The sequence below is a fragment of the Misgurnus anguillicaudatus genome, chromosome 11 (assembly GCF_027580225.2).
Source record: "Misgurnus anguillicaudatus chromosome 11, ASM2758022v2, whole genome shotgun sequence".
Taxonomy (NCBI): Eukaryota; Metazoa; Chordata; class Actinopteri; order Cypriniformes; family Cobitidae; genus Misgurnus; species Misgurnus anguillicaudatus.
This window is the reverse complement of record NC_073347.2, coordinates 20594700-20738878: the sequence shown is the minus strand read 5'-3', so window position 1 is coordinate 20738878 and position 144179 is coordinate 20594700. Positions and strand designations below refer to the sequence as shown.

The window sequence follows — 144179 nt, the reverse complement described above, 5'->3', positions numbered from 1 at the left end:
ACAGAAAGCTAAAGTAGTGAAGAATCGGGGCGAAGGTAAGCGGGAAGAAAGTAACAAAACGATTTTCTCTGAGCCCTGATAACATTTGCATCCCAAACTATGACAGCATCTTAGGCACCAACCCAGTCTCATGGTAAGTCGTGTTATATTAACGAAAATTGTGTTTGATGACACAAATTTCCGCTCTTTTTCGTGTTTCTGGAGACGAATGTCTATTTTGTCCTTCCCAGCACGAATTTCTATCAATGGCTGTTTGTGTCTGGGGCACGACTTTCTTTATCAGGTCATTTTATATTTTGTTTATATTTTGACCATCGTCGCTTGGGGTTTGGGTTAGAATCACTTTCTGCGACTTCCTAGCCCAAACCCCAACTCTAACCCCAATTCCAGGAGAGAATAGTTTCAAAAGCGTACGAAAAACATGTAGAAACAAATGCATAAAATTACATCCTAACGCAAACCCCGAATCTAACCCTAACCCCAAGCGACAATGATTTAAAAATAGGAAAGAACAACGAGAAAACAAAATATATAATGACACGATGAAGTCAGTCGTGCCACAGACACGAACAGCTATTGATAGAAATTCGTGCTAGGAAGGACAAAAAGACATTAGTCTCCAGAAACACGAAAAACAGCGGAAATTCGTGTCATCAAACACGAATAAATGAATCAAAATTTCGATACTATAACACGACTTGCCGTGAGACTGTCTTGCAGGCACACAACCCTTGACAGACGCGGACAAAACGTTCATTTTTTTCTTATAACGCGTTGTGTTTCTCGTTTCATGTGTTACAATACTGATAAATCTACAGGTTATTAAGTTGTCTAACACATCCTGAAGTTTGACTTCTCAGAGTTTTTCAATATAAAAGTAAATTGTGTTTAAATGTGAGGAGAAGTAACACTTGTTACTTTTGTCCCATCGCTAATACTGTTGTATGTTGAAAATTTATATTATTCTAATTTGATTTAATTTAATTTTCATGGTGTTCAAACTGTTGAAAAATGTTTTATTCTCAACAATTTAAGTTTGTACTGTTGGTTGCTTTTGAAACATTTGATAAAACTGAAATTTAAAATTTAAATGCAATTTCATTATTTTTTACAAAGATAAATATGTTTTACAAAATATGTTTGCAGTTACATATTAATGTCATAGTCATGTATATTTGATAAAAACAAGTGTAACACAAACACTATCTTGTTTTGTTGTGTAACTTTTGACCCATCTGTGTGTTACTTTCATCCCTGCAGGTGGGGTTAAAAGTAACAATGCGCTACTCATGTTCAAAGTGAAATTATACTGAAGTCATTTTACATTTGTTTAAAATTTCACCTGTTATTGATAGACCACACTTGTGAGTTACTGAACACAGCAAAAATATCTCTGTCTAAAATATTACCTTTTAAACGTTTTTTTTTTTTTCTGAAAAATTGTACTTTCGCCCCTGCTCTCCCCAACTTATCTAACAATTCCATGAATTCACATTTACATATTAAATACTTGTGTTTTATGTAATTATATTCTATCCATGTTGTTGGTAAAAACAACAGTAAAATACACTTCCTCTGTATATTCATGAGAAATCTGATAGTCCTTAAATATAAAACCTTAAAAAAAAAAAACTGGCAGCCAAAAAGCGATCCTATTCTTGACTTTTCATGACCTTGATAAACCCAGGAAACGCTTTTAAAAGTGGAGACAAGAAATAATTATTTTCTCTCATTCTTCAACCTGAGCCTCCCACTGAGGGGAACATTACACGCGTTCATTCAGCCCATCCAAAACATCCATTGCTAATGATGGCTGCGCTATTACTCGCCAATGACCTTACACTTAAACACAGTTCAATTTACACTTTCTACTCAGAAATGTACAGAAAGGATGGGTAACCTGAGGAATAATTGGATAAGCAAGGCCAATTAAATTTCTAAAATAAACGAAAAATGTGCTGATGGTGCCAAAAAGAGACAACGTTTTCTTAGCTTGATTGCCTTCGCTCCTAAAAAGACGCAGGGCAGGGGGCATGTTTGGGCAAGGGAGAGGAAAAGAAGAAGGGCTTGAAAGGGTTTGCGTGCTTACCCTAGTCCTTCAGCAGGACCCCAAGCACAGTAACCTTAAATCAAAGACAGAGTGTTGAACAGGCAAGGGAACTACATTAATTATTAAAGCACTTTTGGTAACAAGCTGTGCGTCGGTAGATGCCTATTGTAAGGACGACTTCCTCCTGTTTCCAATTATCTTCTTTTAACAATCCTACAGTGTTGTGAGTTCCCCAGATGCCCACGGACAGGTCTGGCTACTACACGGCCAAGTGAATGAAAGGTCTGTGCTTGAAGTATATTTAATGCAAACTGCTTACAAAAGGCAAACTCACATATCTACTGTGTTTCTCCACAGCAAAAGAAAATCAAGGAATGAAACTCTTAAAGTCCCTGTAAAGTCAGTATAGTTTTATGTGTTCTGAGTTTGTGACATCACAAAAAAATGACATTAACCACTCAGCCAAATTTGAATGATTGAAAACACCAAATAAATAAAATAAGTTATCAAAACCTTGGAAAAACAGGCAGGATTCTCTGCTCTCAAGTGGTGGAGGCGTGTCCACTGTCTGTGCTGAAACCACGCCCACTCGTGGTAAAGCTACACCTGTCTCAAATACTGCTACAACCTGAATGGATACTCACTCGTTTAAGGCCCCCTTAAAAATCCTAAATACTTCAAATTAATGAAATAAACTTTGTTGGCTTAGATATGTTAGATAGAACTGAGGAGAAGATTTCCGACCTCAGACAGGACAACAACTCAAAGGATGTCTCTTCTTATACAGAATAGCTGTGTCCCATTCCGAAGGCTGCGACCTTCTAAGGATGTATAGATTGCATCACAGCAGCGTTACTTAAGGCTAGTAAAGGTACATTCACATTATAAGCAATTTTGTTGCGGTGTGTCGCTGTTCTCTTTCAAATAGGTTGTTAGGAGGCGTTTCTAAATCTGGTTGTCATAAACAAATGAGCACCGTCCACTCCAGTAGCTGATAAGAGATGAGTGACGTGAACTTCACTGCCTCATTCTCATTGGTAATTGCTCCCAAATGTCGCTCATAATTTGCATAAAGTGAAACGTTTCTCAACTTTGTCGCTCGAATGGAAACCCCCGTTCAGTCGCCAACGTCCTGTCGCTCATGTCGGCGAAAGTCGGCTAGCTTCCATTGAAATCAATGAGATCGCGTCGCTCTGCTACTGCTAGTCGCTGCTAGTCTGAATATAGTTTAAGGCTGTCCCAATTCGAAGGACACTTAAAATTAAGTCTTAAAATGCGTCCTTATTTTTCCGCGCTGTGAAGGATAGAACGAATGGATCTTTCACAGCCTAGGCTATCCCAAGATTCATTGCGCGCCTGTAACGGCTGGATATTTAAAAAAAAATTATTGTTTCTTGTCACTGCTTTAGTATTATAAGCTATGCTTTGTATTACTATTATTCTGTTTATGTTGCGTATATTTCTAATGTTAATTTATTTGATATGCTGTTGCTCGGTTCAATCTACATCAACGTGTCATATTTTCTAAAATAAATAGATATTTTTCTGGTTCCATATTTATTTGAATAAGTCAGAACAGGCACGGTGGGCGCGTACAACAGATTACCCAAATTATGGATCCGCCGAAGGGTAGACCGTCTCATTTCAGTTCTCTTCATGGACTTCGGAGGCTGCCACCTTCAAAGGCCGAGTGCTTGCCTTCTGAGGTTGCGTCCTTAGAAGGTCGCACCCCATGAATTGGGACACTTATGTGTCTCCTTTATAAATGTTCACATGTTCTTAACAGTGTCTCAAACTGTGCTCAAACTTGCCATATATGTCTGCGAGAAACAGAAGTTCATTACAGATTTAAGCTGAAGTCAGCTACAATTACAACCATTTTAAATGTTCATTTTTAGAATGCAGTACATGATCTGATTTAGAGAACTGGTGGTTGACTTCACACATGGCAGAAATCTAAACTTGTGCTGAAGGTCTTATTGGAAGGCATCTCAGGCACTCTGACAATTTATTCATTATCTGCCACAGTCTCGACAGCACCAGGCCTGCAGTCTGCCAGTCAGATTTCTCTTATCAACTGTCTTTCAGTTTTTTGCATTTTCCACATATTTGGTATCTGTGTAATGCACTTCAAGGGACAGTCAAAACAATCCAAAGGACTTGATGTTCTTTCAATTGTTCTTCACAAAGAGTGACATCATTTCAACGTGTTTTCCTTTTTTCTCCCTGCTGCTATAAATTTAATGAGAAAATATTATCAAACTGAAGATTCAACATCGTAGCACTTTCTTTTATGATCACATACACTGAAGCATCCCACGTGGGACATCTGTTAAATTCACTGTGAGTACCTTTGTATTACACAGACAGTAAAAGTTAAACAGCCTCACCGTTGTATTAGGTGCCTTGTTACCACATTAAACACTCTTCACAACACGTCGCCCCAGCAGGGTTTCACTAAAACTGGAATCGTGAGTGAGTGGCCAATGATTAGCCTGTGATTTGTTTTCCCTGACTGATGGCCTTTCACCCTCAGTCACACGCGCCGGACTGCCGTTTCACACGTCCACAGCGCTGTGCCAATGAGCCATTTAACACTCTCCAATAAGACCACCAGCCAGCAGCCACCCCACCCAGAAAGAATCATGTTTATTGGGCTCAATAAAACTCTTTGTTCCTCAGGCAAGAGCAGATAACAGGCGGGCAATATCTCAGCCTTGTCTGCGAGACTTCTAAATATTGCCGTTATGATAACAGAGATTGATCTGTGTATCATTGCACTGCACAACAGTAATACACTCAGACTCACTCAGGGGTTATTATTAACAATCTTATATTGCAGTGATGAGAACTTCAAAAAGCTTTGCATCTCTCCCACGACCTGACTCCATCGAACATTGAGGTGAGCATTTCCAGATTTTTTTCTGCTTGCTTCTCTCATGTTTAATTCATTTGTATAATTAAAATATTAATAATTGATATTAATATATACAGGAACGTGTTGGGATTGATAAAGATAATTATGTGATTGTTCATTTTAAGTGCTGGATTGATGTTGTGCAACAAACACAACCAAATAAGTTTCATGGTTGCTTTAAAGAAGACCAAACTTTTAATGGGCCAACTTTCCACAACATGAAACGTTTTACATATTTTCTCTAGTTTCGTTTTTAATGGAGCTTTTACAAATGTCCTTATGTATCAAGGCATGTGAATGCAAGTATTTATTTGATGTGACTCTTTTGGTGAAAATGGCAGAAATGCACTGTTGTCGAAACACATTAAAAACTACACGTAAAACTGGCCTGGGCTGGACTCTTTTCAAGTGTCGATGTTTCAATTATCTTCAAAGCAGAGTAGAGCTTTGTTTGCACACCACTACACTTGCTTAAACCTGACCCTGTTTCCTTAAGCTTGTTGCAGGATTACATGTTCCTTTAGTACTGCTTGATTGTAAGAGCACTTTTTCTCATATATTATTCATTTTCTTCGGATTTATTATTCATTTGATCTAAAATTTCATTAATTTTCTAAAATGTTCCAATTGGGTTTTTCTAGTTCAGCCAAGAATTTCTTTGTCCCTTTTTATAGACACTATTATTCTTTCATGTCTTATGTTGTAGAGGTTATCATCTTCTAAGGGCAAACTGCATTTTTAAAAGTTTTAATCAGCCTTTAATGAAAAGGGTCAATGTCAGATTGGTGAGATTATGCCTGTATCTTTCACATTTTCCTTAATTTCTTTCACTATTGTTCAGTCACTCTTTTTTCATGGTTGCTTTTTAGTTGCTCTTTCACTCTTCTCAGTGAAATGCCTACAGTAATTACAAACTGCAGTACATGGTTGGTCAAACTGGATATTGTAAGCTCATTCGGGAATTGTGCAGTTTAAATTTGTAGTTCTACAGTATAGATGTTCATTATTATAGTTCCATTATAGATATTTGATATACTGTATATATTTACATATTACAAATTATTAATGAATGTTACTCCATTTGGGGGGCAAAATATTTTCCCTATACCATTTATAATCCTGTTTTAACATTTCTTGTTAACAAATATTGCAACATTGACTTTGGTCTTAGATTTAATCATTTTTAGAAGGCCACTTTAATATCTGGCACAATTAATCCATATGTAGCCAAATGTGGACTTTACAGACTGGACTTAAAGCTTCAGAAACTGTCCACTCTAAAGATTCTTGTGATAAAATTACATTCTTTGATCATTTTAATTGCTATATTATGGGGCGGTTTCCCATACTGTAAAAGAAATGCAGCATGAACTAAAACAACTTGGTTTTGCAGGTCAATTCAACCTACTATATAAAATTTTGGCTTGTGAAAAGTTAACATAACTTAAGAAATTTAGTTAAACAATATTTTAATAGTGCATCCTAGTCCCAAGACCCAAACTAAAATGCATGTTTGAGCTGCCTTCATTTAAACATTTCTTAACATACAGCAGGGAAAATAAGTATTTGACACATTAGCAAGGGGATTTCTAAGTCGGCTGTTGACTTTATTTATTATGACTCAACTTGTATATTTAAATGTTCTGGGGTGCGTTCTCGGATAACGTTGTCTCTTAGCGCGCTACGAAGACTCTTAAGTTAAACCTTAACTACAGGTATACCTTTCCTACGTGTGTTCTCCGAACTATACCTTAGGATGTTGCTTAAGGTAAACCTTCTTAAGTTCGACCTTAGCGGGTGCTGTCCATGGTGGAGGTGCTGAATAGGTTGATATCGATTGCTCGACAATCAATTATTCCCTTCATGTAATAGGTTTCGCTGCGTTATGAGATAGCGGTGTTCTTTATTAAATAAACATTTTAGAAATAGTTCAAGTTAAATTTATTAGGAATATCTGTTAAAAATATTTCAAATTGCAAACAACTGAATTCAACCTTATATATTTTATATTAAACCCGTGCAAAACCCGTAACTATATTTCCAAACGTATCATGTTTAAACTGCTCCAATTCATCCGCTATGCCTTGAAAGGATCATTTATATTAGGGGTTCCCAATAAGTGCGTTGCACAGGGGAATAAAGTGGGTTGTGCAAGTACTTGGCTGTGCATATAAAAACAAACTGCTGTTGTTCATTAGTTCACGCGTTTATTGTGCTTGGACACTGTATGAACAAGCAGCGCGTTAACAATGCGGATAAAGCTTAATGGACGCATTTCTGGAGCCTGTCTGTCTAAATATAACATATCAAATATTATATAATATCCTATAAATATATAGTATGATTGCTTTAGATTTTAGCTTTGATTAGTTTTAATGTGGAAATTTTGTTGACCTTAGATTATACAAGCAGTAATCAAGTGCACAGTTTATTTTGAATGTTTATAAAGAATATGGCATGCAGTTGCCTCAAAGTTATAAAACATTAAAAAACTTCGATGCAAAGTCGAATTAACATTAATAATCATAATTATTTTTGTAATTTTACCCGATTTATTTATGCAGCTAAAATACTTGCCGGTAGACTAAGATTTAACGGATATGAAATGCACAAATGAAATAGTAGGATTCGCTGTATAGCTGCCAGTTTCACCAACTCCATCACCCAAAATATGTTTTTTAAATAGTTTCTTAATCCTGTAGCATTTAATAGTTCGCAGTTGATGTCCCTTTGGAAAACATAATTAAAAATCTAACAACCATCAATGTAATGATGTCTAATTATGTAAATGTTTTATTCTTTAAATATAAAAATATTTGCCTAATTAAACACGGAGTGTATTGCATTTTTGTGGGATAAGGTATAGCTAAGAGTGCTCCAGACCAACCTTCCGAACGAACGACTTACAGAAGTGATACGTAACTAAGAACTTTTCGGAAAACACGTATTAGCGATAAGGTACAGCTTAAGGTACAACTTAAGAACGACGTAGCGTTAAGGTAGTTTCGGAGAACGCAGCCCTGATTTCTTTAAATGAATTCACGATTTGGCTTGATGGCTACATATGGTGGAAATAGCTCACTTAGAAATCCCCTTACTGATAAAAATGCTGATGCGTCAAATACTTATTTTCCCGCTGTATATCAATGCCATTGTTTGGTCTCAAGATGCGCAACAGTATTTTTTATTTGTAAGGTCTTTTTATAAAAACGACTTAAATGTCCTAATATAACTAAGGCCTAGTCATGGATTAATCTAAACCCTGTCCGGAAATCCACTCACATATGTACTATAGTATAAGACTGAAAGAGAAAGAAAATGTTTCTCATTTCATATATGTGCAGAGGATTTCTGCCTCATGTGCTGATTATCCATTTACCTTTATGTATTGGCAGGTGTTTTTATCCAAAAGGATATACTGTGCATTCAATCTATACATTATTTGTATTAGTCTATGTGCTCCTTGGGAATTAAACCCATGATCTTTACATGTTAATGCAGTGTTTTACCAGTTGAGCTACAACAACTATCGCTTTCATTTTTTTAAAAAAGTACTGTTCATTTCTTGTTTTACATAATCAAAATTACCCCTTTTGTTCACCACTTTGTAGTTGTGGTACACTGTAAAAAAAATATGTAGCATTTTTGTCAAATCAATGTATATTTTTATGCTACTTTTACTTTAAAAAAATAAGTTAAACAATTTCAACTTAATTTTATAAGTTATGTCAACTTTCCACAAGCCAAAACTTAAAATAGTAGGTTTTAACTTCATGCTGCATTTTTTTTACAACATGTTGTAGCAATTTGGTTTAGGTATATTTAATTTAAATATTGACAACTTCACTTGTATAATAATTTATGTGACATACGGTATAATGTATAAGGCAATAATTGTTGCATTCACATAGATAATATGAAATACAGTGCCCTCCGCTATTGCCACACTTGGTTAATGAGCAAAATTGTCTTTATTGTGACATAGTCTTTTGCACAAATTTTTTACCAAAAACTGTTCTAATTCGGAAAAAATTGCAAACACAACAGTTATATATTTAACAAAGGTTTTTGTTGTTGAATTTTTTTAAGCAAAAGATCAAAAGGTTAAACAATAAAGACATTTTTTCACAGCCACGTTTGATCATATTTACCAAGGGTGCTAATATCAGTGGAGGGCACTGTACGTCATAACCAATTTGCTTGGTCAGACACTAAAAAGACATCCTTCTTCCAATTCATTTCAGCTGAATAATTTTTCGGGTCAATAGGGAATACAATTCTACAAGTCATAAGATACAGAGATTTTCACCACATATTGTAAGTGCATGTGCTCACACCTTTTCCCTTCATATACCCGGTGCATCAAAATGTCAGTAGTATTATCAGGTTCCTGTTTTGGTCAAATTTGCATCTGGCAGAATAAGTCTGGGCCCATTTCTAAAGAGCAGAGGTGCAGAGCAGTCACAGCTTAGCATTCATATTGATAAGGGTGCACTCAAAGAACAGCTTAGAAATGCATTTGCCATGTCAAAGCCGGACAAATTCTCATAGCTGCCTGCTATGAGCTTGTGTTCCTCTGGGGTTCAAAATAGAGATGACAAAGAGGACGACTGTCTGGTGTAGTGAATGAAACCACAATAGATAGAAGGACCTGCTACAGACTTTATAGCCATGATGTCCATACTACAAGACTACCATAGACTTCTGAGCATGGTGTCTATCTAGACATAATGTTTTTGGACTTATACCATAAAAGTAACATAGTATGATAATAAGTATGTTTGGATATAAGACAGACACACCTTAATTCCCCAGCTGACAACAAAGTCGAAATATATTATAGCATGACTGTGATTAACAGCATGCACATGTAGACTTATTATAACAGTCCCATATGCATAAATGAAGGTATCAATTATGAAATACAGCACGCAGCTACACATTACTCCACTCAAGCTGGGCAGATGCAAACACACAGCACGTGAAGTAATATGAACAAGTATTCTTATCAGATGCAGATTTTTTGGCTGGCAGTGTAGATGGCTGGCTGGGGTAGTATAGGGGCTGCTGGCCTGTGCCGGGGGGCATTCTAAGGATAATTGGAGGGCCAGCATATTGAGAATGAGGCCAGGCAGCCCAGTCTGCTCAGGGGGGTCAGTGTACTGCACTCACAGCTGGTCATTAGTGACCCACGCTGAAAGGAATATGGAGCTATGCTAAAAAACCTATTAAAATTTTAGCTCAGCGGCTGCGACAACATTACAGGAGAAAGGTGAGAGAGGGAGATTAATCTTTATTGGGCGATTAGCGAATACGGCCTCCATTCGTGGAAACAGGGCACACTGGGTTAGCAAGAGTAGAGAGTTGATACACATAGACCAAAAATGTGAATTTTGGGTATGCTTTGGTCTATTACACGTGACTGATTGATAGATTTTGTACATAAAATTAGACAACACTTTCAATTAATGGCAAGCGTTTATTTGACTGCCCAACTTCATAAGTGCACAAGCTTTCTTATTAATCCATGTGTTAGGTTTGTAAGATGGTGTGTTGATACAATAAATGTATTTTAGGATTAATCTCTCACAGAACCCTTTCGAAGACTTTTAGTATCACCAATATAACTGAAGATGTTAGCTTAATATTCCAAACAAACAATATTCTACTCCAAATTAATACTGATGTCGGGGGTCAAAAAAACAGTTTTAATGAGATTTTGAACAAATACAAGATGCACTCGAAATAAAGGTACACCTCGAGGTAAAATGCGAGTAATCAAAACACTGCAAAATGACCAATAACCTCGCCTAACCTCAAAACAAAAGAGCCTAGGATCTGAAGGTACAGTAGATCATAAAGACAAAAAAGAAAAAAATATAGCCCCAGCATCTCCTTTTATCACGGCATTAATTTGTTCTCCTCAACAACAAATGATTTCTCCCGCACTTGTGAGAATTTTGTTTTCTTTTATGTGCTCCTTAAACATTCATTATATATTTTTATATGGAATATGCAAAAAGAAGTCTGAATGTTGGGAGGCAAAGTGATTAAATATTAAACAATGCAAAAAATCTGTCTGTTACCTAAAGGGATGCTATTTTGCTCTTTCTTCTGCTCCCCTTACTCTTTTTGCCTTATCTTTGCATGCCGAAAGTCCTTTAAAGCACCGTGTGCTCCGAATGCACACAAAGCAGACCCAGGCTAAGTTTGTTTCGGGCCCAAGCGATTTATTATGGAGTACGAAGCAGCCGGGTCACTTCACTAAACTAATGTGTCATCGCTCGCTGGCTGGAGCGCTGACCAAAGTGCTTGCAATGTGCATTGAGTCTGAATTATTTCTCTGCCCCCTGGCAGCAACAGAGAGAAAACACGTGAACGAAGAAAAAAGACGGAGCAAAAGGAAGAGAAAAATGTTTAAAAAGGAGGAGAGAGGACAGCCTGCACAGTTTGAGTGTGATCCTTGGGGAAGCATTAGTAAACCTTTGAAGGGGGAAAACGGCATCTGCACCATAACCGAGACTAACACTGTGGGGTGAGGGGGTCAGAGTCCATTCCACCATGCTGCTATTTTTGGACGCAATAGGCCTGGGGAAGAGGAGGGACTATGGGAAGCCTGCGCTATTCTGCGCTCAGACAGAGAGTGAACTTCACGGCAGGTCTTCCTCGATGTTAAGCTGGTGCTCTCATCCAGTTACAATGGTACACAAACACAATCGTTAGGGTGGGTTCGGGACTTGTGCTCTCCTGGTGCATTATACCCCAGGCTGGGAAGATAAAGGAGACTGTGTTGTTCTCTTTGTGCAGACTGAAATCCTTCAGGGCCCTGACTCACATATATGGTACCTGAAACAAGGTTCTGAATCATCTGCTCTTACTCTCTCAGAGACATTCAGTTTAAAAATGTTTAACCCTGGGAATGACATGTTTAGCTATGGGAATACATAGTGTGGTTCAAATTTGAAAGTCTGCACTGAAAATCTTAGAATCGAAGATTATTATTGCCTTTTTGGGGGGGTTAAAACTAAGATTTTAGAACAAAAATATAGGATGAGAATGGGACATTTCATGCACTAGATTACTAATCAGTTAAAGATATTGACAGTGGCGGTTCGTGATTGATTGCTCATCTGAGGGGCGCTAATTTAAAATAAGTGTTCGGAGTGTCATGTGTGTTGCTTGTGTTTTCAAAATATGTGTTTGTTGCGTCATGTAAACCATGTGCATCACGTGTTTTGTCAAAATAAGTTTATGATAAAAGATTCACAAAATACATGCAAGACACTCCCTTAACAGTAAAATCTAGTTATGCATGAGATTATGCGAGTATCTGGCAAACTCGAGCGTCTCTTTTATCATAAACCCTTTAGACACGTCTGCACTTATTTTGACAAGACACGTGATGCACACACGATCTCTCGAAGCTCAGAAAACATATTTTGAGAAAAGGAACCACACCACCACATGACGGGAAACATACATGTTGACAAACTTTTCGCATCGAGCGCCCTCGAAAAAAGAAGTCATCGGCCGCCACTGGATATTGAATATATAAAATTTTCTGCCTTTCATCGAAGTTTACAGTATAAGATGATTAAGTTGATGAGACGTAACATCAAATCGTCGCTGTCCGATGAAAACCACGTATGTCCATTTTGCCGATTTTTTGATTTTTCAACGGATTGAATGTCCAGGTTAATTTCCGTATACAGTATGCTTCACATACCTAAATGGCCAATGAAAAGTTGTGACCATTTTGGACATACGTGAGTTTCATCGGGCAGCGACGAAATGCTGAAAATTCTAAAATACATACTTTATATTCACTTTTTTATTCAAATTGTTGATTCATTTGTAAATATTAAATAAAAGGCATAAAAAATAGAAGCATAGTGGTTTCAGACTTTTTTATTTCGATTCACTACAGTACATTTGTCGATCATCTTTAATTTAAAATGGATGTTGTGTGAGATGCAGTTTGCATAAAAATCACTGGGCATTGATAAAATGTTCCTGAAGGGAAAAGGTTCTTGGAAACATTGGTTCCAAAGTCAGCTAGCTAATCTGGGAGCGCAGTCTTGCAAAACAAACCATCACTCTCACAAAGGACCTGCCACCTGGCTTTGATTTCCCTGAACAACGCTGTGTATCATCATTGCAAACACGCACATCACTCTAATCACTCCGTGATCTCTGTAGGTCAACGCAGTGTCTATCGAAAACTTGCTGCAGGAGCAAAATGATGACGGAACAACCTCGTAAAGTGTAAATAACTTTTTAAGAAACTCCAAAAATGATTGTATTAAATGCATCAGTTTTCATCAGACAGGAATAAACAAATCTGCAAAGCACAGCCAAAGTGGTGTTACTAATGCTTCCCCTTTGGAAAGGCCCGCGTTTGGCCCCGTGGGCAGAGGAATGATTGGCAGGCAGAGGAAAGCAGGAGCGAGACCCTGAGGGGAACGAGCACGGCAGGGATTTGGCTTCGCCAACCCCACCTCCATGTTTTGAAATCTAAGAATAAACAGCGATAAGACTCCAAACTCTTCCTGCAGTTTAATCTTGGCCCCCACCGCCCTGTCTCACTGGGCACCCTACTACAAATGGGCTAGGAGGGAAAAAGTGGACATGCATGACTGCTCTCACCTGCGCAGACTGGCTGCTCAGGCAGGAAGAGCCCCCTGACTCCCGCACTAATCGCCTTTAACAGGAAGCGCCGGCGTCTCTACTTATGATTCTTCCCCATCTGTCTTTCTCTTCGGTGATGAAGGTATCCATCGAGATCCGCTCGTCCCAATCCACTGTATCCCATTATGTGGGCTTTCATCATGCTTTCGAAGTTTGTCTTGGCAACTAGGCATGTCCTCGTCATGTATATGGGAAATGGGTCTGATTAATCTTGATCAGTGGTTCCCAACCCCAGGTCAAGAATCAACTTACAGATCATTGAAGTACACATATAAGTCACAATAATTTTCCCCTTAATTTTTAAGGACTAAGCATCATACAGTTGATTTTCGTTTAATATAAATGTTTCTGAGTTCCTCATTTGGTGGATATATTTTGTGATTTTGTTGTTCTGTGATTGTTACATTTGTTTTTAAAAATGTATTAAAATGTAAAGTATAATTTATGTTTAATAAACAAACCTGCATGTTTAACATACTGCCTTATAGTGTACAGTAGTGTTCCTAATGAGAATGAGTATTTTGTCTATGCCCCCGTGTGAACGAGTTAGCAGATTACAGGCCCCTGTGAACTCTGTGAGAGTACTCTGTACTTAATATTATTCACTTACATGTTTCGCACAAGAAAAAAACAAATTATGAATAGTATATGTGGCAGGGTAAGTGAAAGAAAGCTGATGAATAGAAAGAGTAAGAGAGAGAGGAGAGAGGGGGGAGAGAGAGCAGTCGGGGTGGCTGGGTGTCAGCTGACAGATATAATTACAGGAATGGTCCTCTCTCCCTAAACCATTATTTATTTTAGCAGTTCTGACCTGCTGCTGTGGCCCTACCACCCCCACTCCTGCCAAAAAGTGGCTTTTTAACTGAAAGCTTTCCAAACAAGCCTCACTAGTGCTTGGCTTCATTCCAAGATAGCATGTATTTTGTGAATCTGGGCTGTTTTACTACAAGTCCGTGCTGGGTCTGAACCAGAGTGGCTCATTTGTGTGTGTTTGTCTATTAGTTTGTAATACTGTACACAAAAGCGTGTGTGGTGAGACAGAAGTGGTGGTGGGAGGGGTGAAACCATTTATGATGTGATTGTTTAGTACAGTGAAAGGTCGCAGTTGTTTAGTTAGCTTTTACTGTTGTTAAATAATCTTTTACGGTTCTCCTAACATCAAGATTTTTTTATATTGTACATAGGTAGAACAAATTCAGGGGTATTTCCCAGAATTCGGGCTTATTTATGTCCCCAAGGTGTAATTCTATTAAAAACTAATCAAATCTAATACATTTGAGCACCATTAATTAGTATAAACAAAAACAAGCCTAGACTTTTTATGGCTGCTCTTACTAATAATTTTATCACATTTTATTGGTGTTTTGTGGTACAATATCGGTGTTTTGGTGTTGTCCTTCACCAGAGTTTTCACAAATTAATAAAACAAAAAAAAACATATGAATTAATGTTACAGAAATTAATAAATTACATGCACAGATTAAGCATTTTGTACTTTATTTTGCGCAATTTCTACCTGTCCCATGGTTTAGCTGTCATTACCAAAACATAAAGGGACTTTTCCACTGCTTTTTCATCAAAAGTTTATTTGGTAGCCATGGTAACCTAATGACATAGTAGAGCACATGGATTTCAAGCTGCAAGACTGATGCCTTGATGTCCAGAAAAGTAAGTAAATCTACTCTTTATTCTTTGTGTTGGGCATGTACACTTATGCGTCATTACCATATGTGTTGTATTTCTGTATATTTAAACATTTTTTAAATATTTGTATCACTTTAATAGTAAAAACGGTGTACATTACATGTAGAAAGCTAGCTACACTTGCTTAGTCATCATCTTAGCTAGTAGGGCTAGTTTTTTGACAAAAATGTCATTACCAGCACAGTCATTACCAGCACAATACATTATTTCCAATAAATTATGTATAAATAACCAAAGCATCCTACAATTAAACATTTCTGACAATGTATTAAAAAGTTTTGATAAATGGCATTCACTTAAAATAAGCTTAGATTCCAAGCCAGGGTAGATTGATGAATCAGAAATTTAGATACGTAAATGACTATAATTCATCTTGCAAGTAAAAATCTCATTAAGTTCAAGATAAATTAGATTCCATGTGAAACCACAAAATGTTTTAAAAGCACTGATTTTTCATTTAAGTTTTATTTTTTACATATATTCGATACGATGTGATGGTAAAGACACATTTAATTGACATAGTTAAGAAAATGGCAAAAAAAACATAAATTCCCTTTATCTTATGGTCTCAACCAAGCTCATAATGTCGCTCCTGACTTAAGGACTGATAATTTGATGTATACCAATTAGTCACATTTGGAATTTACATTTTTAAAATGGCAGCAAACCAATTTGGCCCTTAATCTGAGAAATACCCTCAGACGAGGGCTTTGAATGAGGGGTTAAAAAACTGGCATGAATGTCCTCGAATTACACTTGTTAGAAATACAAAAAAGTTGCATGATTAAAGTTCACAATACTGCACTGTTTGTTCCAGGAAAAGTGTGACTAATTCTACAAAAACATTGTGAAACAAAAAAAAGATATTTATTACTTTTGTAACATTTTTCATTTTTCCCATTTCTGATTTATTGTTGTTGAGACAGGAAACAAAAACAGCAGCAATGTTCCTGTGATTTTTTACTATTTTTGTTTACATACGAAAGTTATTGCTGGACATTGGTTAGTAATTTTGGGTGGACAATAATTCCAATTTTAAATGACAAGCGTTTTTAATCTTTCCGTAGTTCAACAAGTATTTGATGGTGACCATTGGATCTTGTTGGCTCTTACATCATGTTAACACTGATAGAGATGTGAGACTGCTAAAACACACCCTGGTGGACAGAATCATATATTACAGCCTCAGAAGCTGAGGATCAGTGAGAGACAGCACAGTAAGCAAACACACTCATTGCAGACAAAAGACATACAGAAGAGTCATAACATGCTTGAAAAAAACATTACCTGTGTATGTGCGCGCGTGTGTGTGTGTTAAGGTTTCAAATATTTGTGTCATCACAAATGTAGTGAAACATAGTAAAAGGCTCACATATTGTCCAAATCATGTTTAGTTTTCTAGATCTAATAATGTCAACAGGTTTGTGTGAGGGTTAAGTTTAGGGTAAATATCATTATCTTAAAACCATTGTGTCTATGGGAAGTTCTTGCTAATAATGCTTCAAACGTCTGTGTGTGTGTGCGTGCGTGCATGTGAAGATAAATGAGGCAAAACAATAAAAGATGGCCCCTCTCTGAAAGATGCACACTGTCAAAGAAAATAAATAACTTCAAGCCTCATCACCTTCAGAGGGAAAAACGTTCACCGCATGAATATGCAAATATCTCAGCTAGTTTACGTTTGTTTACAAAGCTGCTGCTTTTGTGTTGAGCAATTAAGAGCGCAAACATTTCTTTCTGAACACTCAATCTGTAGAGATGATACGTAAAATCCGGCAAATGCGCACAGATTATTAATGCAAATCCCGTGCAACTTTTTCCATTGTTTGAAATGAAAAGGAATGAATCCCAGATTTAGCATATCCTGTGGGTTGCGGGTGGGCCGCAGACTGCACTAAAACTGCACCCCGATCTCCTTTTCCCCTCACACTGACCACATTGTATGAGCAGTCATTGGTGGGATCAAGCCGATCAGATTCAGTTGGATCCAGGACCAAAGACAGGGGACAGCCATTGTCACAACACATGAGAAGAGTTGCAAGCATGAAAGCACCCCTCTGCCTCCATTTGAAATATTAATAATTCTAATGAGGTTGATGCTGACCGGAGCAGAGCTGCTTTGGTGAGTGGCCCCATCCGGAGGCTTATTGGAATAACCTTGTGCTCTTTGGATCTTCCATCCGAATACACATACTCACACATTTGGACACAACCATGCAAATCAGTCTTGAATGCTCCCTGCAGGAAGGCAGCGGTCGATCCCCTACGGACAGAACGCTGTCCTTCTCCTGACCTGTGTCACCCGGAATCAGCAATCACTTTTCAGAGTTCACCGTCACCCATACATTAGCATCCATGTGCTGTGCATTGTTTGCTCGCCTTTTAATTCGGTATTTATATGCTGAATATGCAGTTAAAGGCCTCAGCAGACAAGACTGAGGGACTGTCCTATGGGTAGGATATGCTAATTGTTGTAATTGTATAATTCATTTCTGCCTGACATTGCTTGGTTATTTTAAGGCGTTTGTTGGCATGCTGCAGAATTGTTGTGCATGTTTAATGAGGTTGACCGCATTAAATAAAATGATTCATTAAACAGATAAATTCACCTAAAGAAAACTAAAATGCCTATGTATGTTGAAAACATTGTACAGAGCAGGAGGGTATTTCTCAGATTAAGGGCCAAATTGGGTTGCTGTAATTTTGAAAATTAAAATTCCAAATTTGACTAATTGGTATACATAAAATTATCAGTCCTTAAGTCAGGAGCGATGTTATGAGCTTGGTTGAGACCATAAGGTAAGGGAATATATGATTTTTTTGCCATTTTCTGAACTATGTCTAGTAAATGTGTCTTTACCATCACATCATTACATATATGTAAAAAATAAAACTTAAATTATAAATCAGTGCTTTTAAAACATTTTGTGGTTTCACGTGGAATCTAATTTATCTTGAACTTAATGAGATTTTTACTTGCAAGATGAATTATAGTCATTTACGTATCTAAATTTCTGATTCATCTACCTTGGCCTGGAATATAAGCTTATTTAAGTGTATGCCATATATCAAAACTTTTTAATAGTGATCATTTAGACTGTCCAACATTGTCAGAAATGTATAATTGTATGATGCTTTTGTTATTTATACATAATTTATTGGCAAAATTATGTTTTGTGCTGGTAATGACTGTGCTAGTAATGACATTTTTGTCAAAAAACTAGCCCTACTAGCTAAGATGATGACTTAGCAAGTGTAGCTAGCTTTCTACATGTAATGAACACCATTTTAACTATAAAAGTGATAAAAATATTTCAAAAATGTTTAAAAATACAGAAATACAACACATATGGTAATGACGCATAATAAGTGTACATGCCCAACACAAAGAATAAAGAGTAGATTATATTTCTGGACATCAAGGCATCAGTCTTGCAGCTTGAAATCCATGTGCTCCACTATGCCATTAGGTTACCATGGCTACCAAATAAACTTTTGATGAAAAAACAGTGGAAAGTCCCTTTATGCAGAGTGTGTTGGTAATGACAGCTAAGCCATGGGACAGGTAGAAATAACGCAAAATAAAGTACAAATGCATATATATGCTTAATCTGTGCATGTAGTTTATTAGTTCATTAACATTTAATTCATATGCATATATTTTTATTAATTTGTGATAAAAAATGTTTGAAATATGACATGTGAAAACTCTGGTGAAGGACAACACCAAACCACTGATATCGTACCACAAAACACCAATAAAATGTGATAAAATTATTAGTAAGAGCAGCCAAAGTCTAGGCTTGTTTTCGTTTATACTAATTAATGGTGCTCAAATTTATTAGATTTGATTAGTTTTTAATAGAATTACACCCTGGGGACATAAATAAGCCCGAATTCTGGGATATACCCACCTACAAAAGTCCTATAAAAATACTTACAGTATAAAAAGATTTACCTATAAAACACCTTGGAGGGATTTTTGTATAGAAATGAATCAGGGAATCATTACTAAATTAAATGGGACCTGTCAATTGTACACAAAACAAGAGTTTAGCCGAGCATCAGCTCACTCTGTTTATCTACTTCCCCTATACAATATCTCATAAAAATCATCAGACACAGACGACTCCGGGCCAGATCAGCGCCGGAGCTGCCGACTTCGGCACGGATCCGACCTGGAGTCTTCTGCTGTCTAGTGTTGCCACTTGTTGGCAAAAGTCACTTGGATTGTTAAGCTGTACTGAGCTACAATCTAGCTAGTGAAAAATGTAATTTAGTTTCTAGCATCTACTCTTAGTTAGTTAAAGAGAAAAAGGGTTGACTAAATGCATATGTGTGAAGTCAATAGCCAGAAAAGTGCCATTGCTCATCCTGAGAGGAATTTCTCTCCTCCTTTAAGATGTTTTCATGTGACTCTAGATCAATGCCTTTTTATTTCTTTGAACGGCGCAGGATCAATAGTCGGCTGCGGTGAAGAGCGCGGCCACCGAATGACAAGCTATGTGAAGAATATGACCATCAATGCTCCAGAGCCTGCCCTGTTTCTCTTCTAATGTTTCTCTCTTCCAAAGATTGTCCATGGAATAGATTAGTGCTCTGTAACATCACTTCAACTCCCAGACCAGCCAATGTGTGTGCCCCCACTCCACATTTGTGTTTAATCTTATTTAAATGAAAGGGACTTTGGCAAGAAGGCGGCAGGGAGTGCCAGCCTGCACTCTGGAGCTGGGGAGGAGGATAATGCCCAGCTCAGTGCAGCGGGGAGGAGGGGGGGCCGGAGGGGAGGCGAGCCCGATCCAGCCCAGCAGGAAGCTCCAGATGTGAGGCCACTGAGCTGACAGCGCATGTTCCCTCTGGGAAAGAGTGTGGCTAACGTAGCCGAAAGAAAAAGGAAGAATAGAGCAAGAAAGACAAAGAGAGTGAGAGAGAGTAATTTATTCTTGTGAAATGGACACAGTTTGGTGTAAACCATAAGTGAAAAGGAACAGAGAGTCCTGTGAACTGTGAAAGTGTGAACCCTCCAGCCTTGTGTTTTATGTGCTGAGGAACTGATGATAGAGAACATAGGCATCCCACCAATGTATTAAAGTTTTAGTTAAAGAGCAACTCTTCATGTTAATGCATATAATGTTCATGTAACAAGCAAATATTAACATTCATGTGATTGACCTTTCCACACTTAAAATCCAAGCACACTTAAAATCACTAATTCACATTCCCCCCAAGATTATATCAAGCATCCGCTGATGGTGCATGTAGCATATCTAGAGGTCTTTTAAAAATATCAAATGTGCATGGACGTCACTATAAGAGTGTTCATTCTGCTATAAACCGTTTTCAGTGTGAATTGGGGGTCAGTTCAAACGGGGAGATAGCTATGGGTCCCATATCTTATCGTCCTGTAGTTACTTGTGAATCAACAGGAATACACACACATGTGCACATACACACCCATGTTGTGCTGCGTCAATGTGGCCAGGGGCCAAGTGTATAGTGGTTGGCCAGATAAGGGGCTGGTGGAGCAGGCGTAGTGTTCCGGGGACGGTCTGAAGAGCGATAAGAACAGATAAGAGTCAGCCTGCAAGTGCTTATAGGAACATAAAGCTGAGAGACCCCTGCCACCAACCCCTAAGACTGTGTGTGACATATTAGAGGACCAAGAGAGGAAAACTCACACATACTGGCCCAAAAGCATCTGAAGCCACACGTAGAATATTTACATATTATGATAAAAACTATATTTGATTTAAATGCAAACAGATTTCATATCAGGACTTTGCAATACAAAAGTGATTCAATACGAGTCTACATCGACGTTGTTAAAGGTTGGATTTTACACAGTTCACTTTAAGACCTTATCTAAAGGTTGACTTACAGACAAAGCACGAAATACGTCAATGTCAAAGGAGGCATTTTGAAGTTCCAGCCGAGGATATTAAGGCCACGCATTTCTCATAAAACATGACCTTCATTTTCTAGGCGGAAACCAGCGTGCAGTTCAGGAACTGTTTTGCATTTGATACCGGCTGCGTGTGTAGCTGATGGGCCAGAGGTTTATTTTGAGACATTTATTGTAACACAGGTGTTCTCTTTTCTGAGAATCAGGAACTAGACTGGTCTGCGTGGACCACCGTGCTCAGCCAAGTGGTGAAAGGACAGCTTAAACGAAACTGGCCCCAGAGGAGGTGCTGGCAGCGGGGGGAAGATACAGTACAGTAGAGCCAGTACGACCATGCAAGCTTCTCGAAAAGGGAAGGAAGGAAACAGGGGCCAGTGGTTCCATCAAGCAGAGAACCTCTTGGCTAAAGTCGCTCTTTTTCTTATGATTATGACCACACCATCCCCCCAGCTCAGAATGGGACCAGACTTCTGACTTTCTGTCAGGCCGAAAGTGAAAATAAACACCACATGCAACGGCCAGACTTCATAGTATTTAATGAGGGGAAAGTGTTTTAAGAGGCTGCTGAAAAGTTTGGGGCATGTTAAAAGGAACTCTTTACGCTATAAGTCATTCTTTGTATTCTGTTTGTTGGTTTATTAATTATTCTCATACATTATGTCTTAAGGAAGTTTGCTTTATAAACATAAGCTTTCAGTACTGTGGACGATGTATGTCTCATAGACATTTGATGGCCAACGCACAACAACAAATGCATATCACAAATAACATTTCTTTAAGATTTGCATGATTTGTAAAGATTATTGTTAACATTGTTGTTATCTGTTTTAAACTTATAAATAATAATCTGTTGCTTCCACTCTAACTTGGAAAGGTCCCAATAGCGGTACCCGATGCAAAGTCTTCATGAATTCAACCATGACTTTAAATCAACTGTGGGCAATAATGAATGGATATTAATTTTTAATATCTGGGACCTTTGTAAGACTTGTCAAGCTGTCGCGAGGCTCTTTTGATATGTGAATTTTAACATTCATAAAAGAGCTTGAAAGCTTGCCAATGAGCAGCATCTGCTCCCAGCGCACTGAGACACGATGAACTAACACGCGTCCTGCTCCTCCCCACAATGAGACCATGTCAAAGACGAGTTCCTTGTTGATGCCTGTCAATGGCAAAGGTGTCACCACTGCAATTAATCTCTTTAACAGAGAGCAGGGCCCTGCTTTGTTTATATTGCTGCCTTCTCTCCTCGCTGACTATATACTCCCCAAGGCCCCTGCACACACGTTTCTTCGGGCCCCTTATTTCCTTATCACCCTGTCATTGCTGACCATGGCCTCTTGAGTAACTACGCTGAAGGAAATGATGAAGAAAGGGGAAAGAAGCAACAAACGGCTAACCCCTTGAAATTTCCACGAACTGCCTTATCAGAGAAGACCGGGCAACTTTTCTATCCGAATTGCATATAGCTGAAGAATGACCAGACCTTTCTGTGTATTGCTCCCTCTTTTATTTCACCTTTTTAAGGCACGACTCCATTCTTATGGCACAATGTATACAACCTCGATTTTCTGTCAATTACATTAGATTTTTTTAAGAGACTTGTCAAGCATTTTGTTTGGTATAAGGGAGGTGCTCTTATCAAAAGGCTAGCTATCTTAAAGAAATAGATCACCAGAAATGACTTTCTATTTTTGTTTACTGATCATCTTTTTTCTAACTTCAATATAATATAAAAGAATACGTGTACATGACAGCGATGTACTGAAAACTACAGATTTTCCCATTTTGTTTTTGAAAAGTTTCTCCACATACATAGATCCATGAAAACTACTAAAAACATATTATTATGCATGCCAAGACAGTTGGCAAGGTCACACAATGTTTGTAGACATAATGCACATATTGTCACCATTTTCACAGATTTGCATAGCTGTTTTTAAAACTTTCACTTCAAAAAACCATTTTTGCATTGCATTTAAGGGCCTTCAAAATGCTGTCGAAAATGAACAACCAAAATAAAAAAAAGTTTTCGGATTTTACCTAGAAATAATATTGTGTAAACACCCCAAATAGACACCACAGGCTAAATGTTAAAAAGCGTAACTGGTTTTCGGATGGCCATCCAAGATTACCTTTATGGTGCTTTTATGTTGTTATTATTTTTTATAGTTGTTGTTGTTTTGTCCTTTCATAGCATGATATTTTTGCTGTACAAAAATGGGAAAATATAATATGTAAAAATATATTATTCACAGAAACAGTAACAGCATACAGAGTTTTGAATGACATAATGGTGTTTTTTGGGAGAACCATTACTTTAAAGGGATAGTTCACTTTGAAATTACATTTCTGTCATAATTTCCTCATCCTCATGTTGTTCTAAATCTGTATGAATTTCTTTGTTTAGAAGAAAGAAGATATTTTGAGAAATGATGGTAAACACACAGCAGATAGTGACCATTGACTTCCATAGTAGGGTAAAAATATTTTGGAAGTATTGTGATAAATGATAAAGAACTATTTTGATAAATGCTCGTAAGCACATAGTTGACGGTACCCATTAAATTCCATCATATTTTTTATTCCTACTATGGAAGTCTATGGTCACTATCTGCTGTGTATTTACCATAATTTCTTAAAATATCTTCTTTTGTATTCATCAGAAAAAATTAATTGACATAGGTTTAAAACAACATAAGGATGAGTAAATGATGACAGAATTTTCATTTTAAAGTAAACTATCCCTTTAAAAGTGTAAAACAAGTTCCCCCCAACTCTTTATTCCTCTGCGCCATATTTCCTCATACTGTTTTGTATGGAAAGTGACTCCTGTTCTGCCAAGATCATTGTACAGTTATAATTCAAATTGTCGTTCATCAGGGTGGGCCATGTTTTTAACTTCCAAATAGGCATTTATATGTAAACATAAACTGTTATATGCTAATGTGCTAATGGTTGTGACATAAATAAGTTGTTTATAAATGGATTTGGTGGAAAGGAAAGAGAGCTTTGCGCCTTGAAAATTAGACTATAATAAATCAAACTGTTTTCATTTAAAAGAGAAAGCAAATGGTGTTTTCCATAATATGTCTCCTTTACCCTATCTGTACCGGACATAACTGCGTAGGGTGACATACACAGCTGTAAAGTCAGTGTGAAAAATAAGCAGAATGTTCCAGAAACAGTAAGTGTTCCTTTTTGGACCCTCAGATAAAGGCATGGAAATGAAGGGCAAGTTGACTGAGCGGTAAGTACAGCAGGCAGAGCACAGATCAGGACAAATCCCTCGCTTCAATTAGTCATTCTTTTACTTTCTACCTTTTTTTTCTTTTTTTTCTGACATCTGGAATGTATTCCTGAATCTTACCGGTAAAGAGAAAAAGAGTGAACAAGAGAGGCAGTGCAGGATAAAGATAATCCACCTGCTTAGAAGATACACTATAAAGTCAAACCAGGGCACAGAGACTGATAAAAAAGACGCATTAAGACAATGGTTAAAGAATAGGCCAGATTTAATGAGTCAGTGGCTATAATAAGAAAGAGAAGTTGCCTTTAAATTATCCCTCATTAACTCATCATCTGATGTCACACTGTAGCAATCTTACAGCCATAAAGACAATAAAGCAATAGTTCCCATCTCATGACTACAGCTGTCCAGAATGTATATAGTAGGCTATGTATGGGATTGATTAAAGATGAAGCTTAAAGGGATCAAAGGTCACAGTCTCTCTCCCTCTCTTTTTCGCCGGGTCTGACTCTTTGCTGAAGACTTTGTCCTAGCGCGGCCACTCATTAGACTCCTGAGGAGCAGGAGGAACCCGGCTAGACGAGAGCCCACAAGGGGACAGATATTGATCAGGGATCAAACCGAGCCACACACACACACACTTATCACACTCATACTTTCTGACACACAAGTGCACTCGAACAACTTGAATCAAGGGTATAAATTGGGGGATGTGTGCAGGAGGGAGAGGGGATGCTTGATGAAATAGAGGCCAATATATGATCAATACAGCCTGAGATTTTCTTCTCTCTCCAATTCAATTGTCATGCTGCAAGCAATTAGACAAGCTGCCGTTGCCTGTGAAGATACTGGGCCAGATTTAGCCCCATTACCAGACAGACCTCGGGAGATGAAAAAGGCTACTGTTATTATTTTTCTTAGTCAATATGCTTTGATTTTTCGAAATAAAACTGCGCATGGGGGTGGAGAAATGTCCTTGGGCTGACAGTAGGCCACAGACCGCAGGTCACTTCTCAGAAAGAGAGAGGAGATGAGAAATATAGTATTGTATTAATTATTTTAAATGATAAGAAACACACAAATGCAAACATTGTACTAGTTGTTTAACATTACTTATACTTAACATTACAGACCACACCTGGACAACTACACCTCAGTTGTTTTATAAATTAACATTTTGTCTTTTTTCTGTTAAACACCAAAAGGAAATTTTAGGTAGAAAATCATTGCTCCTAAGTCAATAGTGACCAGGGGCTGTAAATATAAAAACATACTATTGAGGTAGCCTATACATATCTGAATACATGAAGTACATGCATTGCACTGAGCCAACATAACAATGGGCTATAAATGAAAAACAAGCCCACAATCAATATGTTATATGATGCGAGATGAGCAAAAACAGTAAATAAATAAGGCATTGTGTAGTTTGCTGATATGATCATTCTACTTGGCCCTCATATGCATGGCATTGTTCCCATGCGCTGATATGTGGGGAGGGAAAATCACAGAAGATCCTTCACATGACCTTCAATGTCTGCGTAGTCTGAAGGAGCTAACCTCTTTTCTAGAAGGGAATGTCATGCAGACCCGAGGCATTATCTCCAACCCAGTTTTTCATGGGCATCTTGAAGGGCTGTTTGAGCTAGCTGAAGTGTTTGGACAATAGGTATTCATTAAGGGCCAGTGTACAGTGTACAGGGCTGTTTTGTCTGAGAGAGGAAGATAACAAAAGGACATTGCAACCCACTTCAGCATTTTCTAAATGAATGGCTGGGCCGTTGTGACAGCTTAGCGTTCAGTGTCAGGTGTCGCCCGCAATGTCTGTTTCGTGTTTATTTTTCATGGGAAGAGGCCGTGTTGAAACAAAGAGAGGGTTTAAATTTGGTACTGTTTCGCTTTACAGACTGCATTTTTGTTTGGTGTAATCCTTAAAGGACACAGGCGATGATGTCAGAGAGCGCAGGCTGGGTTGTTTTTTTATTTCTGCAGCCTCAGAACTTGTCTTCACAGAGAAATTGATTAGCAAGGGTTCAGGCCCAGCAGCTCAGGCTTCAGCGTGCAGAACACTCCCTGAACACAATAAAAATGTGGGCAAAGGAGGGGGTCTGGGGTATTCGAGAGATCCCTGGCAGAGGGAAACATACAGCAGGACAGCAGGGACTAGCCGGTTCAAAGTCCACAGTCTGAAACCTTGGAGAACCCCCATCCCCCTCTGAACCCTGGACCCTGCCCCCTCCTTTCTTGGCCCTCGTCTGGTTTGAAAGGTCAGTGCGTGTCTGGGAAAGAAGTCTGGGGATCCCCTTCTTTATTAAAGGTCACTATTATTCAATAGCTCTTAACACTCATCCGGGTCCAGCAAGCCTGGGCAGGAGGAGGTGCTGAAGGTTGCAGGATGGAGTGTAGACAGGCCTTGGAGATTCAGCAGGTTTCGCTTGAGTTTAGGACTGAAAATTGAATATCTAAAAGGTTTGAGTTTACTTGATAATGGATAGCATTCATAATGAGACCTATATGAGAAGCACCAAGGTTTGATTTCAAATATTGATTTTACGTTGACTTATAAACTGGGTCACTACCCTATGTACTTTTGTCTTTTCATTACACTGAAGTGAAGTTATTAGAGTTAAAATGCTTTCTAAATGTAAGTTTTCTAAATAATGGAGGTGCAGTAGCGGGCAGTAAAATTTGGCGGTAAATCGAATTTCAGAAGGGGGGTCAGGGACGCTGATAGTTCCCACATTGTATTACGTCCACCCCAGCCAAACTACTTTCCTATTTCTTAAAGCAAGAGAGAAAGAGGGGGAGAGAAAGAGACTCATTCTCATGTAAAACACTTTTCACAAGCATCCCCCAATCTGCGAGTCCTCATTAGGTATGCCTAGTTTAGCGCTGACTCTTTTTCATCAAGTGCCTCTATTATTACAATAATCATCACCACTACCTCAATCATGTTTGCAGTAATTTCATAAATCAAGAGCCCTTTAGCAGGCCACAGGAGCTCTGGATTCTCTCAAGCCATTTATTCAGAGCTTCAGAGAAGAGGTGAGCCAACGGGGGGAGACTGATCGGTCCAGGGCCTTTCACAGAAGAGGGACAGTAATTACAACCCTGTACAATGGGTGACAGGAGAGAATTATCACTCTCATTCAAGACTAGTGTGACCAACTCTAAATTTTCCATCAGTGAACATTGTTCTTACTTTTTTATGGACAAATATGTTTTTGTACTTTAATGCCAGATGTGTAAGGTCTTGTATGGAGTTGATGCTAACTGATATTTGAGTGAGGGGGCATTTAAACTGACTTGGAAACTTGATGATTTCTTTCACATGAGCACGCATCTGGTTTTGATAGACCCTCCCTTTCAGATAACCCATAAAACACAGGGCATGATTTCATATGTCATAAAAAGTATGGAAATGGTAACAGGACAGTAAATGTTATACTATCTGGCAGCTTCTTGTAAATATTTCTCAAAAATGAATTGTCTGCAGAGGGAGTTTTGCATATTTCCTCTTGACAAGATCAACATTACTGATTACAAGCATATACTGAGTATTAAATGCACAGTTGTAAGTGTTTAACTACTGTAAAAAGCTTGTGCTGGTTGACTTTGGCTAGATCTGAACTAAAGAGTATGAGTCTGTTTTTATGTGTACACAAACCTTGCAAAGCATAGTTTATTTGACCCAAGCCACATCTCCAATGTATACAATGTTCTCAGGGTTTCAAAAATCAGCGGTGCGTGTACAGTACGCGCACACCCTTCTGATGACAAACATTGCATCACATTGTACGTGGACCCTCGTGTACATACAAAAAATGGACTGTACTTGGGCATAAAGCAGTCTGAAATTTTTGTGCTTTTAAACAGCGCTGATAACACACAGTCCATTAACATCTGAGTTACAACTGAAGGACATTCCCACTTTTCCACTTGAGGATTCTTCAGGGAATGGGTGATGGTTCTCTATGCGGGATTGTATGCTGCCAGTAGCAGATGGCTTCAAATTGAATTAGATTGCAGTGTTAATAAGACTAACTTTTTGTTTTTGTCCTTGAGATACAGAGAAAGGTTTTATCACATCCTTCAGGATTTCACTTTGAGACACTGAAACACTGCACCAGAGCAGCTCAATTTATGGCACCATGGATAACTCCATCTTACTTAAAGGAACAGCGCACCCAACAACTGTCTAAATTTACATAAAGAGCACCTATTGTCTGATTCACGTTGTTACATTCCCTTTGGTGTGTAAGTGTGTTAGTACATGTACATACCCCAAAGTAAACAATGACGCGTGTTATCGTTTCTAACGTTTCTTGGACTACAACAAACACACGAATTGTAAGCAACAGTTTACTTCATGGGATTGGTGATGTTGACCATATCATAATTACTTCCGCTTGGACTTAGTTAACTCCTGTTAGCATTGCATTGTGACCAAATCTTTCAAACATGGTAAGGAGCGTCACATTTCCGGCTGACATCAAAGATATTCAGGCCAATCACAATGTACAGATTAGATGGCCAATCAGGGACACAGAGCTTTTGAAATCCGTGCGTTTCAGGAAGAGATTAAAATCTGGAGCTACAAAGATTTACGGTATGTGGAAAATAATGTGTTTTTACCCATAAACCACGCAAACACATTGTATTATATACCAAATGCACAAAATAACGAAAAATGTTTAGCAATGAAATAGGTGCACTTTAAATAGCGACTGATGACAGACTTTGCATGTTTGAGTGAATTAAAATTTTAAATACCTTACATTTAGATGTCAATTGCTAGTTTTCCCCAACAGTTTTTTTATGTTCTCTATATGTATACATACATGTAAACATGTGGGGCATGTGGGGCATGTATACATTGTGTATGTATAGCATGTCTGTGTGTGCCCGATTGCGTGTGAGGGCGTGTCTTACTGTCTGTCTCCATGTGATTATATAGCGGGGTGTGTCTGGGTCTCACCCCAGGTCGTAAACTCAATGTCTGAATTTGGGGCTCCAGCAAGGTGTCCCTCATTGCAATCAGCTTGGTAATCGCGCTCCTCCACCTAACATCCACAGCCATCATGACCATTATATTACAGCCACAGACAGTTCAACATTCAGAGGAGACAGTTTGAAAGACATATTTATATATAATCCTTATCCTCCCCAAACCAAAAAAGAAAACAGCTTCCAGTCCCCAATCCTGCTAAGGATTATTTTGTATAATGATGAATAATTTATGAAAATCTACCCCCTGGCTCTCGACAGTGTCTCTCAATTGGCCTTGGCATTAAGCCATTCATTCCTCTGACTGGGGTGGGAGACGCTCATAAGCAACTGCATAATAAAATCTAATTTTCATCCTAAAAGCGAACGATGCCATGACTTAAAATCTTATGAATAATTTCTAAATCTAAATTTGGACACACTTTCCCCTTTGTGGGATCTAAACAAGGACAGTGCAGCTTTTTTGGGGAGATTTTGGCATACCTTATACTTTGTATCAGCCTCCCAGTGCACTTTTTCATCTCCTCTAATGCTGGCCTTATATTTTTTCTTTCTTTAGCTAAAAAGCCTTTCTGTTCCTGCTTGAGGTTAAGGACATCAGAACTGGTTTCATCACTCACAATATGATGACTTTCCATTAAGGCAGATGAGATTTGGCTTGCCTATTAGTTGACCATTGAGAGCCATTCTCCCTAAAGTTTAAGCTGCTTAAGCTCGGAGTACAGTTATTTTTTAAGAGTACTCAAACATACACAAGGTCAAATCCACAGCCTTGAAAAACATAGTATGTTTGACTCGAACATGTACACAGAAGCTCAATGCATGCGCATTATGACAAAGTGCAATGTAGTCCACCATTGTTATTGTTGTTGCTGTTATGTGACATTGCGGCTTCTGACTAGAGTCAAGACATGGGGTGATGGCATCAATGTATCACAAAATATACGGATTGGCTGTACACAAAAAACCCTAAAGGTGTCGAAATCAGATTTATCCACTCTGGGATCTGGTATTAAAAAATAGCGGTTCCAGGTGTCCAAAACAGCAGATCCATCCAGACAAAACGCAGATACACTACAACATTTTTACGTATGCAGCTAAACGCGTCTCCGTGTGGATTGGCTCTTACTGTCTTCTCAAACCTATTTACAGTAATTCACAAATTTGCACTTGAGAAAAATGACTGATAATGTGACATCAGGGTGACCAGTCCCTAAGGCCAAACTAATAACACTCAACAATGGACAAGACACATCATGCTAACAGAGACAAGTTTGAGACAGAGAGCTGTGACAACTGTGACATGTTTTGTGTGTGTGTCACGGTGTGTGTGTGTAACAGAGAGGGAGTTAAAGAAGAAAGACAGAGTGTTATCTGAGGCAGCAAAGCCATCTCTGGCTGCAGGGATCTTTGATGCTGGAAATCAATAGATACTCACAGCACAGTGGCGTAACCTTGTCAGGCCAGAGCAAGGGTACTCTGGCTAAAAATGTGGGTTGGAAGAAAGATATTGGGTGAGGGGGAAGAAGAGGGGAGGATGAGGAGAGAAAGCAGTGTCATCTGGCCGCCCTCAGCAGCTTAGTTTGTGAGTGACCGGCAATCGGGTCGTGGCCTTACAGGCCTTTGTAAAGCCAGATCACCTGAAAGTGAACATGGCAAGTCAACTGCTGCGCAGAGCACATAATCACTAATACACACACACACACACACACACACACACTTAAATCAGGAGTGCAAGCATCCCATAAATCTTGAGATAAATTCAGAGTGATGTTCAGAGACGTACAAGGGATTTCAACATTTGTTGAGTCAAAAATGGACAAACTCAGTCATTAATTTAACCCAGAAAATGTTTATATTTTACCCAATAAACCCAGCATTTTGGATTGAAACAACCCAACATACATTTAGGGTACTTTCATGTCTGTAATTCTATTTATTTGATTCAAACCAGAGACAAAAAATTATACATTGTAGGTTTTTTGCAGTTTTGGTTTCCTTTCACCCCACACTGATTGCTCTGGTCCAAACTAGTTCAAACGAACCAAAATGCAGTCATGTGATCACTGGCCAAATGTCTCTTCTTAAACTGCTCTTCGATTGGTCAGAATCAACGTGCTGGAAATTCCAACTTAACCCCGGAAGTAAACAAAAGAAGAGGAAAATACAGCAGATACCATGCCACTATTTATATAGTATGGAGAGATAACTGGAAATTCTGATTGTATTCGTGGTCGTTACATAGTTTGTATACACAACTTTAGGCAAACTATTCATTTAGAGAATGAAGTGTGGATGTGGCTTGAAAATATTGTTTTAATGCACTGCAAACGGCAAAGTTTGTCCGCAACAAGCTGCTATCAGGCTTTTGTTCGTGCTAACTGTCAACAAACACTTCCTAATCCCATCATCCACAGCGCAGCTAACAACAGCAGCTGGTTTAGTTCTAAAATGTGCAGTACTTTTTGCAGTTAGGTCCGTTTGAGGTCAGAAAAAGAATTACACTTCCAAAGTGTAGCTACTTAAAGTGCTCTGTTTTTGTGCACTAATTTTGTACTTAATATACTAATAATTCATCTATAGTACTTCTTGAGATAATTTTAAGAGCATCTAAGTGTACTTCACTGTGCTATTTTGAGACACCTTAAATATGAACTAAAATGCGCTAAAAATTCAATTTAGGTACCACTTGTAGTTAACTTGAAACCATCTTTGTATAAAAGTTGAGTTTAAGTTTAATACAAGTGTTAACTAAATATTTTTGTTAATACAGAGATAGTATGTTAAAAGTGCATTTTAGTTCATATTCATGGTGTCTCAAAATAGCACAAATAAGTACACTTAGATAATCTTGAAGGAATAGTCTACTCATTTTCAATATTAAAATATGTTATTACCTTAACTAAGAATTGTTGATACATCCCTCTATCATCTGTGTGCGTGCACGTAAGCGCTGGAGCGCGCTGCGACGCTTTGATAGCATATAGCTTAGCCCCATTCATTCAATGGTACCATTTAGAGATAAAGTTAGAAGTGACCAAACACATCAACGTTTTTCCTATTTAAGACGAGTAGTTATACGAGCAAGTTTGGTGGTACAAAATAAAACGTAGCGCTTTCTAAGCGGATTTAAAAGAGGAACTATATTTTATGGCGTAATAGCACTTATGGGAGTACTTCGACTCGCCTGAAAAGTCCGCTCCCCTTCTCACTCTCATAATGGGAGAGGGAGGGTGTTACTGCGCCGAGTTGAAGTACTCCCAGGAGTGCTATTGCGCCGTGGGGTATGGTTCCTCTTTTGAATCCGCTTAGAAAAGCGCTACGTTTTGTTTTGTACCACCAAACTTGCTCGTATATCTACTCCTCTTAAATAGGAAAAACGTTGATGTGTTTGGTCACTTCTAACTTTATCTCTAAATGGTACCATTGAATGAATGGGGCTAAGCTAAATGCTGGCGAGGCGTCGCGGCGCGCTCCGGCGCTTGCGTGCGCGCGCACAGATGATAGAGGGATGTATCAACAATTCTTAGTTAATGTAATAACATATTTTAATATTGAAAATGAGTAGACTATTCCTTTAAGAACATCTTAAGAAATACTAAAGATGACTTTTTACAAAATTAGTGTCCGAAAATAAAGCACTTTAAGTACACTATGGAAATGTACTACTTTTTTTACCTGGGATAACAAACTCTAGTACGATTTAACCGAACTAAATAAGGCAGGTGAGAAAGCACTCTAGATTACAAACCTACTGGTTTTGGTCATCCTTTTTTGGCCCAACAATGAGCATTTTTTAGACTCTACCTTTACTTAGACATCACTTATTCACTTTTGCATATAAGTGAAAGTATGAATCTGTGTTAAAATATTATGTAATTAAAGGTCAAACTAAGCATGTACATACTTATTATGTAACACTTTTTCTTGTTTTTTAATTTTTTTTAAATATTTTCTCATTACAATAACTTAGATGCACTTTGATGCAATATTATGATTACCCATGCATGATATGTGTTTCAAGGTCTAAATGAAGAAAAGGTTTGACTATCAATATTTTTATGAAATATAAAAATATAGAAATGTATTTGAGAAAAAGTAAATTATAGAAAAAGATTATATTTAAGAATAATAAAGTAAAAGTACTTGGTAATATTATGCTTGACTCACATGCATAAAGTAAGCCAATGTACATTTAGCGCAAATAGCACAGTAAAAGACAGATCAGCTGCTTTGGCAATTGAATTGGCCACTTGGTCAGTCTGGAACGAATGCAAACACATGAGCACAGGGTCATGTGCACATGTGCCTGACCTGGATGCTGTGTATGGTGAAGAAGAGGATGAGTGGTGTGCTGTGTAAGGACAGAGCCAAGTCACTCAGGTCTTGTAGGTTTTAAAGGACACTGCAGGTGAACATAACATCCTAAGGTCACCCACACAGTCTGCTTACACCTTTTGAATCTTAGCTTATTTAAGAAACAGAAAATATGTTGCTGACTACTGCCTCCATATTAGGCTGCCATTCTGGGTACACACCAAAAGATAAGATTAGATTTTGTCCCGATTATCTTAATGGTTCTACAGATTACCTTATCAGATTTTCCCTTGGTGTGAGAGGTGTCAAGAGAGTCCGAACCTCATCGGAAGAACGTCGGAGCCGCCCTGATCGTGGATGCTTAATGTTTACGCATGTATAATCTTGAGATTATCACGTGAAACGAAACAATATCCAATCAGAAACGAGATGATGGAAGACGGAAGCAATCCATGATTTCACCCCAGAGCCGGCGCCAGACCATAACTAACAGGGGGGCACTCGGCTTCCAACAGGGGGGCACGCAATAGCAACAATAACTTGCAAAAACAAAAAATTAAACAACAAATACAGCAAGCACACACTCATACAACTGGTACAGACTGTCAGCTCATTTCCCGTATAAAGTGCAAAAGACCACAAACTATGCGCAAAACTATTGAACTTTGACCGCGGCGTAAGCGCAAGCTGAGCTCCGCTGCGCTCGCGCTTTGCTCGACACAACAACAAACCGCCCTCGCGAGGCGCAAGCCATTGAAATGAATGCGTTTCATAGCGCAGCACACACCGCGTCCTAGCTTTAAAAAAGCCGCTTTACCATAATCACGTTGTAATGCTGTTAACAGTCTATAGCCACACTTCACATTTAAGCTTACGTAATTTAAAACATTGCTAACTTACCTTTAAAATAGCTGAAGACGCCGTGTAAGAACATTAAACTTCCTTAAAACAGTGTCCTGTAGATTTGTAAATTCCACCTCGACCTCTAATCTCTGAGTTTGAGCCAGTCTGTGTTTGCATGAAGATGAAGCAGACGGTGCTGGTTCGTTCTAAATGTTCTAATATCCATATTTTACACGATCCATAAAATGCCGCGAAAAAACACGTTGCTAGTATCAAGTCACAAATATGCTAAAGACGTAAGACGGGTGAGACGCGGCAATACATCCAATCAGAGAAACTGGTCTATTTTAATTAAAGAAAACATATATCAACTATATTTTCCTCATTTTATTACATTACAAGTCATGAAACATTCAATGTTTAATTTATTTTAATTATTCTTGATATATATTAAAGTACTAAAAAACTTTGTGGGGGCACAACAACCTGTTCGGGGGGGCACTGCCCACGAATGCCCCCCCCCTTGACGCCGGCCCTGCTTCACCCAAACCCTTTTTTTCCCTTGAATTTTCTGTGAAAATCATTCCAAACACTATCATTGAGTTCCTTCCTGCATATCGTCCACAATGCTTATTCTGAAATCTGGCGAGATTTTGCGAGATTTCCTGTGTTCATAGTCGAGACTCTGGTTGAAAATCTTTGACACATCATGGCACACCACACACTATAGGATCAAAACGGTTAAATCTGGGATATTTTTATCCTCATAATTGTGGTCTATCAAATTTTGAAAATCTTATAAGATGTAAAAAATATTTTGGTGTGTTCCCGGCATTAGGCAAGGTGTTTGCACCGCAGCGAGTAAAAATGCTTTAACTTTTAAGAATGGCCCATCAAAAGTGTGGTGCAGTTGTGTTTTCCGCACATTTTTTTATGCAAAATGTGAACCACCCCTTGAGAAGTATCTTAACTGTAAAGTTACCATATGCTCTACAAAGGTAGCAGGTATAAATAATTGCATTATACAAATATGAGTCATACAAATTAATTAGCTAAATTAATTACATATATAATCAAATAGTTTGCTCAATGCGCAATGCATTCTGGGAATTGGGCCTTCTACAGAAAAAATACACATGATGCTGCCCTAGAATTTGTTCAAAATAAGGCATCCTAGGAGGTTGCCTAATTAGTATGCCAAACTTTTAAACAGTATGTGTGTCAGGGTGCTGTTTGTGGATCCTATGGACCAGGTTTTGGAACAGAGCTGCAGGCATGTGTGGGTCTTTTATGTATATGTGTACGTGTTTGCGAGAGACAGGCCGATTGAAGAAGAGAAAGCTAGCTCTTTGAATGGGTAGGGATACGGACAGGCCTGCTAGCAGTGCCAGGGGCCACAGCCATTGTGGCCGTGTGGACTCTGTCTTTGAGCTCCAGCTGAAACAACAGTGCCGCAATTACACCTGCCTGCTTCCTCGGTCCCCCTCTGCTCGCTCGCTGTCTGTGCCACTCCTGTTGTTTCTGTTTGTTTATGTCATTTAGCATTTTTACTTTCATTTGTTTTTTGTTTGTTTTGTTTTTTTGGTATCTCATGCTTTTTGTGACAGGCCACAGGGGCTGCCTTTGCCTCCAGGAAATAGCAGACAATTTGCAGCAGCTGTGATGCGCAATAATACAACAAATTCACTTACTGAATGACAACGGCTTTGTTGACAAGCCAATTCAATTAGCCATTGAAACCAACGGGAGTAGCGAGCGGGCAGCCAGTCAGACCCCGGGTCTCTCTCTCTTTTGCTCTCTCTCTCTCTCTCTCTCCTTAATTCCCCACATCTCTTTCTATCTGTCCAAATGAGAGGATGGCTGTGTGCCTGCATTTGGCACTGAGAGAGAAGGCCAGAGCTCTGGCCGTTCTGTAGTCAATGGGGGCTGAATAAGTGGTGTGTGCGTGTGAAGCTGTGTAATGCTAATTAATGGTAGTTTTTCACACAAGCTCAGTGGTAATGGCAGCAGAGCTATTATAGCATCGCTCTGACCTATGCCCAGACAAACTGGCCTGCCAGCTTGACCCGGCTAATGGCGGAAGAAGAGTGGGGCCTACTATTATGCCTTGATCAATCATTTTCCCAGAGCCCCATGCAAAATGCATTGCGCTTGTCTAAGCTAATGTATCGATATCGGACCTTAGGAGACAGATTAGCCAGCCTTCCTCACTTGTTAGCTTAATTATTTCACCCCTTTTAATATCCTGTTATTAACATTTGTGTGTGTGTGCGCACGTGTGTGTGGAGGTAGAGATTCTGCTACCAACCATTTTTCAATCCCTATACTTTTCTCTTTCTTTCTCTTGGTCAGTTTTCATTTTTCTTTTCTTTTAATCCCAGACAAAATTAGCTAATGTAATTGTCAATGTGAAGTGCACATTTTTAGTCAAGGTGGAAAAAGGACGAAATCCAGTGCGGCTATGTTTCTACACTCATAGAAATGGTGGATTGTTTCAACCTATGGTTGTGTAAAATATGGACAAACCCAACCACTGTTTTAAATTAACCTACTGTAGAAAATGTCCACGTTTGATACAACTATGGGTTGAAACAATCCAGCATTGATTCATTTAAATCCAGATAATTTACTCACCACCATGTCATAGAAATGTTGATGTCTTTCTTTGTTCAGTCGAGAAAAAATTATGTTTTTTAAGGAAAATATTCCAGGATTTTTCTCATTTTAATGGACTTTAATGGACCCCAACACTTAACACTTAACAACACTTAACATTTTTTTAAACTGAGTTTTAAAGGACTCTAAACGATCCCAAATGAGGCATAAGGGTCTTATCTAGCGAAACAGTTGTCATTTTTGACAAGAAAAGTAAAAAACATGCACTTTTAAACCACAACTTCTTGTATATCTCCGGTCATGTGACGCGCCAGCGTGACCTCACGCAATACGTCATCACGTCAAGAGGTCACGGATGAGAATGCGAAACTCCGCCCCAGTGTTTACAAGTGTGGAGAAAGAGGACCGTTCCGATGTTGTTGTATGTGGAATGATACTAATTAATTTTTTTTGTCAGTTTATTGTTTAAAATGGTCCGCAAATGTGCGTTTCATATATGTAACACGTGACCTTTCTACGTCACTAAGCAACTACGTGAGGTTGTGCTGGCGCATCACAGGACCGAAGATAGACGAGAAGTTGGGGTTTAAAAGTGCATATTTTTTCTTTTTCTTGTCAAAAATGACAATCGTTTCGCTAGACAAGACCCGTATGCCTCGTTTGGGATCATTTAGAGTTCTTTAGAACTCCGTTTAAAAAAATGTAAAGTGTTGAGTTAAGTGTTAAGTGTTGTGGTCCATTAAAGTCCATTAAAATGAAAAAAATCCTGGAATGTTTTCCTCAAAAAACATAATTTCTTCTAGACTGAACAAAGAAAGACATCAACATTTTGGATGACATGGTGGTGAGTAAATTATCTGGATTTTTTTTAAGAAAATGGACTAATCTTTTAATTAAACAGCACCAAATGTAACATAAAAAACCCTAATGTAACTAGTAAAAAAATATAAGAGAAAACATAAAAAAACTATAAAATACAAAAAAATATATTTTACTTTATTTTACGGTAAAATTAAATGTAATGTTTTGTTAAATCTATTATAGTTTTAACTTTAAATGTCAAGTTTTTTAGAATTAGACAATTAACAGGTTTTTATTTCGTTAACATAATTTTTTTAACATTATTTCATAATTAGATTATGAGATTTTAGTGTGGATTTCACATTTTACTCAACCGTAGGTTGAAACAACCCAGCATTTTTAGAGTCTATGTTCAACACTAATCTATCATCTACCGTTAAAATTAAACGTAGCTTTCTGTTACCATACCTAAAAATGTCTAAAGGTTCTTTCGGGAGAAAAATTGCAATGTACAAAATAAATAAAGGGGCAAATCGGTGTGCTGATGGATCATAAAGTATAAAGCCAGAATGTAATATATCTGGTAAACTAGTGGAACTTTAGTGGAACGCCACCAGAAGTCTGTATGTAGGTGGTATAGTCGTTCTTTCTCAGGGAACTGCTCTCGTGAGAATTCCTCATAAATTTGCATCCAACAACCAGCGTAGGCGACGCTCATCCATTAAAGGTGTTTTCCGTTTGTGTGGCTTGCACACCATCACGGCTCAATATGGAGCAGATCCCTGGAGGTTGTCCACCTCCTCCCTCTAGCTACTAGTCATGTCAGTCCTTTGCCCTCGCACCGTGACCTTGGGCAGAGAACACTTGACCCTCCCTGTGGGTCATTGCTGGTGTCTGTAACTAGAGAGCAGAGCAGTGTTTTAAAAGACCTGCCATGTTTACTCTGCTGCATCTGAAAAAAAAATCTAAAGAGACTAAAAACCACACAAACACATAATAGGTTAAGATTTGACAAGTTTTAAATGATATCCTAACTAAAATTGCCATGGTTACTAAACAGATAAAATGGGATTTTGATTAAATATGCCTTTGTAGTACAGTTCCAGAGCCCGGATGTACAACTGAGATGTCCAAAAGTCTGTAAATGATCACTAATGGATGCAAATAAATCTAATGTTTCATCTAATATTTTTAGTTTTAGAGAAAGGCCTCAATTTTCAAATACCCGTGAGCTCTATTGGTGCTGCTGTATGCTGTCGGAGGCCGTGGCTGATTTCGTATTCACTGAATGCTCTTGCTTTTATTTTGCAGAGATTTAGTGGCGATGGTGTGCGAGTAGGAAGTCTTCTCTCAGGTGCCGTAGATGTCAGAGACAGGGTATAGAGAGAGGAGAGAGTAATAAAGAGCTGATGGTAATTTAAAAAGTAGGCATGCATATCTGAGCTTGGCCATGACACCTCGATGTCCTCCAACCCTCTCTCTCTCTCTCACACACACACACACACACACACACACACTTTGCTTACCAGCCTTCCATTTTTCTTTTTCCCTTCATTTCCTTTCCCCCTGCCAGACAATCAATTTCCGCCCCTGGCATAGCGTTCATCTCTCTTTTTTCCTCTCTCTCTCTCTCGTTCGTTCGCTCCCTCTCTCTCCATTCTCATGGTCAGATGACTGGAGCTGACCTTTTCACTATAACCCGTTATTAGAGAAACTGACATTCAATCCCTGAGCCCGGAGGACACGGAGAGCCAGCGTCAGTCTGCCAGGACCCCACCGCTGCCCCTGACCCCCCTACCACCCTTCACACCGCGCACCCCCGTCAATCACGCCGTTATCCTCAGGCATCCTCCACGCCACCGTGGCCTCTCTGAGACAGGTGCTCTCAAAGGAGACGGTCTTCAGGTCATGTGACCGCCACACCTGTGAATGGGCGGCTGTCAGCGGCTGCGTTGACATACTCCGTATGTGAGATTGACAGTTGTATTTACTAACCAGGTGGGACTCTCAAATGGACTTGTTTAATTATCAGCTTACAGAAGTAAATCAAATACTTTGACCTTGAAAGTACTGTACCGCAACATATTTTTTATTACTGATATCACTAATGACACCAATAATAGGAATAGATGTAAGAGAGGTCGTAGCTTACCAGGCGAAGCGCATTTTTTAAAAGGAATTTACATTGTGAGTTTCTCTATCGTTCCCCCTGGCATCACACATTCCCAAGAATGTTTAAAATCAAGCAAGGCAATGAAAATAAATAAAATCAGGTTTGCTTCAGGTTTAAAGTGTTCTCATTAAACGTTCATTACCACTGGAGTTTAATGAGCTTTTGAAGCAAGAGGATTAAATGGTGGAAGATAGTGGAAAATTTGATACAGAAAGAAAAAAGAGGCAGCTTTTTTACAACAAAGTTGCTGTTTATTGACTAACCAGATGAGATACAGACACTGGCAATTTGGACCGACTCTGCTTGTGTGTTTTACACAATGAAAACACACTTTCTCAAACTAATTATTTGCCCTTTGCCTTGGCAGAGAGGGGCTCGGGTTATGATAATTTTGTTATTTTTAGGTAATTGTTTCCAGTGTGCAAGTTCATGAACATTAAAGAGCTCGCCGCGTTTTTAATCTGGCGAATGAAGGTTTAACTGCATCGGCGATGAGCTCTAATGACAGGGAAGCCGATCGTCGGCATTGCTTTCACGCACCCGGCAGAGTAAATAAACGGCCACTGGGCTGAGCTGCCTGCTCTCTCAAACGCTCAGATCCTGCAGAGGCTTGCATGAAGCCGAACGTGTGTGTGTGTGCGCGCGCGTGAATGTGTGTTTTCTCACAAGTGTCACTCAGCTGGGTGCATGTGAGGAGCAGGTATGTAGGACAGGGTGTGGTCCAGGCCAGTTGAACAGGTCAAGCATGTGACCAGTGCCAGCGGGCAGAGGGTGTGGAGTACACCAGAGCTTCTGGGAAAAAGCAGAGCAGAGAGATAAGCGAAAGGAGGGCCGATCGGGGCCGACTCAGGTACAAAGTGTGCCTGCGGGAAGAGGAGGAGAAGTAATATTTCGCACACACACACAAGCCTCCGGGCAGTTTCCAGTGTTTCACAAACAAGAAACGTAAGAGAGGAGCCTGTCTCTCTTGTTCAGGTTAACCTTTAAGTGTCCACGAGGGCCCTGAGGAGACATAAGATCATTTAGAGTGAGAAATCGCAGTAATGCAGCACACTTACAGACATAAGTTAAGTGTTATAGCAGGTGTTGTTATCAGCCGTTAAATCAAAATAATTTTATGAACACTTAAGACACGCACAGTGGTGAAAATTGTGACATGTCTGTAAAATCCAGGCTAAAATCTCTGATTAGGAGCAACAAAGTTTGCTTTCGCTTATTTTAATTTAAATCTTTGACATGACATTACTCAGTCAATATTAAAGTTATAATTTGTACATAATGTTAATTTTTTACATTATGTAGTATGATTTGTAGAAATCAGTCAATCACAAAAAATACTTTAACTGGGTTTTCACAAGGAGCATAAAGGCTTTTTAGCAGTAGTAGTAGTATGAAGTCAGTTTCCCTCAAATCCAGTGTGGTGTGCGAACCACATGTGGTTCATCATGTTAACTTTGGACATAGTCTAACCGGAGTATATTGCTTTGTCATTTAAAATTAAATACTTGACAAATATATTTTTTATTTTGCTATATAGATTCTAGGGTAACACTTTACTTGAAGGGGTGTTCATAAGACTGACATGACACCTTCATTATCATGACATGACACGTGTCATGAACATGAAGGAGATTTTATGCACGTTTATGAAAACGTTAACATTAACTGTCATTTGTTTAATTTTTAATGCAAAGATGACATTGTTTGACATGTCTTTGTTATGAAAACTTTACATAAACCAATACATCATAACTTGTCATAAATCTGTCATAAACATGACATAGCAGAATAATTATTAAACTTAAGAAACTACCTAGCTTTATGGGTTAACATCACATTAAACTATCATTTAAATGTCATTAAGTGTTAATACTCTGTCAAATAGTTTAATAACAGCATCATGAATATTTTTCTTGACCTCAACTACAGTGCTACAAATTAAAATTATCAGTAAAATGTCATTATGTGTTAATACTATGTCAAATAATTTTAAATACTTTAACAAAATACAGCAGACACGCCAAAGGATTATACTTAACTTTAAAGAACTTTACTTAACTAACAGAACTTGTTCTTTATCACACAGAAGTTTCTGAAATTTTCTGACATAGAAGAAAAAATAATAAAACATTTAATAATTTAATTAATTTTTAATACATTTAAAAGAATATTCATGATGCTGTTATTAAACTGTTTGATGAAGTATTAACACTTAATGACATTTTAATGACAAATTATTTTGTATCACTGGTGAAAAGTGGTCAGTTATGTTGTCTTGGTAATGTCAAGTAACAAACAATAACAATAACAAAGACATCTCAAACAATGTCATCTTTGCATTAAAAATTGACATAATTGAACAAATGACATTTAATGACAGTTGTCATAAACATGCATAAAATCTCCTTCATGTTCATGACACGTGTCATGTCATGATTATGAAGGTGTCATGTCAGTCTTACGAACACCCCTTCAAGTAAAGTGTTACCGATTCTAGTCTAATGCAATGCTAATACAGTGCATTTAATACATCATAGATGTGTCCCTAATCGTTCAAAAATATTAGGGGCCACTATATGACATCCATGGTATAATTATGTATCATTTACATAAAGCTGAGCAGTCAAAACTGCAATTGTTTATACAGGTGTAATAGGCTAAAGGAGGCTCACCACTTTCAAAAGGATTTGTGTAGGCACTTTAAAGTAGTACAGCTCATCTCAGGGGTCTAGAATCTGGGCCTGGTCTCAGTAACAGAGTCTGCTTGACAAAGCGTTCGAGAGAGAGAGAGTGAGCATGAAAGAAAAATTCTCACACATCCTGAATATTATTAGTACATGTAAGTCGTGGACTCCTCAAAAAGGTTAAAAATTACAGGAGCAGAGGACCCACAGGCTTACCTTACCTTAACAAGCCCCCAAATACGACAAGTGCTGAGCTGGGCAACTGAGCAGGTACCATGTCTCTAATGCCACTTGCTGAGTGTGTAAGTGGCATACATTAGTGGGCCCTGCAGGAGCAAAGCATAAAAATGTACTTGAGCTCTGAGCAACACAAATCTTCTGGTCATAAACCTCAATTATTTCCTTAAACAAATCCAGTTTCTTATAAATGAATGCCCATTGCATGGGGTAACAGGGCAGGATTTAGAGACCGATTTCCCCCTTTTCCAAACTGGTTTTGTCTCAGAGAGTTCCGGAATGTTGACCGAGCTGACCTGAAACATTGTAGCATGATAAGTAATGGACACCTGTGGTCATCCACAGCATTCCACTCTGAGCCGAGAAGACAAGTCCACTGATATCATCAGTTACTCCAAACACCCCAGTACAGAGGTCAGCAAGTACACACACACGTGCATACTTACAAAAGCATGCACACTTTAGCTTATACAGACCGGAACCCAAAAGCACAGGGACAAAATAGATACACGTTAAGTTCCTAAAAAGATCCATTAGATGGTTTACCAAATTGAGTTTGTGTTCCTGTGTTTGTTCATGGTTTGTGTATGTGTGTGTGTTGAATGAGGGGCCAGAGGAGAGGGTCATAGGAGAGAACGAAATAAATATCTCTCATCTGTCAGAGCGTGATCTCTAGTTGGCCACCGGCTGCATGACCTTGGCCATGTCAACACATTTCAAACACACACACACACACACACACACTAAGGACACCACAACTAATGGGCCTTCAAACAGAGGCAGGAAATGAAAATGTTGATGAAGAAAGTATTGATTGGTCAAATTAATTCAGCCCTGATGGCCCAATAGTCTCGATGTGGGTGTGTAAACAAAAAAATCCCTCACCTGGTAGAGGAGGGTTAGACAGAGCAAACCTCTTCTACTTCATAAACGAGAGTGTACATAGTACATGCAGGTTTGACATGTCTGTAATGAAGGATGCCAGAAAATAAGGTAAGCAGTTTATAATATAATATAATATAATATAATATAATATAATATAATATAATATAATATAATATAATATAATATAATATAATATAATATAATATAATATAATATAATTATTTAAAGGAGCGTAGTCAATTATTCCTCTTAAACCACGGTTACCACAAACATTGCTGGTGCCTATTTTTAAGACATTTGACAAGTTAGGTATGCGGTTATCAAAAAATAAGGCATACCCACTGAACATTTCTCAACCAATCAGAATACAGCATTCAACAGACCTGTAGTATAAAATATAATAATCATCTTTATAATCAATTGGCTGACCAATCTTAACCGGTGCTCGGTATCCCCCGCCACTCAGCATCATGTGTCAAGCATATTATAGTCCATGAAAGGATTTGAGACACTGAAGATCAACCAGATTCTGTATCGTGCAGAGTTCAAAACAACCCCCTTGGACGAGGAAACATGTTTGGTGGTGGGAGAAACGTACTGCAATGGTGCCCAATCTTAGCGCAGGACAAAGGGGGAGGAGTTTCAAGGTCCTTCTCTTGGACTCAGACATGCAAGACACTTCCTTTGGAGTGGGCCGCCGCAACAAAGGTGCTCAGTCATGTGAAACTTAATCTGCACCCTTGCCATGCTGACCCGTCACCCCAGCTGCCTTAAGACGAGAGAACAGTGCTTAGAAACTGCTAGAGACAGGGACACCACAGACAACATAAAGTACCAGAGGAACAATGATGTTGTAAAATAAAGATGAAATTCCCTTTTGGAATCTCTTAAAACACACAAAACCTATATACACTGTGTGTTCCTGCTGTATTGCTCTGTGTGCTGTCCATGTCTGTGTTTATATGTGCGTGGATCTCAGGGGATACAAAGGAGCACGAGCATCAACACAATCTTAAGCATCAGACAGAGTGCACTCAGGTCACTTTAACTCTAAACAGTTGGAGCACTAGACAAAACACAGCCGGGATTCCATGTCTCAGGCCCTGTTTACACCTATTAAATGCATTTTGGTCGATTAGATCACAAGTGGATGACGCTAAACACTAAAATGTTTTGAAACATTGAAACATTTAGCTTCATTAGTTTTGGTGACAGTTAATATTTTATCTATGCAATTTTTGTACAATACACATTTTCATTTTCCACAAAAATGTATTTGCAATCAAACAATTGGTGGACCCCATTTTTTAGCTCAGTAGATGATATGTGGTCTTTCTTTTGTCCATCGCACATTAGCATTTACACTACTACTATAATGTGCCAGTTAGGTTTGGGACCTTATTTACACCTGTATTAGGCACTGTCCACTTGTGATTGTATCAAATGTTAACACCAAGTGTAAATTTGTGCCTCTGTCCCCTCCTCTCTATAGCTCCCGATCAGCCATTAGGAACTGTCCTGAGAAATCTCTGTAGTTCAACTTCAGCTGTCCTCTATGATTACCTCATCTTTTCCCCACGTCCCTTCTGTAGCGAAGGTGACCCAGGCTGTTCATCTCTGCAGCTGCAATTAACCTCAGTCACCCTGCACAGCTCCCAGAGTTGAGCAGGGAAGGAGACGTGTGAACAGCAAGTACGGACAGAGGTTTTTTCCCAAACAGATTAGCTGCAGTCTGCCTGGACACACTGTCTTACTCCTAACCATCTCATAACCATCAAGCAATGCTGGAAGGCCTGACCCAAGTGACCTGAAGAAGAGATGTGGATGTTTCACTTATCTGTAAACATCTCAACAGTTTTATTAGAAAAGATATGATAAACCCACAGTTATGTGCTCAGATTTTGCAGTGATCCACATAGTTCAACCCATTAACCCATTAAGTCCTGAAACAACATTCCTGGCTGATTTCAGGTTAGGTTACACTCTTAAAAATAAATGTGTCATACAAATAAATTCCACACAAGAACCATTTTTGCTGTATGGTTCCATAAAGAACCTTTAACATCCACAGAACATTTCTGCTTCACAATAAGATCATCATGGGGTCAAAAATAGGGAAAAACACAAATTTGACCCAGCATTTTGGGTTGAAACAACCCTGCATAGGTTTAATTACAACCCACTGGGTTGGGTTTATCCCTTTTTGACCTTGGGTTATTTTTAACCCAGCATTTTTTTAGAGTGTAGACCATTAAGTTTTTTAAGAACCTTTAACTGTAAGGTTAGGGGGTTGCACATCTTAACCTATTAACCTATTAACACAGAGATTGAGTTAGAAAATGTGTTACTGTTCGACTGTATATGTGGGCGTATAACCTACACTGTCAAATAAAATAGCACTTACATTTTTAAGTATAATGAACTTGGATTTACAAGGCGGCCAGTGACTTCTCTTCCAAATGGGCGCAAATTCAAAATATGTGTTCGGAGTGTCATGTGTGTTGCTTGTCATGTCAAAATATGTGTTTGTTGCATCATGTGAACCATGTGCATCATGCATCTTGTCAATATACGTGCCTGCTGCACATGCGTCAAAACCGTTTATGATAAAAGAGACGCTCATGTTCACAAAATACACACAAGACACTCCCTTAACAGCAAACTCTGATACGCATGAGATTATGCGAGTATCTGGCAAATGCGAGCGTCACTTTTATCATAAACCCTTTAGACGCGTCTACAGCAGGCACTTATTTTGACAAGACACGTGATGCACATACAGTAGGTTCACACAACGCACTGAACACATATTTTGAAATGACAAACCACACACATGAGGGGTAACATACAGGTTGTGACGAGCTTCACGCCGGAGTCACCAGCAGCCTTTGATTTACAAATCATTTCAACTTAAATTTTTTATCTTGACCAGTGATTATTTGCTGTAGCTTATCAAATAAAGGTGAAATTACTAAAAGTGAATTAGACTTTATTTTATAAGTTACAGCAACATATAACTGGTTTAAATTACTTATTTATCCAAGTTGATTTTACTTAAAAATGTAAGTGCAAAATAAATGTTACAGTGTACAGTTTTTCAACATAGACAAACACACTGAAACTAAAAACGGATTACTGACCAGTTAATACACATGAAACTAAATCACACACATACACACCAAAATGTTTCTATTAAGAAATGGACTTGACTCTCTGATCTTTACACTCTATACACGCACACATGTACGCTCATATATACACGTCCTGCCCTTCACTCTGCACAGTCTTAACTTTATCTTGGTTGTCCACACCTTGCATTCCAAGTCTCTTGTCTATCTATAGACTTTAGCCTTCCCAGCTTAGCAAACAGCCAGGGTGAGAACAAGGCCAACCATTAGTCCAACATGCCCCAGAGTGCTACACCAGGACATAAGTCAGGGGAAGACACACATAGATTTATGGTACTGACACATTCACACCGGTGTTGCCATGCAGGACCCAGATAAGTCACTTAAGTTTATGAAGAACCTAGAGAAAATACTATTGCTTAAGATTGCGTAAAAAGTTTCATTTGATTTCCACTTAATCTGCTTGTAGCTTTGAGAAATAGATGATTTTAAATAATTAAAGTGCAACGTTATTTTGTGCATTTGGTATAATACAATGTGTCCACGTGGTTTATGGTTAAAAAAACACATTATTTTCCACATATCGTACATTTTTGTAGCTCCAGATTTCACTCTCTTCCTGAAACGCACGGATTTTAAAAGCTCTGTGTCCCTGATTGGCCAGCTAATCTGTACGCTGTGATTGGTCTGAATACCTCTGAAATCTGACGCTCCTTACCATGTTTGAAAGATACGGTTGCTAACATGAGTTAAAGGACAAGTTCGGTATTTTACACTTAAAGCCCTGTTTTCAGATTGTTTATGATGAAATAGAACGATTTTGACTGAAATTTTGACATATGCTGCCCCCCCCCCAATGGCTGCGTAGGTGCACTGGAACAATCCTTCCTAAAATGCATTAAACTTTCGTTTACAAAGACGTGAAACTCACCGAGTGGTCAGGGGTGTTCACTGATATGCTAACACAAAAATTGCTGCAAAAGATGCTTTCCAACAGGTTTTATCGTAGTTTTTGTCCAACTCCATTGACTTGTATTAGATGTGCTGTAAGGTATTACTCTGCGTCGGGAAGGTTGTTTGTATTCCTGCGATTGGCAAAGGTGGATTATCGGCACCAACTGGGCTGGAGTGTCTATTATTCAAGCTCTCAACGGAAGAATATACGGATGTGAGGCGTTTGGAAAAATACATCCACAAGTTTACAACAAATGCTAAAACACCTGTTAGAAAGCAAAAAGCGATTTTTGTGTGAGCATATCAGTACACACCTGACCGCTCGGTGAGTTTTACGTCTTTGTAAACAACAGTTTAATGCATTTTGGGAAGGATTGTTCCAGTGCACCTATGGACCCATTGTGGAGGTGGGGGGGGGGGGGGGTGATACCACAGAAACCGAAAATTCTCGGGCCGGCATCATATGTCCAAATTTCAGTCGGGACCGTTCTGTTTCGTCGTGAACAGTCTGAAAGCAGGGCTTTGGGTGTAAAATACCGAACTTGTCCTTTAAAGACCCCATATATTTATTTGTTTATTTATTTATTTATTTTGCATAATTGTGATCCTGTGAAATGCATGCTAAAGTCTCATAATCGAATTCTGTTTAGGAGCATCAAAGTATTTCGTCTAATCTTTGACATGGCCTTACTCAGTCAATATTAAAGATATCAAGGTTATATGAATGTTTTTTTTACTTTACAGTAAATTATTCTCTTAGTGCTTTGGTGTCCTGTAATAACCTCTTTAAAAGTATTACTTTAAAGGATTTATTGGGCTCGGTGACAATTTAATTTGTGACTTCTTATTCGTCTTTAAATATGAACCAATAACGGTTCATTATTGCACACAGGAGGTATTCAGACTGTATATACAGTACGTTCTAAAAATGACAGGTCTCTCCAGGGCCTCACACCACTGGCGAGAGAAAGAGAAAAAAGCTGGCACAGCATATAAAGACCATATGTGACACACTTACGAACTGTTCATGTGACACACTTCCTCAGGATTCAACACACCTCATTCAAACAGGCTGTTATCTCCAAACAGGGCTCAGTGGGGGCTGCGAGCTCTGTTTATTCAAACCTAAAGGGCATCGCAATCTCCACAACAAAGTGTTCACCTGGGATCAATCAGTTAGCTTATTAAAGCACTAACATATTCAAATGATGCTGCTGCGGCTGCTGTTTGTGTGCCTGTGCGCGTGTGTATTTTTCTCTCTTGCACCATTTGTGATTAATTATCCCTCACAAATCTAATCATAGAACACACATGGTTGCTTCTAAATATCTAGCTGTTGTCCTGCGCTTAAGGGGAAAAACAACAATGGGAAGACTGATTCCACCTTTAATGAGATTGGAGTCAGGATACAAGTTCTTGTGGCATTGCCGACCCCCATTCAGCAAGCAGGTGTCCATATCTAATGACTCCAGAATCCTGACAGCCTGAGAGAGGGAGAGAGAGAGAAACATGTTACCTATAGCACATTGGTATGAGGATAAAATGACACTTGACCTTTGACCCCACAGACCATTGAGATAGACTGTCAGGGTCAAAGGTTGACCTCAGTGTCATGGCAAGTCTGTGTAACCAGGACTAATCCAGTCCCAATGATCTCCTCACCACACCCATTCGGCCAAGGGTAAGCACTCATCTCCTTGACATTTCTGATGGTTGAATTGGTGCGACGTTTTTGTTTGTGTTATGGAGAGGGTGTGTGTGATGGACATACAGTATGCGGTTGTTTCGTAAGAGCCGTGAATGCAGTTTACATTTGGTGGGTGAAGATATGTGCTGTAAATCTAAGCTTGGTCAACCATGCTTTGAGAGTAGGCGCGAGGCGGTCAGCGTCCATTAAGGTGCACTTACTTTGTGTCCGTTCACCCTCCACACCACACAATTAATAGAGCAAGGCCAAACCCGAGTAAAGGAAATGATGCAAGGTAAGTTCAACACACATATGGCCCGGTGATGAGGTATTTGTGTATTGCCAGTACCACAGACTCTTAAACGGACGAGAAAGTTGACAACGTGTAACGTTTAAATAACCAAGTCAACCTCTGTTTAGACAGCGGTGCGGTCCACTTTGGCAACCCCGTGCTGAACAGCCCACAGGAAAATGCCTGCCAGCGATCCATAAACACAAGAAACGTTTGATCATGAGACCAATCTGCACGGCCAACTCCACACAGACACACAAGTAAAACAAACTACGCACCTCAGTGTTTAGAGACTCACATTTTCCTTGTCACTGGAGAATTTTGAACCACATAACTCTGAGAAAAGAAAAAATCAACATGGATTTGGGAGGATACAGAGCAAAAAAATATTAAATAATTTTTCCAGGGAAAATATCTAAACATTCTTAAAAAGGTAGCATTTACGTGAGAAGCAAAATAGGTAATTTTAAATATATATATTACAGGATTAGTACATTTTCTTTAAAAAATAGATCCGGATAGTTTGCTCACCACCATTTCATCCGGGATGTTGATGTCTTTCTTTGTTCAGTTGAGAAGAAATTATGTTTTTTGAGGAAAACATTCCAGGATTTTTCTCATTTTAATGGACTTTAATGGACCCCAACACTTAACAGTTTTAATGCAGTTTAAAATTGCAGTTTCAAAGGACTCTAAATGATCCCAAACAAGGCATAAGGCTCTTATCTAGCGAAACGATTCTCATTTTTGACAATGATGTATTGCGTGAGGTCGCGCTGGCGCATCACAGGACCGTAGATAGACGAGAAGTTGTGGTTTAAAAGTGCATATTTTTTATTTTCTTGTCAAAAATGACAATCGTTTCGCTAGATAATACCCTTATGCTTCGTTTAGGATCGTGGATCGTAGGATTATGTGTTGGGGTCCATTAAAGTCCATTAAAATGAGAAAAATCATGGAATGTTTTCCTCAAAAAAACATAATTTCTTCTCGACTGAACAAAGAAAGACATCAACATTTTGGATGACATGATGGTGAGAAAATTATCTGGGTTTTTTTTTTCAAGAAAATGGACTAATCCTATAAGTTTTTCTGTATTTATAGTACCTGGGATTTCAAAAAATTTTCTTTGTTTTAAAAGTGTACAGGTGATTTAATGGGACAAGAAAAAATTTTGATTCAGAATTACTTTTTTGCATTCCAAAGCCTGCTTATATTTTTATAACAGTGACATTAATCACAATACAGTCTTTGTAAACCTGTACAGCCTGTGAAGTTCACAGGTTTATGAGGATATTTGTTTATCAGGCACGGAGAGAGAAGTCGCTGATTTATTTTATTTGTTTGTCTGGAGAGTAGTATTGTTTGAGTAGAATGATATGCTTTCTTCAAGAGACTGATGAATGAAATATGAATGATTGGTGAGGGAGGACTTCAAGTTTTTGTGTCATTCCCACCTGCCTAAACACAATAGACCTCTCAAAATACAAGTGGGCATGTCTTTTTTTGTGTGCTAAGAGGGATGTTAAAAAAAAATGACATCTTTGTCTGGTCCGTAGACTTAGGTTTTTGACAAAGGCTAAAATTTCATTGTGAATCACAAGCAACAATGAAAAAATATGGAGGGGGGGGGGTTCAATCTTCATTCAGCTGCTAAATTAAACATTTTGGTAATTTTGTGTAGCATGAAGATCAAAATAACCCGTAGATTGGGAAAAAAAGTGTTAAACATGAATGCAGATATAGGTGTGATCCTGGGTGCAAATGTAAGTGTACTACAGAGAGTTTGTTGTGCGTCTGTTAAAACGGCTAAGCTCTTTTGACCTATATAGTAACAGGTAAGGTAACACTTCTCAAGTCACATAACCCCAGTGAACTGCTGAGCAGCCCGATGGCCCTCCTACACCCGGAGGCTGAACATACCCCTGCCCATTCACATACACATAGCAGAAAACCAGCGAATGGGGAGGAGGTGCCACGAGTGCAGAGTTGCTCAAGACAGCCATCCTAATTATTTGACACGCATAGAGCCGGTGGAGTTCAAGAAAGAGCTAAACACCATCATAGGTCTGCATTTAAGACACTGTAAAAGTGTGTGTGTGTGTGTGTGTGTGTGTGTGTGTGTGCGTGCGTGCGTGCGTGCTCCAAACGTGCCGTGGCAATAAACGAAAACTACAGACAGAAATCTTTGCGACCACACAGAGATATATACTTTAATTTTTTTATTAATTGTTTTCAATAAAGGGACAAAATTGGTTGGTGAACAGGATAATGTAGACAACTGCCAAAAAACACAGACAGTGGTTTCTCCAATAAACCTAACATAGACCAGAAACAAAAACAACAAAAAAGCAAGTTTGTCAATGACCTTTGGTCATTCTTTTCTTTAAAAAAAGGAAAAATAAAATGAAACAAACAAACAAATATGGATCCATTCTATGTCTCTGTTTTGAACAGAGTAATTAAGCAATAATAAATAGTGACTCCCATTGAAAAAGATAAAGTTCAAGTTCAAGTTACAACAACATCTCTCATAACAGGAATAGAAAAGGCTGATAACAAAATATTCCGCATTGCCATTTACAAAAGAGTATGAACTTAAGTGGGCTGCTCCTTTAGTTCCATTTCATTTAAATATGCTTTGCATATGAAAGTCGTCCCAATCTAAATATAAAGCACCATTTAATATTTGGCAATGAAAAAAAACACCTGCAAAACATTGATCATTTAATTCATTTATTTGAATGATTTTTTTTGTTACTTGTTTACTGGTTTCGTACTGCATATGAAGTTTGCGTTTTAAAGATGCTGGAATGTATTCGGGTGAGACATGTGAAAAGACAGAAGCACACTACAGAACAACCCAACATTAGCTTGCTGTACTGCATACAGAATGGCAGCAGAGGAGATTTTAAAAAAGAAGAACAGAAAAAGATATGTACAACCACCTGTTTTAGCTAGTGTGGACATTCTCAAAAGACTCCGTGGGGAAACCATTGAATGGCTTCCATTGTACAATGCCACATACTTATTTTTTTCATTTGATTTTTTTTGTCAGTTTTCTTTTTTTAAACATACAAATAATTCGCACTATATTATCCTGCCAAATTAAAAAAATATACCGTGGCAGCTTGTTGTTTTTTTCCACTACCAAAAAAGGTACAATTATACCTTCTGAGAGAACAAGCAACAGTTAAAAATACAAGCCTCAATATAAATACTGTAGTACCTACACTAGGTGAACATTTAATTCAAATACCATTCTAGAAATACAGAAGAAAGTAGACCATAAATGTGTTTTAGCATAGGAACTGACATGATGTGCATTTTCCTATATTTAAGTTTCTCTATTATATATTTTATATATAATCTTAAACCTTTCCCCAATGCAAGTTTGACCTGAAGAGCTGTGAAGAGCCAAGACAAAAAAAGAATAAAAAAAAAAAAAACAAGAAAAAAAATCACAGATTTTTTCCCATTTATATATATTTATATATATTGTGATCGAGTCTTGAACGCCACCAAGACAAAGAGAAAGAGAAACAACAAACTTAAATACAGTTTCCCCTAAGATGATGAAATGTTACTTTTTAAAAAAGTTGTATTTTCATACTTAAAAAAAGATTTGTACAAAAAAAAGTTCTTGCAGTGAAAGCAGCAAGTTTCAATTGTCCGTACTCGGTCAAGCACTATTAGCGTTGACACAATAATAATAATAATAATAATAATAATATATCAGAGTTGGGCTTTTTCATTGTGAGGTGTGAGGACGAGTTGGCTTTTATACATTAAATAATGACACCACGTTCATTTTTTAGGAAGTTTTCCCTCTTAAGAATACCTGTAAACTGGGAAACTTTAACAGTGCACTTTGTTGTCCAACAGGCAAACAATCTTAATTTATACTCAACTGCAATATCTCCAATCAGCGTGTCAAATACAAAACAAAGGGCCGAGAGGCGTGTGCCGTCTAAACACCCGAAACATTGTCTAAAGTCATTAATGTCATAATGCAACAAGAGTCTCCTTGAATGTCAACATATATCACACTATGTGTGAAACTAATATAAAAGTAAGGAACAAAAGTGATGTGTATGGTTTTCCCTCTCGCTCAGTAATTCAAGTTCATTTAGTCTTTACAGGGAGCTCAGACATCGGCAATAATAAAGAAATAGGATTCAGACCTGTAGGCAATTCATAGTTAATCATCACTGACAGATGCAAATATTTGAATGTTTTCTTAACCAGTTCGCAAATGTACATTGCATTAGTTCGGCCTAAATGGCCTCAGGTATTCAATGGACGTTCACGTTGGGTCATGAAAAAGCGCCAAAACGTTGTGCTACTGACGGCTTTAACAAAAACAGAAAAGTCAAATAATTTCAAACTGAGAATGAGTACCGCTAAGTACAGTACCTTCAAATAGAGGAAGTAAACAAGTCTGAACCGCATGTGCCATGCACACACCAAAAACGTCAATTGAAGGATCAATTTAACGTAGGTACCTAATGATGATTAACTAGAATTTCCCTTTACTTTTTGATTATTACAATGTCTCTCTAAAGTCACAGTTGACTAGCAGTCAGGTACTTGATGCAAGAACCTTTTAAGGATCACATGGACCCTTTTGTATGATCTAACTGAGACTCCAGAATTACAGCAGATGAGATTAACCAATGCAATTTTAAGATATCCAAGGCACTCTTTTTGTTTGTTTTACCAAATGATAGTACAAATTCAAATCTTAATGTTTTCCATTTTAAGAAATTCAAAGCAGTCATTACTTTTATTCTATAATATGGCCCAATTCGTATTTTAACCCTGCGTGGACAGAACATCTTTTTGAAAGATTAATTTAAGTGCGATACTGAGCCCGTCCAAAGAGGGTTAAGAAATATACCGTAGTCCTCCATGTTACAACACAAAACTGTACATGATATGTATTACAGAATGTATGCAGCATGGTTGTTTTTCTTTTCTTTTTCTTAGACCTTAAATAAAAAAAGGAAAAACATTTGTAAAATAATGAACGGTAAAACAGCTACACATTTACTAAACAGCTAACCAACCAGGGACGATTTCTTTTAAAATTAGCCAAAACATATCATGCATGCTGTCAAATTTTCAAAATGGGAAAGAAAAAAGAAAAGTACACAACATGTAAATTATTGCACAAGAGAAAGGCTCCAAGTTTGCGTCAATGCAATAGTATTGCCCCGATACAGATCATGCATTCAACGGTAAATGAAAAGGGTGTGCTGGTGGTGCCAAGCACGTTGTCTTAGCCGCCACTGGACTAGCGAAACAGGGAAATCTACAAGGATGAGGGTGGGGTAAGGTGTTCTTCGCTGTGAACAGGCAAGTGAGCCTCCACACTCCACCGCTACTCAGTTTTAATTTCATTGTTCAATGCGCGGTCACTGTGCCATTTTTTCATGTGTTTCTCAAGGGTGCTGTACACACTAAAAGGCATCTGACAGATTTCACATTTGTAAACGTCCTTGCCGATTTGCCCGTGCGTTTTCATGTGCCGTGTTAGCTTGCTGCTCTGGGCACAGGCATAATTGCAGAGCTCACACTTATAAGGCCTTTCGCCCGTGTGGCTGCGTCGGTGCACTGTCAGATTGCTGCAGTTTTTAAAAATTTTACCACAGAACTCGCAGGTGTCACTGCGTCGGCCATCTTTTGAGCTGGGCCGACCATGACCCCCGAGGTGTGGCGTGCTGCCGCCACTGCCGGTCCCGCTGCGGCCCGAGACGCCGCCATCCATATCACCTGGTGGCGTTGAGAAGCGCAAGCTTCCGTTCTCTGAGGAGTGCTCTGAAGACGAGGCGAAAGGCGATTGTCTGGAATCCCCGAAATTCAGAAAGGGGTCTTTTAGCTGCCGAGAAGCAGCATAGCCAGCCAACCACTGGGAATAGACGTTCTCAGTGTTGGGGATTGTAGGGGTGGAGAGGTCAAAGTCCTTTTCCAGCTTGATTCGTTTGGAGAAAGGACTAAGTGAGCTGGGGCTGCCCAGCAGTAGCTTCTTGGACAATCCCACGGAGGCGGACTCGCTGGGAGATGAGCCCCGACCATTGATGGCAGAGACACAACCCTCATCCACTCTGTCTGATTCCAGGGCTGAGTCCTCATCACACATGCCCCTATGTGCATCATTGTCAGAGTTTAGAGCTCCTCGCTTGTGTTGATGGAAAGCCTCGCTGTAGTGCTGCATGCTGGCAGCCAGGCCCATGCCTTGCATAACCTCAGGCAGCGAGCGCGGTATATCGCCTTCACTAAGACGTCCGCCATTGTTCTCGTGGTGCCGCGCAGCCTCTAAATTGAGGCTGAAATGGTAGTTATTTCGACCTCTCTCCCTCTCCCTCACCCTCTCCAACTCCTCCTCCTCTCCTTCTTCTTCTTCCTCTTCCTCCTCTTCTTCTTCCTCCTCTTCCTCCTCCTCTTCTTCCTCTTCCTCCTCCCCATTCTCTGGAATATGACGGTCATTTTCACTCTTGAATTTCGCAACCACTGACTTGAGGGCATTACTGGCACTACCCACAATGTCACTGGTTCCTGGCTCAGGGGAGCTGGTTGTGGACAAGCCATCGTCGGATTTGACTGTCATGGGGGATGACTTGTTAATGTGTGTCTTCATGTGGCGTTTTAACTTGCTGGCCTGTGTACAGGCATGGTCGCACAGGTGGCACTTGTAGGGTTTCTCGCCCGTGTGACTGCGTCGATGCACAATCAGATTACTCTGGAATTTGAAAGTCTTCCCACAGAATTCACAAGACTTGGATTTCATGGGTGTGTTGGGCTGCTGTGCAAGAGGGGTCGGAGTGGTTTGAGAGCCAGAAGGGGACTGCATGGAAGGTAGAGGAGGTGTGGCTAGAAAGGGTGGCTTGCTTCCCGACTGGAATGGTTGTAGTAGCCGTTGCATAGGGCTGGGTCGGTTGGGTGAGAGGGGAGGACTTGACCCTGAGGTGTTCCCAGCCAGCTCCCTTAGCCTACGAGAGAAGTCCATAGCTGGGGGATCCAGGGGTATGGGGTTGAGGCGCAGAACCCTGTCGAAGGCACTCGGGTGGTGGGTGGCCAAGGCCAGCTCCTCCGGGCTCAGGTGCTCCATGCGATGGGGGTCTAAGTGATGGCGAGGTGGAGGGCTAAAGAGAGGTGGGGTTGGGGGAAATCGCCCCTCTCGGAGAGGGGGTCCATCACGTGCCGAGTTGGGTATCCGCAGCAGGTTAAAGGGGCTTCCTTCTGGGAGATGGATGCCATGCAGGGGGGGCTGAGATGAGCAATCTGCACCCATTCCTGAAGGGGCTCCGACGCGGGGTGTGAGCGGGCTTCCACGCTCGCTCTCAAGGTAGATGCGGAAGCCATGAGTGTTCTGGGCATGTTGCAGCAGAAACCAGGCACTGCTGAACGGTTGCTTACAGGTTGTGCAAGTGTAGCTGCTGGGCTCATCTTTACCTGTAAAAACAAAACAAAGGAAGGGTCAGCTCTATAATCATACCAAAGACTTTTATAGCAAACAATTTAGAGAAAACTCATTACATTGCCTAAAACTAATCTGAATGGTGAAGCATGTATTTGTTCCCACTCAGGCTGCTGCCTAATGCATTTTGCATGGTTAAAAACACTACAGACTGGGCTTAATCATTTATAAATCTCCCTCATGACCAGCCTAGACCCCAGGCCTGTGTGGCCCATGTACTAACAGTCTCCCATCGGCTGTAGCCACTCAACAGTCTAAAGAAAGTATCATATAACAGTAAACACAGCTCTTATTATAAACATGCTCTCTAACAGCACTACAGGCCAGACCCCAGTGGAACAGAGCTTATTTTTTACAAGACCCAGACAAAGCAGTGGCAGTCCAGCATAGAAGGACTGTGTAAGAGTTTAGCTCAGGTCTTCTCAATGGGCGGGAACGTAAACGGCAAAACGTTTGCTTTGGGCTACACACTGCTCAGCCGGTTGTTCTCGCAGCGGTTGTCAGCAGGGCTGTTAAAGCAAACAATAGTGCTCTCACAAGATCAACGCTTTCATCTATGTACAAAAACAGAAGAACAGGATGCACAAACAAATTTAGAAGGACTACTGTAATAGATCAGATGATCGGAGGAAACACACATTGCTGAAGATGTGGTAAAGGTTACATAGATTACATTAATGTCTGCACATTCATATAAAGTAAATACGGTATGTTTCTGGCTTTGAAATTATAAATCTATTTAATAAATTAGATACTCTTCAAATGTATGTTTATACAAAATAAGTTTAGTTACTAGAAATCTACTAGGAGAATAGAAACAAGAGAGATGGTTTCCTCCCTTACAATGAAAATGGCGAAGCATGTAGACAATTGTTACAGCAAAGGAACGTTTAAAACAATAATTGACTTTCAATGGCACTTTGACAATGACCCGTGATTTTCCTCCCATTGCTTTTGTAATCTCATTTAATGTTCCTGACTCCACCACCTCATTTAGGAGATTAGATAATAAAGGAAGCCAGAAACAAGAGCTCAACATTAAATATGCTGTGCCCAAGCCGGATGCATTATTATAGTTTTGGTGAAACAGTATATCCTCAAAACCAAACTAATAGATAGCCAATTATACATACATGCAAAGATAATTTTCTTATGTGCATGCATGAATTTCTAGCGAGAAAGCTAAAAATAAGTAAGTTTGTGAACAGGAGTCTCATTCTGTTTTCATAGACCCTCCACATGTTAAGCCTAAAACTAATTACATCCCTAACCTTTCACACATTTACCTATTCATTTTTATTATAGGTTTCACAGCTTGTATTTATCCGAGCAGTAATACTTTTCTGTTTTGGCCAGTTTTCACTTTAGGTGAAATAAATCTAAAATACATTTTGAAAGAGACAAATTAAAACAAAATCTTCAAAATACTGAAGCATATATCAGACGTAAATGTTTTAGGTGGGCCATCCAGATGGAAGCTGTCAAAAGCTACAGAGCCTTTTTTTGATAATTACACTAAATAAAGTGCTGCAAATGGCATTTGCATCATCAACAGGTAAACAAGCAGGTTCAGGATGCCCATAGTTTAAAAAAAACACACGATTAACTCACAAATGGCAATGAAATGGATATTTTCATGAGGTAATGAGTGACAGTTTGAACTTTGAAAATTACCGGCACTAAAAGGGATCCAACACGCATCACGTTTTTTCCCGGGTACAGATATCTACCTACGCTCCCAAAAACGCAAGGTCAAGCGGTCAGGAAAAGACCCATCATCCGCGCAGGAACCACAACAAAAAGCAGCGAAAATGGACAGGAGAGATGGATTTAACTCCCCCCACAAGCCAGAGGTCTCTAAACTGCTATCATGCACTGTTTACAGCGTCCCGAGTGGGGAGAGAGAGAGAGACAACGAAAAAAATGGAGGGAGATCGCGCAAAGAAAAAAGAAAAAGGTGCCGTGGATTTTTTCATCTCGTTTGTTTTCCTCAGAGGGGCTTTTCTGAAGTCTTCAATAGCGGTAAAGCATGTAAAGAGGGAAAGGCCTTTCTGCTGCTCAGATGAGGGAAATGCAGACCAGAGCCACTGTGGCTTTCTGGGATAATCTTGTTAATGCACACAAATGGGGGTGGTTCTGGAAGGCTCTGAGGCGAGCAGACGGCCACCTCCGAACATTGCTGCACCCTTTTGTGCCATCATCATTTTGTTTCTGCCTTGGAACTTTGAACACGGGGAAACAAAAACAAATGCACTCTACACTGGCAAGGTGAAAAGAAAAAAAATGTATATGTGTATATAAATATATATAAAGACAGAAAGATGAGAGAGAGAATGAGCCACCAAGAGATACCTAATTTTTTATGAACCAATAAAATAGAAAGTGCAACTCAAAATATCAATATAATACAATAATCTGAAGCATGAAAACACAAATGAAACAAGGTGCCAGAACAAGAGAGCAATTGTGACTATATCACACACCGGCATTGAGCTGAGAGACACAGGAGGAGAGATGTGACGAATGGTGTGAACAGAGAGAAAAATAACGGCACACTGCTGCTCTGTGGCCCTGCCACCCACGACCACCTCCTGACAATCTCACTCATGACCAACAGCTGAAAGCTTTGCACCAAATCAAGACTGCACACCACTTTATATCGGGGGGTTGATGCAAAGGCCGGCTAAATTATGGATCATTACAATCTGCAGAAATTACGTTTAATTGTCGCCACCTGCAGAGGCTTTAACCTAGTATACATTTTTGTATTATCATGCAAAGGGTATTTTTCCAGCTAAAACTGTAATGGCCATCTCTTGTGGAGGTTGAGTGAGAGTTTTAATTTGTCGGCTCTCAGACACAAAACCAAACTCTCTGCTTGCTGTCAATATAAGGTTATGAAAATTCTGTTCTTTAAAAAAACTTTGCAAATTGTGATTTTTTTTAATTATTGTTATTATTATGATTATTTTCTAGTTTGAGATGGCCTGTTGTGTTCTTACCAGCCACGAGCATCTATGAAGGACAGGTTACTGCATCGCCATGTTTAACAAGGCCCTGCTTCATTTCATTACACATGGCAACGCTCGGCGGAATATATAATCATCTTTTTCACATGACATTTTAAATATCCAACTAGACAAATAATTGCAGCAATAATTGATAGCTTCGCACAGCCGGCGGTATTACTGACTGGCATGCCGCTCGCAGACACCGGCGAGCACCATGCGGGCATTGTGCTTGGCACGCTCGCATCCAGGTTCCTCTTCTGACAAAACTGTCACAATCTGTTCCGATGACGGGAATCTGCAAGCCACCGACAGGTGCTCCAATAATCTGCTATTAGACTCAGAAGATTTTACTAGGAGGAATTAAAAGCAACAGCCTGCCAAAGAAATTAGCTTCCCCCTCCTTTTGGTCTAATTTTAATTTTCTCAGGAGACTTAAGAGTATTCTTTCTGTCACTGATTGTCTTTTTGAGTGGAGAATTTGAGAGCTGATCATTTGAGATGAACAGTAAAAGCGGGAGTGGGTTAAACCGAAAGAGAGAGACACTGTCCATCACACTAGCCTTACAGCAACCAATAGGTCTGAAAGTTTGTTAAATAAAAAGATAATCTGCGCCTCATCACTTCCAGTATTTAAAATAAGCATCCATAATCTAATTTGATCAATTCCTCTGTTAATTAGAAAGCACTCCAGTTTGCAGCGAAAGCGGGTCAGTTCGGACAAGCTGGCGAGACGTGTCGTGTTTGAGGCAGGGAATGCTGGTGACAGTTGTTGGACCGGTCTGCGGGAGCTGGCAGCGGCTCGGCTGCTTACAGACGGATGCGAGCGCTCGGTGCATTGCTGGCAGTTTTTACACAGGGAAATGTCAGAGCGATGTTACAGCACAGAGCCACGGGAAAACAAGAACACCCCCTCTTTCAAGTCAACACCCCCCTAAACTGCCAACCACATCCTCTCAGGACCGACTAATCCATCTAAATCGTCACACACACACTCGCACACATTAAACTGCAGCTAGATGAAGCCGCACTAAATGATCTTGACAAAAAGTGAGTCTGTATTACACATCGGTGATGGCTTGGCGGATTGTGAGTGGTGCCCATTCTGAAATCTAAAACTTTAAGGAAGGAAATATGTTTTGATCCCCCACCCCTCCTGCTGAGTTGTGCATCTCACTCAGGAAAACTGTACCACACCAAACAGATAATTTTACAGGGTAAAAATAACCAAAAAGTGTCAAGTTTTGACTCTTCTTGCAAATTTGCTTATTTTCACGGTTCACCTTTGCTGCAGAATAAAATCTGCTTTAGGACAGGTCAGTTGTATTTTATACACACATGCACACATATTCCCAATAAAACTTTAAATCTGCTGCATTGTGAGGACATCCCAAATAAGTTAATAAACATAGTACATTATATCTTAAAGGATTAGTCAATTTTCTTAAAAAAAATCCAGATGATTTACTCACCACCATGTCTTCTAAAATGTTGATATCTTTCTTTGTTCAGTCGAGAAAAAATTATGTTTTTTGAGGAAAACATTCCAGGATTTTTCTCATTTTAATGGACTTTAATGGACCCCAACACGTAACAGTTTTAATTCAGTTTTAAATTGCAGTTTCAACGGGGTTTCAAAGGACTCTAAATGACCCCAAACGAGGCATAAGGGTCTTATCTAGCGAAACGATTGTCATTTTTGACAACAAAATAAAAAATATGCACTTTTAAACCACAACTTCTCGTCTATCTCCGATCACGCAATACGTCATCACGTCAAGAGGTCACGGATGACGTATGCGAAACTACGTCCCAGTGTTTACAAGTGTAGAGAAAGAGGACCGTTCCGACGTTGTTGTATGTGGAATGATACTAATTAATGTCTTTGTGTCAGTTTATTGTTTAAAATGGTCCGCAAATGTGCGTTTCATAAATGTAACACGTGACCTTTCCACGTCATTTCGCAACTACGTGAGGTCGCGCTGGCGCGTCACAGGACCAGAGATAGACGAGAAGTTGTGGTTTAAAAGTCCATATTTTTATTTTTCTAGATAAGACCCTTATGCCTCGTTTGGGATCGTTTAGAGTCCTTTGAAACCCCGTTGAAACTGCAATTTTGTGTTGGGGTCCATTAAAGTCCATTAAAATGAGAAAAATCCTGAAACGTCTTCCCCAAAAACACAACTTCTTCTCGACTGAACAAAGAAAGACACCAACACCCTGGATGACATGGCGGTGAGCAAATTATCTGGATTTTTTAAAGAAAATTGACTAATCCATAATAAACATTTTAAAATGCTGTAAGGTTTGTGTGAGAGTTAAGGGTCAGGAGAATATCATTGGCTCAGTATAAAAACGTGGAGGTCAATGGACATCCTCAAATGCTAGTAATGCCAATACGTGAGCAGGATGAGCATTATTTTAATGCGTGTGTGTGTGCGCGCGCGTGCGTGCGTTTTGCTGTGGGTGTGACTAACACGCATAGATGACTGGCAAATATATTTTGAGAGTGTGTAAATTTGGAGTAATATCTACAGTTGGCTTTGTTAAGAGATCGGGTGCATTTCTATGTGTGCCGTCTGGATCGATGGCGATGGCAGACCAAGATGAATGCCAGATTAAAGCAGCTCGGGCAGCCCAATATCCCCGACATGCAGATTTCTCCATTGTTAATTTTTCCTCCCACCACTAAAATCTCTCTCCCCCCTCACTCACGGTATCCACGCCAAACAAAAGCACCAGATACAAACACACTAGCGCTCACTGATTTAAAACCTGCGAAAGTGCAGGTCATTTGGACATTTGCTGGCATTTTGCGAGCCGCACTCGCAGTCTTCCATCTCGACGGCTGTCAATAGCCGAGATCGCGGCTTCTTTTGTTTTGTCCTTGATGTGTTAAGATTCAACAGCTCCCAGAGATAATGGTAATTGAAGTAATGCAACAATGCAGTAACAGGATTAGTGAATGCAGGGGGAGAAAGGACAATGCCATGTAATATCATTTTTTTAATTTTATCAGTGGCTTATGCTTTCAAGAACCTCTGCATATATTTGTGTTTGAGATGTCCTTTCACCTCTACACCTGCTCAAGACTTAAATATATATTTTCATATAACTTTTTCATTTTTTTGGAATTAGGCATACTTTAAATGAATGTAATGCATGACATATACAGTACATACATTATGTGTATGGGTACATGTTGCAGGATGTGCATAACATTAAGAATTTAGGTTAAACGTTTATATGAATGTATAAATGAAACAGTAAATTGTTTAATGTTTTTGCCTTTACTAGTTAAAGCGCAATTTAACAATTGTAACATAGTTATACAACTGTAATGCATAACATTTAAAAAATATTTGTCTACATATTGTAAAATGCTAAATATTTATTTATTGTATCTCCCTCTATCCATTTAATGTAGTCTAAATCTGCTTTTAAAGGTGTCTATGTGTATGTGAATGTGTGCTCAGGTCATGTGCGTCTACTTGGTATCAGTATTCCTCTAAGCAGTCTGGATGGATCGGTCCAGCAGCGCTCTCATACACACGGCTCTTTGTCCAGTTCCAGACTCTTTGTGGTGTGCCGAGTGACTGGCCACAAACAAAGGACTGTTTGACCAACACTTGTTCACCGACAAAGCTGGACACAAAAAAGTGCCATAAAAATCCTGAAAAAGACTTTTCTCACACTGTGTCTACTCTAAACCTAAACATTATGCATTTCTCTCCGCTTGGCCCAAAAAAATATGCTTACTTATAGATAAACAATGCAGCGTAATGCCACATTTTCCAAACAGACAGAAATAGGAGTGGGGGTGGAATCACTTAAGGTAGAGATTTTGGGATAACTGCGGCTGGTGCTCCTGGGCAGAAGCACGTCTGTACTGTAATTAACCTGGATAGGCTGGCAAAACTCGGACTTTCCCTTATTAACTTTTCGCTGTCCTGAACCCTGATAAGAAGCGGGTGATAGTCTCTTTTCATTTATTTGCCTTAAGTGAGCTAAAATTGGGGCACATTTCAGACAGAGTGGGCTAAGTTAGGCGACACTGTGCCAGTTAGTGCGTAAGTTTATACGGTCAACCTCTGATTAAAGACCACAACAAATCTCATGACAAACAATGTATTTTTGGATTGCATTGCCAATTTGAAATATTGGCAATAGTTTAAAGTAAAATCATCCTACATTCTGTATAAATATAACCTTGATATGGGTAAGGTCAAAGATTAAAGTGAAATCAATTAATGAAATGAAACTTTGGTGCTCCTAATCTCATAATTAGATTGAGACTTTAGCCTGGATTTCGCCGACAGCATCACATTTATGCATGCACTGAGTTAAACAAATAAACAGATATAACTGTAACCAATAAATGTGTAAAAATCTACAAGAAAAGTTTTCAAACAGTTTCAACAATTTGTGAGAGTGCTGTGATAGGTCAATCGCTCTGGGCAGAAAATAGATCCTCCAAATTAATGAAGCATCTCAGTAGTGCTGCAATTCCCTTTCCACATTATGCGCTTAATCCCTGCATCAACTCAATGCGACATTCACCATCATGCTGCCCGTCTGCCTGCCTGCCGGACAGCGAGAGCAATTAAGAGCGCCAGAGATTTCCACACACCTGACTCCTCTCTCCTTATCATTATTACAGAGAGAAGAGATGTGTCCCCCAATCAGAAATATACACGGCTAAACAGGACCTGCCCAGCTAATGATAACTGCAGAAAGTGGCATACATTTCAAATCATCCCAGCATTCCGGTCTATTCCTGCTTTAAAGGGGCAACGCGTGTATTCTGTTATTGCTGAATACGTGCAGTTGATTTCAGTATTTAAGGGCAACAATGAGACTAATTTCACAATCCTCTCAGTGAGTCATTAGGCGCTGCTCTACAATCTGCCACACAAGAATGAAGACAAAACACAATTACCCTGGAGTGCTTTTATAGAACTGTGATATGAAAGCATTATTGTTTTGGGGAGGAGGCCAATCAGGACTTTAAACTGTATATGGATATTTGCATTTGCGAGTGTATGTGTGCATGTTATAGTCAATCTAAAATAAAATGAAGAACTGTGGGAGAAATTTCAATGCTGGGTGCCTACTGTGATCCACATCAGTCTACTGCACCCCTTGGCACTGATGGCGGGCCACCATGCTTGACACTCGCAAGCAAACACTAAACAACACACAAGCCCAGTTACGTTTCATTAAATATCAACTTTTGTTTCAGATGTTTCTTAAGTGTTTAGAAGAAGCAGGAAAGTCTCCAGGTGCTCTCCATTAAATGTCATTGCTAGGGTAATAACCATGGTGAATCATTTTTCTTTCCTATGGGTACACAAATACATTTATTTTTAAATAAGCACAAACCCATCCATCAAACAACATCTTCTTATAATGTCTTCAAGATATGGGTAAAACAACAAGTATACCATTTCAGCATGCAAGGTGCATTGGAGATACAGATGGAGTACTCATGCCGGAGACACCCATGAACAATAAGCAAAAAACGACCACGATCCCACCATTCATACACTGTGGGTGTGTGAATATGTGTAAACCTCTGTATGATGGCGTTCGTACACACTGGGTAGGATTGTTTAAAAATGAATTTCTGCATAACCTCGTAAACATAATTTTAATAATACAGTCAAAGCCTCTAAAACTGTGTTTATGATTGTAATTAAATGGCCAAAGCTTTATATAACCGTCAAAGCATAAAACCTTGTGCGCATCGTCTCCCTCTCTCTCTCTCTCTCGTGAGGGGAGAACCTCACTGCTGATGATGGCAACTGTAGACTACTCTTAACCCAAAACCAAAATGTCAAAATTATAGAGAGCACAAATTACAGCATAGGAGGGTTGTGTGCGGTGCTCTTTTCCTTTTTTTAAGCGAAGGAAAAAATACTCAAAGAAACAGCACACTGAGTGCCACCCAGACGCAGTACATCTAAAGGAAGAGACATCTACAGAAGAGCTGCTGAAAGAGTTGCGTTCATTGTCATAAACATAATAACTAATCACTGTGCAAACGATACTGCTCCAAATGCATCAACTAATTAAACAGAGATTCATTTACGCCTGTGGAGGGATGGCGAAACTCAGGCTTTCTGCCCAAAATCATTACTGCGGAGAAGTCATTATTATTTAAATGATTGTTATGAAATAGATTTTCGTCCGCTGTATCCCCAAAGATTTGTAAAAATCACCAAAATAATTCACTAAAAAATATGCTTGCTTCTTCTGAGACTTGCTTTATCCAATACCCCCACTAGATTTTAATATATTTATATTTTAGATATATATATATATATATGAAGAGTTTGGTTCCAAAACGCGATAAACGCCATTTTTGAAAAAAATTAGTTACTGCCAAAATCAGTATTATATCAGGTCAGTAGTTAAAAGTAAATTCTTAATTTTACGCAAAATCCAATACCCGCCGTGTTATTCTGTCATCTTTTCTCCCTTTTTTCCCAAAATGCGACAAACGTCACTCCTCCTTTTTTACAGAACGCAATAAATCCATTTCTGATATTACAGCCCACCAGTCACGCAATGTAAACAAACAATGGCAGCGCGCTGAGTACACGGAGTCCTAGTTTTCCTCATCTACGTTGTACTTCGTGATCAACAAACAAAACAAAATAATACTTTAATTGCATTGCTAAACCTGTGATGTTTTTCTGTGACGGGAAAGAAATGTAAGCCATCAACATCTAATAATTTCCGCGAGAGGCACTCGGTTGCTTGTTCTCAAGACAGCATCAAGCTTCTCATGCTAAAACATTGACCCCAGAGGATCTTATGAAAACTTTACATTATTTTACTCAAAGTCAACGAAAATCGAGCGGGACCAAAACATTTTACAGCTGATCGCTGTGAAAATGTAAAGAGACGACGTCAAGTATAACCGCAGCAATGACAGTGTTCTTAGTATAACAAAGTAAGTGTTTTGGTTAATGCCATTAATGTTTATTTTTTAATCATTGTATACCACTAGTCAACTAAATAAATATAAAATGGTAAAGATGAATGCACATTTATACATTGATTTAATAGATTTATAGCATTTTGAAATAAAAAACTGTCATGGATTTATTGCATTTTGTGGAAAAAAGAATTCGTTTTTATAATAAATCTTTGAAAATCAAGTTATGGATTAGAATTTTTTATGTTTTTATAACCTAAAGATGCTATGTGAAAGTTTGTAACAGAAAATAGTGGTTTTCATCTTGTCACTTTCTTGGTATAGAAAACACGTTTTTTCAAAATTTGTCAAAATGGATTTATTGCGTTTTGGAACCAAACTCTTCATATATACAGTACTGTGCAAAAGTCTTAGGCCACAAAGACATGTTGTTTTAGAACTTTTAATGTCCATCCATATTTATTTTTCAATCCATTTTATTAGGATACAAACATAAAAATACGGAAATATGTACACAAATTAAAAAAAAAAATTCAGGACTAAATGTCTTCTTTAGGCATCGTCTGTGTTTAGTGTGACCTCTCTCGCACTAAACACATCTTGGGCTTTTTTGAGCAGAATGAAGAAAAAAAAACTAATTTCTTTAAAATTAGATTAAATTAGGATTTAATTTTATTTAGGTTTAAGAGATCCTGCAGTTTCCTGCTATTGCTCAAGTGGAAGGGAAGTTTACCCTAAAAACTTGATACATCCGTTTACATTTTTATACAGTTTTTAATACTATATACACATTTCCTGTATTTTCTAAATGTATTCTATTAAATAGACTGAGAAACAATTATATATGATCACTATAACATTGCAAAAACAACAAATCTAATTCTGGCATTGTGGCCTAAGACTTTTGCAAAGTACTGTATACATGGGTTTGATAGGGTTTGAATTATACCACTCATTTAACCAGCACCAAACACGGCCCGGGATCAGTGCTGCTAACATTAGAGCCAAACACACAGATCATTCCTATTACAAGGCAGCAGGAACAAGAGGAACAATGCAGAGTGCGACCAGGGCTTCATCTACAGCCTCTGAAGCCGAGATCACTGAGACTTTGTTTCTTCATTGTCTTACTCAGAGCCAGAATACGATGCAATGAAATGAAGGGGGGGTGAGATATTCACAGCACGTTCTGCATAAATGTATCGCTGCATCTGTAAGGAAGAGAAATTGGAGCCGCGCAGAGCTGAGGCCCGGGGCATGGCTTCAGACACTGTCAAAACATTTTCAGCCATTTTAATTAGAGGACCAAAGCCAGTTCCGAGGCTCCATAACATTTGCTTTCACATAATTGCACTTCGCTCAGCGTTTTCGCCCTTTCTGTCCCCCGTCGTATTCAACTCGGGCAATTCATATTTCCATTAAGTCTTTTTTGTGCTTTTTCAATTTGAATATATTTCCTTATAGAACGTTCAAACATGAATAGCGTGTCCTACGGTCGCTGAACAGCTGGAAGTCTCTTCACTTGTTCTTTATTAATTATTCATCTACCCTCTTCTGTATCAATGAAGTACAGTACGGAAGAGCCTTTAATTTTACCTTTTTAGGATATGTCTAAATCTCGTATTTACTGCACATTCATCTCATTTTAATCCCAACGGATCAGACTACACAGCTAAACAAACAAGCAGACATAGACTCTTGCGCGAGAAGAAGTTTCGAAGAGGTATTTTTTTCTTTCTACTGCTTCACACGCAATAGGTCAGCGGTCACCTGCATGCAAACACGCAACGAATACAGACGCACACATATGTGAAGACAGCAGGGATGTGCAGGAACATGCAGACCAGGGCAGTCAGCAGCAGCTGTCGGCCAGAGACCATCACTCAACAGCCTTATAGTGTTTTGTGCCATTGCAAAGCTGAACACCAGGCCCTGCATGGCCACACGCCCTCGGAAAGATACACATGCATACAACACAAAAACACATTTCACCTTTGCATCTTGCTATATGCTGTAAAAAATGTTCACATCCATATTATCTGTAAAAGTCGAAATATTATCAATATTTTATATTCAACTTCCATGCATCTTGATGTCACAATGCATTTTTGGAGTCTCTATCCATGAAGGAAACATACAAGGCTTTCTAAGTATACACCAGCACCGGCTTCCCATCAGGAGCGCCTATGAGGCCTTCAATTCTGCCTGTTTATGCAGCTCACTTCTGGAACAGAGCCTTTAGGAAAACACTGTACAAATAGGGAGCAAGAAGGTAGCATGTTCCTGTGTTTATCTCTCTCTTTCTTTTCTCTCAATCATTTGTCCATCAGCATCAGGGGGCTGTTCAGGTGTTTGTTTTTCCAGGCCCTGACTGTCTTTGGAAATGTTTTTAGCTGCAGGTCTGTACTGACTCAACCTCAGGGGTTCAAAAAGGGTGATGGGGGAGCTGATGAGAGAGAAAGAACAAAAGGAAAAGTTAAACCTGTTACTCGGAGAGCTCTTTTTATTGTGCTGTCTCAAGAGAAGATGCACTTTTGGAGAGAAACCTAGAAAAAGACGACCCTCTTCCAAAAACACACATACTAAAAAAATATGGTTTGTTTTTCACAAATGTCCAGAGTTAAAAATATTATTAAAAATGTATATTTACGCATGTCAAAAATAAAAATAATTATGGGTGATATTAGACATATTAAAGACATATTCCAGCTTAGAGCATGTCAATATCATTACCAGAACAAAGGCCCGAGTACGGATATTTATTGGAAAATGAATTGGACAATATGGAGACCACTAGAGGCTTTTGGCACATATTCTTCATCTCTCTGCCAGTATAGTCTTAAATATATTCAACGGAGACCAACAATCGATAAAAGGACAATTTTAACACAGATATATAACTGCTGCCCCATCAACAGTGAACAGCCCTCAATGGTTCTGAATGCAGTAGGGGGAGTGAGAAAGCCATAAAAAAGTTTATTCCCTTAACTGCCGCTTACTGCCTTCTGGAGCCATTGGATGACAGACACACAGACAGAGGTGTGAAAAACGTGTGTGTGTGTTTATGTCTGTGTGTGTATGTTTGTTCATAAGTCCACATGGAGATAGCTGCTATGCTGGCAAAAGCTCATATAGGCCTTCTCAAATTTATAGTAAAGGAATTTTTTTAGATCCAATGACAACATGACTAAAATAAAAACAAAACCTGTCATTAACTCTAAAATCTCTATAAACATTTTTTTGACACATGAATCAAAGAAATAATAAATCAGGTTTAGTTGAGGTTACAGTACACAGCTAAAATTGCTTTTTCTAGAAATATGTGTATATGTCACTGCCCAAAAATTCTTCTATATACACAATATCTTACACAGCCAACAGAGATCATGAACTGAATTTGAAAAAAATCATAGCTCCTCTAACATTCAGTACAATTGAAAGTTTTCATGTGACGTCACACACTTAGAGCAAAACAGTGCTTTCAGCCACTGAATACTGAATAGTTGTTGTGCATAAAAATGCACGTGGAGACAATACTGGGCTATGCTTTTGCAGAATGCCGTCAGTGAAGAAAACCCAGAAAGGAGGAATTTGTGAATTACGTGCCAAAAACGTATGTGCCTCTGTCCCCAGTGGGGGAAACAATGGCAGCCATCAATATACACTCGTATTTACAGTGACCACTTCATCAAAGGTTACCTCAGGGAAACACTGGATGTATAAATGATTGTACTTTTAGCCATAAATCATATCTTTGTGAAATTTTCTTAACTGGATTGCTGTCACATAGATAACAAACCATAGTGATTAAATACACTAACTGCAAGAGTTGTCATGTAAATAAAGTGAATTTACCGAAAATGCAATGTTTGCAAATCCCTTTACACCTTAATTAGATTATTTGTTGTACTTAGAGTATTAAATTTGTGTTATTAATATGATCTAATATATTTTAATACAATGCAACATGATATAATATTAATATAAATATAATAATAACCATGGCGGCGGTATAAGGCAAGGAATTTTCCACAAAATAAATGTAAACTTTGCCAAAGTGGAGGTCTGCTATCTGGAGGTTTCAGTGACTAAAATACAGAATATAAATGCCCAAAAACGTGTAGTTTGTGTTCTTATCTTATTTTTTCTGTTCTGAGGTGATCTAAATATGCATGGCTTAAAACAGACAGAAAATTAATCGCTCTATGCAGAGCCCAATGTAAACTGACGCCTTTTTGCCCTCATCCCTTGTGAGTCACGTGACTGAAAACTATCAATAGGACGATTACAAGTGTGACATTGTTTTCATACAACAGCTATATAAAAATAATATTAATTTACATTTCTAACATGATATACCCAGCTATCATGTTCAATTTTGCTCTGCCTTTGAAAAAATCTCCAAAAGAAGCCAAAGCAGGATCAATTTGGAAAGCAACTTATCCAATCAGATACGTAGACCACAACTGTTTGGTATAATTATAATTTTTTTAATTATAGGTTATAGTATACATGCATTTACTATAAAGATAATAAATTATAAAGCTATCTTTTTCTGGCAAATTAACTGAATAAATAAAAAGGTAGCAATATCAGTGTCTGTTAAAGATATTGCATATCAATTTAATTATTATAGTAATAACAATAACATGTAATTATATAGCAGCGCCACAAAATAATTACACAGGACGTACATGTAATTCATTATGCACTTGTGTAAATAAACAGTAACATGAACCATAACAATAACTACACTATAAAGAGTGTCCAACAGAAATACAAAAAAAAAAAAAAAACGTTCAGCAGTGTTAGTAGTACACAGCAAGAATACAGTATCTGCGTAAGTGAGGCTTGACGAAAATAAAAAGGGAGGAGAGAGACCCAAACAGATAGATCACTCACTTTGCCTTACGGCTCAGGCTCGTCTCCGAGAAGAGGACAAAAATTTCTCTAAATTATTCAGAGTGGACAACCACACATCTACTGGGCACTGCCCTAAAAAGAACGCATCCAGAGAGCGAGAAAGTGAGAAAGGGGTTGGCAGGGGTTGAGAGGAAGAAAAACGGGAAAGGGAGAGAGAGAGAGGGAGAAGTAGCAGTTTGATGAACGTCAGAAGAAAGGCAGTATTGCAGCAGCACGCCGCCTGGGGCTAGTTGTGTAGGAGAACACAGAGGCACATAGCCGTTACAGAGCAGTCAATAACGACACAGCCTCTGACATTTACACAAACACCAAGGCCCCGCCACTAGCGCCAAACAAACACCCCCAAAACACATACACACAGACACCGCCTTTAAAGGAAGCATAGAGTAGCTCTTCACGTGCCCTATCAGAAGCAGATAGAGAGGAGGCAACATACACATTTTAATAGCATATGCACATATATGTGAGGTCTAACTATTGGAGTTAAAGATTGACGTGTGTCGGAGTGCTTTACAGCTTTACCAGTCCTGAGAAATTAACGCCCATATTTATCTTACTTATAAGCGGGAAGGGATACGGCAGCTGGCATATTACAGAAATATATAAATCACACATTAAAAAGTTCCAGAAAACTATTTGCAATCCTTTTTTAGTGGTGTGTGCGCGTGCTTAACTGTGAGTGCTCCATTAGGGCATTTTGAGAGCCTTCTAATGTGGCTAATGTTGCCATAAGAGATACTCTTAAGTGCTGTGCCATTCATTTCCCTTCCACCCCCCTGAGCGCAGTGGTCACAAGCCCTCCAAATGCTTCCCTTTGAGGAGTGGCCAGTGCCTTTTAGCCAGGCCCAAAAGATCGGACAGCCGCGCGAAAGAGCCGGGCCCAACCACCGACGCCCTCTCCCAAAGCTATGGGTCTACTAATTATCCCCATTTCAACACCAACAAACAACTTTTAAGACCTATTAGAGGACAGTTGTCCGGGAAGGGGTTTTATATCCCATTAAAACCAGGAGATTAAATTGCTATTCACATAAATTCACCCGGCCTCAGATACCGGTAGGACCGGGATGCTAATAGAGCGCGGCGTATCGCTGCTTAACAGGCTACGGCAAGATGCCACCCTCCTGGAAAACAGCCGCCGGTACGATCTCATAAATTACCTCTGTTGAAGGAACCTTTCCATTGAAGTCATTTCAGGTTTCAGAATTCCTGTTCTCACGTCTCACCCCGCCGTTTTTTGTCTTTGCGGTCCCCAGTCCGCACTCCCAGAATCCCCTTAGTGTTCCCTGTGTGGGTTTCTTTGTTGCCGTTGCCTTTCTCTAGTAGCGCCTGTGGGGAGGGGGGACAGGACGAACAGGCTGGATGTGCCGGGGCAAGAACCAAAGGTAACGTCAGCCAAGGCCAGTGAGAGCGAAACCCAGCAACCGTGTCAAAGCCAACAAACACTCCCTATCTCATTCCCAAAGGAACTCTGTGACTCACCCTTCAGTTAGCCACCAGTTCACTCAAAACTTCGGAGCGTAGCCATAACATACATGCCTTCGAATAATTGACATTGGAATGATAGTGTCTAATATCAGAGATTTGGGGGTACTGAAGTGAACAGGGATGAGTCTATAAAACCCAGCTAAAGTCATTTTTGTGATTTTCTACATAACATCATCCTACATAATGTAAAGAATATATAGGGGAGAGCAGGGGTGAAAGTACCATTTTTCAAAAAAACTAATTTTTAAAAGATAATGTTATAGACGGAGATATATTTTTGCAAGTGTGGTCTATTAATACCAGGTGGAATTTTGAAAAAATGTAAAACGACTTTTGTATAATTTCACTTTAAACATGAGAAGTTAATAGTTATTTTTGACCCCACCTGCAGGAACGTAAGTAACGCAACAAAACAAGATAGATTTTTGTGTTACACTTGTTTTTATTAAATATACATGACTATGACCTCGTTAATATGTAACTGCAAACTTTTTTGTCATTTATTTTTGTAAAAAATTTAATTTTTATTTTAAACTTCAATTTTATCAAATGTTTCAAAAGTACGGAGCCCCTAAGGGGACATGGAGCAAAAATTAAATAAAGTTTAGTTTCGCAACGTGAAACTATCGTGCAAGCACGTGAAACTATCGCGTTTAGTTTCGCATGCGCATGTTGAAACTTTCACACGCGCACGTGAAACTATCCTGTGCGCACCTGAAAGCGAAAGTTTCATTTGCGCACGGGAAAGTTTCACGTGCGCACGCGAAAATAAACTTCAAAAAAAATTCTGCACGTGAAGGTTTCGCGTTTCGCGTGAGCACATGAAAGTTTCACGTGAGCATGCAAAAGTTTCACGGGAGCACATGAAACTACATTTTTTTTTTTTTTACTCCAATGTCACCTTAGGGGCTCGGTACAAAAGCAACCAACAGTACAAACTTAAATTGTTGAGAATAAAAAAAATTTTAACAGTTTGAACACTATGAAAATGAAATTAAATCAAATTAGAATTATATACATTTTTAACATAGAGTTTTTCAAAATAAATCGAGTTTAAATGTGAAGAGATCCGTATTAGCAGTGGATCTCTTCACATTTAAACTCGATTTATTTTGAAAAACTCTATGTTAAAAATGTATATAATTCTAATTAACTTCAGGATGTATTAGAGCACTAAATAACCTGTAGATTGATCAGTACTTTAACACATGAAATAAGAAACACAATGCAAAAATGAAAGCTTTTGAAATTTAATTATCATGGTTGAAAACACCTTTCTGGATCTACATGCGGAAAACGGTGAGAAAATAACGCAATATTTGTCAGGTCTGTCAAGGGTTTGTGTGTTAAAGATGCTGTCATAGTTAAGGATGCAAATGTTATCAGGGCTCGGAGAAAATCACTTTGTTACTTTTGTCCCACGTTACTTTTGCCCCGGTTCTCCCCTAACCTTGAAATATTTAATATTTACTAACTAAGGTCAAATTTGAATTTAAAGTAAAATGCATAATTGTGAAATCAAACTTTGATGCTCCTAATTTCATAACTACATTATGAGACTTGAATTTCACAGACAGGGACGCATTTAATACTTTTATAAATTTCCTTAACTTTTAATATTTGGTAGCCATTCTCTTTATCCTTAATTCACCTTGCTTTCAGCATTAGGTTTACATTTGTTTTTTTCAAGAGACACAGCTAAACTTAACAGAACTTCATCTGACCTGATACATCACACCACCCTCCTGACTGCCGCCTCCAGCTGTGTGACATGTCCACTGGGTCTTTAGAAAACATGTGACATCCATGCCTTTAAGAGAGAGCTCTCAGCACGTCTATCCAGTGCCGGGGACACACACAAACACACCACTGTTTTAAGAACTGCCAAGGCAGTGCTGTGTCATTCCTCTCGACTGCTGCTTGGACAGTTCATCGCAACCACTCGCACACACCTAGTCTGCTCATATACTCTCGGGCCTGGAATAAAATCCTGGGCCATACAGCAGCAAAATACAAGTTAGTTTAAAGCTGCTCATAAATATGCCACAACTGAATTTATATTAAATGAGCAACAGATCTAATGCCATATTCTCTTTGAACTGTAGCACATTAATAAAGTTATACAGTATAGCTAAGAAACAGATGATGCCCATAGGCCTTTGAGGTATACTAGTGTTTCTTATTTAATGAAGCATGAAAGAATCAAAAGATTTTTCTTACTTTTTCAGCTCTCTTTTTATTTTTTTGTCAGGTTTGTTTTGCATACAGTACAGTTTTGCATAAAGTATCCGACTGTATACACACACAAACAATAGATAACAGACAAGATTTACAAGTTGTTGAAAATGCCAAAAATGTTAATAATAGGTGTAGGTGTAAATTAATGTAAATGATAGTGCAGTGAATATGGAGACCAGCACAGTGGTTGGTGTCTGTGCAGTTAAAATATAAATTTGTCTGTGACTGATGCATGACTGCCCTTGCCCACTAACACCTGCATTTGATCTTTCTCAGACAATCCAGCAAAGTATTTCTCTACTGTGGAAAAGTTCAATAAAGGAAAAGTGTGCCTTGTTCTTGAATTCACTTTCTACATGAACCTTTGGGCTTGAAGTCTGCTGCTTGGACTCATTAGTGGTGTGTACGTGCATATTTCAGAGCCAGATATACCGTAACGTGGGGTTGATATGCGCGTAAGTCCATAAAAGTGTGTTAAAGTAAGGACAAGGGGTGGGTGTGAAAATGATGAGAAAGACATCAAAGCGCAAAACCAGGAAACAAAGCGCTTCCGTGCGGTCGTAAAACAATTTGAGCCGTTTGTCAATACCCTGATAAGGCAGATCAGTGATGCAGGGGTGAATGGATGAGCACTTGTCTGTATGTGTGTGAGCGTGTGCTTTATTCATACGGGACAGGGCGCGTGACTCAAAGCCACTCTGCGGTCCTGCACTTTGTCAGGATAAAAAATTCAAGCTGACCCTTCTACTGCTCCCTTTAGCAGCCCACAGCCATTAGTACAGAGACTACAGAAAGAGAAAAAAAAGAGAGCGAGAGACCTTTAGGTTATTGTGACTGTGAAAGAACCCATCTATGTGTTTGATACATATAAGAGTGTACTACAAGGCTTAATGCAGGGATGCCATCTTTGGCTGTCAGTCAGCATTATCTACATTATCAACAAACAATTTTTATGCAATTAATGTTTTAAAAAAACATTTTTCTTAAAGGGGACATGTCACGAAAATCTGACTTTTTTAAGTGCTATAATTGGGTCAAATGCGAAAAAGAACAACCCGGTAACTTAGTTTTGGTAAACCATTCTCTGCAAGTATGTGACAAAATAGGTCATTGAAATTTGGCTCCCCTTGTGATGTCAGAAGGGGAAAATAACACCCCTTAATCTGCACTATCCAACCACAGCACTGCCATTTAGTGCAGAGATCAGCTCATTTGCATGTTAAAGGACACACCATAAAACGCCATATTTTGCTCACACCTACAAAGTGGCCATTTTAACATCTTATAATAAATTATCTATATGATATTTTGAGCTAGAACTTCACATACGTACTCTGGGGACACCAAAGATTTATTTGACATCTTAAAAATGGCTCCTTTAAGTACTACATGCATAAAAAAGTGATGATTTTAAACTAGATCAAGCTTGATGTATAACATTGATTATATGTAAATGCATATGACCAAAACAAAGCCATGGGCCTTGAGCGTATAGCCAAACTTATATATGGGTTATTCATGTGTTTGTATATTGATTTATGCTAATTACTATTAAAATTCATGCTTGACATAAGGATTAATTTAGATTTGCACTAAGATATAAACAAATCATTCCATTACAGAGAATATTAAAGGTGACATAGAATGATTGAACGGAGTATTTATCCTTGTTCTGTGATGTGACATGTAGACAAAAAAAATGTGTTTGGGTCTGTAATGCCTTAGAAGCTTCCTAAAAACCTCTCTAAGAAAGCTCTATTAGCGTGGGGGATTTTAAACAAGTGGTTTTGCACCTATTTGGCTCCCCCTACTGGCTTAACCTGCAATCTCATTAGTGATTGGCTGACTTTGCTGCCACTCAAAAAATGTAGCCAATTGTTTTAAAGTGGAAGGGCAGTTAGATGCCTGTGATGTCATAAGCATCAGTTTTTCAGATTGGGCTGTTTTCTTGCTGACATTTCTAAAAGAGGAATTTCTATGAGACTGAGATGTTTAGCATGTTTAGCACTTTTTGTATGTTTGTGAATGTGGGTAGACTACCATTATTTAACAAAGACAAGGTAAAAATGTTTTTTCATTCTCTGTCCCCTTTAATAAGCAAAAATTGTAAGAATAGAATCTAAATTAGTGATAGAGCAATATATTGGCCGGCCGATATATCGGCCGATTTTTGGGAGTTTTATGTGTTTTACGTGGCTGCTGTGTTCGCCGATTTTTTTCTGGCATTATTTACAGACAGAGTGCTGGAAGCCGCAAGCGATTGCAGGTCATGTGACTAAAAACAACCAAACTTTCCATGACAACATCGAAAGCTCGGGCTAACAGCTGATCATAGCTGGACAAAGCATCTCTATATATATTTGTACTAGTAAAGTGCTAGAAATCAATATCCTTTGCTGATAGTTCCTCGTCATTGTGGAGAGTGCGGTTTATGGTTCCATAGCACCCTCACCTGTTTTTACTATTTGTTTAATATAGTTTTTAAGTTCAATAAATGTTTCTTTTTTAAATTAAGACTTGTAACATTTGGCATCATCGTGTAATTTTTATTATGTAAATGGATTGAGCAAAAGCAGTATCGGCTCCAAATATCGGCTCAAGAAAATTGGCAGCCTGTATCGGTCATCGGCTAAGGCTAATGAAACAAAAATCGGTATCGGCATCAGCACTAAAAATAATCCATATCGGTCGATCCCTAATCTAAATACATGTTTTAAAGTCGAAAGACCAGAAATTCCCATCAGATTTCAAACCACACACGTGAACTAAGAAAACGTTTCAAATATTTCTTCGCCTCTCACAGTGTGTGTTTCAAGGGTTAAGAGTCAGGAATATGCCGACATTAGTACGGTGTGGAAAGACGACATTAATACTACAGTATAACATTTACCATCAATAACAGGGCGGTAAGATGGATGCTGTGCATGCAGGTCTGTGGCTTTTGGAGCTCAGTCTAATTCTTCATGGCAGAGCTTCTACACACATTTAGTCCCAGTCCCACAGATAATTCAATACAAGTGTTCTAATCCATATCATCCCATCGTACGTTACCGTTGACAGCTCAGCACCGGGGCTGGAAACACTGCCTTTAACAACCAGCGACGAGTGCGGCCGGGGTCCGAGCCTTCTCTGCAGAAATGAACATATTACCATTTGTTTCATCTCTGTCCATTTTTCTACGCGGAGACAGAGTTAGTGGTATGAGTTGGACACAAAGCAAAAGCTTTGAGCTCAGCGTGAGGGCCTTTCATGTACCAAGAAAACCATCTATTCATCAGCAAATATGTGACCCGTTCCTGGCCGGGACTCTTACACAACCGATATGAAACTCTTAATTACTGCAGCTGTACCTGCAAGCCCTCTTCAACGGCTAAAGTCAATAAATCAGGTTTTAACACGGCAAGGAGCCACAACTCAAAAGCATGCTGGAACATTACCTGCACGCCCTGCCAAAAATGTGTCCGGGGTCCTATAGATCAGAGATCTCATAGGGGTGGCGTGAAACAGGGTACAAGGAAGTAAAGGGAAAAGCTTTCTGTAAGGTCACTTGGGTTGATGGCACATATCTCAGACGCTTATCTCAAATGCCTGGACATCCCGAAAAATAAAAAAGACACACATCTACTCAGAGCATAAAAACCACCTTGAGAAAACAGAGAGGTATGTGCCTCTGACATTTATTATGATGCAGTATGTTTACCGTTTACTGCTGAAAATAACCTCACCAAACCCGTCTGAGCAAGAGCCCTTGACTACAGGGTTTTTCCAGTAGTTCAAAAGAATAAAGGACGTTGGGTCTCTCATTCCGAGTACTATGTGTAGGCGAAGGTTTCAGCTACTAATTTTTGACCCCAGCCTTGCACTACAGAGCCCGGGTCCTCGACCCTAAGCTGCATTAAGGAACACAAGTTATATAAGGGAAAGTAAGTAGAGCAACGAGCTGGCTGTGCGGTTTCTGCCCTTTATGGCTACCGGCCAAACAGATAATGTATATTCAGGCTGTGCTACAAACTAGGTCTTTATTGGTAAATACCACAGCTTTGTACAGTATAAAACAGTTTTAAGTAGCCGGTGTGAACAGAGTGAAACGATGTCGTTTCACAGTGGACAAGTGGAACTAATCCATTTCATTAAAAACAGACAATCAGATTGCAGTAACAGAAGAGAGCACTTAGCGCAGATCGGCTTCAAACAGCGGCTGACATCAATACTCTCTGCCCCGCAGCAGCGCGAGGAAACGCCGGACTAAAATTGATGCTGTTCACAGTTCAGGCCTCCTCTGCTTTCTGCACTCATTTACAACTGTCACTTTATTTGGGCTGGAGCAGGCCATGATGATAAGAACATGGCTTCTAGTGAACATAAGACTCCTGTGACCATCACGCGCACACACGCCGGGGGAAGAAATAAGCCGGGCCCGGGGCAGAAAAGCCACTGAAGTGCCAAAAATGCCCATACAAAACTTGAGATACTGTTTTAAACTCTACTGTGATTGTGGATGATAGGGCAGTTTAAGGTAGCAAAGAACAGCTGATTTAAAATATATATATATATATATATATATATACGAGTGCATTATATAATAATCTAGCAATTGAATTTATTGTTAACATCAATAAATCTTTAAATTTAAATTTAAAGTTTGACTCAGATTATCCATAAATGTTAAACATTGTTTAAAATGCACACGTAAAAATAATATTTTATAATCAGGAAAAAATATTTTAAAGTAAATCTCAAGTAGCCCTTAATAAAAAAAATCTGTGACACATGCATATGCAATATAAATACAGACAAAATACTGTTTATATACCCCTAGTATGTAAACACATATATAACACAAAGTGCAGGCAGAGAGAAAAGCAAAAAAACACAAAGCCACAAGAAACTGGTATGTCACTTGATAAGCAGTGTTGGGCAAGGTATTGTGACATAGTAAGAGTCACGGTACAGTAAAGCAGACCAGGAAATCCCCTCTGACCTACAGTACTGCACAAACACACACACACATTCATAAACACATGCAACTGTCTGTACCTTCACGCTTAAGCAATCTATAGAAGACACGTTAACAGATTTGAGCATAAAATATAGGTATACAAAACTCTTTCGATTAAAAGCAAGAAAATATGAAGATGTTTTGACAGCCTCAGTCATCATCAGGGTGTGGAGTTTGTCAGATTCTGAGAAGGCGAAAAAGCAAAGGAGAAACCACGGCAGTTCTTCAAAGACACTCAAATGTGCTATACAGGTGAGGATGGAGAGGATTGTAGGTTTTTGTATATGTTGGCTCTGTTGACAATAAGGCGGCTGATAGATCGAGGGAGAGACGGTGGGCCGCGTCAGCTATGGCACCCTTTTCCCGGTGGTGCCAGATTACATTTCCAACAACAGCTGCCTCCTTTGTCCGCTCGCAGCCAAGCCAAACTGCGCCTAAAATTTCATTTAATCTGCTGCAAAACCTGAGTGTCAGCCACTTAAATGGCAGCTAAAAGCACTACTCTCAGATAACTGACTGACACTTACTAATAATAGACTCTGGCAACAGGGTAGCCGTGGCGGACATTTTGTGTAACCGTAGAGAGACGCCCAGGTTCCTGGGAAACAGGGGAGCGGACGGTCCCAGCTCCCCCGACGGACAGGTTCCGGCGGAACCAGCCTGCAACCGTAACCACGCCCCCCTCCCTCAAACTTCGCCTTGAGTAGCCAATACTGATCCTGCCAATGACCCGCATTCTTGTGCAACAATGGGTCTACATGCTTTTGTCTGGGGCCAAGGAGGAAAAAGAAAGAGACTGAGAGATTGGAAGAGAGGGCAGAGAAAAGGGGTGGAAGAGTAAAAAAAGAAAGAGATTTATAGGTGATATAAAAATGTCCCCTTTTCAACCTCAGCTTCATATGTCTGAATGAAGACTTAGCTCTCCGGACTGAAGTCCATCAAACTTGACCGTTTGGACCCGGTCAAGGAGCAGAAGATTAGCGTGTGGAGGAAGGGGGAAACTGGAGGAGTTGAAGGGGGACAGGTTGAGCAGCTTCCTCGGTACTGTGTCATTACACAAGGTCTCAACACGCCCTTCATGGGAATCTGAGACAGGGCCTGGCAGGTCGTGGCTGAGTTCTGACTGATAGAGCGGCACACAAAAACCACTGTGTGTGTGTGTGTTCAAGAGCCAAAAGCCCAACGGACACATCATCTCGCGTGCTTTCTTTCATACGCACAGGAGAGAGAGTATTTATAGAGAGAAGGAAACACCCTTCGACTGAAAAATAAACTGATACGCAGTAAAAACATTGTGGCGACAACATCACAGTTCAACGCGAGGCTGCACTCTCGGTTTTGTTTCTTACTACCCGTTTTCTTCTTTTCTCTACTCAGGTGTGGAGAGGTAAACTGTTTGGAAAGGCAGGAAAACCTTGTCACAGGGTGAGAAACAGGAGGCCCCACAAACTTCCAAGTGCCACATATACATTCATAAACAGGAAAGAGAAAGACGGACAGAAAGAAAGAGAGAAACTCAGGAGGCCTCTCACAACCTCTGATAATGACATGAAGGGAGGTGAATAATGGGGGTGATTCAGTGTGCTGTGAAAGATTTCACTTCTGCATTCTTGTCATGTCCAGATGTTCTCCTGCGCACACACACACACATACATTACACACCAAACAGTGTCCACATGTACCCAATTCACACAGAAAGAGTCAACATCATCACCTCAAGTGCATCACATCAACATAAGCACTCCACTAATATGTGTTTTAATTGGCCAATAGCGATGATGATGGTGATACTAAATGTTCATATACAAACAAGAACTGCTGTAGGAACTACAAATTCAATACTGCTTGATAACATCCCAAAACTTGTAGTCTGCTTTGTCAAAAACACTGAGCATCCTCTGTGTGTGTGTGTGTAGCAAGTCTAGATCAGTAGGAAGTTTAGGGTGATAAGAAGTCAACAGGATAGTGTAGGGGTGACCGGTTAGGCAAACAAACCTCCCTCATCTCCGCAGAGGCCATCGCTACTCAGACTAGGCTGTGACAGTGGCGGTCTGCTCGATAAGCGAGGGGAATCGTTCGCTGATTACTGGCAGCTTGCCTCCCTGACTTGGCAGCTAGTGGTCACTGGGGGAGCAGGACATGATAGAGGCAGGATTTAGCCTCCGCTACACACACGGGCTAATGAGAGCCAGCCAACCTGGATTTATGTGCATTAGGAGGCACTGGGCTACACGGCCTGTGATACATTTATTTGCCTTTATTAGCCTTGTGGCATATACGTATTGGAGGTAATTTGGTTAAGGCTGTTAGGTCCATTATGCAGCGAGTGTCGTCGGTGGAGGGAGAGGACCGTTATTAGCGGTTATCAGATGAGAATTATGAATGATAACGGAGGCCCATTTCTAATTTGTGTGGCTAAGGTCCCCATTTAAATTATGCATACGGCGCAGAGCCGATAAACAGCAGGGCATCTCTGTAGCGATACAGTGGCTCCTGTGGTCACCGGTTCCCGCTTTAAAACAAACACACGCACACTTACAAATGCACACAAATACCCACAGAAAATCAATCTTGAACTGTGCTCATCCTCTATGTGTTTCTGTTAAAGCGCGGCCTGGCCTGTCTCTCTGCGGCCCACTGGCCATTTTACAATCCAGGTCAGATCTGTTTGTGTGACTGTCCTGGGGTCACCTCAATCTGAAGGTCAGGGGATACACGGATCAGTTATCTAAATGTAGAGCTCATCCTTGCACACGGACCTCACTTTGGACTGCTCTTAGATGCCAGGTACACAGTCAACTATATCAGGGCCTGGAAGCACTCAGAGAGCAGTGTCAGAGAGCTTTTCATTTCTGTGTACAAGATAAATAAATAAAGTAACAGGGGATGGAAGACAGATAAAGAGTGTTACATAGTCCTTTGGTCTGCAGGGCAAATGGGTCACCGGAGAATTCGGCTCTCCACCGCTAACAGGTCTCACAAAGAACTGTCTGGTCAAGCAGAAAAAGGCATCTGTGTTTGGTCACAAGGGCCATGAGAGGAAAACTGTAGGACAAAACAGGCTAAAAGAAAGACTGTGTGTCTCTGTAGACGTCACAATGGTGAAAATTTAAGGGTACATGTTATGTTTTTTACTGAAATACAGTTTCATGGTCAACAAGGAAAATGTTTATGGGTGGTACATTTTCTCAGTATTCATGAATATCAGCTGACGTCACTCACATCTCAAACTTGTCTTCCGCCATTTTAAGTACCTGAAGTGGTCGCAAAAGAACTAGAAGCTTTGCCTTCAATATGTTGTGAGCATCAAAATTGCTATTTTTACAACACTAAGGAGGCTCGACACAACATGATAATTTGCTCGAAGTATCACTTGTGTCTCTACACGTGAACTCGAGCATTGAGAACATTGTTTGTGTACACAGAGTTTCCTAAAAAGAAGGTTTTGAACAACTGACTTTGTTTGTTTTGGCGTCCGCTCGCCGCCATCTTCCCAGTCAAGGTGTATCTGTATGCGACGTAAGAAGGGAGGAGAGTAAAGATGGATAGCTCCTAAAGCATAGTTTTGTCAAAAACAATATTGACCTTCTAATTGAAAAAGGAGCCTCATATGAGATTCATTCATTTGCATTCGGAAATCGATTCTTTATGTCTGGCAAAGATGACGAGCGGACACCAAAACAGCCAAAGTCAGTTGTTCAAAACCTTTCTTTTTAGTAAACTCTGTGTACACAAACCATGTTCTCAATGTTCGCATTCATGTGTAGAGATCCAGGTGAAACTTCGAGCAAAGTTTCATGTTATGTCGTGCCTTCTTAGTGTTGTAAAAAAGTGGTAGTTCGGAAGCAGCGGACAGCGGCTGTAAGAACGCATCTGGGATCGAATAGGCATCACACCCTAACCAAGCTATTTTTTTTTAACTAGCGTTTCTTTTCATGACAGTCGAGGTGCGAAATGTTGTCTTTCATTGGAATTTCCAGTATCCGTAAAGATCATAGACAGCAAAAGATAAGAAATCCATAAATTGTAGCAAGCTAGCCAATGCTTGTCAGTAGCCTACTGGTACTCGGCAGGTACTCAAGATGGCAGCAGGCAACTGGAATGACGTAAATCGTCACATGACCGATATTCATGAATCTTCATTTTTTCAGGACTGCCCCAAACAATTCAAACATCCTTCCAGACAACATTTCATCCTCACCGATCTCATCACAGTGAAGTAAAAATGCCTTTGTAGAGCACAATTACAGTACAGCTGCCCCATTCTGTGTGAGAACTACACTACTGTTAAAAATAACTAAAGAGCCAGTGACTTTTTGGCTACTGATACAGCTGGAGCTCAAGCGGTGAGGTCACACACAGTCTCCTCCCCCACGGCCGTCCACGCACGCTCCCTCGCACATGCAGCCGACCCGCAACTTATCAAAGGCATTAACAACTTTTTGTTAAAAGGCTATAAAGTCTGGCAGAGGTCAGAGTGCACAGCGTCAGCTCTCCAGAGCAGAACAGCGCGGCTTATGGAATCGGTGTAATGCATTTAACAGCGGCGAGTTATAAAAATGGAATGTTTAAAAAAAGAGGCCGAGAGAGGAGAGGAATAAAGGGAGAGAGAGAGAGAAAGAGCAACACTCCTACACAAGCCCCTCCGTGTGCCGGAAAGCCAGAGCAGTAAAGCAGTGAACAAAGAGCAGCCAGGCTGGCATGATGTGTGTGCGCGAGCATGCACGCAAAAGAGAGAGAGGGTAAGAGTTTGCCCGCGGCATGCCGAGATGTCAAAACTGTCTCTCAGCAGCTGCAGAGAGACGCAGACAAAGGCAGCGAGTCAGCCACTGCTGCTATTGATTACTTCTCACTGGAGAGCACTGTGTGAAGAGCGAAGACAATGGGGCAGATCAAACTCACACACTCACCTCTCCACCCCACACAGACGACACCAGCCTCTGCTCTTATGCAAACCGCAAAGCCCGCGTAGTGCTCGCCAAAAACTCCACCACATTTCGGATTTAAAAAAACACCCACATTTTACAGCTGCGTAGATTCATTTCGCTACATGTATATCCTAATGGATTACGTACATAAAGGTGTCTGGATATATTAACGTTCGGTATTACAGTTTTGTTGGACATGTTGAAGCTATCAGTTGTGGACCGGGGCCCATTAACGGCCCTGATGTGGCTTTTGATGGCCCTTCTGTAGGAGTAATGGCTGTGGAAAACTGCTCGCGCACACACATACGCTCAGTGCCTCCTCAATGCCAAAGAGCTCTCGTCCAGGCAAACTGTTAATAAAAGGCACTTTAACATGGCCCAAAAGCAAACATCACATACAGTATACACATTGGTCCCTGCGAGCATGAGACTTCACGTTTGCATAACTAAACAGAAACATCTAACAGTGCGTGAATCTGTGTCCAAGATAAACACCACTATATCTTATCATCGCAATGACAGTAAAGGAGAGAAAGGGGTTATATAAACACATCTGAAAAATGCAGTCTTTTGCACTTGATTTTAATTCATGTCAATTATAGACTTGTAAATGAAGGCGCATACGGGGGGTGTTTTTGGCTCTGGTGTTCCGGATAAAGGGAATGAAGGGTGCGCAGGTGCTGATGCGGATCTGGAGGGCACGTCCATTCATCACATGGCCCAATCATACGGCCCACGCACGCAAACAAAATATGCCACGGTAAACATAATCCATACATCAAACTCCAACACCAACAACCCTATTAGCCTGCTCTCCAATGACGTGAAGCAAAGAAACCGAAGATCAGAGCAGTGCAAGAGACTATGAAGGGATGCCTGGTTAAAATATTCATCATTTATTGTTTTCCCAGCACTGTTGCTTTTATTTTAAAAAGTAGTTCAAACAAAAAAACTAAAAAAAATTTTGTCAAAATGCATGACTTGCATCTCCCTGGCTTACAAATACGCATATCAGACTGATCTGGTTCTCAGGTTCGACTCAAAGATCCGGTCACAACTGTTCTCAAGTCACTGGAGGGGAAGATTAACAGTCAATAATGGCCTTAATTTCGATCCGTTTCTCACACAAAACTACAGAAGAAAGTCAAATGTGTTTGGAAAGACGTGAGGGTGAGTAAATGATCAACAAATTTTCATTTCTGTGTGAACAATGCCTTAAAAAAAAGGGAGAGAAAAACTGAAAAGGGTGAAAGTGTGGAAGAAAAGAGATGATTAAAAAGCCAGATGAGGAAGTACATGAGTTGTTTCAGTTGGTGCCAAGGGAATTTGTTTCAAGGTTCCTGTTTGTGTAAGGAGTGTAATGCTATAGCATCAAATAAAGCACATTGACAGACAGAAGCCTGTTCGGCGTTTTCTGGACTTGTGTTGCCAAAAATAGTCAAATTTGCTAGATATAGCATCAAGTTTGCCTTCTGTAATACACGCATAGCCAGACTACATCTATAGATATCCAAGCCAAATGATGGTGGGCAGAGACTATGTTGAGCATGTCCTTGTAGTGCCTCTACAGTATGTATTGCTGACCCATCACTCAGATCCAGATCAAGCTGTACAGTATTTAGTTTGTGGTTACATTTGGGGTTCTGTTCTTTGACCCCAATTATGTTACATGTACTGCAGTCTGTGACTTCCACAAACACAACATGAACAGAGTCTGAAATGCCAGCTGTTTCACATGGCACACATGCTGGGACCCATGTATCTTTTACTAAAACAGAGCTCAAAGTATATGTGTGTTATTGGGTCATGTTAGTGTATGAATGCTGATGTCTTTAACAGACACAATGGTAATCAGGAAAATGGTTATAAAAATGGGGTAAAGGGTTCATAAACAGTAAGCATTTGAGCAAAGTCTTTTTTTTACATTTGCTGGGTGGTTCCTGTGACTTCAGGGGAAGAGCTGGAGAGACACAAAACCGGTTCCCTAAAGATTTCTTGAAGAACTTCAAGACTGAGTATTCAGGTCAGCCACACACACACACACACACACACACACACACAAACACACACACTAACAAAAAGATGTGACTACCCTGCGGGAAGCATGTATTTGAGAAAAAATAAAATCACCAAGGAATCATTTCACAAAAACTGTTTTAGGTTAATGCAAATGGGTAAATATTAATACTTGAGATTACATCAATATTATCTGATTAGATGTAGAATGCTATGCTTCAAAAAGTAATTGTCTTGTTTTTCAGTACAAATATTTATGCATCCCTAAAACAAGCAAAACTCCATTAATCTAACAAAATTTTATCAGGTTTTAAACAAGAACAGAAGAAAGACAGACATGTGTACAATCACACACCTACTCGCACACACAGTGACTAATAAAAGGAAAATAGATTTCAGTTTATGGTTCTGGAAAGTGTAAGCGACTACGTCATCTGTCATTCACACAATGAAAGACTCAAAGCACAAAACATCACCATGCACACACGCTTTGCACAAATCGGCACTTTTTACTACACAACCCTCACTCCCTTAGCCAAACTTTGATTGTCAGTTGATGGCCAGCAGTAAGATTCACTGGATAACTGACACACCAGGCAGGTGTGTGTGTGTAAGTTTGGCATGGCAGATTTACGGCAGAGTAGAGCCGTAAGCCCTCTGTTCCCTGTGTCCAAGCTCACCTTTGATATGGCAGCTAGCACAAGGTGGGGATGTGGGTGTGGTGTCTCAGATAAGAGGAAACACTTTTATAACACAATCTACCTTAACCATTCTTCAAACCACCAGATTATGGGTCAATGACAAAACAAGCTCCTTAAAACAAATTTTAAAAGTTAAAAGTTTTGTTGTAAACAACATTTTAGTACATTTTAAAGATTTTTTCCACAACATTTTTGATATCCATTCAGAAAAAAAATGTCAGGTGATACATTGATTGTTTATTTAATATGCTCCCTGTGTCATGATGATTGTTTATTTGCTAGTGCCATTTAAAATTATAATCCTGAAAATAGTTTACTGTAAAACAACTTTACCATAAAACTAACATTTGAGAACTGTAAATTTAAGAACAATCATTTTATTAATTAATCAAGTATAATTACAATTATAGACAACCTTAGCTTGTATGAATTAAAACTAAAATTATTGGCTAAATTGTTAGTTTATTAAATCATTTACCTTATGTTTTTGTTTTTAAGTTTTTGATTTCTTTTTGATTGCATTAACTCTTTGACTTTCTGGTTGCACCGCCTGACTCTGCAATGAATTTTACATTTAAAAGACATTGTTATATGCAAGTATAAGCTTTTGCCTGTTATATCAAATTCATAAATATACTTTTTAAATACAAATGTGTTTGATAATAAAAAAATCTAGTTTTACATTGGTTGTACCACCTGACACATAAAGTGCACCAGCCTACCGATTACATTAAATATTTTTTTCAGTATTTGAAAGAAATCTACAAACTTTTCATTTAGCTATAAAGACCACAAGATTTGACATCATGTTTACTGTTTATAACTTCTTAATTAAAGGCCCATGATTGCGGTTGTACTGCCCTGACGTTTGAAAACATCCAAAATGTTGGACAAATGTTTTTCAATTATCCCAACATCCCAACAACTACTGATATTCATGAAATGGTTTATAGGAAAGGTTGAAAGTTTTTACAATTTTAACACCAGTTTTAACAGTTGTCTTAAACTGATCATTTGTACAGACAGTTTCCCCATTTTACAAGTTTGAGATACCAAAACACAAATTAGTATTTATTATTAAGAATGAAGAAAGATCAAAATACAACCATCTAAAAAAAGTCTTGAACAGGTGCAATATCAAAGTATGAATAAAAAAATAGAAAAAAGATATGAACACTGTTATGTTCCCTTTAGTTTAAAACCAGCAACGTAATGTCAAAGACCATCAACATTTAAAGTTTTTTGAAATAAAGGGAACATAACAGTGTGCAGATTTTTTTCTATTTATTTATTTATTATTAGGAAACACTAAAACTATATTTAAACTATATAGGTTTTAATAAAATAAAGTGATATATGTATCAAGTTATTTTTAGAATAAATAATTCCCCCGGACACAAAAATATGCATGTCATGTCATTGACCCTTATTTAAAGAATAACAATAGTAATCTATTTAAATCTACCGCAATAAAATATAAGGCCATTGGGAGGTTTATATACTTGCTAAAGCACATTCGGAAATGACAAATCAATGACAGAACAGTGATTCAAATCTATCCCAAGTACTACAGTACTACATGAGTTATAAAGCACAGCGCCAAATAATGAATCACTGTCCCTGGGTCATTGCCGGCCCAGGGTTCACTGGCCATCCCTCAGAAAGGAGGGAAAAATCGATGGTGTCCTCTGTTGGCCGAGGGTAAGTGGGTCATACATCAGGGGTCCAGGGGTTCAGAAAGCTGCTTAGCAAGTGGAGATCAAGCAGGCATTCATAGCACAGCTGAGTGGACAGTGACAGACTCCACTGTGGATATGCCCTTGCTATGGCTCCCTCAATATATGACCTTGTCCACCTTAACACACACTGCCTAAACACAACAATGTCCATGTCCATTTCAACAGACTACTGAAATACATATATACGTTTTTTGTACCTGATAACACTTTCTTGTTAATTCGAACGGCCTCCTGAAATCACCAGTGATGACTCACTAGTCATGAGTATTATCAGAATAGCGCTTTTATTTTCTTTGTGCCGTTTTGTTTTGATCTCGAAAGTCCTCCAAGCTACAGCAAAATGACGGAGCCCAGGCTACAAGGCCAGCTAACCAGTCTGAACTGGTTCTGACATTGGGGGGAGCCAGGGGTACAGCTGGAAGAGAGAAAAGTGGCGTTGTTTTCGCCTTTGGCGAAAAAAGAACCTGGAAACATTTTAGGTATTAGCAGGTAAAGAGTAAAAGACGGAGAGAAAGAAAGAAACAGAGGAAGAAAAGGGAAATTAAAATGACAGCAAAAAAGACAGGGGGGATGAGAAAGAGAAAGAGAGAGACTGAGCGTGAGTGCGATTGCGAGCTATGACAGTGTCCCATCAAACAGCTGGACCTCGGCCAAGTTCATCTGTTAATGGACAACCACCATAGGGCCCCACCACTCCCCCTTCAACCAGCACCTCCCTCGCCCCCTCAAACCCTCGCCGTCCTCTCTTTCTGCAAAAAGAAATAGACATAGATTCTAAAGCCTTTCCCTTTTTGTTGGAGATAAACAAAGTACTTCAGGTTTAGGGCTCACCCTGGGACTCTGACAAAGCAATCTATCATCCTGTCTGGCTCAGCCAGTTTGACCACACAGAGTCCAAGGAGGCTAATGGACCCACTGGACAATTTTGCCTTTGTGTTGCGGCTCTCTCTGTTCTGCCATCCCCGTTCCAATGCCCCCTCGCAGGCAAAGATGTGCGTGACCGATCCTTCTTCGACCTGGATCCATCACTTTGGCATTACACACACACTGGCCCAAAAGTATTTGGACACTTTTTTAAAAAAAATATTTGCATTATTTCAAGCATTTATTTTAAATAAATTAGAATATACATAATGTAAGAACAATAATAAGCTTTGCAAACTGCTATTTAAATGGAAATCACTAATAAAATTGGGGTAATACTAATTGGGTTTTTCTGATGCCACTTTTTTATGCAAAATTCATATATTGCCTAAAAGTGTTGAAATATGTTGAGGCCAGTGACTATGACTTCAATGCAAAAAAATATTGAATAAGGAGTAAACATGCAGATGAAAATTAAAAAAGTAAGAGAAAGAGCAGGGGAGAGAAAAGATAAAAGGAATGTTAGCTTTAGCCTCAGACGCGTTGAGACACATACAGCTCCTGGTTTTTCCCTGGAATGACATGCAACAGAGAGAATGAAACTCATGAGAGGGAAAAGTTTATAAAGAAAGAGAGAGAGGGGGGGCATAAGAAGTGGGAAAGAATTGGACATTAAAGTATTGTGGTAGCTTGAGGGGTTTTGAAACAGAAGGTGATTTTACTTTAGTTTTTGTCATGCTATCAAAGACATTATATATTCTTTTTCTCAGTCAGGTGTTACATTTATCTTCTCGCACGATTTTTAAGGCAGTTGAAAAATATGGCGCTTCAGCCGTAAGAACCTCTTTACAAAGAGTGACGTTGACTAATGCTGTGCACTGAAACAGTTGACAAGGCATTAGAATGATTTCAGCTGATAACTAATACAGGGATTAAAGGGATAATTCATCCAAAAATGAAAATTCTGTCATCATTTGCTCGCCCTTACTCCAAACCTAAATGACTTTCTTTCTTGTGTAAAACACAAAAGGATTACTCATCAAGTAAAGAGTTATCTACAATGTCAAAGCTGTACTTTTTCTAAGAATGATAGTGAAAGGTGACCATCCATACATATATATGCAAAAAGTTGTTTTCCACCAAGAAAAGTGTGAATATATTTATGGAACGACATGTATGACAATAATTGAAGTTTTTAGTTTCGTGCGAACTATCCCTTTAAGACAGACACAACATGAGCAGGTAAACCCACCGTGTGTTTATGCATGCATGCATGTGAATGTGTGTGCGTTGTATGAGCTTAGGCAACAGGCTTGAGACAGCGGCACCCATCAGGGATAGGTTCCTGTTCAGAGCACAAACAGACACGGTTCACAACCCCCACTGTGAAACAAACAGTCCAGAGCCTTTGCCAGGATCTCATCTCACACTTACACACACACAAAGCAAATGCATTCTGTATACAACACATCACACAAGCAGGCTACAAGCAGTCCGGAGCAAGACATCTCAATCAAACAAAAAACAATTCCTAGTAGAAATACAAATAGTCTGGTGGAAAAAACAAAGAAAGAAAGGTAGAATTACACACAGATGGACTGATCATAGTATAGATTGATAATGTCTGTATGACAGGTGAACCATTCGCTTTAAAGTCTGCTAATCAGGAAGAGAAGAAGACCAATCAGTCCACATTATAGAGATCAGAAGTGCCGCCCGGAAGAGACGGGATAGTCAATTCGACAAACCCCCTCCCAGTTCCTCCGGCCGAACCCCCTAAACATCCACCGCCGTTTCGTTCTTTCTTTACCCATTTTGAGACGATAAATTATCCATTAGATTTCATCATATCTTACTAAGGCAATTACATCAAGAAAATGATAGCGCGTGTGGAATCAATTATGCATGCTCTTGGCCGGAGACCAGAGGCTGGGAAGTCGGAAAGGGCAGATCCACTCTGCACATACACACAAACACACACGCATGCAAAGAAACCCATACTACACCACACTGCACACACACACACACACACAAATAAAAAAAGACCCTGGATCTCACAGATGTGCCCCATCAGTTCATCTTACTGCCTAAAAAGTTCATGCACTTAATAATTTATTTGTGTTCTGGATACGGTTTCCCAGCTGAATATTAACAACTTTGAAGCGTGCTCACAGCCAGGGCAGGGCTAAAGAAGTCCTGAGGAAACAGTGCCTGTCGAGTCCCTCCGGCCCCCATTCTCCCGCGCGCTCAGCCCTCCCTCCTTTCCTGTAGCCAGCGTGTCCGATCTCAGACTGAATTGTGCGGCTTTGCTCTGTATGTAACTTACTTTCTACTTGATTAAGAATTCGTTTTCATCCCAATGTAGATTTCGAGCTTCCTTAAAGCATTTTTTGGCGAGGAGAGACGATAAAACCAAAAAAGTTACAATATACGATATTTTACCAGAAAAAATTTTATTTATTAGAATTAACTAATTTTAATTTGTTTTTCTCTTTTTATATTACTTTCATTTTCTCCATTATGATACAAGCACGATTTTCTTGAATGACATTTTATAAACGCTTCCTCTCACTCTCTGGTTCAATTACACATGACAGTCCCTCTCTTTTGGGAAATGCGTACGGCAAAATGTGTGTCTCCGTGTGTATTTCCATATGGGTCCAACTATACAAGCGCACGTTGGAGATCTGGAACGGTTACCGCCACATGTCCGCATGTGGAGGGACACACGCAATGCGCTGAAAGATTTAATTAATTTCCCTCAGCATGTTAACAGAGAGCCTCACTTAGTAAGACAAATCACTCCGAAAATGGCACTAGCATTTGAATCTTAGCAAGAACTAATGTGTATGTGTTTGTGTGTTTGGGGGTAGGTGTTCAACATCTGCTTCCTTGTTGGGAAGGGGGTTACGAGGGAATGGAACATAAAAAATACCAACGCTGAGATGCACACATGTACCAGTCAGAAAAAAAAATCATATGCAAAGGGCACAGTTATCCAGCGTGTGTGCGTGTGTTTGTGTAATTCGAGTGGTTAGATGAGTCTCTCTCCACCGCTATCTCTGCAGTGTGTTACAGCGCCGGGCTGAGCCGGGTCTGATCAGCAGTGATTAAGTGCGCTGCTGTATGCAAAGTGCATTAATGAGGGTGTGCGGAGTCATCAAGTAAATTAAATATGTCAAATCTCCCGGTGAACTTTCAATCTTCACATACAAAACGTTGCTTTCATTTACATCCTCCATTTCTGCCTCGAAATCCAAAGTGAAAAAAGCAAACCATAGAAGCAATTTATACCTTTGCTTTTTTTACACAAGGCCCCCTCCCCTGTGTAAGCATGCACACGCGCGCACAAACACACGTGCACTCTCGCTTTCTCAGTTCCCTGCAGAAGGTCTGACAGGCCGAGCTGATGTGTTCAGAATGCATATGGTAATAGGCCAATCAAAAATGCAAAACAATTGGCAATTACTGAGAAGACCTAATGGTCATTAGAATTTACAACTAGGTAATGAACTAAAGTCTGCCCACACCATGCATATTCATAAAGCAATTTAGGCTTTGAAGATTAAAGAAGTGCTTAAAATTCAAATGAGCCCGAGCAAATTATCAGTAAGATTCAGTCAGGAAGTAGAGGCTTTGTGTGTGTGTGTATGTGAATAGATGTTGCACCATTTTCCACAAGTTTTGTTAACAGGAAAAACTGCACGTGTGTGTGGGGGAGCTTATAGGGCCCGGTGGGCCCAGCAGAGGCTACTGAGGGTCTAGGTGTGAGCTTGGAGACCAATCAACACAATAATGGCTGCTTAACAAGGCTTGCTCTCAGCTTTACTCAGCATAGAGATCTCCTTTATTTATCTCATTTAGGTCAGTCCGGTAAATTCATAAAGAAGAAATGCTTTCTTTAGCAGTACACATTGCCAGTTTAGAGATAATGAGTAAATGATCGTTTGAAAAGCAATTCAATAATTATGATAGTAGACGCCTGAGGAGATGCCAGAGGTACCGCAGTAAAGAGGTAAAAGAAAAAAACGCCATAGTGAGGATTTGTTAAAATAACGTAATTAAAATAGTGCAAACATTATACTCGCAAATCAAAGTAAATAGATTAAAGTCTATATATATATATTAATATTGTGGTATTATTAACAAATGACTTATCTGTGAGCTTCATTATTTTTTTTAAATTTGTGTGTGCTCATAATTTTTAATCAAAAATGCAAATCTCCTCCCCTCCTCAAAACGATCTCTCTTCACTTCCGGTCATAAGTATGGCAGGTGGGCAGGGTCCGGGAGAAGATCGCAGCGATTAGCAATTAGCAACACGTCCCAACTTCAAACGATCCAATCAGATCTCGATGGACAAATTCAAATCCAGCCCTGCCTTATTTCATTTCAAAAGCCGTTTCATTCGGATATACGTCACCATGGGGAAAATAAGGCAATCTCTACTTCCGTTTCATGGCGACTTTAAAGTAATAAAGAAAATACAAGAGCATTGCATTTATTAATTAAAAAATTGAAGCAAAAGACAAACTAAAAAAACGAAGAATCAATTAATTCAAAGGACATAAAGCACAATAAAATCAAATCTATTTAATGCTCATCATCAGCCATATCTTTAAGAAATCCAATTCTTTTTTAATTTGACATGACAAAGTTTTTTTTTTTTTTACTTATGAAACAATGAAAAAACTTATACACAAAGGTGATAATTTTATGTTTTAATAAAAAAAATGTCAACACTCATAGTTTCTCCAAGCCTGACGTGTTTTTGACACATAGTAAAGCTGTACACAGATCGAATATCTGTGTGTCTGTGGTCACAGGTAGGTCGTGTTTGTGTGGGTTGCAGCTGGGCTCTGGCCTGCTTCATCCCACTCAAATCTAAAAATAACGCAATTAACTTATTGGTAGGCAGGAGGGGAGAGATTGTGACAGGCCGTCCTGCTCTGGGGGAAGGGTTGTGACCCACAAGGGTCTCCAATGCTGTAAAGACAGATACAGAACCCAGCTACCACTCACCCTCATGGATCTGACAGGACATTTCTGAACATTCATACTGGATCTATATATACTATCTAGGCCACATGCATACGGATGCACAGACGCGTTATGGTAAGCGTACCGAAGTGTTTTACTTTCCAGCAGCCCAAACGTACAGCAACACCAAAGATGAATCATATCAAAAATGTTTATCTGTTCATCTAATTTAATTTATTATGATTCTTGATTTAACGCTGAACATCTGATATAAATTTGCACAAATGCCACTAGGGAGACTAGGTCAAATTCAAACGTAACTAAAATAAAATCGTTATCTATTCTTACTGATCTCTTTTTCTTTGAAAGATCGTAGCCTTCGCTCATCACACCGAGTCTGCATTCCGTCACCACCACAAGTTTAACCACAAACACACGTGCACGCAAAACCGTGCACACATACCCAAACACTACAGCCTACTAAAACTAGGCAGGCACCCAACACCAACATGAGGAGATCAGGCAGCCACCCAAATCACACTCAAACACACAGAGAGGGAGATATGGACAGCAGATCCAGACGTGGCACGCATGCTTTTGAGGACCTAACATGGGTGAGAGGTGTGGATGGGCCTCTAGGAAAAACCTGCTTCGGTCTGAGTGAAATATTTTGACAGATATCCACCGACCTCAGCTTCATTGATATGCCTGCAAGAAACAGCCTGTCTCTGCTTAACACCGTCTTGTTTTTTGACATTATTTTACATAACAGGATCAGTAAAAGCAAGTTCCCAGCATCCTGTCTCCACCTGGGTGGAAAAAATCTGAGTGCATTGGGCAGAGGACCCCTGAAGAGATTCGGAGAAACAGTACGATAGAAAGAAGGGGGAAAAAAACGGGAAGGCAAAAGACAGAAAAAACTGAATGCTGAAGGTGTCTGTAGAGACTTGAGTCCTGCCATCTGTAACCATTAGAGCCCAGATGAATTGATCGTATTGAGCGACCTGGCTGGCGCAGGGGCATTATTGGTCAAGGTGACCTCATAGTGGATTTGTGTCCGCCTGGTGATATCAGAAAAGATGATGGAGCAAAAGAAAAGGCATGGGCACCTGTTTTTTAAATGATGGCCTTGGCTCACTTGCAAAGTATTTTCATTGTTTACCAAAAAAATCTTCAAGGTGCAAATCGATTAAGCTTGTAAAGGGGAATGGTTTTTATTACTTAAAATAATTTTGAAGGTTAAGTTACAAAAAAATTGTGAAGTTGCAAAAAATCCACTAGGCACGATGCTTGCAAAAGTGAAGTCAGTGGTAAAAAATGGATTATGGAAACAGTCTACCCGAGCTCCAAGCAGTGACGGGCCATCACATGTCTTACAGCGTGGCAGGCAGCTATATCAAAGTGTGTGTGTGTGTGTAATGAAGGTAAACAGAGTAGTAAAGGACACCCTTCCTGAAGCCCACCCGATGCCTTCAGCCCCGCACCGTGCCAATTTCACTTTGGCATTGACCGCAGAGGGATGTCCTGCCGCACCACTGCCAACTAACACACTCTTTCATGTGCACACACACACACCTCACATGCACGGCTGCCGAAAACCACAAACAAACACACGGCCCTCTCTCAGTCACACATACACACGCAGCACAGTAATTCTGCACCATTCCACTCTTGTTTATAGAAGCCCGGTCTGTAATCCACTGAGATGTTTTGTAGTACATAAACATTTTTATGGACATGTTCTCTAAAACATCTGACACAATTTGAGCGCCACGATATGACAAGACCCAATGGATCTATGCACGTCCACCCACATACACCAACACACACAAATAAAACAAGGAGATCATAGCAGATATCTGTAAAATGATCAGACATCTCTCCATAATCACAAAATCGAACCCTACACCTGCTCGCATGTTATACCTGCTCAGACATTACAACAGACGCTGCATATTTTACAACATTTCTTTCTCGTGGTGATTTTATACACCATGCAATTTTTTAATCTCCCGTTTTTCATTTAATTAAACATCCATCGAAAACAAGCGTTTGCTCGAGGTTGTCCCAGGAAAAGACGCGTGATCAGGTGGCATTATGGAGATGAGAACAGACAGACAGACAGAAGAGAGATGGGTATTTCTCCTCCTGTGATGGAGGAGGTGATGCCATTGTCTGCAGAAGGGAGGGAGATGTGTTTGGGGGGATGAGAGCGTCATTGGGTGCTAAGAGCGTATGAAGGGGTGCGGGGGTGGAAGAGCTGAGACGAAGCGGGTGGCATTGTGCCAGGCAGTGCCCGTCTGGCTGCTAAATACCTTTGTTTCCTCGCAAGCTGGCTCGGATGCGAAATCAGGTAAAAACGTTTACCGCCTTTGATTTTTAGGGTTTACGGACTTGAATATTTACATATGTAAAATGCCCAGATATTATCTGTTAATGTAATTAAACATTAAAAAACAGCATAACCCAAAAATTGCCCTGATTTAAATCTGTCTTTTCTTAAGATAAGGAGCGAAGGCATCTCTTTTGCGACACAAAATTCCCAATCCGACAAAAGTGCGTGCTATAGCCCATTAGATGAGAATGGCGAATGAAAGGGAGCTGTCCACCCCCACAGCAGAGAGCCGACTATATCATGCAAATCAAGCCCGAGAATGCAGAATAACACAACGTTTCGGTGAGGGATGCTGCGAGACACATCTCCACATGTAGCAAACTGCTCCAAGAGAATTAAACATCATTCGGCACTATTATTACACCTCATCCCTCTGGAAAGCTCTCTTTCCTTCACACACACACACGCACACACACACACACGATATTCCTATTTTTTTTAAGATCAGACACAAGATGGCACGCATGCAGGTACAGCGGGATCTAGACGCATACACACATACAAACACACATGGGCATACACTCGTGTGCAATAGCTCTGTGTTGTTTGAGGGGACAGGTCTTGTGTGTGAAGCCCTGGTGTGTGAAAAAATCCTGCCAGTGAAAGAAAATAAAAACCCTTTGAAAATAAGAGGCGAAACCCCCCTCCCCATTTGAATACATATTCATAAAGAGCTCCTTCCAGGGCGCCATCTCTGCTCGGGTAAGACATGTCTCTTTGTCGCTTCCTGATCATTCATTTTCCTGATTGTAAAAAAAGGACATGCCGGAGAAAAAGTACACACACCTCAAAACTGCACAGATGAAATGATTTTGAGACATTGAGGCCGGCACACATGCATATTTCCACAGTGCCTCAGAAGATAACACGCAGATAACCCCGACTCTATTACAGCTATCACCTCAACAACAACACACTCCGATGCAAACGTGCACACATGGAGACTAGCGCGGCTCAAAAATGAAAACAACAGAAGACGGACGTCGTAGTAACGTTGGTTCTCGCTGATGACAGTACGTCAGCTTCTCGCATTACTGAAGAATTAGAGGAGGACCTCTTAAAAAACGATCAGAGTCGAGACACTCTCTCCCTCACCAGTGAACTCCAGAACGGCGCCTGATGATAATTATGATCGTGACAGATCGTCAAGCTCCAGATAATATGTGATTTAAAAAGGAGAAAGAGAAAACTGTAAGAAAAAAAATGCTTCAATTGCTGGGGTCTTTGTAAAGCCACTCATTTGGGTCACATTTTGGCACAGAAAATTGCAGGCGGCTCACACGCCACACAATCGCACACAGTGTAATTGATTCAATATTAATTGGATGCCCCTGATTTACATTGACGGCTCGAGCCATATGCATAGCAGAGAGGGCGAGAATGACAAAATGAACGAGAGAGCGCGAGAGCGTTAGAGGCATTAAAACCCACCCAGCAAAGGCCATTTAAAAAACAATTATCTGTATTGAGGTCCGTTCTGCATGGCAGCAGTGTTAGTCCGATCTAATCTGCCGATTTATTGGAGAGCAGTCATAATTTCTGAAGGGCTGCCATACCAAAAGACAGAGACTTGAAAAACGCTTGTTAAAAAAGTTTAGTGCTCCAAAAGGCCCCATATCACGAGCCAAAGCAAATTCAATCTGTTACATCAACATGTTATTGGACAACACATTGCCAAACAGAAGATCATAGGATGCATAATTTACAAATTATCAAAAATCTGTGCATTAACGGAAAATAAACCTACTCTATCAACAGTGAATATAAAAGATTAAAACTTTAAGAATGGCATTAAATCAACAAGGCACACAAACAAAAAATACTACATGATTTTGCATTGCATAGTGAGGGGATATAAAGATTAAATTTCGCATTTAGTGATCTAAAATAAATAAATCAATGGGATGTTAAAGTACTCCCTGTATTTAAATAAAATCAGTGCATTATAAAGGAGAGAAACAGAGCAATTTGGGGCGGTACACAGCCACACACAAACACAGAGACACGTGTGTTTTGCCCCATTCTATGCACACACAGCAAATCCATTCCCTCTTTGGTAAAGGCTGCCTTTCGTCACACTGAGCTGATCTATATGGAGCTGTTACATCATGCATACAAATTTCCTTATTTAGGTGCCTGAACAACATCATGATGCCTAATAAAATAATAATAATATTTTTATTATTATTATTATTATTATTATTATTACTAATAATAATAATAATAATAAATGTCATAAAGCCTGTTTTTCAATTTTCACCTTTCCTTAATCCATTTAAATGCAGCTTTTTGATGTTCTTGCCCACCTTTAACTCATATGCACACTGACAAAGTTTACATAGTCGTGGTAAGCTGCAGTCATAACTAACCTTGAAGATGTTATGTCTAAAATCATCTATAATATGGCTAATTAATATCTCTTCCCTGTCTGACCTGCCAAAGCAGCAGATTTGGGAATAGCTCAAGAGCTATTAGTCCTCCCCACAAAATTGTAAAAAATAATAATAATATGAAAAATAACAAGCACACATAATACCAGTGATCCAACGTCATCAGCTGAACCCTGATACATTATGATGTAAATTAGTTTAATAACCCAGTTTAGCAGCTGACAGAAACAAGAGTCTTGTGTGCGATAGCCGGCTTGCACAGTGGATGTATAATTTGTGCTGAACCTGCACCAGCGTGTTTAAAACAAAGAGGGTACGCAGACACAAACGACCCCATTCAGCCTACATATCTGATCAGGTTTATGTCCAGTACATCATAGCAATACGTTCCACAGCCTGCCACATATATGTACACATAAACAAAAAAACTATTCCTTTTCTATATGTCAAAATTGTGTAAAACCGACACAAGTAAGAACTTGATACTTGAACTCAGCAGCCGATAATTAGCCCAGAGCAAGGGTCAAGTCCAAATGACTTTTGATGGAGTTAACCGGACCCAGACGCTTCCTGGAATCTGATCTTTTGAGGCAGACCAGAGAATGGCCAAATATACGCCTGGGCAGAAAAAAACAGACTGGAAAGTCTCACTCTCACATTTTTCTACATCTAAAAAACAGTTTCATCAAATCATCCTACCAGCTCAAGACACACATGGACATAAAACGACAAAGTGGTCATATCTAATAACGGCATCGAAGACTAGATTTATGGGTCACATTTTAGCACGTGAGATATTTTTTAAGTTGTTTACAGTTGAAATGATTGACTGTCTTGTTTATTGTTGTTGTCTCTTAGTTTCTATGGCTGTACTTTCTATTTCCCATGTTTAATTTAGTGCAGATCGTCAACCACTACGAGCTAACTCTAATTAAAATGCACATCCGCAAAACTAAAACAAATAATTAGCGCCGTGTTATTGTTCCTTGACAAACCAAAATAACTGCACAGCCTTCCATTTCCGTTCCTTTTCTTGACAGAAAGTGAAAATGTGCAGGCGTGCATTTATATGGATAAGATGTGGCTGTGTGTAAACCCACAGCGAAATCAAGATACATCTGTCGAGACCACATGAGAAAGGTTGTGCAGCACAGAAAGGCATTTCCCATGAGTCCGTGGACACCCATCGAGGGGAACGGCCTCTCCTGTCACAGCAAGGGCTCCTCAAACCTCCCTTCTAGTGCCTATATGTCCCTTTCTCACTCCTGCACTCCCCATAGAGATTAAAAGTCCTATGTGCCATGAAGTACACACCCTATGCATTTTAGTTTGACCGGTGATAAAACTGCAACTATAACTTTGACATTGCGCCTCATTCGGTTACTGTGGGGGGAAACTTCTTCCATGATAAAAACGGAGTTCCAACAACAACTTACTGGTTTTAAACCTCATAAATTCCCAAAGATACCTAAAGGAAAATTGATTTAAAACAAAAAGTGCAAATGTGTTAAACCGAAGCAGACGATTTAAATCTGAACTTAATTATCCAAATCCTCCAGAGTCAAGTGAATAAGATCCGTACTGATTGTAAGCAGCGATGATTTCTAGATAATAAATCAGATACTAAATGTTTGTACTCCAAAAGAGCAGGCTATGAAGTAACATCGGTTCCTCTTTTGGACTTCATAATGGCTTCTCAGTGAGGTTTGATTGAATAAACCCTCTTCCCCTTCCTGCCCCAATATTCACGACTCTGATACGTCTCCAGAGCTGTGAATGAGACGCCCCACGGAGAATGTGCACATGTGTCTACGATATGTGGCCCACACAACAACTCATCCCAAATATTCTTCACACACATACACATACGTACACGCAGCCTCGCTATCATGTAAAAACTCCAAATCTGTTCCTCTTGGGTTACCTGTAATGTTTTCCTGTTTGGGGCAGATTCCTCGAGAAGACGTCGATAAGCAGTCATCGTCCTCTGGCGTGACCTGGACGCCCACCTCAACAGGGTTGGAGGGCCTCCTCAGCTCGCTGTGCGAGGGCGAGGGGGGCTTATCCACTGCTTTGTCCATGCACAAAGTGCCATTGCACTGCTTCCTTTTGTGCTCAATGAAAATAAGGATGTCTCCCAAGGGGAAGTTCATCTGACACTGGCCACAGGTGAGCAGATCCTGGTCTCCCTCCGGAGCTACCTGTACCAGCCTGCGCTGTTCCTGCTTGTCCTCCGAGAGCACGGCTGAGAGGGGCTCGGCTGCACGCGGGAAGAATCCATATGTGACACAGAGGGAATGAAAAGCAGAGGGAATATTAGAGACCGGGTAATGAACGTAACAAAAATGAGTGAGCACACATCCGGTGAAGAAAATGCATTGTTTCACACAGCAACACTTTTGGCATTTTAACTGTTTCTTTACTATATGCTTAACAACTTGGGAAATGGATATGCCATATGAAACTCTAACCATTACATTTCTTCCCATAGTAGACATTTCTTTAAATTAGACATAAATAAGCAACACACAACTTTTACACTTCAAAAAAAAAAATTTAACATAAAATGCTTTTTAACATCTATAATGACATCACATTATTTGGTTAAATGTGTTGCTCTTTGTTTCACTGCACACATCTGGATCACAAAATGACTCCGTGGTCAACACGTGTAGATATTCAGCGAAGCCAACACAGTGACTGGTACTTGCCTGATAAGAGTTCCAGCTATGTATGCTTGACATAATATATTCAGTTTCCCTTGTGATAAAGTTAGCAACGCTTTAAGTTTCTCCAGCTACGTGTTTAATGTATTTATATAACAATTGTTTAGTGGGTCCTCGGCACAAAGGCTATACTACCACGCAAGTTTCCCAATGGCCAAGCATCTTGACCTTCCCTATAAGCCGCCAACCTCATGCTTTAATGAACCTAAAACCACAGAGAATCAAAAAATAGATTTTAATTTTAGTGGGTGATGATTGGTACAGATTTTGATAAAAAAAAAAAGTGTTACTTTAACCAGTCTGGAGCAGATATTGAGGGGCAGATCCCAGAAGAAAAATTCAGCTTATATTTTGCCCTGTAATATCAGATAAAGATAACGCGTAATAAATTACACTTATCTGAGGAGAAAATACTTTGTTTGATCCAGTTTAATAGCTGAGAAGTAAGCCTAACCGATGTAAGGGTAAGGTTAGGCTCATTTTTAGATCTGAACCCTCGATACAGAGTCATTATTATTTTGATAATTATTTATTCCTCTGAATGTTATCTCTTCATAACGACGACGTGCATTATGACTAAATACGCTCGACGGCGACTGAACACAGAGGAAATCATTAAATACATTACTTTAATTTAGATTTAATAATAGTATTGAGAGAGTATTTATAATGTTGGCAAAATAAATATTTCAGGTTTTGGTTACAATAAAAGAAGTTATAAAACAATATTTAGCTCATAGAGTTAATTATTTTACGGTAATAAGATATGCGCACATATACATTTTACAATTATTTTAGAAAACTTCACACTATACTGATCTTGTAAAAAAAACAAACAAATTGGTCATGCAAAACAACATTCGACAATCTACAAATATACAACACCAAATGAAGTTTAATTCAAAACTCGTGCCACGAACTGAAAACGTGGAGGACATACCAACCCAAAGCAGGACAATCATCACAGATTTTTTATTAAGTTTTAAATCTATTCTACACTCTGCGCTGTTACTGAAAATTGCATTAAATGTAAAATTGTTTTTGAGAATATATTTAGGTATTTAATATCGACCGGTGTCCACATCAAAAACAGCCCAAATCAAAAAAATGTAAACAGTTTTTTTAAATGGCGTTTCTAAAGTATCTAATTTTGCATTAACTTGGTCATTTTAAGATGGTTTTGAATTACAGTAAAAAACTCTGGACCTATTTGTTCAAAACACACCCTCACTGTCAAAATAATTGGCATTTTTATCATTATGAATTAGATGGCAAAGTTAAGCAAGATCGACATTAAGTCTATTTGTATTTCTTGAACCTTGGTGGTTAATTTACAAATGATTTACTTGTGTAGTAGATCACAAAATGCTAGGTAGAATAATGCAACATTTGATGTCGGGTCAGAATGGGACGAGGTAAAAACAGTTACGAGTTCATATACAATACGCTTCGTTCTTGCTAACATATGGTCAAATATAGATAAAGATAACGGTGAAAGTGATCGGGTTCATGTCTAGTTTATGATCGTCGTGTGCCCCCTAGCGGCATATTTTTGACACCTTCAGAAGCGAACACAAGGAATAACCCGCGCTGAGATCCCACAGCCTGCGTGTGGAAACCCAATAATGTTACACGATACGATACAATGTTACAACAACGCAGGATTTATGTCAAACATGTTTACCAAATAAACGTAGGCTACCCTAACACTGAAGCTTTGCATTTGTGACATTAATCGTTGATCATCTAAAAGGCTGTACTATTTTTCTTTCTTCGTGCTACTGCAAGCATTTCTGATCTATAGAAAATACAATCTTGAAATGATTGAAATATACAATAAGGCGCCTTACCTTAATCCTTCACGAGACATTTATAGTAAAGCAACTCTAAAGATAAATTACAATAATACTTCATAACTAAACTCTGCAGCATACACATGAACAAAATGACCGATTTCGCGATACAGTTATGTAGAAACAGTCGATTACAGTTTCACCTTACCTTTATCATCATCATTTAAGGTAAAATCAGGCCTAAGCAAAAAAAAAGATTTATCCTTGTTTGGTTTGCACTCGAAATGTTAAATAACGCGGAATAAAACCTTGTCTTAATGCTTTTAATCGACAGCCCGTACGAGTAGATCAGAACCACGATTATCCTCAAATGTAAGAAAGGCTAAGGTTTAAAATGCACATATGTCAAATATATTTTATAATTGCATGCTTTTCTGTGCAGTGTTGGTCTCCGACAAGCGACTATCATTCTCTGTTTGCTGGCAGTGGGTAGTACGCGCACGCGGCGCTTGTAAACAGTCGGACACGAGATTTTTCCCAATCAAAATTCACTTCCACTCTTTGAAAATCTTCCAAAAATAGTGCGAGAGGGGGGAAATCCTGCCCAGAATCACAGACAGGTAGCGTTTCGGGACATTCCACGAGATTTGATTCTAAATAACCGAGGTGCAGCATGCATGCACATACCCACCACAGTCCGGTATATCTGAACGTTTGCTCTTAAGTGGTCAAAGCGACGAGGGCACGAGAGCCAAGACATATGCGCCTACAGACAGAGTCGGCATGAACTTCTCCAAATTGCATGGGAAGTATAGCAAACTTTTCTGGCATTTCAGCGGAGAAAGATGCGCGCAAAGGTATTTCATAGATGGGAAGACTCTCTTCGCTAAAGTCCACTTGACCACGATATCTGCGCTGTCCAGTGTCCAGTGTGTCTTCACGTACGCTCCTCTTCGCTGCCCTTTCCTCTTAACTCAATACTACAGAATGGACCCGAAAACAGGTAAATGGAACTGTAGAAAATATTTGTTTCTTTACTTACGCGAAAAATCCCGTTTGCTTAAGTGCTGGGGTTTGCCTTGCTTGCGGCGAGACATGGTGGTTGGTGGTGGCTTTCAGCTCGGTTCACATCGGGAGAGCCGGGTTAGAAGGGAGACTCCAGAGAAAATATCTTCATCAATGCCTTTGACATCCAAAATAAATTAGAAATAATACAAAGATGGCGCGGGGAAGATGGATTGTGGGATAGCCGTCATGGCTTTTTTGAAAAGAGAGAGAGAGAGATGAAAAAATGGCAAAAGCCCCCCTGAGCTGCAAGTTCAAGTGCGGACGTGACGTCCCTGCGAACTTGAACGTCAGGAGATGGATGGACACAGACATACAGAACATGGGCAGGGCAAAGCCGTGGAGTGGGAGGAGGGAGTGGAAATAACAAAACCAATGGACACTCATTAGGGGCTGGACATGAAAAATAGACCCGAAGAAGCCAATGGACAGAAAGATCAGGGGGCCGGACAAGAGGCGAGTGAGAGAGAGAAGGGGAGAGAGAGAGAGAGAGAGAGAGAGAGAGAGAGAGAGAGAGATGTTTAATGAAAGCAATGTGCGGTGCGGCGTGTGTGCTGGGGGTGGACGTAGCAAAACAGTCCACGAAAAGCCAATGGACAGGAGATTCAAGGGGGCTGGACATGCTATATATACAAAGGGAGGGGTAGACGAACCTCACATATAAGGTTTCGTAGTGGACATTGATCGGGACTTCTGGAGAAAGCATAGTGGTTGAAACACAGTCACTCAAGTCTTGGTCAAACAGTCAGATGTACTACAAGGACTGATAGGGTGAAGCTGCTCGTAAACGAGAGACTATCGGGTTGCATGAACAGGACAGACAGGTTCCGCGCAATAGGGCATGCGGGTTCAACCGCCTCGTGCGCTGATCAGAAGGGCGCGCGGTTGCATATACCTCCAGAAGCCCAAAGAAACAAACAAACAATGACTGAGGAACATCATATAAAATTGGATACTAACTCACACTCTTTACGAGTGATGTAGGTGGGACTTAAATACTATCAGAGTGTGCTTTTAAAAAATATAACAACACACTGACGAATAGATTGTGGGAGCAGCCCACTAGAAAGGGGACGGGGTAATAAGTTTCAGATGTGTTCAGATTATAGTGAATAGCTACTGGGGGAGGAGGGGTGTCGGTAAACCACTGCGTGGATTTAGAAATATAAAGATGCTCTAAACAGCACCGATGCATTCTAAATTATGACACGTAATAAAGAGACATCAAGCGTATAACAAAACCCGATGACAAGCGTACTTCCAGGCATGAGGTGGGAGGAAGAGAGAAACACCCCTGCAAACTAGCTGAAGTACGACTATACTAAAGCGACTGCTCCAGAGACTCGAAGCACAGCCTGCGCGAGCAAGTGACAGTCTGCAGGAAAAGGCGCAATTCAATAGGGAACCCTTAAGAAACAGATCGGAATTGAAGTCGAATGCTGGAGATAATACGTGACCCGTGAGTGAGTGAAAATGTTTTACAGGCTAAGCTGACGTCTTTATTTCTGGACCAGGACTGATCGATATGCTGCTCTGCGTTTTCCAGCGCGAGGTGTCAACTCTTATGCGAAAGTTAGAAGCGTGTGAGTCAGGTTTCACTGGACTAAAGGTCAGCTTTGCGTGATCGGGAAATGCCAGTGGAGTCGACTGTGTACAAAACGAAATGATTATGCTTATTCTCAGCAAGTGCATAAAATTAAAAGCATCGAATCGATCTGAAATATAACGATTCTGATTTAATTTTAATACATACATATAGATGTCGAACTGTACTTTAAAGGGTATGGCTATGAGCTGGTTACGTGTTATAGAGTGTGGCAATTGGAAAGTCATTCGGTTAGTATTTCTGTGATCTTCACAGAGTCTTGCAATGGATCTTGCACTATTTTACAGCTTAAAGACTGCAATTATTTGACATAGCTATGATTTTCAAAATACTTCCGTGTGCCATGTGTAACAATATCTCTGCAGAAATAAAGTTTCAGGTTTGCTCTAGTCTGAAAAATAAAAACTTTACTAACCAAGCCTGCATTGAATCTGTCATTGCAAAACAATACGGAATATTTTGCCACTCGTTAATAGCCAATATTGGTGATGTTATGACGAAATGTGAGGAAATAGCGTTTGCTCGGTTTTTGACTTAACGACTCATTAGCCTACAATAAAAGTGTAAACGCAAACACAATGATTATCGAGTACGCTTGTAAAGAATTAAATAGGTTTGTATTTAGTCATTGTGAATCGTACTTGGTTTCATGCACTGCAGGGGCTGGACACATTTGGGGAGGTTCAGGGCACTAACCATGGTCCCTCGGGCCACTGACTTGGACCGACTTTTTCCGTTTTTTATTTTGCCTTTCTTAAAAGTCTGTCCCTGCTGCTGAATGCAGGACAGAGCAAATCGAGCACTGCACTGTCGGAATGTACTGTAAGCTATAGCAGCAACAAACCCCCGCTTACAATCAGAATCTCAATATGTAAATGACAATGCGCCTGATCCCATCATAACTCAGCCAGACGTTAAATGTATTGCAGTATCCATATTTCTAATGCACGGTCATGCACGGTCTGTCGTACGAAAAAAAGTGCTTTTGTGTGCGAGAATGTGACAGATAGAGCATAAGATTGAAAATGCAAGTGAGAGACAGCGCGATGACAGTCTCATGCTTAAAATAACGTTTCGGCTCAATGCGCGAGGCCCTGTGGATGACACACAAACCTCGAAACACCTTATTATCAGATCCATGCAATGCTATTACTGTTTTCAGCTGTTTATTATAATATTACCACCATTTAAATTGTAAGTTTTTACTATTTAAGACAACCAGAAATGGTAAGAGAGTAATCTTATTTAATTGTTATTCAAAAAGGTGGACAGTTAAATTTGTTTTGGTCATGTGCATATGCCTTCCACGGGTAGTGGCTCAAGGAAATTGACTGACTGGCCCCTTGGGCGCATTTTAATATATGGAAATGTCCGAGGGCTTATGCGATAAATCAACGCCCAGCGTCCTGTTCATGCTTCACTCCTCTCATTTTCCCACTATAGCTCTAGCAATTCATCAGCAGATCTGCTTTTTGCAACTGTTGTCCAGAGAGGTGTTTTATTGGCATTTATGGTTTACCATCCGCAAGATTAGCACTGAGTTAAACAACTGTGAATGAAAGAGTGTTCATGTGATTTTATTTCTCGTTGCATTTCTGTAAAGAGATTTTTTAATTATTTATTCTAATAACGTGATAAATGCCGATTAGGGTACTTTTATTTTTTGAACCAATTTATGTCAACTTTGTTTATATACAAAAGATTTAGTGACTCAACTGCAGTAGTGAACTATTGCATGTAGGCTCGTTGGGATACCTGTTTAAACAATACATAGACATGTGTGTTAAACAAATCCAATATTTAAATAAAAAATAAAACTATTTGTACATTCATCTGGAATATCGTTTTTTTATAAATAAATACTCAACTTTTTTAATTCATTGTGAAACGTTAATGGCTTGGCAAAAAAAAAGAAAAAACAGGTCAGGCCACTGAGAACCGAGTAACACGTTGTATACATGATTTGAATGTAAATGTTTTGGCTTGTTATCTTTTAGGCCGTCCTGTTTGGAATTAAATCAGTGTTAATCAATTTCTAAATTAAATGCAATGAATTTCTGATATGTTGGTGTACATGATAGTATCCGCTTATGCGTTCCTCTGGGATACGGACCGTGAAACGCTTTTGAGTAATTGACCATGTAAAACGACGCTACAGAATGTCAGGATTTTTAAAGCAACAATTTTGTCTAATAGGTTATGGCCGTTTTGTTTGCGACCCACATGCAAGAAACACAGATCCGACATTGCTCCAAAAATCATTCACTTTGACCAATGTTACAAAAACAAATATTATAGCTTATAGCGTAATTTTCGCCACAAAAAAGATACTTAACACAGGCCTTGTCGATGTGATTATAGTTGATTTAAAGTCTTTTCCACCAAATATGAGTTTTACTTCAAAGAGCAGAGAAAGCCATAATGTAAAAGGTATTAAATTCACTGGTAAGTCAAGCCTTTCCTTTTTAAGGAATGTTAAGCTTCAGCAGTTCAGACACATTCGCAGACTGAAAATTAATATTAATGGTAGATTTCACAATGTGGCATTATCACACAGAGCGATGGGTGGGCATGCCATCTGGGTTTTGGCAGGTATTACATATAATCAAAGGGATTACATCCCTGGGCTAAATTATAAACGTGAGTACTGGATCTTCCTCAAAAAGCAACGATGTGTGAGTGTGTTAAACACAGGAAAAGAGAAAAAAGGGTAATGGATGAGAAAACCAGATAACCTGTGAGAGTTGGCTACATGTGGGAACATGTCATTATAGCCTATATTGAGACAATTATTGTTTAAAAAAGCATTGAGAGAACAAAGGGAAAACACAACCGAAAAATTACTGCGTTTGTTAGTTTCAAAAGCGATATGATAATGAAGAGGGACGCCCGTCGTTTATCTATTGAGCTAAAGTTTTAGTTTACTTTCAAGTTCATGGATGATAAAACACTATACAATGCATAACTGATAACTTCTAAAAAAAAAACTAAAAAAAAACGCATAAGGTGATAGAAAACGATAAGTGACCCATAATTCTCATTGCCAAATTGTATAAGTTACATAGTCAGAATATTGCCAGTTACACATGGATCATTTTATATGTATTTTTAAGATTTATTTATACAATTAATATTAGATCATAAATGGTGAAAGCGAGACAAACATTTCAGTCTTTTATCTGATGGGCACGCAGTCGTTGACTTTTGGTATAGGCAGATACAGAAATAACAATTTATTGTGCTCCAAGCTCCCTCTAGTGCTCGAAATGAGGGAAACGAGTGGTGTTTCTATTGCAGAAAACAATAACCCGACACATGTAAAGACCTAACAGCTTAGTTTAAGGCCAATACAGGCCTATTATGAAATTAAACACAACGTTAGACAATAAAATATTCATAAAGTCTATAAATATACATTTTAGAGCGCTAAACGTTTGGAATTCAAAAACGGTTGTGAAGATTTCTTTATGTGGTATGTTTAATATGTTTATGTTGAATAGTTTTGCTTTTAGCTTAATTCTATTTATTTATTTAATTATTCACGGTGCCGTTAGTTTGTAACAAGTGATTAAACGCACTGCAGTGTGACAATGGGATGGAATAGATAAAGTGAATGTCTATTTGAATACAATTACTATTATTTTGAGGTGTTTGATAAAGATGTAGATAATGATAGTCATAAGCAAATATATTATACAAATGTATAAAACCTAAATGTTCCTGATTCATTTTTGTATGACAACTTTGTATAAAGCTGTATTCTTCCTCAAAGTTTTATAAATTTGATGAATTAGCTCAATTGTGCAAAAGAAGAAACAAAAAAATTGTAAATGATTTTAATAAAAATGTTTTTTTGTGTTGTTGAAAGATTTTTTTTATTTCATGCCTTAAATGGCAGTTATTCAATTTGTCTGAACAATTTCTTAATCAGTTTACCTAAACACACTCTTTAAAATCACTTAGATTTTATCAGTTACAAGTGTTTTGACATTTACCAACATTTTAAATATAATACAGAAAAACTGTAATGCAACAGAACTTGGTTTGAGTGTATTATTATGCACCAATAATCTGTCAGATTGAGAATATTGTTTCAGAATTCATCAGACTAAAGAATTCTGGCCATCATTGCTTCAGAACCATGGACAGCGACAACGCAAAATGAACTCCAGTACACTCCCACAGCAATATACTAAGTTTGGATACATTCACGTTTTTACAATTTATGCATTCGTATGTATACACGGGAAAATGCACAAACATGCATTTTAAACACCCAAGGCTAAACAACGGTGCTGCAAGGGTAATTTTTTAGTAAGTACACGTCCTCATTATAGGCTATACTCCACTAATGACCCGTACACACCGAATGACCAACATAGGACTTTAGTTTTCATGATGTAGGTGAATACTGAACAACTACAATATTTTGAAAACTAACTTTTTTAGCATGAAACAACGGATTACACACTGAGCCTACTTATTTGCGTATTTCCTGACTATCAACCACCGTTATAAAATAACCATGGTTTTGCTAATAAAAAAAGAAAACCGGTTACCACAAATTAACCCTGTAAAAAAATACGCAGCAAATCAACGTATATTTTCATATAGGTAAACAACATATAGTTAAACAATTTTAACTTGATTTTATAAGTTATGTTAACCTTTCACAAGCCAAAACTTAAAATAGTAGTTTGAATTGGCAAAAACCAAGTTGTATAAACTTCATGCTGCATTTTTTTCCAATGCATGATTTTGTTACAGAAACTATATTAAGATTTTGTAAAAACGATTTTGGACGATTTTACAAATGCTATTACACCAAAAATACATGGTCACTATACTTTTATTATGATAAAACCATGGTTAATTTTCGTAAGGGCATTTATCTGTTGCAAACAATCGAAATATTCAAGAAAATAAAATAATAAACTTATCGAATCACAACATGTGATGTTAATGGTAACACGACGACGTTGGAGATTGTTGTGGCATGTTTTAAAACACAAGCATTTCTGCACAAACTATCTCTCTCATTTTTTAAACACAAAAGGCAAAGTTGGTTCCATTGTTCATACAGATCACGGATGATCTAAAAGCACATGAATCATTAAGCGATTTCCGATCCACTTTTCTGTTTAGGCTATATAAAGTAGCCTATGTTTGTGCCATCTTCCCGGCTACCGCGAATTAAATTTTCTAATGCATTTTTCTTACGTTAATTAAGCATGGGTAAAGTAAAGTGTATAACCATTGTATTTTGGCGTATGCCTATTGATACTGTGCCAAAATCATGGTTAATTTGTGATGATAACCATGGTTTAACTTCAGTAGCTATGGTGTTTGCTTTTGTTTAAGTAAAACAGGTAAATTTTTGTCAGCGTAATAAAAGAGCTACAGCCTACATTGTGTTCTTTTCATACTATGTTTTAATATGTAATACTTTACCCAAATTATGATGTTTGTAAATCCGGTTTCGCCAACATAAAAGCAAAATAAAATTGGTATTATTAAAATGATGTAAAAATTAACGAAAAATTTGAAATTTAGAAATAATGATAAAATTGTCTTAAAAACATAACCTCAGAAAATGTTGTGATAAAACGATCATTAATTTGTAGTATTAAAAGTATAACAAGATAAGTTAATTTCCACATTGTCTGACGTCATCAGCGACTGACAACACAACACATGGGAATTATTGGATAGGCTACTCGGTTTTTATAATATCAAACGTGATACACAAGTTCCAGTATGAAATATATATTTTTAATTCACATTATGATACACCGTAAAACTGCTTAAAACTAATGCAGTTCACAGCATTATTGCAGTACAACAATTCGTATAGGCTATATTTTTTCTTGGAAATGCCTATCCATAAACGCTACATACTGGTGCACATGAGGGAAAAAATGAGTTATGCAGTGACATGGACAAGGGTACCAAGTCGGTATGGTACCAAACATGTGGATTATCCACAGTGAATACATCATTAAATAGTGAAATAGTGTGTCTCAGGTAACCATTATGAACATATGAGTGAATCATTATGCTAACCTCTAGAAATGAAACACTAGATGGTGCTGTGGACAAATCTTTATGCATAGCAGACAAATATTTGGAACAGTTTTGCCATATGTCAGATTGATCAACAATCAAAAGGTAAAAAAATATGAGTTTATATCTAACAAGATTATTAAGGTTTAACAAAGGTGATACATATACACTGTCTGTAGTGGTGTGTTTTTTTCAACAAACATATTGTAATAGGCTACCGCTAATTATATTGCTCGCTTTCTTTACCAGGCATTGCAGATTATGCAAAAAGTAAATGCTTTCTGCTCCAGAGTAATTTTAAAAGTACATACCGGTAAATTGTCGACTCTAAAAAAGTAGAGGTAACTGCAGGCTGGAGCAATGGGCACTTCTAAATCTATAGCAAAGAGCCACTAGATGGTGCTGTGGACCAGTGGAAGATATTAGTCAGTACATGTTAGCTTATGTTTATGGATACATTTGAATTTCAATGTCATCATTAAATCGCTCATCTAGGAGAGACTTCAGCTTTATGAATAATAATAAGTATATGTTAACCAAAAGTTAACCGTGTTGGATTTTCTGTTGTTAAATCAAAATGTTGCCAGTTAAAAACATTTAGATCATTTTAGTTTTCTTAATAAAAAAGAAATTAAACTATGGCTCAGAAAAATAGACTAGAAAGTCACAATCCATGTTATCACGTAAGATCCACTGTAACAACAACTTACCACATAAAGTGCGCCACATGGTCGCCACAGGGCAAGTTGTCGCAAAAGGTCAAATACATATTTGTCACAACAATAAATAATGTTTACAAGGCGTGTCTGTAGCCAAGCCTTTATACAGATGTCACCTTTACAGATATATTATGTAGAAATATACTGACTGGATTTAAATGTGTGACACACTGACCTTCATAGGCTATACTATATGCCACTATTTCCTCATTTTCTTGAAGGACGCAAAATTGCTAAATGTTATTTTCCACGAGCCGTTTTGAATTCAGTAACGTAATAATTAATGACTGAAATCTTTGAAAAATGTTATTTTCTGGCGTCAAGGCGCTAAGCATGTCGGGAAATGTTTGTCCGATGGGCGCCATATTGGAGCAACAACTAAGTTATTGTTATAAATTCAGTCGGGGCTGCTGCTGGCTGAGTTTACATGTTTTTTGCGCTTTGTGTCTGAAAGTTTTGGGGAATTACTGCCCAAGGTCATGAAAGAGATGTCAACGTAAGTGTTCCTTGTGCTTATATTGACATTAGCAGGGTAAGCTGAGTACTTATAAAGAAAAATGCGATGCTATGCTAGTTTAGCTAGCTAGTTTGATGAGCTAACGGTTGGAGAATGAAAACTGTAGCAGAAAAGATGCCGACATGTATATTTTTAATACTTACACACATCCAATATGGTTAAATCCGTGTGCACTTAGTGTGATATATTTAAGCAAAGTGCTGTGTTTTGGCGGTATTATGCAAACAATCGTGGTCTGCTGGCAACCAGCGTGTTTCAGTGATTGTTTACGTTTTAAAAATGCACCGCCTTTCAACTTAGCATAAAAGAGTAAGCATTTTTCTACACATTTTTTGGCAAAATATCACATGAAAATGCCTTTTACACACTACCATAAGCGTTTAGGTGTTTATTAAAAAAATAAACACCTAAAACACCTAGGCGTTTATTTAAAAAAATGTTTAAAATATTGCACTTCTTTGCCAAAGAGCAGTTTCTTTAATATTTATTGGTTGTTATTATTATGTGAAGTGTGTTTACAGTCTTGAGCGAGCTATTAGTAAAATGTATCTGTTGTGTGTTGCTCTTTATTTGCAGGACTGGTAATAGTACGCTTGGCGGGCAGCAGCCTCGGAAACATTATGGCATCACGTCTTCAATCAGTCTAGCCTTTCCCAGAGATATAGACCACATCTATACCCAGAAGCTCACCGAGGCTCTGAAACCATTTGGCGTGTTTGAGGGTGAAAATGAACTCAATCATAGGTGGGCAGAGGGCTTTGTTTTACGTATTTACGCTCTATTACTCACTAGTTTTTATCTTGACAGTTTTTTTGTGTGGTTTATGCACTGCCACAATCGCCATTGTTGATACTTTCTGTTTTTAAATGTAAAGAGTCCACCAGCATAACTGGAGTGCACTTTGTATGCACTAGGTTCCTTAACAGTGGTCAACTTGGTTATACTTTTGCCACTGTGTTACATTAGGTTGTAGCCACAAAATCTAGTCTCCCATAATACAACTGTGTTACTGTGATTTAGCAGTAACCACTCTGTAATCTTGGACTAAACACTGACCTTGAAAGTCTTAGACAAAATGAATGTCAACTCCCATCACTAATGTGGTAATATCTTTCTGAATTTTCCTTATAAGGTAAGCTTCCCGTATCTTACAGACTGGTCAGAATCAAGGTCTAGTTGATATATGTAAAGAATGTCTCCTAAAAATTGCATGTGCTCGCTGCTTTCTTATGTTTGCATAACATTAATAGTTGTTTGCATTTAAATCTATTTTTTTTAATAGTATAGATTTATTCTACTATACTAAAATAAAAAATGTAAGTGTAGTGTAATTGTGTTAAATGTGGATTTGTTTTGTTACAGTAAACTTTTTACCTTATCCTTATATGGCACGGCTTTTATTTAAATGTCTTATACTAAGTTCATCACAGTTTTATTTATTATGCTAAAGATTACAAATGGTATACCTAGATCAAGCTTGTTCAAGTTGTATTGTAATGTTTAAAAAAAACCGTTAAGTACTGATTTCTACAAAAGCTAATGCTTAATGTTTGCATTTAAATCAACATGTTATGGTCACATTTTATAGATGCATTGTAAAATATACTTTTTAAAGAATTTGGGGTTGTAGGGTTTTTTTTGGAAGATGAGCATGAGTAAATTAAATAGCTGTAGAAGTTAGACAAGCATTTCTCTATTTTGAAAACAGTTGTAGTTAAAATAGTTGTGGCATTTATGTTGCATTTTAAATTGTTAGTAGACTAATGTTTTTTTAAAAGCTCAAATGTTTCTAAATATTTTTGTGAATATTTTCAAGAGATCTTTTATTTGTGTTCTTTGTAGGCTTGCAGTTCTTGGGAAGCTGAATTCATTTGTGAAGGAGTGGATTGCAGAGATCAGTGAATCTAAGGTAAGAGAGTTCTCACCAATATAATCTCTGTGTTACACAATGAAATGCTTTTCTAAATCAGTACCTCTTTTCTCACAGAATATTCCACCATCAGCAGTGGTGAATGTTGGTGGCAAAATCTTTACTTTTGGTTCATATAGGTTGGGAGTGCACACAAAAGGTAAATCTACTGCTAGGTCTGATAAAAAAATCTTTTAAAGGTCATGCACTCTCTGTTTATCTGCTATCTGTTTTTAACCACAGAGCCAAATGTACTTTTTACATATCAACATCTGTCTTTTCTTTAGGTGCTGATATAGATGCTTTGTGTGTTGCCCCACGACATGTTGAACGAACTGACTTTTTTACATCCTTCTTTGACAAGCTTAAACGGCATGAAGAGATTAAGGATCTGCGGGTAAATACCTTTTTATAATTTATTTCTCCAGCGCCTTGTTTTGAGACAACTCTGAATCATGTGTATAATTTCATTTCAGGCAGTGGAAGATGCATTTGTGCCAGTGATCAAATTCAAGTTTGATGGCATCGAGGTAAAGCAGCTCATCCAAACTTGTTTATAACATGCAACCCTTTTGATATTCTTACTTTATGCTCAAGTCTTATGTTGCTGTTCCTAGATTGATCTGCTGTTTGCAAGGCTTGCTTTGCAGTCCATTCCCGATAACTTGGACCTGAGAGGAGATTCTCTCCTCAGAAACCTCGACATCAGATGCATTCGCAGTCTAAACGGTAACACCCTTAAATTTTTACAGAAATTATTCACAGATTTGCTTATCCATGCAAAACTTGTGTTGTTGCTTTATAGATTTATATAGTTTCATACTTGCTTTTTGTTTATTTCCCCACAGGTTGTCGTGTTACTGATGAGATTCTGTATTTGGTGCCCAATAAAGAGAATTTCAGATTAACACTGAGAGCAATTAAACTGTGGGCCAAACGTAAGTATGAGTTGATGCTTGCTTATAGGTTAGGAAATGACAAAATATGATCTCATGTGACTTGCATCAGCTAGCTAACAGACAGTTAGGCTCAGATTTGAAGTATACTGGTTTCGAAATTACGTTCCACATCTTAGTTTGTTCAGCAGATTCAGGCAAGTGAAGCAACCTTATCACAAAAAGTAGTTTTTAAACACATCTCAAATGTCAATATTTGGTTGTTTAAATACCAATGCAAGGTCTCTTTTAAAGTTTTTAAAGCATTTTATTATTTTTAATAGTTAAGTGACAATTTTAGAAGTGTCATGTCCCTAACAAAGAAATATCCAAAACTTTGTTTCTTCCTCATAAATGCTAATACAGAAATTTAAGCCGATACTAAATCTTATTTAAAGAGCCATCCCTTCTTCATTTGTAACTCACAAATCTTAAAGCTTGTCCTGTTTTCACATCCATAACAAATCCATGTTTTCCTCAATTAAAACAGAAAGCATAAGTATAGATTGATATTTTTCTTATGTCTGGAGGGGTTTAGGAAAATATAAACGGATAGTTCAATATATTTGTAATAAATGCTTTCTCTCAGAATTTATATTTTAAGTTTTGCAAATGTCACATTCATAACGCTGGAATTGCTCCTCTATAAATGTTGAACATATAAGAAAGGTTGCATATTTTCCACTTTCACTAATGTAGTTCAAAAAATATTTGTATGCTTTTTAGGTCGTGGAATCTATTCTAACATGCTGGGCTTTCTGGGTGGAGTTTCCTGGGCTATGCTGGTTGCAAGGACATGTCAGCTGTACCCAAATGCTGTTGCTGCAACGCTAGTGCACAAGTTCTTTCTGGTCTTCTCTAAATGGTGAGGTCACAGCAAGTCAGGTCCATATAGTGGAACTGAAACTTTATGAAATCTTGTCCCTGTCCATTACTATATTGTCGTTTTGGTTTTTATTGGATATGTTGACTTTTCATCAGGGAATGGCCAAAGCCTGTACTTTTAAAACAACCTGAGGACAGTAATTTGAATCTACCAGTCTGGGACCCACGGGTTAGTGTTCCTATCCGTAGTTCAAACTGATAAAGCATTGTGTGTTGTTATAATATGTTTGTAAATGCTTCTTTTCCATGTTTTATATGTCAGTGTGTTATTATCAAGTAAATACCACACCACAAGCACTATGGCAATGAAATATTATTAATAACATGTTTGTTTCACAAATTTTTTTATTAGATACAAATATGATATTTAGTCGAGATATAATGGTGAATGTTCTTGAAGGGAGGGCATGCACAACACTAAACCCTCTGTTTTTGTGCACTCAGGTGAATCCTTTAGACAGGTACCATCTGATGCCAATCATCACTCCAGCATATCCACAGCAGAACTCTACATACAACGTATCCACTTCCACACGTACTATCATGAGTGAAGAGTTCAAATATGGTGTGTATTTTTAAAGCTTGAAGCTTGGCTGCTTTAAAAAGAAATTTATTAAGTTTCTGTAGCTTAAAGGGACACCATGAAACTTTTTGGCCACTAGGGGGTGCTAGACGTGTATTTTTCACGCCTAGCGCCCCTAGAGGCCACAAGCGCCGCAGCACTGTCGCAAAGGAAATTAACTGGCCAACCTTAAAACTAAACTAAAAACTTAACATTTAAAACGCTAAACGATCAACATTTTGAGACAACAGGGAGAAACGCAGTCATGTTACAACTTTCTGATGAGGAACTCGTCGTGGCAGAAGCCATTTCTCAATCTGAAGGTTGCAGCCTCCGAATGTCGTATTTCTAAGCTGTATACGTCATCAAGACGTCTTATTTCACAATATTAACAATTATAAAGTTGACTATTGTACTTAGTTAATCGTAAATTGTTGCAGTATGCTTATGACTTGCGAATGTAATGCTCAGTTTACCTTAATAAACGAGGCTTGATGACGTATGCAGCCTGCATATTTGACCTCCGGAGGCTGCAGCCTTCCAATTGACAAACGACCTTGCCTTTTTCCAAACAAATATTGTTGCATCGTCTCTCTCTCCCTCGCCACCAGGATTTTCCGCAATGGCGCTCGTTTTTTCTCTCTTTTGTGTGAAAATTGTCACTCCAAATCCAAGTAAACCGATGTGATCCAAGCAGACCTAAAGTCTGCCGCTTTGTAATACGTCACGCGAGTGACAGCGGAACGCAGCAAATGAGGAAGAGAGAAGAGAGAAACGCTCGGATCTGATTGGTGAATGAGTAGGGTTTGGTTTTACACTGTGAGCAAGTTTGACTGCTGTAGCATCCTGGATTGTAATGTAAATAAATACCATAGACACAGTAAAAGAAAGGTAAATACGTGAACACAGCATCTGAATACAGCGAACGATAAGCAAGATAATCGCCGTCATTTATAAAGATCGCATTTATGTATGAATCAAGATCGTGAGTTTTTATAAAAAATTGCCTTAAAGGGGAATCGAACCCGGGTCGCCCGTGTTATAGGTCCGTGACACTAAAACTGTGCCACGGAGTCACATGCTGAAAGCTGCTCTCTACACTCGTTAAGTAGCCTCCATCAGAATTCACGTTAAAAACAAATTGTGTGGAGGAAGTGACGTATGCCGTAAAGCAGTCGAATTTTGTAGTTTCTTTTGGTGCTCTGGTTACTACCAGAAACCCTAAGTTTTAAAATACGAGTAAAAGTGATACAGACCCCGTCAGGCTATGGTAGACATGTCATTCAACCTATTTAAAGTCGATGTACTACCACAAGGGTCTTGAAAATTTATTATGAAGGTTGAAAAATTACATGGTGTCACTTTAATTGGTAAAGCATTGCATTAGCAACACAATCATCATGGGCTTGATCCCATACAAAATGTATAGATTACACTGTAAGTTACTTTGGATAAAATGTGTAAATGTAAATTTTTGGGTGCATCACCATTGATTCTGTTTTCCTATTTGTCATGTTAAGGTCTCACAGTTACAGATGAAATTCTTCTGGGTAAAGCTGACTGGTCCAAGTTGTTTGAACCTCCCAACTTTTTCCAGAAGTACAAGTAAGTGTATTTTTACAATATCACAATGAAGATCCATTTAAGTGAATATTGAACTTCAATGTTGGCTTGTTTTTTGCAGGCATTACATCGTCCTCACTGCTAGTGCATCCACTGAGGAAAACCACCTAGAATGGTAAGAACATGGCAACAAACCCACGTTGATGTAACTTTATTGAATGGTTTGTTGCTGCTGAATTTTCACAAAATCATATAGATTTATTGATGATGTTCTCGGCAGGGTTGGACTGGTGGAATCAAAGATAAGAGTGTTAGTTGGTAATTTGGAGCGCAATGAGTACATCACTCTTGCCCATGTGAACCCACAGTCTTTTCCAGGTTCAAAAGAGAACTGCAACGAGTAAGCAACACTTACATTACACTTAATTATTGTCTCGAGTAATTTTGATACAGTACTGATGTATATTTGTATTTACATTATTTGAAAAACCTCTTGTTAAAAGGAAAATTTTTGTTGTGATGTCTTTTCTCTTTAAAGGTTAGCTGGCTATTGGTTTATAGGGCTGATGAAACTTTGCTAAAGTCTAAACTATAAGTCTAAAAACTATACTGTGTTATTGGCCTCATCTATTGGCCTCAAACCATTCTCTTTCGCCATTACCTCACTTCCTAATATAGGACTTACTATCTTTCTCTATTTTTCCTTTCTCTTTATCTGTACATTCTTAAAAAAAATACTAACCAACCCATGGCTATGTATACTATGTTGGACTTAATGAGACTATTTCCAGTGCACTTATGTATTCCTGTTCTTGTGTTGCTATAATTGCTTCTATTGTTTACCTCATTTGTAAGTCGCTTTGGACAAAAGCGTCTGCTAAATGTAAATTTAAATTGCTATGCTGTTTTTACAGGAATGAATTTGTGTCCATGTGGTTTATTGGAATCATCTTCAAAAAACTGGATAATTCAGACTGTGTGAATATTGACTTGACCTATGACATACAGTCCTTCACAGATACTGGTAAGTTTCTTGGTGCCTCTGTGTTTCTTTCATGATAGGGGTGTAACGATTAACCGTGCAAATGCGCGTTTTCTCAATGAATGAATTTGAATGAATTACATTTAATGTGAATAAAATTCAGGCACATCCGAACACCAGGGGGCGCTCCCGTGCAGAAACTCCCTTTGTTCCACAGAAGAAGTAGCACTACGAATGCTATTACAGGAATATTTATATCACGGTTCTTCAAATTGTTTCAGGTATTTTCATGATAATAAAGAATATTTTAAATGATTTTCTTTAACGAGAGTTGCTTTTTTAAATGCACGTTATTAACGACTCCGACTTGTTATGATTTTAAATTGATAAGGACTTCCTACTGACCAAATGCTGTAGTACACGCACAAGCTGTGCATGAAACAAAGAATCGCAGCCTTGCGATTCAGAATCGATTTCAAACAGGCATTTTTAATGGGACACACGGTTGAATCGTTACATCCCTATTTCATGAATAGTTTGGGTTTAGGAGGAATTTTTGTCATATCTTAAATTATCTGTGTTTCATTGTAGTTTATAGACAGGCTAGCAACATCAACATGCTGAAGGATGGCATGACCATTGAGGCCACACATGTGAAAAAGAAACAACTGCACCAATATCTGCCTGCTGAACTCGTGCAGAGAAAGAAAAAGGTACTTTAATACCATACACAGTAGTGTTTGTCAGTACTAGTCATTGCTTTTATTTTTTTAAGCAGTTACAACTGTGCCCTCTCCTCATTTGAACAGAGTTTGGGAGACATAAGCCGGAGTTCAAACGGTGGTGGGTCGAAGCGCTGCTCTTTGGATGGCAGTCAACTGGACAGCTCCACAGACACAGTCACTCCGTTCAGCTCACCAACACCAGTCAGCAAACCATGCCAGCCAACATCTACACCCGAAGACAGGTAATGTTGCCAAGAAGATTTGTGATGTACATTATTTGAACTGATTCAGTGAATTGTAAAAGGAGACAATCTCTAAAAGGTTAGAGTTGTCGTGATATATTTAAAATTCACTTTAAAATGTCGTAAGTTGGAACAAAAAGTGGATTTTCTTCAAGCACAATTTAAGCCTCTGTCTTTATTAAGTATATTAATTAATTGAATTTTTTTAACTTCCAGCTAGATTTTAATTTCTTCCAACCCCATTTATTTTTATTTTTTCCCAGTAGTTCCAGTCCGACCCAGAATCCAGTCCTTGTATTTATGGATGGCTCCCCACCATCAGAATCGTCTCCAAAACCAGAAATGGGAATGTCCATTCCGGTCATTGGCTCTAGTAAGTGCCATATCGCTATGAATTTAATGTATTCATTTTCATATTTATTTAAAATTAAATATTTGTCAGTAGATTTGTACATTGCATTTTTCTAAACCAGAATACTTTCTACTCAACAAATACTTTCAATTCAGAGCCTATTGCCACTTCAGTCTCCAAGCCTGCAGAACCTCCCGCTGGCAACACCATCCCCACAGTGGTGGGCCGCAGTGTCATACCACGCATGACCTCCCCCACCCCTACTGAAATGCCAAACAGCCTCAATGGAGCTGCACCAAAGAGACCTCACTCTCCATCTTTAGAGGAGCCACCGAAGAGACACAAAGATACAGAGATGGTGAGGTCTTCAGTGACTTTTTATTTTTATTCACCTGCTTGACGTTAAAGACTGGCAGCCTCAAACATCTTTCCTATCACCTTTTTTGCACCATGGAAAAAATCATAAGGGTGAGTAAATTGGATTGGTATTGAACTCTTTTTAATGTGTCGTTTTCATAATTTAATTTCAGGAGTGTTCCGACGACTCTGCGTTTAAAGAGCCATACCCTGTGACTAGCAATGGCCTGGATAGAGATGGGTCAACAGTGGTGAGGGATATTTTTGCCTCACTTTTGTTTTTTTGCATCAGCAGACCACATTTAAACTTTCATTTTAAATGAAACCGTTTTGTTGCAACATAAACAGTAGAAATGTACGCACTTATATTTATGCAAACGGAATTGCTGAAAAATATCTGTTTGCTACAGGAGGATCATGCGGCAACAAAGCCTATGCCAATACCAACAATTGATACATCAAGAACACAGGTAACTGGCATGCGGTATCATAATGTTTTACCTGGATTGACATATATTGCAAAACTGTATCTCAGCCTATCATTTCTTTTCTTAGAGACTACCCAGTAAAGAGCTTCCAGATGCATCTTCCCCTATCCCCACAAGCAACCTCCGTGTGATTAAAAACTCTATCAGACTCACACTAAACCGATAACAGTGAGCTCTCTTCAGGTAACATTGATTGTTGCTTTTGCTGCCACTCACGGTTTCCCTTTAAATGCCCCCCCCCCCCCCTCTCTTTTTGTACATCTGTACAGGTTGTCGCTTAAAGAGTGGAACCACCATTGTAACAGCAGTGCTGCTTTTAAACTCTGCTACTGATATTTGGCCGGTCTTCCTGTTTGTTACAAAAGTATCAGTGTAAAGTGTTGGAGTATTGATGGTTTCAAAAAGTTTTTTAATGCCTTACTGTATCAAAATGCTTGCTTGGTAAACTTCTATTTGAGCTTTTGGAACCGATTGTACAGCAGATGTGGTTTGTATATAACTTTAAAACCATTGTTAGTCTTTCTATCTCACCTTAATGTAGTTTTTAATAACAAAAAATGTAAAAAAAAAAAATTAGTCCTGTTTGTCACTGTAAATGACATGTTTATTGTTTGTAGGTGTTCCCTGCAATCTTTTGTAATGACTGTATTGGTTCTGGTACAGTTTCTGGGAGGACCTTTTTGTTTGGGGTGCGTGCGTGTGTGTGCGAGAGAATGACCAGCATTATTAATCTATAACCATGACCCAGTTACCTGTCAACTCCGCTACCACTCCGTAGTTCTGTTATCAGTTCAAAACAAAAGAACAGTGTTAGATCTGGGGTTGGGGATAGTTTATTTGGCCTCTATTTCAAGGCAGGTTTGATTTTTCTACGACTTCAATATTTGCTAAATAATTCCTGAGTGAGTGTTGGGTGTTTTGTGTGCATGTGCATGATTGTAATTCCCTGCATCTAGGGCATCACCCCTGCACCTCCCATGGAGGTCTGAATGGCAGTCTCTCCTGAACTTCAAGAACAGAGACCAAATGAGATTGCTGCCCTTTTTCCATGTGTTCCTCTTTACATTTTCTTTATTGTCCACAAGCCACTTTCCCACCCTTTTGCGGGTGTACATAAGTATGTGGATTTAACAAAAAGTGAACGAAAATCATTGGCTTACTATTCATTTGGGGTTTCTTAACATTTTATTTATTTGTACCATTGTAATTTTTATATTACTGGCTTTGCAGCTGGATTTTTTTCAAGACATTAATTACATTGGTCAGAGTTTGATTGTTGTTGTTATCTTTAGGACAACTTAACAGAAAATCTACTTGTCATTCTCTTTTTTTTTCTTTTTTTGTAGGGCAAAAGTTGTATTTGAAAGGATATTTTTGTATGTAATGTAAACTGCCTTTCATTTAAGAACATAAAATTCACAAAACCCCAAAGTGTTCTCTTGTCATTTTTATCCAGTGCACTTTTCTTGTAAGGTAAGACAATAAGTCTGAAGAAGCAAGACAACGCTGAAAATAGGGAAGTTTGTACGCTATTCTCTGCATGCAGTCAAAGATTAAAGATTGTGTATTAGATAACATATACAATAATAGTGTAACCTTTTAAAGCAGTCTGACTACGTGACATGACTTCACCACGTACGGTCCATCCCTATGACGTATCATGAGCTTGTAAACACTACTGACGTGCTGGCCATTATTCACATCCTGCACACTAGTTAAAAGCATCTCACTAATTCGTAGCTTAGTTAATGTTAAAAATGTAAATGTATTGGTTTAACAAGTTAAAGCATACTATCTTTTGTACAAGTTTATTTATTTGTTGTTATCAATAAACTTCCTTGTTTGTGGGAGATTCCCACTGTGTGAAGGGGGATTACCCTAACTTACGCTAAACTGTTTGAACTTTAAAATGTAATGTGCTTTTATTTACTAAAGAATAGTATGTATGAATGAATGAATCGTTTAACTAAAAAAAATTTTTTACCTCAATAATCGATATGAAATAAATGATCCTACCTTACACAAATAACACAGCATGGTAAAGCAACATTTAGCCCTTGACAGTATTTAATTTCCAAGCGGTTTAATTTATATGCATAAACGAACATAAAACTCTTGTTTTACTCAAATCTAACTGACAGTATATTTTTCGTGGACTTTCAACATGTATCTATATTTCTCTTTTAAGCAACAAACATTACATGCTGTATATTTATAGTTATTACAAGCACTTTGACATTTTTCGTTTGAACCAACAAATATGCCAAATTTGAATTTGACGTAGCGTGCCGCATTCTCTTAGTTTGATTGGCTGATGGGAGTGTCTCTGCCTTGTGGGTGGGGATAGTGAATATAGTGGGGAATTCCCAGTACGCTTGTGTGTCTGTGTGAAGAATTGATACTGTGTATATCTTTTCAGCACTTTATAGCTTACACACATTCAGTAGACCTAAGAGAAGAAGGGTGATCGCAGATATGGTTTAGTGTCGATATTTGATATTAATCGTGTAATAACTGCTATTCTTAATGTCGATCTTTTTTTAGGAGGGAATGTTAATTACTGTCATCGTTTAATATCAATATTGTATGTATTAATTATTACATTAGAACAACACAATTGTTTTTAAAGGCGTATTTAACTCATTAAAGGTGTTTTAAATGCAACATCATAATTATTTTCTTATATAGACTCAGTTTTTTTAGTCACGTTATGTTGTCTCTTGTTTGTTTTTACGGTCTAATTTGTCTGTCACCGCCTACATGTTCTGCATTAACGATAAAGATTCATAAAATCATACAGGCTCGTAACGTTACATATTACAGCCTACTACAAAAATCCGTTTAAACAAATGCAAACGTATGTATTATCACCTGAAAACAAATGATTTCTTACGTTAACATGAGTTAAATTATATGAGCTGCGATTATACGATGTACAATTATACCAGGAAATAAAAATGAGGAACTTTTAGCCTTCATGCCTGTTCCTTGTTCTTTAATATAAACCGTGAGCGAATATCCTACTAATAAATATCTCTATGTTTTCCTATAGCGCATCTCCTCTCAATGCACAGGGACCCCCACCTACGTAAGTACAGGAAGCAACATCTTTTGACGGTTAACATTTAGCATGTTTAGAGTTAAGCTTAGGGTGGATCATAGACTCATTAATCATCCAATTTGTTCAAACGTCAGGCGTTTCAGTCCTATAGTCATCGTTTAGATTACTTCCTCTTTTGTTTAGTATGTGTGGTGTGTATACCGTGAAGGTAGATAAGATGTGACTTCCTGTAAGTGACAGATCTCTTGAGCAGCCAGAAAGTAGTAAGTTACATTAAATGCAAACCATGGATCTGTCTAGTTACTTTGGAAAGTAGGATTAAGCATTAAAAAACATATTTTTTACTTTGAAGGAATGCATAGTTGTATAGATCTCACCTGTTTGTGCCAACATCATAAGCAAGTCAAGTGTGTTATTAACGACGAAGATATTGCATGACAAGTGCAGCTGTGTATGCAGGTGTGCAGGGGTGATGATTATTGCATATGCTTATTGGTTTAATGGCACCTGGGTGAACTTGTAAAGAGTCTGTACTGACAGGTGCAGACTCGGAGAGCGGGAAATTGTTTACCAGCAGGCTGTGTTTGTGGTCAGGTTATGGTCAGGTTCTGTAAAAGGCAGATGCAGGTGTTTTTCGGGCCCCTTCTGTTGTTTTATTTTTGTAATTTTCTCAAAATCTACAAGCTTTTTCCTCTGTATACTTATAATGTTTGATCTTTGATCAAAATCTCTAATACTGACATCATGTTGTTTTGCCTCAATACAGTGGGAGAACCCTGTGTTCAGATCTTTGAGCAGCCAAAACAGAGAGGCATGCGTTTCAGGTACAAATGCGAGGGCCGTTCAGCAGGCAGCATTCCCGGAGAAAAAAGCTCTGACAATAATCGGACGTATCCCAGCATTCAGGTACAGCCGGAGACTTGTTCTGACTTAGCCTAATAACTGTAGATGGCATGGAGTATTTACTTTAATATATACTCAATGGAGCAGTTGTCTGAAGCCTATAATAAACTTGCTACTTGCTACACTTTTCTTCCTATCAGATTCTGAATTTTTCCGGTAAAGGAAAAGTACGTGTTTCCTTGGTGACCAAAAGCGAACCATACAAACCACATCCCCATGACCTGGTGGGTAAAGACTGCAAGGACGGTTATTATGAAGCTGAATTCGGACCTGAACGGCGAGCCATTGCGTAAGTTGTTGCTTTGATAAAACGGGCACAGTGCTGCATGCTGATGTGAATAGAGGTATACAGAGAGATATATTATCGGCATATTTAGCTATAATCTCATTTTGTTCTCTTACCATTTTTCTCCTAATAAAACGAAACATCGATGTTGCCCACATCAAAGCCATTCCAATCTGCTTTCCGTATTACTCCAACCCACACACATACACACACACACACACACCACAGTTCTCTTCCGAAGGGCTGTCCATTCTTCATTTTTTTTTTTTAAGAAGCATGTTGTTTCAGAGTAGGAAGCCATCAGGGGATTCCCCTGTATGCAAAATGAGAGCCTTGGAGCTCAATCCTGGCCTCAATTTAAAAGAGTATGTCAGTATGGTTAGATCTAACCTCAGTCTTCCTGTTAGCTTTAGTCATTGGGATGAGTGTGTTTAAGATTAAGAATATATGAGCTAAACAAATCTGGGTCCAAAAAGCTGATTGTTTACATTTGTTCCTAGTTTCCAAAACCTGGGCATCCAGTGTGTACGGAGGAGAGAAGTGAGGGATGCAATAATGCAGAGGATTGCACGAGGCATCAATCCATTCAAAGGTGAGACCTACCACCTATATATGTGTATATATGTGTAAACGTTAAGAAAAAATAAAAGCGAACACCCTGAACAGCTTGTTGACTTTGCTTACATGTCTTCAAGTTATTTTGGCAAAAATGGCATGTAACCAAATTCAAGGTTATTTAGGGTAGAAGTAGCCGGACTATATTAGGTCTATAGTTAGCCGTCATTTCAACGTCTCGGTTTTTGCTTGCTGGGATACCAGTGAATAGCGAACACACACACCCGGAGCAGTGGGTAGCTATCACTGCAGTGCCCAGCCGGGAGCACTTGGGAGAAATGGGTTTTGCTCAAGGGCACATCAGTTGCAACCTGCCGAATTTGGGGTTACAAACCCAACTCTATAACCATCAGGCCATGTCACTTGCCTTAAATACTATATGACACGAACTGTCCCCTCACAATGCAATTAGAATAAGAGAAAGAATCACTTCTCTTTAGTAAGTAAAGCTATTGCACAACTGGCTGTGGTATTGTGCAGCATATGATCAGGGGGAATTCATTCAGGCAGGGAGGAAGGGCTTCTTTTTCTGCCGTGAATATCAAGAGGAACTATAAACTATACGTTTTTGTGAAACAGATTGTCAGTTTGGTTGGAGTGTACACGCAGACCAAAAGATTGGTCATTCTTTGCAGTCCATTGTGTGAGAAGCATTGAATTGGGGATCCACATTTTTTAAGGAACTTCAAGTTATTTTTAAGGCACAATATGTTAAGAGTTGTCTTGCGCAACCTGAATTACTTTTGGCGGCACTAGCGGTCAGCCATGGATGATCTATCTTAAAGGAATATATTTTACTATGTTCTTACCTCAACTTAGATGAATTAATGCATACCTTTTTTTTTCAATACGTGCACTTTTAATCTTTGTACAGCGTTTCTTGAATGTGTTAGCATTTAGCCTAGCCCCATTCATTACTTAGGATCGTAACAAAAGTTTTATTTTGTGCCACCATACTTACTCATGTAACAGTCTTTAAATAGGGAAAACATGGAAGTGTTTGGTTGCTTGTATATTCATCCCTGTTTGGATCCTAAGGAATGAATGGGGCTAGGCTAAATGCTAACACATTCACGCGGCGCTGTACAAAGATTAAGTGCACACATTAAAAAAAGATAGGGATTTATTAATTCATCTAAGTTGATGTAAGAACATAGTAAAATATTGAAAAATGGTGGTGTTTTCCTTTAAATAGGTTAGCTTAAAGCACCATCACACATGCAAGTACAGAACATAACACTAATGGAAGTACATATGGATTGCCCTCCAGTCACTATTGGAAGGTTGCTTAGTGAATTATGACGTTTCCTATCGATTTAACCAGCTGTATCAGTATGTAGCTTTAAACCAGTGAATTATGAAAGTGTTGCAACAGGTCGTCACAAAGTATGGCAGATGAATGATCCGAACCTGTCGTGTGCTGAGTTTGCTTCCTCATGCTTATTCTCCTAGTCTCTGTGGTGGTGAGCTGCATTGGGGAGTGCTTTCACTTCTGCTGTCATAACCAAATACACATCGCTCCCTTTGACTGCCTCACAGTCCCCTTCAATTAGGTATATATTAGTCACGGTGGCAGTAGTAGAGTTTTGATATTTCTTTTGAAGTTCGAGCATCGAATGACCTGCCAGCGATGATCTCATTAGCGCTGACGATATCCCCAGATAAATTTAAATGGTGACAAACTCAGTACGTATATTCAGTAACAAGGTAATCTATTGTTATATGCAAAACCGTCTCCGTGTGAATAAAACATGGCTGTGCAAAAAGCCGGATTGTAGTGCATGGTGGTGCATCTAAGTGGGAGTTTAGCTCTATAGGGTGTTACATGTCACAGATGGTGGGTTCAGGTGCCAAAACATAAGCGTCAGGGTTGGCGATAGTGGTGTGCCCACAAAATGGAGAATTTTCACCTGCCTGCCCCCATTTCTCTCTCTCTCTCAGTCTGTCGCTCACCCTCTGCTTTACCACCAGCCCACGCTAACCTAAATCATCATCCACCTGCTACTGCTGTCCACTTGTTCCTCTTTGGCTTCGCTAAACGCAGAACCACACGTACGCAAATTGACCCGACCACGCATAGGTTGCCTTTCTCACACTCCACCTCTCACTGTCTTCCACACCCACTCAGCTAGTCCCTCTTTTCTCTATTTGTATTTTCATATGTAAATCCCTCCAAAATGCTCCTCGGTGTTCACCTTCGATCTCTCCTCATCTCCACCGTATCTTTCCTCCTTCTGGCTTGTGGTCTGGGCCGAGGTATCTCTGCACGTCAGGCCCACACCCACTGTGCACTGTCAGCAGTCAAACTCTGTCACTGAAGCTATCTCTCTATACCCTGCCGCGATATTTCCACCTGCTGTGACCTCAGAGCGCTCAAAGCTCATCATCACAACCGTGGGCGGGATTGCCGTGAGGGTGAGCAGAGACTGAGAGTGGGCGGGGATACGTACACTGAGAAATGTCTTTATGATCGTGGGTGGCTGTGGGTTTGGAGGTGATGCGTCATTGACATATCTGGTGATGGTGCAGAGTGAAATATGAAATTGGGCTAGGTGTTGCTTTCTTTTTTCGCTTGAATTTGTCAGCTAGGTGCAAATGAACCACGGAAGTACTTGAAGTGAGCTATCGGTTAGCTTTCCTATTCATCTTAATGGCAGCATGTGACCTCTCTTCTGCTTTTTTTCTCATGTGTTTTACAACTTTATATGTTTTTCATATCATGCATATGTCATTTATATGACTATTATTCTATTTGGATACTTTTTAATTTTATCTTAATGGTCAGCAAGGTCTCACCGTCTAGGTCTAAGTATAGACCAAGCTAAATAGCCAAAATAGATTTGAATTTGGTTACATAAAGACGTCTTTGGTAAGATGTCTATTAAAAATTTCCCTGAATTTTGCCTTGTTAGGTTAGAGATGGGTTTAGTTCACTCTCATGCCTGGGAGCTCCCTGTTTTTTTCCTCTATTTGTTCGCTTTATCTCTTTTAATTGACATTCTGCTTATCTTTTGCTTTTATCCACATATGCTAATAAAATGTTTTGCTTGAATGTATTCAAAATCGTATCTCAAATGCATAAATATCCTTAAAAAGTTTCTTTTGATATTAATAAATGATATTAAAGGGGGGGTGCATGTTCTCTGAAAGCCAATGTTGATATTTGAAATCACCTAAACAAACACGCCCCTATGCCAATTTCTGGACCTTCTTTTGATAGACCCGCCCCACACATACGCAACCCAGGCAACGATGTTGGTTAGTAAACACCCCCCTTACTGCTGATTGGATACAAGTGTGTTTTGGTACTCGGCTCGACTCCAGTGTTTTTCAAAAATCATGCCCCCGCCTTTAAGGATTAAAGATAAAGTATTTGATAACTCGGTCATGTTGTTCTGGACCCAAGCTGCTCTGTTTGCCATACAGTAAAACTTTAAACCAACATGAGTGAATAATAAAGTATTTGGGGTGACCTGTGTTAATAGCAGTGTTTAATTTCACGTGTTTTGTGTGTTCAAAGTTCCCCGGGAACAGCTGCTGCAAACTGAGGAGTACGACCTGAACGTGGTGCGTCTTTGCTTCCAAGTTTACCTGCAAGATGAGACTGGAATGTATAACACCATGCTGCCTCCCATTGTCTCCAACCCCATCTATGACAATAGTAAGTTTCCATGAAGCCATTAAGAGCTTGTGCTGTGCGCATTGTGGGTAAAGCGTTGAATTTCTGTCCTAAACTGTGCACCAAACTTGACTGCATTTCAGTTGTTGAGCAGCTCAACCAATGGCGTGATTTTGAGGTAGTACAACCTCATGGTACAGGCAGATGTTTTTTGCAATTCTGTTTGGTTTTACTAGTACTTCTCCAGAGTTTCAGAAAAGTTTTGACTTCTATTTGAACATTATGCATACTGAAGTCATGCTGCATCAGAGCACAAAGAGAATGTGAGATGTGAGAATGGCTTTATTTTCCCTCTCTGCTCAGCTAAAGTGACAGGGCTGTCAGTAAGCCACATCACACACTACAGGAAGTGTGCACGGTCCATTTCAACACTTCCGCACGTGATGGAGGTGTAAAGCGCCAGCAGCACAACAGCAGCGCTTGCAAAATGTTTTTGTGTGGTTGTACGATGCTAAATCTGGGTCTGAGCAGATAAAAAAAGCTCAGGCCTTGACTGGGGTAACGGGTTAAAACGTTTTTCATGTGCACATGGAGGCCGTAATGCAAGTCTTTCAAGTTTTCAAAAAAAAAATTACGATTAAATTCTTTAAAAACATGCATGAAACTATGTCAGTGGATGCACCAAAAGAGGGTACACAAATATGACCGACCTAAATATATTTAATGTAGTCTGTGTTATTTGCTTCCTGTGCTAATATGGTTAAACGTGCCTTGCCTTTACGAAAATCTGACTCAAACACTGCAAAAGAGGAAGGAATAAACAGCCACTCCCTAAATCATGACAGCTTTGACTGCTAAGAAATGTAAAAGTGTTAAAGAAACTCAGATAAAGCCAAAGAATGTGAGAGATTGCTTTCTACTGATAAGCAGATGCCTGTCTTGTTTTTATGAATTTTTAGATAATTCTTTCTTTTAAAAAATTATTTTTACAGGAGCACCAAACACAGCTGAGCTGAGAATCTGCCGGGTTAACAAGAACAGTGGCAGTGTAAAGGGAGGAGATGAGATCTTCCTTCTCTGCGATAAAGTGCAAAAAGGTAAAAGATTGTCTGAAGATTGATCTTTAAGCACATTTCCACCACCTCATTTTAAAATGGTGCACCTTAAATAAAATTATACTGTTATGACAGAGAGCAATTTTATATACAGTACTACAAAAAAGCACTTACAGCATCTTTAATAAGAGAATTGTGGACAGACCTTGAAGTAGTAATCTGAAACATATCTTCGTATTTATTCATTTTTCATTCAGTCATTCCCACATGCACATTACACAAATGCTTTGCTTTTTATCATCCGTTCATGTTTATTTATACGTTCAATTATCCATTAGCAGTTTTTGGTCATTCATTTCTCATTCCATCACATCACCCATAATCTTCTCTAGATGACATTGAGGTGAGGTTCTTCACTCCAACCTGGGAGGCCAAAGGCTCCTTCTCTCAGGCAGATGTACACAGGCAAGTGGCCATCGTGTTTAAGACGCCCCCTTACATTGATACCAGCATCACAGCTCCGGTCACAGTGCGCATGCAGCTGCGCCGTCCCACGGACCAGGAGGTCAGTGAGCCCATGGAGTTCAGATACCTGCCCGATGACAAAGGTAAAAGATACAGATCCTTTCTAGATGTGTCCTTCCAGCTGTATGCATTTACACTTTTTACATTTTTAAAAAGGAATTATAAGGTTGCTGTAGGGTGGTAACCCAGTGTGTCCAGGACATGAAAAACACTAAACAGTGTATTGTTTAAATTGATATTGCAGTTTTATATGTGATCAGACACTTCCTGTATCATTTCATTATTGTGAACTCAACAAAATCAAGCTTAAATGGAGTATCAAGATTTTTGACCAATGATTGTTAGACACAATATGATGTACCCATGTTATAAACTCATAGGTTTTAAAGTTTGGTTTTATATATATATATATATATATATATATATTGTTTGTTGAGTAAAGAAAACACTACATATTTAAACATATTTAATATTTTAAAATATTTAAAAGCAAGCTGAGATGGTCCAAGAGTTTTTTCAGGCAGTCTGAGAAACCAAGAAGTTGCAAGGTTTAGTCACAAGCTCTTTTTAATATTAACATTGGTTAAATTTGCAAAACCTAAAGACAGATGTGTGACTAATAGTATAAAAAACTATGAAATATGGAGGTTGCCACTGACAGCTGACAAATATAATTTAAGCATTTCTTTATCATTATTTTACATATACAAGTAATTGTATTTTTTCTATTTCGAGTTTTTGTTAAGATTTTTTCTTTTGGCCTTCCATACTTCCTATACAAATGTACGTGATGTGCAAATGTATAATTACTAGTTATGAGGTCTGACCCCAACTCATATTAAGTACACAAACCTTATATTATGTAGTATTTTGTTCGCTAAGTACTGTACACTTTAAGTGCACATAGTGCAACCAAAAATGTAGTCTTTGATTCAGATAAATGAAATACTTTGTTAACATTAAATATATATATTTTATTGCAGATCCCTATGGCTGTCAAGAGAAGAAGCGCAAAATTGAAAGCCTGATGAAATCTTTCCCTAGCTTCTCCCAAGGAGCCATGAGCTCGATAAACAGACCAAAAGCGGTGCCGTCATCCAACATGATGAGTCACAGAATCAAAACCGGTAAGAACCTTGCACTTTACATGCATGGTGCAAACATCTAGCCCTTCCTTAATAATAACAGATTGTGTTTGGACATGAAATGTTCTGTATAGACGTTTCATCGGACGCACGTGCGTTGTCGCGATTACGCATCTGGACGGAAATTAACTTCCGGTCTCTGTTTAATGGTCTGGCTAGTGATAAAACTGAACTGTGGAACAACTATCTCGTCGAAAATAACAAATGTTTTGATTTCCAAAACATGAGGGGAGACGGCGATCATGGATCACCACTATGTGAAGGAAGGTTTTGCAGCCGATCTGTAGTTAACATTGTATACATTAATTTTTCACAGTATGGTTAGCTCAGTGTAGTTTTTGATTCGTTTTAGCTATGATTTGAATTAAAGTAATCTACATATTGTTTTTTTAGCTTGTTATCAGAAAACTACTCTTTGCGGAAGTTTACTGGAAGTTCCGTTTGTTCCACGAAAGCCGTTTGTTTATGTTGTTACTGCTTAACCGTCTAAATAAACATTATCACTATATAACACACACTAATTTTACCATTATAACCTTTTACAGAACCACAAAATTATCGTCTGCCCAACCATGGTGTGCCGCGACAAAATCCATCAGGCTATTACAACAAAGTCCCTCAGTCCCGCCCCATGATGCCGCCTCTATCAGAAATTCCATCTCAAGAGACACTCAACCAAGTATGGACCAGCCAAGTCTTAAACAACACCAGCGCCAGTAACGGGGTGAGCCTACAGCAGGTAAACCCAAGTCCTAATATGACCAGCACAGGGGAAAGTGGAAACAGCCTCCCCCTTTTAACCTCTTTGGATCTGGATATGGAGTTTCTTCAGACCAATGGCCAGACAGCCAGCCAGCCTCGACAGGAGCAACCGAGCCAGCAGCTCCAGCCAGCCCAACAGGCACCTCCAAGACGAGAGCCTCTGCAAGGAATAGATGCATCCCATACTTGGTTCAATAGCTTTGGCTTCCAACAGTCTCAAAACACACAGAATGGGCCAGCAGCCACAAGTGGGTCATTAGGAGTGGGCTACAGCTTAGATGATGAGTTTCTGCAAAATCTAATGGGCAACCATCAGCAAGGCCACCACTTGAAACAGGAGTCTCAAAGTCCTAGCAACATGGCTTTGCTGGGTTCAGCCTGCAACATGTCCTCTGACTGTAACCAGTCCTTCACCGCTCTGCTGAACTGCCCCAACACCAATGGAAGCCCCCAGGAGGCCATGAGGCAAATGGAAACCAGTGGTCAAAGTCAGAGGGGATCACAGGTGCTCTACCCCAACAGTGGCATGGGGCAGGACAGTCATCTTGATGCTTTAAACTGGCCATACTGAGTTGTAAAATCTGCAACTGTTCAAGATTAATGCAAAATAAGTTTTGACTAAGTGACAATGTGTAAGGTTAGATGCAACGTGAATATGAGCATGGTTTTCTTTAAATGTATGCTCAGATTCATGTTTACTGAATGTATTTTTTATTTTATTTTTTTGAAAAGCAGGTAGGCTCATTCTCCTAATATGAGACTAAGATGCTGATGATCATGTTTGAAAAGTTTGGGAAAATGTGTCCACAAATTCTCAAGAATATCAAAGTAGATGTGTTCCTTAAAGAGGGAACTTGCAGGGGTTTTTACCCGGGTAATGGCTATGTCATTTTTTTACATGCTTCTTATCCAAGGTTCTCAAACATACTGTTTTCAGTCTTTCATTGCTAAACTAATATAAATGTTTTATTTTTGTTTTTCTCTATTGAACATACACTTTTAACTGCTTTTATATGTTTTTCTATGTGGTTAATTTTTTGTATTTTTATAAAATGAAAATGTATACTACTGAACTGCATATGTTTTGTTTCTGAGATGATTTATAGAAAAAGAAAGATTTAATGTTGGTGAAACATTTTTCATTCATTGTGTTAATAGGTGTAAAAAGACCTAAACATTTGTTTGAATTAATCAGCTATTTTATATCTGTTTCTGCTTTACATTCTAAAGTTCAGGTCAATAAAATAATTAACTAAATTTGAGTGTACATATTTCTTACATTCTTGTCATCATTCAGTTTAGTTATAATGTCCAATGTTCCTATTTTCATAACCAGTATTGTGGTTAGTGCAATGCTTAGGAAATTTGCACGTGGTGCTCCTAATAATGAGAATGAAAGTCATTCAAGCAATTTCTCAACACGCTCTTTATGCACTTAAATGTACTGCTGGGCTGCAGTTACTCAGTTCATTTCGAAATTATGGAATTTCTTTGTGCCTTCAATTCACCATGATTTGGAAATATACCATTTTTCTTTCAGTTTGTTGTTTGATGTCACATCAGGATTGCAAAACTGATGACAGCTTCACTTTTATTTTTTATATTATGCATATATACTATATGAACTGAATGATATGGAGCTTGCAAACAAGCTAGAATTGATGACATTATTCTCCATTGATTATCTCAGACAGTTAAATCTCTGTTCCTTTGCAGATATCCTTTTTTTGTCTGTTTTACACAATCTATAGCCTATATGGCCTAAAATGGATTATGTAACCTTTACGACATCCCCAAGCTCATAATGAGTTGTTTCCTATTTTGTTTCCTTGGTGTGTAGTAAGAAAAGCAGATTTCTCGAGTTTGTATTCATATCATTGTAAAATTTTCTACACAAAAAAAATGCCTGTAATAAATACTGAGATCAAAATGAGTGCCTAGTAGTAGAAAACTAGAAGTGCGTGTCAAGTCTGATATTAAATGTGTTCTCAGTTTGTCACAACACAAAAAAAAATTAATTATTAAAAAAACACTAAGTAAAAAAGTTGTCAAAATCTTAGCAGCAGTCTCTGCTCTCAAGTGCTGGGGGCGTGTCTGCTGTAGGAGCTGAAACCACGCCCACTCACGGAAAAAGTGCCATACAGCTACAACCTAAATGGATGATAGTGTTGCGATTGTGTTAGGGCTCGGTGGCTCCAGTGCGTCATCGAGCCACCGTTTTAGACCCGCCCGAATAATCCTGAACACAAAAATGTAGAAAAACTGTTTAATGGTATAACTCCATAATTCAGTACTACATAGTTCACTGTCTGTAACGTGTTTCAGCAATACATTTCTAGTATTTATAAGGTGTTTAGAAACAAAACTCTATATTAAATACTGATGGAGCGAAAAATCGGCAGATAGTGCTTGCTATGCTCCTCATTGAATTACGGTAAAATGCTGCTATATGCAAAAGGAGGGCGACAGAGAAAAACCATTTACACATGCATATCCAGGAAATGGCTTTAAGCATATACACTCACCTAAAGGATTATTAGGAACACCTGTTCAATTTCTTATTAATGCAATTATCTAATCAACCAATCACATGGCAGTTGCTTCAATCAGGGGCGTCATGCACCAATTTTTTTTAAGGGGGCACAGTGTCAACAGCTCACAGAAATTTGTGCATACACAGACATCAAACGAAATATAGAGCTTTCAGTCTTTTCCATGGCACTTACATTTCTAACAATCTGAAAACACCTGCTTTCATGCAAAAAACTCCAAAATTAAGAGTGATGACTAACTAAGTCTTAATGGCTTGTTTAATTGTGTCATTAATGCATTTTGCACAACAACTACATTATCATATAAAATTAATGTAATTTTAAATCCATAAAGTATATAAACAACGAAAATGACATAAGCTATAGACGGTTTCATTGGAAGCACGTGATACACGTCTGGATCTGAACCTTACTTCCGGTTTCGTTTTTTTAATGCTCTGACTAGTTGCTAAACTGATCTCTTGAACAAATGCCTCGTCGAAAATAACAAATGTTTTGGTTTCCTAGGTAATCTATGTGTTGTTTTTTTGCTTGTTATGTAAATAAACTACGTTTAAAGAACTTTGTTGTTATTTATTCTTAGCGGAGTTTACCGGAAGCTTCGTGCAGCCGCTTGTTTATGTTGTTACTGCTGAAACGGTCTATAGCCGCGTGATTGATTTTAATGTTCAATAATGATTTTTAAAAATATGTTTAGATAAAATTATTAGAGGAACGGATTATTGCATTAAATTTTACCTCATGTGAGCATGTGAGATTCCGCGCCCGCGTGAACTCTGGCGAACTTTGGCGTTGTGCCAAGAAGATGAATCTCTACTAATATAACGTTGAGACGGTCACATTTAAAACCATACATTTTCTACACAGAGGAGGTTAACTGCACATTACCGTACTGGGGTTTGGAAATGTTGTGAGCGTTTCTAACACGTTTTAATTCCTCAGATAGCCAAATGCAGCAGCATCCAGCAACAGCAGAGAGCTCGTGAGCGCGCCCAGATGCTGATGACGTCTGCGACTGCGCTCTGACTGCAGCGCCAGCTGCCGCCAGAATAAAAGTAATGTAACATGATCAAAACACTATCAAAACGGCGAAAATCTCCAAAAAGTGACAAGGATGCAGCACAGAATGTATAATATTGTGCATATTAAACAGATTAAAAGTCAAATTACAGATTAATGGACGCTTATTTGATTTTGAGGTTGGATGCAAAATCCATTGGCTCAAAAAAAACAAGGGGGCAGGTGCCCCCTCAGTTTGAATGGGCATGACGCCTCTGGCTTCAATGCATTTAGGGGTGTGGTCTTGGTCAAGACAATCTCCTGCACTCCAAACTGAATGTCAGAATGGGAAAGAAAGGTGATTTAAGCAATTTTGAGCGTGGCATGGTTGTTGGTGCCAGTCGGGCCGGTCTGAGTATTTCACAATCTGCTCAGTTACTGGGATTTTCACGCACAACTATTTCTAGGGTTTACAAAGAATGGTGTGAAAAGAGAAAAACATCCAGTATGCGGCAGTCCTGTAGGTGAAAATACCTTGTTGATGCTAGAGGTTAGAGGAGAATGGGCCGACTGATTCAAGCTGATAGAAGAGCAACTTTGACTGAAATAACCACTCGTTACAACCGAGGTATGCAGCAAAGCATTTGTGAAGCCACAACATGCACAACCTTGAGCTGGATGGTTACAACAGCAGAAGACCCCACCGGGTACCACTCATCTCCACTACAAATAGGAAAAAGAGGCTACAATTTGCACGAGCTCACCAAAATAGGACCGGAAAAATGTTGCCTGGTCTGATGAGTCTCGATTTCTGTTGATACATTCAGATGGTAGAGTCAGAATTTGGCGTAAACAGAATGAGAACATGGATCCATCATGCCTTGTTACTACTGTGTAGGCTGGTGGTGTAATGGTGTGGGGTATGTTTTCTTGGCACACTTTAGGCCCCTTAGTGCCAATTGGGCATCGTTTAAATGCCACAGCCTATCTGAGCATTGTTTCTGACCATGTCCATCCCTTTATGACCACCATTTACCCATCCTCGGATGGCTACTTCCAGCAGGATAATTTCACAAAGCTCGAATCATTTCAAATTGGTTTCTTGAACATGACAATGAGTTCATTGTACTAAAATGGCCCCAACAGTCACCAGATATCAACCCAATAGAGTATCTTTTGGATTTGGTGGAACGGGAGCTTTGTGCCCTGGATGTGCATCCCACAAATCTCCATCAACTGCAAGATGCTATCGTATCAATATGGGCCAACATTTCTAAAGAATGCTTTCAGCACCTTGTTAAATCAATGCCACGTAGAATTAAGGCAGTTCTGAAAGGGAAAGGGGGTCAAACACAGCATTAGTATGATTTTTCTAATAATCCTTTAGGTGTATTTATATTGCTGTTCTTCAAACCTTTTCAGGTATATTCGTGGTAAACAAGAATATGTGTAATGTTTGACGGGTGTTGCTTTTTCAAATGTTATAAACAGTGTTGGGGAAAGTTACTTTTAAATGTAATGCATTACTATATTAAGTTATTCCCACATAAAGTAACTAATTCTGCCCTACAAAGGCTAAGTGCATTAACTACGCAAAACACTGAAACCGAGAAAACGTTTCTCTGAAATGGGACAAAATTGAACCAGTAGACTTTGTCACAAGACACAACAGATCTCACAAAGCCCATTTCAACCCTCAAAATGCGTAGTTACTGCGCTTTGGCTTTGTAGGGCAGAATTGTGTTACTTAGTTACGTTTCATGGAAAGTAATGCTTACGTTACTTTTTAGTTACTTTTGCATTACTTTTTCTTGGCTAAGGCTTGATCTCTTTCAGGCCATGCAGGTGTTTTATGACTGAAAAGTTCTGCATTCAGAAATTGCATATTTCATCACAAAAATGTTGAGCTCTGGCCTGCTACCTCAGTTTCTGACTCAAACTGTTTCCACACAGGCGTGTACGCATAGAGTGCATAATTTGACTACGTTCAGTTTAAATCAGTACATAATAGTTTTTTAATAAAATTAATTAAACTAAAAAAGTAACTTGCATTTGTTTTCCTAAAATAACTAAAATATTAATGTGTACATTTAAAAAGTAATGCGTTACTTTAATCGTTACTTCAGAAAAGTAATATTATTACGTAATTCACGTTACTTGTAATGAAGCTGTGCATAATCTCGGCTGTGTGATTCAGAATAGTTATTGGCATGTATTTTTAGTGTGTATCGGCATTTATCGTCCCATCCCTACTTTGAAATGATTTAAACAAACTTTAACTTTATTTGCAACCCAAGCAATAATTTTGTTAATTAACTTCTACATTAAAAGACATAAAGTATCAATCTTGTCAATCTATCAAATATCAGGCTCAGTAAAATAATTTACACGTCAAGAACGAATAATCTTATTTAAGATTCATATTGCTTACCATATTTCATGAAATTTTGTGGTTTATTGACCGTATGACAGAGAAGCAACAACAGCTCCCTTCCCCATACGTCAATACCAATGAATACAGGACACACTTTAAAACAGACTTCATATGGTCTTATCTGGAAGATATGCAGTTTAAAATTGCGGCTTCCTGTCTGTCTGTAGCAAACCACAATGTAGCTTCTAAACAGAAAAACAATTCTGTCGCTTGTAAGGATAATGCAAGCATTACTTTGAAGCAGGGCCGTGGGACATTGGGAGGGCATTATAAAGTATTTTTAGTTGTTGGTAATGAGGGCAAACGTTACAGATTAATAAATGGTTGCCTTTGATGATATCAACGGCTGGTGTTGTCATAACTACAGATTATGAGGTAATAATCGCAAAGATCTCAAGGGAAATACTGGAACAGCTATCGGTGAATAAAATAATGACGTTTGTTTGCTTTACCTTCCTGGAACTAATGAAAAGGCTTTAGGATGAAAATAAAACCACAGAGTTTAAGAACCACTAATGTAGCCTATCTAAATCATACTTCCAAGCGGAAATATAAAGAAGGATGCCGGTGCAACAAGTTTTTAATTAAACTTGTTGGTCATATTTGAGACATTGCAACCACAATGATTAAATGGTGGCAGACACGTCTATATTTTAAACATAGTGACATACATAGTACTACAGCCTACATATTTTTCCAACATAGGCTTTTCCATAGCTATAAGTAGCTTCTGTACATGACACAAATTAGATTTCTGTTTTGGATCCAGTCCAGGGCATTCGAACGTTAATCATATTATCATTACCCATCAAATCTTGTTACCCACAGTCAACACTGATCTGGAGTAGACAGAGATTCCAAAGGCTTTTGTCATTTCTGTGTCTAAATTAGTTAGAATGATACATGTTCGGTCAAAGCATTTCTGCCCTGGAACAAAGCCAGGGCAAAACACAACAAAGCCAAACTTCTCAGTTCCAGTCAAGCTCCTCCCCTGTCCTCCGTCACACACTCACAAAACACACACACATACATACACAAACGCACATATCTTTGCGTGATGGGAAATGAATGACACGCCTCAAACAGCGCTGCCTTTTCTTACGGTCTGCTCTCCCAAGGAGAATGAGGAAGTTCAGAGAGAAATATCAAATTACAGTTTGATAATATTGTGTCTGGATATTTCACCATATGAATGTAAGAATGGTGATTCATGACTCAACAAAAGCTTCAATGCCAGCACTTACTAGCCGACGCCATGCAGTGAGAGGCAGTGATTTCTTGCCTATATAAACAACCTACAGAAGACAACAAAAGTTGCTTGCTGTAAAAATGCAACTTTTAAATTGTTACGGTTTTATGATCTTATAGAAAGTCAGGAAGCAAAATCAATAATGTCCATTAAGTTATTAAGTCATATATAAATCCAACTTTATCCAAGCAAATCTACACTTAAAACTGTGAAGTCAAAGGTATTCATTAAACAATTATGTTTAGGATGTATACATGT

The 144179-nt window shown here is 38.9% G+C and overlaps 3 protein-coding genes across 13 annotated transcripts; 2 read left to right on the top strand and 1 right to left on the bottom strand.

Moving 5' to 3' along the window:
* Positions 1–52342: 52342 nt before the first annotated feature.
* bcl11aa (BCL11 transcription factor A a) lies at positions 52343–115988 on the bottom strand. 6 transcript variants are annotated; one of them, XM_055169288.2, is made up of 4 exons: positions 115860–115988; positions 114792–114882; positions 103152–103487; positions 52343–57590 (listed from the first exon to the last, which is right to left on the bottom strand). In XM_055169288.2, exons 3-4 carry the CDS (start codon positions 103378–103380, stop codon positions 55519–55521), a joined length of 2301 nt encoding a protein of 766 aa, XP_055025263.1. In that variant the 5' UTR covers positions 103381–103487; positions 114792–114882; positions 115860–115988; the 3' UTR covers positions 52343–55518. The 6 variants fall into 6 exon arrangements, with proteins under 6 accessions (XP_055025263.1, XP_055025264.1, XP_073729377.1 ...); XM_055169289.2 differs by lacking the exon at positions 115860–115988 and adding an exon at positions 115191–115446; XM_073873276.1 differs by lacking the exons at positions 114792–114882; positions 115860–115988 and adding an exon at positions 113869–113887.
* papolg (poly(A) polymerase gamma) lies at positions 115532–126147 on the top strand. 6 transcript variants are annotated; one of them, XM_055169293.2, is made up of 23 exons: positions 115532–115695; positions 116293–116460; positions 117559–117625; positions 117704–117785; positions 117913–118022; positions 118102–118155; positions 118243–118354; positions 118474–118563; positions 119287–119425; positions 119542–119614; positions 119890–120010; positions 121528–121612; positions 121692–121745; positions 121851–121970; positions 122485–122594; positions 123144–123265; positions 123362–123519; positions 123783–123892; positions 124027–124229; positions 124402–124479; positions 124639–124698; positions 124784–124884; positions 124986–126147. In XM_055169293.2, exons 1-22 carry the CDS (start codon positions 115679–115681, stop codon positions 124880–124882), a joined length of 2232 nt encoding a protein of 743 aa, XP_055025268.2. In that variant the 5' UTR covers positions 115532–115678; the 3' UTR covers positions 124883–124884; positions 124986–126147. The 6 variants fall into 6 exon arrangements, with proteins under 6 accessions (XP_055025268.2, XP_073729378.1, XP_055025267.2 ...); XM_073873277.1 differs by having other exon boundaries at positions 124784–124899; positions 126063–126147; XM_055169292.2 differs by having other exon boundaries at positions 124784–124899.
* A 926-nt stretch (positions 126148–127073) lies between these two features.
* On the top strand, positions 127074–137944 carry rel (v-rel avian reticuloendotheliosis viral oncogene homolog). Its single transcript, XM_055169296.2, has 10 exons — positions 127074–127195; positions 127769–127804; positions 128544–128683; positions 128821–128969; positions 129467–129558; positions 133102–133242; positions 134193–134297; positions 134648–134863; positions 135764–135907; positions 136471–137944. The coding sequence occupies exons 1-10, from the start codon at positions 127192–127194 to the stop codon at positions 137256–137258; spliced, it is 1815 nt and encodes a 604-aa protein (XP_055025271.2). The 5' UTR covers positions 127074–127191; the 3' UTR covers positions 137259–137944.
* The last annotated feature ends 6235 nt before the right edge of the window (positions 137945–144179 follow it).

Bases quoted from the DNA above. Each gene is read 5' to 3' on its own strand.
- rel (XM_055169296.2), top strand. The intron at 127,805-128,543 runs GTAAGTACAGGA...GCCTCAATACAG, and splicing joins GCACAGGGACCCCCACCTAC to TGGGAGAACCCTGTGTTCAG. The intron at 128,970-129,466 runs GTAAGTTGTTGC...ATTTGTTCCTAG, and splicing joins CCTGAACGGCGAGCCATTGC to TTTCCAAAACCTGGGCATCC.
- papolg (XM_055169293.2), top strand. The intron at 121,746-121,850 runs GTAAGAACATGG...TGTTCTCGGCAG, and splicing joins GAGGAAAACCACCTAGAATG to GGTTGGACTGGTGGAATCAA. The intron at 124,480-124,638 runs GTGAGGGATATT...TGTTTGCTACAG, and splicing joins ATAGAGATGGGTCAACAGTG to GAGGATCATGCGGCAACAAA.
- bcl11aa (XM_055169284.2), bottom strand. From the start codon at position 106,843: ATGTCTCGCCGCAAGCAAGGCAAACCCCAGCACTTAAGCAAACGGGAT. The intron at 103,488-106,788 runs GTAAGTAAAGAA...TCCCGCGTGCAG, and splicing joins AAGCAAACGGGATTTTTCGC to CCGAGCCCCTCTCAGCCGTG. The intron at 57,591-103,151 runs GTAACCCAAGAG...TTGTTTTTACAG, and splicing joins CAAACAGGAAAACATTACAG to GTAAAGATGAGCCCAGCAGC.